Raw genomic sequence first — 144,179 nt, 5'->3', positions numbered from 1 at the left:
ACCAATCGAGCATAATTTGTATCCAGTCTTTTAACGATGAACATCAGAAACACTGTGATTTTCAATAATGTAAACCAATTTTGGAGGTATATATTAGTAATTTGTCCCATACTTTCAAACTGTCATGTCCCTCAGAATGTAAAGAACGAACACGTGATTGTTTATTTTTGTTTGACGAACTATAATTCTTATCAATATAGTTAAAGGCATGAACGATAACTCGTTTTGTATATTTTTGTTTAAAGAACTGTAATCCTTATCAACAATTTACAGATAAAGAAAGATAATGTTTTAGCATTTCTTCGTGTATATCCATTATAAAACAAGAAACCGTCGGAGACGGGTGATGCTCCCCAAAGTTTTTTTTGGTCACAATATTGCACTATATATTCAGATAAAAGGAAACGTCTTGAGGGGCATAACTTTGGACAAAATAATACGATGGATGGTTTAGCAACTTAAAAATTGCAAAGGGCCATAACTCTCTAAAAAAATCATCTAACCAGAACAAACAAATAACATGCGCATCTCCCCAAGGTGGTTAAGCTTCCAATAAAGCTTCATTGAATTCCAGTCAGTAGTTGGGGAGAAATAGCCCAGACAAGAGTTGCACTATATGTACAGTTTATAGAAAATTTCAAAGGGCCATAACTCTGTGTAAAATCATCCGACCATAACCGGCTGATAATATGCACATCTCCTTTTGGTAGTGAAGTTTCCCATAAAGTTTCATTGAATTCCCGTAATAAGTTGCTGAGAAATAGCTCGGACAAGAATTGCACTATATGTACAATAGAAAATTTCAAAGGGCCATAACTCTGTGAAAAATCATCCGAAGAGAACCGGCTGATAATATGCACATCTCCTCTTGGTAGTGAAGCTTCCCATAAAGTTTCATTGAATTCCAGTCATTAGGTGCTGAGAAATAGCCCGGACAAGAATTGCACTATATGTACAGTTGATGGAAAATTTCAAAGGACCATAACTCTGTGAAAAATTATCCGACCAGAACCGGCTGACAATATGCACATCTCCTCTTGGTAGTGAAGCTTCCCATAAAGTTTCATTGAATTCCGGTCTTTAGTTGCTGAGAAATAGCCCGGACAAGAATTGCACTATATGTACAGTTAATGGAAAATTTCAAAGGGCCATAACTCTGTGAAAAATCATCCGACCAGAACCGTCTGATAACATGCACATCTCCTCTTGGTAGTGAAGCTTCCCATAAAGTTTCATTGAATTCCGGTCATTAGTTGCCGAGAAATAGCCCGGACAAAAATTGTGCACGGACGGACGGACACACGGAACCACGGACACACGGACGGACAGACGAAGCGGCGACTATAGGCTCCCCCCCAAAAAATTTAGGGGAGCATAAAAAAGAATGACAACCGTTTTTAACACGTTCGTGTAAAGAACCGTAATTGCTTTCAACGATTTAAAAATGCAGTACGATAACTCTGTTAACATATGTTCGTGTTAAGAAAGTTAGCAACAGCTTACGGGTAAAGAGCTATTACATTACGCATACAAATGCGTTTACTAAATCTTTAATCCCATTGACAAATTGTTTACGAAGGAAGATATCGGGTTTATATATTCTCGTGTAAAAAACTAAGTGTTATTTTAATTTTAGTGTAAGTATCGCTTTAAATGTCCTTGAAAAAAAAAAATAACTCTAGCGCTTATCCAGGTGCCATTGACAATACATCAGTTTGCATAAATTGGATTGTAACAAGCAAAATGTTAATATACACGGAAAGTCCAAAGTATAATTAGATTAACATTGTGCACCCATTCAATATACCGGTAGTATTTGCCAACTCTTGTGGCAATCACGTTTGCAAACCTTTCTTAGAAAAAAGACTAATTTTACTGTCATAACTTGGTTGGGCTTTTGCAAATAGTTACTAGCTAAAGATACTTACACATTTGCTTATCCTGGAGATATGTTCAGTCGGGCATTTAAAGGGAATGATACGAGATGTGATAAGTTGTCGTTTAAAATCGTGTTTTATTCAACTAGAACTGAGTTACAATGTTGATATAGAGAATAACAGGTTACTTTCCCATCGTTTTGTAATATATAAGGCGAGGTTAAGAATAATATAACGGCGAGCCTGGCCGAGCCGTTATTTTATTCGTGCCGAGCCTGATATATTACAAAACGATGGGACAGTAACCTGTTTTCCCTGTTTATCATACCACACTTTCCCAAAAATCTGCAAAACAATCATTTTTTTTATATTTAAAATGTACGCTGATTTTGCTGATCCGGCTTTTACACGTTGACATACATGTAGCAACGGCGTTCGGAAAGACGACACGAATAATCGCTTTTTTTAAACATCGTATAGAAAAAACAGTTGTTTGCACTACGAATAGGAAGAGAACACCCGCTTTAATTATAAACGTCTTGAATTGGAGATCATGAATGGGCTGCAGCGACAAATTTAATCGAAGAACACACTTAACCGAATTGTTTGTAGACGCCATTTTGGAGATGTGTATTAAAATTGACATTTTGATGATGGTGTCAATATTGACATAAGCGTGTTAAATCGTTTGTTTAAATAGTTGAGGATTAGCATACAGGTATCTTTTGTCTTGACTTTCTGTGCAACGCTTGCGAGTGCAGTGACTATATCGATATTTAAGATTTATTGTCCCATTGATGACGACATTTAACATCTGTAGTGCGGGCTGTGGTGATTAAAAAAATGTTTTCGTGATTTATGAATTTAAACTAGAATAAAATATGTACATTCTTGGTATCAAATTGTTTGTTTTGTTGAACCTGATTCATGTTGTTAGAAATAGTTGACTTCATTGCAAATCTCACGTAACTCCAAACATTGACTTATATATAGAGAATGACAGGTTACTGTCGCATCGTTTTGTAATATATCAGGCGAGGCTTAGAATAATATAACGGCGAGGCTTGCCGAGCCGTTATTTTATTCGTGCTGAGCCTAATATATTACAAAACGATGGGACAGTGACCTGTTTTTCTGTTTATCATACCACATTTTCATAAAAATCTGCAAAACAATCCATTTCTTTATATTTAAAATGAACGGATGCCCGCTGATTTTGCTGATCCGGCTTTTACACGTTGACATACATGTAGAAACGGCGTTCGAAAAGACAACACGAATAATCGCTTTTTTTTAACATCGTATAGAGTAAAAAAGTTGTTTGCACTACGAATGGGAATAGTACAACCGCTTTAATTATAAACGTCTTGAATTGGAGATTAGGAATGGACTGCAGCGACAAATTTAATCGAACAACACATTTGACCGAACAGTTTGGAGACGCCATTTTGGAGATATGTATTGAAATTGACATTTTGATGAATGTGTCAATAATGACATAAGTGTGTTAATCGTTTGTTTAAATAGTTCAGGATTAGCATTCAGTTATCATTTGTCTTGACTTTCTGTGCAACACTTGCGAGTGCAATGACTATATCGATATTAAAGATTTATTGCCCCATTGATGACGTCATTAAACTCTGCAGTGCGGGCTGTTGTGATTTTTAAAATATAGACGTTTTTGTGATTTTTGACTGTAAACTAGAATAAAATATGTACTTTCTTGGTATCAAATTGTTTGTTTTGTTGAACCTGAATCATGTTAATAGAAAATGTTGACTTAATTGCCAATCCCACGTAACTCCAAACATTGACTGATATAAGAACTTCCTGTTGACCATGATTAAAAAAAATATATCAGGCAACGTTATATCAGGCAGATATCATTGCGATGGTATGATAAAAGAACTTCCTGGTGACCATGATATAAAAATATATCAGGCAACGTTATATCAGGCGGATATCAGTGCGGTGGTATGATAAAACTCTATACGAACACATTTCCAGATCGATTTAAAACAAGAAAACATATCTTAACTGTTGTGTTCCCGTGGGTTTATTCGCACGAGTTGATTGTGTGACGTTGTATATCTCAAATTCTACACGAGTGGTATTCAATCGACTACAAACTAAAATTGTACAACTCATCGGAAAACCACAGCCCCCTAAAATCCATTTAGCATCATCTTACGACGAAAGGCAATAAGTCACAAACTCAAAAATATGTTAAAATTCCGAACATAAAAATAACATTATATTGAACTATTCCCATTGTAATCAGGGATTGGGATCACGTGACTTTATGGGGTTTACAAATGGATTTAATGGATGTAAACACACCGGTAAGTGGTGTATTGTTTTTCAAATAACTTTTTAAAACAATTTTTAAATTTTGGCACAGCAGATTCAATAATTAATTCTTAAATCTTAAGATATCGACAAAAACTGCAAGAAAAAATGTCTTTTATGCACACAAGATTTTTGCAAAAATATGTTAATGACTTGAGATATTTGCAAAAATAAAGTTCTTAACGGTGTGTTTTCATTCTGTCCGATCCGAGTTTAAGTCCCGTTGATCCAGCACCCTGGTAATATTCACATGCCAGAATAACGTCGTAGTAATGCGTATTTAAACGACGTCAGTTTAAAAATCTGTGCATTTTCTGTCATTACGTACGGACATAGAGAATACATGGTTGGTGCCGAGTTGGATAAACTTTCTTCATCTCGGCACCAACCATGTATTCAATTTATCCTGCTTCATGCCGTTGACACATTTTATCTAAGACAAATGATTAATTGACATAACAATATAATTATTCTTGTCGGGCCTCCGACATTCCTGACGACCGAATAACTACCGCTTGTGTCACGTAATAAATAGTTCCACGTTAAACTGTTCCTTTTAATACTTTCCCATTGAAAATATGAGAAGAAATAAAAAACGAATCGAGAATGTGATATTTTTCTTGGTAAAAAATGAAAACAAAATGCATCAGCAAAACAAAAGCTTAATTTTATTTACCTTAATGACAACTTTAATTCATTGCTTATAACAATAAATTTACAACGATATACACATCCATTTTTTGTTCTTCCACCCCTTTGTCGAAAACCATTTCTGTTTTCCATATCTATTATCGAAATGTATTTAAACCACACTATTTTTGATAGCGTTTGTATCGAATGCTAAGCACTCTGACCCGAAACCCGATTTACGAAATCGTTATCCTGTCGTAGCAAATTATTTTATTCCTATCGAAGTTAACACTTATGAATGACAAACACACAATCCGAAATACGTTTATGATTCGTTCGATGCTTTAAAATATTTAAAAACAAATACTGTAAAAACCACCACGTCAAAATTGTTGTCCCTAAAATACTGAGAGAAACAAGAGTGTATGTTTTGTCTGAGAAATGACGTCACTCTAGATACGTCATACATTGCGTAATCAAGTAAATAAAAATGATAAATACGGAAAGCCGGTTCTGTAATATATTTTAAAGAATAAAAAAGGATGATATATAATATAACGATAATATTCATGATGCGTCCCAATAAATTTCAAGGGTCAAATATAAGAATATGTTAATCGGCGCGTAGGAATACATACTTACGGTTAGGTCACGTGATGTACTGCCGGATATCAACTAGTTTATCCGATCCTGCTTTATTTGGTCAATGTTTGTAACAGAGGCAGGATAAAATTATTTCCCAGTGGGAAATTGGAGAATTGTATATGGCATTTTATATATGGGCTTTTAATAAATACCGATGTTACACCACGAAAATGATAACAGATGTATATCGTCTGTGTTTCAGCAAACAAACATTGCAAATTAATTAAAAAAATATAGATACATTATTTGCATTAAATGTGTTAACTGATAAATAATCTTAAACAATTTGGTGTTAGATGATTCGATAGGGTTGCATTTCACGGACGATAATGTATATAGCAGACGATGCTTTACAATACACCTTGATATGTTTAACTCGTGCGTTAATGTGCTATATATGTGTTCAATAAAAAAGATAACACACAATTTGAGTGTACGATATTTAGACATTCAAACTTCAATGAGGCAAATAAAACGAACAAACCTCGTACGATAAAATTAAGCCAAACTATGCAGACGAAGAAATGTTGAATACCCATGGTATATGATGTCCTCAATCCTGTGTGTACATCTATTATTAACGAATTGAGCTTAATTGTTAAGATTGCATGAATGTTAGAAACCGAATTGCTCAACGTTTACCAAAAATTGAAAACATTTAGATGAAAAAAAAGCCACTCTTGTTGTCAAAGCACGACGCATGCAGAGAGAATATCTATATGATTTGCATTCAGCAAAATCAAACAGTTTTCTGTCGTAAAGCCTGTTGGAGCTCAAGCTCGAGAGATACCGGGTTTGATTCGTGAACTAGGGTATTCATCGGCTGACTTATGTCAACCTATCGACACCTATCTAAACCGATCACATAATAGCATGGTGCATACATACAATGATTACCGATACGTCTCATGATATTAAAACTCACTTAATTAACACATCATTCTAACATATCAGCAGTAGCACAATGTTGTTTTTAAAACGTGTTGGTGTTAACATCATCAATCGTCTTGAGTATACAAAGTTAAGGATTGTTGTTGATGGTCTAACATTAATTGTTCATCATAAATCGCATTTTTTTTTATTTAAACAAAATCAAAGCTGACAGTTCCGCGTGAATAAGTGATAGTATACTGACGCAGCTTACAATGAAACCTTTGCCGACAACGTTGCGGAGCAAACCAATAAAAGATAAATTTCACACCTCAAGTTGAATATCACCTGGACGGCAAAAGTGTCAGATCCTCTTTGTAACATAAAAAATATGGACCATTCAATTTGGGGTAAAGTACAGGCCATTGAGCTCTTTACCTGTAAATGTAAACTAGTTGTCATCATGATTTAATACTTTCTATTATGAATGCCGAGGCTATAGGATATATGTTATGCCCGAAATGTAGTGTCTTGTTCAGTGGGTACATGTATTACCGGCTAGTGACGTCTTTTGCACTTGCAGAATCATATTCTTTAATTTAGCCTCATAAAACATTTGATTAGCCTCACTCACTCACTCACTCACTCACTCACTCACTCACTCACTCACTCACTCACTCACTCACTCACTCACCCACTCACTCGCTCATTCACTCATTCATTCACTCATTCACTCACTCATTCACTCATTCACTCACTCACTCACTCACTCACCCACTCACTCGCTCATTCACTCATTCATTCACTCATTCACTCACTCACTCACTCACTCACTCACTCACTCACTCACTCACTCACTCTCTCACTCACTCACTTACTCATGGAAAGTGCTGAGTTTGATGCTCGTCCGTCCACTATCTACGTACCTTACATATGGAGGACTCGTTGAACGTGACAAACAGCTTAATGCATTGAGAGTATTGAATTCTCATTGCAATGAACTTGCTTGGGCACTGCTACGAAATGGAAGGAAAATTGGGCCTTAGATTTCTATGTTTTACATCAACTTTACACATTGTACCATAGAGTAGGAAGTATATTACACAGTTTACTATGTTTTCTGTTTACTGACTTATGCCTGTCACATGCTTCTGCTGGTTAATAAATGATGAACGTGATGAAGTAAGAATATATGTGTTCAACGTAATTGAGTGAAAGGTGAAATGAGTGATATATGAATATAACGGTATTATGAACATCCATTTAAAATGTGCCCACCAAGATTTCATTAAGCATTGTACGGTATTGTATGTACATCAGATTCATACACCGAAACCAACGAGTCTAGTTCATCATGACGTTTGCAAATTGACTTAATAATATTTTTATTCGACTCAATGCACAAAAGATTTGGGCTCGTCCGGGATTTGAACCCGGGACCTCTCGCACCCTAAGCGAGAATCATACCCCTAGACCAACGAGCCATACGTATATACATATTTTTTATAGAAAACTTAGGCAGATAAAACAACTGCAACGCCTTAATAATTGATAACGATTGCACAACAATTACTGGCGATCTAACTATTTGACCTTTCTTATCACATTGCGGTGAATTTATGAATGAAAGAACGACTCGTTGGTCTAGGTGTATGATTGCATTGTAACTGGAAATCTAACTTATCTTCATAAGACCTGTCGCATCAAATGACGTTGATAGTACATGAGTGGCTCGTTGGTCTAGGGTTATGATTCTCGCTTTGGGTGCGAGAGGTCCCGGGTTCAAATCCCGGACGAGCCCCAATATTTTGCAGATGGTATGCCTCCCAAATTGTATCAAACTGATTGTAATTATTTCTTCAATATTTCTTTTCCAGAATATAGCTTTATTCAAGACATATATCATATAATATACAATACAGTTATAAAAATCTGATGTATCTCAAATGTAAATATGTGAGAAGAATTACATTATACTTTACGAGCAGTTAATAACATTATCAAATCAGAGCTGTGACATGTGTAACTTATAATATACAACACGACTACAACTCATGTCAACATATTTGGACATATATTCGTATATAAATAAAATGTTTAAAATTGAGGAATAACTGATATATATTATGTGTAGTTAACCACATTATCAAATTAGAGTTGTTCGATTTTCAAACATGTTTGTCATTTGTTAATTTATTTATTTAAGAACAAAAAGAAGAAAAAATGCATAGTATTTAATAATTGATAACGATTGCACAACAATTACTGGCAATATAACTATTTGACCTTTCTTATCATATTGCGATGAATTTATGAATAAAAGAGCGACTCGTTGGTCTAGGTGTATGATTGCATTGTAACTGGAAATCTAACTTATCTTAATAAGACCTGTCTTATCAAATGGCGTTGACATTACATGAGTGGCTCGTTGGACTAGGGGTATGATTCTCGCTTTGGGTGCGAGAGGTCCCGGGTTAAAACCCGGACGAGCCCAAATATTTTGCAGATGGTATGCCTCCCAAATAGTTTCAATTTTTATTAAACTGAGGATTGTTATTTTTTCTTCAATATTTTTTTTCCCAGAATATAGCTTTATTCAAGACATATATCATTTAATATACAATACAGTTATACAAATCTGATGTAAATCAAATGTAAATATGTGAGAAGAATTATATAAAACTATATGAGCAGTTAATAACATTATCAAATCAGAGCTGTGACATGTGTAACATATAATATACAACACGACTACAACTCATGACAACATATTTGGACATATATTCGTATATAAATAAAATGTTTAAAATTGAGGAATTAATGATATATGTGTAGTTAACCACATTATCAAATCAGAGTTGTTCGATTTTCAAACATGTTTGTCATTTGTTAATTTATAAGAACAAAAAGAAGAAAAAAAATACATAGTGAAATCTCACACAGTGTACATCTGCATTCATTTTGAAGTCAGATTCTTGTGTATACACAAATTATATGGTTTGTTTCACAATTTTTATATTGGTTATACCGGTATTTGCAATACAATACTTCTAAGCATTCTAATACTTAATAAATAGGTCTGGTATATAGATCTGTAATAAGGGTATTATATTTCATATATCTTAGCATCTATCGCAGTTTACCAAGTATGTTACAAAATACCATTGTTCTATTTCGTTGCATGTTTTTGTCAAATGACTTTGTATCTTACAATTTAAAATCAAACTGTTTTTTAATCCCCTGAAATTGGGAATTATTTTTTCTTTTTTGCATTGAAAAATATAACGTTTGATTTCCAGGTATAGAATATCTAATCTTACATTAACATTCGAAGAGTGTCCCAAAATAAAGCTTTTGTTACTGATGGGAAAATCACTAGAACTTATAAATTTACTTTCGCGATCAGCAACTGAACATGTTCACAGTTCCAAAACAAATGAAGGATAGTTTCATCATGCTGGTCACAGAAGGTACACTTACTATTGTTCGAGATTTTCATTTTAAACATAAGAGCATTTGTTCCTAGGATTTGGTGTATAACTCTAACTTGTAACTATTGTAAATATGTATGTTTTGTTATCCAAAAAACTTTTCTAAAAATTATTTTCCATTCTTCATCAGTCATAACAAAGTTAACCCATTTATTCAAGCAGGTTGGCTTTACTTTATTTTCAATAAAACAATTATATATACTCTTGCCTTTATCGTTATTACAAATAAAGTATTGCGCATAGCAAGAAATGGCTGGTGTCGAAACACAGCTCGAGTTTATTTCCAGATTTAGTTTTGTAAACAAGCATTGTACTGTTTTTGTAAGAGCTTCATAGTGTAAGAACGTCAATGGTTGACCTGTTATGCATTCAATTTCAGTATTGGAAAGAAATTTGTTTGAGCTGGTAATTATGTCACGTACATATCTTAAACCCCTATCATACAACGATTTCAAGAAAAATGGTTCTTTTCCTATTGTAAAATTGTCATTATAAAAAAGAGGCATACTTAAAATGTCTTCTAATTCTGTGACCTTAACAGTGGCAACAAAATCTCCATTGCAGGTTAACACTTGTAACCATAACTTGTTTGTTATATTTTCAAAATTTGCTTATATAACATATTCCAGTATTAAACAATTTGCTGACATCTATTATACTTCTAGCTAGCATAATGCATTTGCAATCGTAACATCTATAAAGTTTTCTAATCCATGATAATTTTATTTTTTGACAAAAGGCGACAATATCAATCATTTTCAATCTTCCTTTATCATAGTTTTGAACAAGGACAGAGCTTTTTATTTTGTAAGAACCATTTTTCCAAACAATATCAAAAAACAGTTTATTAAGTTTATCTAAAACTTCGATCTTTGGAGTAGGCAATGTAAAAAAGTAGTGAGTAAATAATGGGAGAATTAGCGACTTCATAACTGTAATTTTTCCAATAGGAGTAAGTTTTCGTTTCTTCCATCGTGATATTAAATTGATTGCATTATTTAACTTTTCTGAATAGTTCAATTCGATTATGTTTTCAAGGTTTACATCAAATGTTATCACCAATAAATTAAATTGTGTAGTCCCCCAATTAAGTTTATATTTAGTTTTAATAGACCGCGAACTGTATTTAAGCGAACCAATCCATACAACTTGAGTTTTATCAAAATTAACATTTAAACCAGGCATTAAAGAGAATTGATGCAGTAAATCGAGAGTTGAGTTTAGAGAGTTTTCGGATCCATCTAACAACAAAGAAGTATCATCCGCAAATTTTGTAAGCTTATATTCGATTCCATTTATCACAATTCCTTTAATATTGCTAGAACTCTTTATCTTAATGGCTAAAATTTCTGCACACAAAATAAATAAATAGGGTGATATAGGATCTCCTTGCCTGCAGCCGTGGCCTATTTGGAAGTTTTCGGATAAAAAGCCGTTTAACTGTACAGCCGCTTGTGTGTTTTTAAGAAAACCCGAAATCCAGCGAAAAAAACTTGGTCCAAAATGGAAGAATTTCAATGTTTGCTCAATAAAGTCAAACGATAATGTATCGAAGGCTTTTTCAAAATCGATAAGCATTATTAAGCCAGGGATGTTGTTGTTTTCAACGTTGTGCATGATGTCGTACAACAATCTAGTGTTTTCTCCAATATAGCGCCCAGAGACAAAGCCAGTTTGGTCCCGCGATATAAGATGTTCTAAATGAGGTTTCAGTCTATTGGCAATTGCTCCGGATGCTAATTTATAAACAACATTTGGTAATGTAATTGGTCACCAGTTTTTAAGAAAATGTTTAGGTTTGTTCTCTTTAGGGGTGCATATTATAATACCTTGTTTTTGTGATGAGGAAAATGCATTATTTATGTATGCAAAATTGATGCTTCTTAGTACAAAGATACCAATATGTTTCCAAAAAACCTTAAAAACGTTGGTTGTAAAACCATCAGACCCTGGGCTTTTATCGTTATTCATAGGTTTAAAAGTATTTGAAAGTTCTTCGTATGTAATTAAACCTTCGATTTTTGACATTTCATCAGGAAGCAGTTTCCTTGTTCCAAGTGGATTCAAATTGTTCAAATAATACTCGTATTGTGGTTCTGCTTTTTGATATAAATTTTTGTAAAAACGGGTGGTTTCATTTAAAATTTCTGATTGGTTATATACTGCCCGTTATCAGTCTCAATAAATGGGATATTTTTATTTAAAATGTGTTGTTTTTCTAGGGAGCAGAAATATTTTGTAGTTTTCTCACCATTATCTATCCATTGACTTCTAGATCTAACAATATATCCCTGGACTTTGATGTCTCTTATGTTATTTAATTGTAAGTTCAGTTGTTGCAATTGTTCTTTGTTATTTTCATTTAAGTTACGTTCAATGTTTTCAATTTCAAATAATAACCTTTGTTCTTCAGATAGTAATCGTTTGTTTTTGTAACTAGAATATAAAATAAGTTTTCCCCTGATTTCCATTAATAATGTTTCGAGGAAAAGTTGATCATTTATAGTAAAACAAATGTCCTTATTATCAATTAGGCTAATAGTATCTAAATCGTAGACAGGTAGGCAATACTGTTTTTTCTTCAATTAGATTGTTTATAGAAGTAACATAGTCAATATCTTTGAGAAGATAATTATTAAATTTCCAAAGACCTTTGCCATGGTCACATTGTTTGTAGCAAAGCGAAATATCTACAATAGAATGATCTGATTTTATACTAGTACGAATATCTGATGATTTCAAATTATTGAGAAAGTTTGGGGTTATTAAGAAAAAATCAAGTCTTGCTTGTAGCAAAGGATTATTGCGCATCCATGTATATCTTTTTGTATCATCATGTATTTCTCTAAAAGTATCAACCAAATTTCTGTTTACGATTTCTTGTTATACAATATGACGTGCTTTAATATTATTATTTGAAGATTTATAATTGTTATAGTCTAAATAATTATTATTCTCAAATTCATCTATAATATCAAACATATTTTTGTAGAACTGCGGATTGTCTGAGTTTGGTTCATATAGAGTAACCAACGTTAGGTTCATATTCCAAAGATTAAGTTTCAAACAAATGTAGTTCCCTAGTGGATCTACTTTACAATTGTGAATTTTAATATCGGCACCTTTTTTAATCAGGACAGCACAGCCTCTGGCATTTGATTTCCCAAAGCTTAAAAAGCATTCCCTCTCCCCAAAACTATAGATTTCTTTCTCAAGCTTTTTTGGCCAGTGTGTATCCTGTAAACAGTAAATTTGATAATCTTTTTCTTTTAAAAACTCTAAAACATCGATTCTTTTCCTATTTCCATATAGGCCGCGGCAATTCAGAGAACATATTTTAATGTGATTCATAAGCTGTGATTAGATACACGTGTTATATGTTTGTACATGTAATTATAATACATAAGGCAATAGATCCATAATAGCCATGCAATAATATGCCAAGTTATCTTTTCAAATACAATGTTCGATAGTATTTTATAGTTTTTATAACAGAACAAGTGTATACACTCCATTGAGGGCTGTACAAGTGTAAATGAATGTTTCACTATGAAACCAGGAAAACAACAACACAAAACACAAAAATAAAGCAAAAATAAAGAAACATTCAAAATGTGTTAATACATCACACATCTTGAGAGTCAGCATAAGGTAATAATGTGATCTGCAAATATACACAATATTGATAATTATTATACTGAGGTTGGAATGAGGTTCCTGTAAGGAAGATAACCCATAAATAATGACAGAACAATCGAGCAACCAACTATAAACAATTAACGAGTTATACAACAAACGGGGGAGCAAAAATCGACACACACAAAATGGGACATCAAATATGCTCATCTATACTTGTTAATCATTATTTAAGAAAGCATATGCACAGCCCAGTTGGGTTTAAGTAAGAGGGACAACCCATACATAATTTAAAAAAAACGCAAAAAAACAGACGCTTACAAACACTACACATTTAAACAACAGAAAAAGGAACACATATTTACACACAAAAGGAAAAATCAGAAGTACCCAGCATATTATTTTATATCTTTCAAGAAAGCATATGCCCACCAAAAATACACCTTCAATTTTCATAATTAAAAAACTACAATTCCTGAAATATAAGGAAGATGTAACAACAGGCAAAGCCATCGATAACATTCAAAGCATATTTGAGCATTTAAACCTAAACCGAAAGCGAAATTAGTTTAAATGCTCTATGCTTTTGTGTGCAAACACTTTCCAAAACAAGAAGGGAAATAGAATATTTCTTCAATATTAAAATGTGATAAGACCAACTAGCCAGTAGTTAATGTCTCTTTTTTATAGCATATTTAGTAGTAAATCACCGATTATAAAACGCACGGCCGTTAATCACAGGCGCCACCCTTTTTTAATAATACTTCCGAGGTTGCACAAAGGATTGACATTTCTACATGTTCTTTAGTTGTCACATGTTTTTGTTTCAACATAAATCAGACAATGCGATTCAGCAATGACTTAAGCATCCACATATTTACAGAAACACACAATTTTAACCCGTTTGGAAACGTAAGGATGTTGATACGTTGTGGCATGATGGAGATTTTAAAAGCAAATCGATGTCTTTAGCCTGTGTGACGAGCAAATTTCCACCCAAGTATAACTACAAATAACGATTGCTTTGAACATGCACAAGTTGTTACATGCGCAAAAACATGTGTTTGTTGCAGATCTAATTTACAGTTTTACAAGTGCCCACAGAAGATGTAGATAACGCCAAGAAAGTTGCGCTAAGGACAGGAGGTGGCGCGGAACTAACTCGAATTTATAGGGCATTGCTTGCAAGGAGATATAGGAGAAGTTATTGTTAAATACATAATATGTTTATTCCCTCGCAGATGTGACAATAATTATAGAACAAATTCTAAACAGACATTATCAATTTTATTGTTTTGGTCTAAACTTGTTTCTAGAGTACAGGTGGGTAAGCGTCCTTTAGTTTAATAAAATGTCTTGGTTGATCTATTGATTCCGATTTTAAGTGCAGCGCTAACCTGGCTTATATTTCTTAATGATATCACAATGATATGGAAATCCGGCGTTCAAAGAAGCACGTCAGTTCCGTTCTGTGCAGCGACTTTGCTGAAGAAAAAACTGTTTTCATTAAAACATCATTATCATAGAATTCGTATTATACAAAACATGCACATAATATAAAAAGGCACTCTTTCTGAGTATTCAGAAGTATGTAAGAACCCCTCGATATAAATGAATGAAAACATAATTAGCATAAATGTACCATAGTAAAATAGTTTTTGCTATTTGATGTTCGGATAGTAAAGTATTTATTTTAAATATTGCATGATTTCAGTTGTAATAATGATATAAATTATGAAAGCATTTTGCCCGGAACTGTTGAGATTTTGTTTTGTTCTGTTTTCTGACGAAATACCATAATAATACTGCGCCACGTGTTTACATCTTATTTGAAGAAGATTTGTATAATAATGCATACATAAGAAAATAAAAAAAGACCAACGAGCCGTGCCTACCATTCCAACTGCGAATGATATAAATAATATCTCTTAAACTTTCAAAGGCATAGACTGTCATCATTTTACATAAGTAATACCCTACGCAAACACGAATAGGGCTCGTCCGGCATTTGAACCCTGGATACCTCGCATACGTCTTGACCAACGAGACATACGCATCCGGACGTGTCTTTTCATAGCTAAATACTAAATCACCTTTGATAAAAAACTACATCTCGTTTAAGTGAATAATATATAACGATTGCACAAATAAAAACCTCAAATATAGATACATCTGAACTAGTGTTTGACCTTTCTTATCAACATGAGATGAAGTTACCGTTACAAAAGTGACCCGTTGATTCTCGCTGTAGGTGCGAGAGTTCCCGGGTTTCAATCCCGGAGAAGCCCGAATATTTTGCAGTTGTTATGCTGTATCTAACTTGTTTACATGTCTGCATGTGCAATCAATAGTTGGCATTGATTTGGCATTTATTATTCAATTCTGAAAAGCATTGTCTGATTATTCCAACAATGTATATTATAAATAATTGATTTATGTTTATATATATATATATATATATATATATATATATATATATATATATATATATATATATATATATATATATATATATATATAATCCGAATCATACGTCCCGATCAACGAGTCTTGACTTAATATTTTTTACGGACGACTTTATGTAAAAAAGCTTTTGCGCGACTGGTTTGCCACCGGGACCTCTCGCACCCTAATCGTACCTCTACACCGACGAGTCATACTTATCTGTTCGTGTCTTTTATGGAAAACTTAGTACTTAATCAACGAAGATAAAACAACTGCAACGCGTTCATAATTTTTAAACGATTGCACTATTAATGGCTATCTGTCTATCTGACTATTTGACCTTTCTTATCATATTGCGATTAATTTACGACTTTTATTAAGTCTCGTTGGTCTATGAGTATGATTCTCGCTTTGGGTGCGAGATGTCCCGGGGTCAAATCCCGGACGAGCCCAAATATTTTGCAGATGTTCATAATAGTTTAATGTCTGGATGTTCATTCCATTGAGCGTTGTGATTCTTTCTTCAATATGAAAAGATGATAAGACCATCTAGCCAGAAGTAGGTGACCATGTATGAGGTGGCGCAAAGGATTGATATTTGTACATGAGGTTTCGTTTTTCATTTTATAAGTTTTTGTTTCAACATAAATCGGACAATACGATTCGGCAATGACATTAAAGCATCCACATATTTACAGAAACACACATTGTGTACCCATTTGGAAACGTAAGGATGTTGATACGTTGTGGCATGGTGGAGTTTTAAAAAGGAAATCGATGACTTTATCCTGTGTGCCGAGCAAATTTCCACCCAAGCATAATTACAAATAACGATTGCTTTGAACATGCACAAGTTGTTAAATGCGCAAAACAACATTGGTTTCTTGCAGATCTAATAGACAATTTTACAATTGTCTTAACAAGATGTAGATAATGCCAAGAAAGTTGCGCTAAAGACAGGAGGTGGCGCGGAACTAAAACTGAAATGCATAGGGCATTGCGTGCACGTTTTAGCACGTTTTTTTGTGGTTGTGTTTTTATGTCTTTATAATATAAATATATAGAATAAACAAATTACACAACCGCATAATATAGCAACGCTTCATCATGTACTGCAAATGTAAGAAATTTTGCAAAGTAATCATTTGAGCACATAACTATTGGTTATAACTCAAGCATCCATCACCTAAGCGCATTTAAGTCATGTTGCGCAAAATAAGAACTTTCGTTGGAAAGAGAAAAGCAATGCCTCTGGTGGGAAAGTCAAAAACACTTGTTTCTTGTGTAATACATAATGCAAAATTTAGTTTGTTTTAAGTGAGCGGCGCTGAAAAGAACAACTCCTTATTTCAACACTAGGCGAGGAGTACACAGGTCACAATAACGGTAATACAAGTATAACAAAATGTTAACATAAATAATATTCAATTTGTTAGATTAATATGTCGATACAGCAGAAGTTATTGTTAAATACACAAATTGTCTATTCCTTCGCAGATGTTACAAAAATTAAAGAACAAAATTCTTAGAATACGTAATCAATTTTATTGTTTTGTCTTAACATTTTTCTAAGGTGCGGGTGGGTAAGCGTCATTTAATTTAATTACATGTCTTAGTGGATCTCTCGTTTCTGATTTTGAGTGCCACGCTGACCTTGATTTTATATCTTAATGATATGACAATGCTATGGAAACACGACGTTCAAAGAAGCACATCAGTTCCGTTTGTGCAGCGACTTTGCTGAAGAAAAAACTGCGTATTTACAAAACATGCACATAAATATAAAATGCACTCTTTCTGATAATTCAAGTATGTAAGAACCCCTCGATATAAAAAAATGAAAACATTATTAGCAAAAACGTGCCACAGTAAAGTATTGTTATTTGATGTTCGGATAGCAAAGTATATAGTTTAAATATTGCATGATTTCAGTTCTAATAATGATATAAATTATGAAAGCATTTTGCACGGACCTGTTGTGCTTGTTCTGTTTTCTGACGAAATACCATATTTACATACTTCTCACGATACTTCTTGCAGAGAGCGATCATCACAATCAGTACAATAAGCGCAAGAACTGCGACACCGGAAGTTGCGAGCCCGGACTGAAGGTTGCTGAGGGTCCATGTACTGGTCTGTGACTGCACATGCCGGGTTTCTGTTTGAATGTGTATTGTTTTACATAACACATAAGTCATAACTAAGTCCTTTAAGTGAATTAAAAATTTATGTTAACAACAATTTTGCAATATATATTTTGTAATATTTACCAGCATGAACTTCATTCCTCGATTGTTAAATGAGATTTGCACATGTTAGCATTAAATGACCGATCAGTTGTTGACTGACCTCGAGTTCTATGTATGTTGGCATTATTTGACTGCCCTTAAGATTTACACATGTAATCATTAAATGACCGATCGGTTGTTGACTGATCTTTAGATTTGCACATGTAATCATTAAATGACCGATCGGTTGTTGACTGATCTTTAGATTTGCACATGTTAACATTTAATGACCGATCGGTTGTTGACTGACCTTGAGTTTTATGTATGTTGGCTGTATTTGACGGACATTTAGCTGTGTTTATGTTGGTAGTTGTCAACTGACCGAAATTATAGGTTATTAGACGTTTCACTGTACAATACGGAGATATATTTGGACGAGCACACAGTTTAAGTCATATTGGACGAGCCGTTAGGCGAGTCCAATATGACTTCAAACTGTGTGCGAGTCCAAATATATCACGTATTGTACAGTTTAAACGTCTAATAATCTTTTTATTCTATATCCCTTGCTAACGCTCTTTTGTTTCTTCTTTAAAATATATTACCAAACCAGCTTTCCGTATTTTTATTTTCATTCATCTGATTACGCAATTTATGACGTATCTCGTGTGACGCCATTTCTCTGACGAAACATACTAGTATAAGCAAGACTTTCTACATTTTAAGGACAACACTAATCACTATGGACGTGTTTGTGTTTAACAGTAAATTAATCATAATATTTTTTTTAAATCATCGAACGAATCCAAAACGTATTTCGGATTGTGTGTTTGTAATGCATAATTGTTAACTTCGATAGGAATAAAGCAACTCGCTCCGACAGGATTACGATTTCGTAAATCGTGTTTTGGGTCAGAATGGTTAGCTTGGATACAAACGCTATCAAAGAAAGTGTGGATTTAAATACATTTCGATAAAGGGATGGAAGAACAGAATATGGAAGGGCATATCATTTAACTGTGTTGCTATAAGCATTGGATTAAAGCTGTCATTGAGGTTAATAAAATAGAGTTTTTGTTTTGCTGTTGCATTTGTTTTTCAATTTCAAACAATAACAATATCACTTGCTGTTGCATTTGTTTTTAATTTCTAACATTTATCCAATTTATTTATTTAAGAAATACAATCTAAATATCGCCTGTGTGAATCGAATATTGTACATTCGGATATTTTTTCTCGGTAACGGCTTTTATCGTTATAAAACAATTGCTTAGTGCACTTGTACTCAACTGTCCAATATGGAAAAAATACAGACTTTTTGGATCCAATACCGGAATATATTGGACGGTCACGTGGTACTTATGAAGAATGCCCATTGGATGAATTTATTGGATATAGAAAAATTGCAGTCTTCACGATAGTTCATTTTATCCACTAGCCATTCGGGCTACTGGAATGGTAAAGACAAGTAGCCCAGCAGCAAAATTACTAGCCCAAAGTAAATTTGTTAAAATATACACCCTGTTAAAGGGTTTCATCTTTCAATAGCAGTTAATCTATTAAAAAGTAAAATTGTATCCAGGGTATGTTAACTGTAAAGCCTATTGCAAAAACAATTGCAACACAATATAACAAGTCAATGTAATTATGTCCTTTATTAATTATAAGTATTTAACATGTGATAAACAACTTCTTCGTTCATCTAATCATCACTGCAATTGACATGACGCCTTATCTATGATCGCTCTGCCCACTAGAATTGATCCACCAATCAGCGATCGATTAATCGGGCGCACTCGTTAGCAATGACCTATCCGCCATTTTCTAGACAAGCTACATGTTAAGGTTCACTTTTATTCCAATGAGTTTCTTTTGTTTTCCTCTTAAAAAAACGATTAAAAATGGTTAAACGGTGTCAATGGGGATTATGTAACTCGGACAATCGATATCCTGAAAGATTAGTTGGTGACATTTAATTTAAATCGTTTCCAAAGCCGAAAAGAGATCTTGAGAACTGTAAGAGATGTATAAATACATGCGGTCGTCACCACGAACAACTGAACGTCAACACTGTCAAAGACAATTATAATATATTTTTATCGGATATACTAGCAGATTTAAATAGTTTATGTTATCGATCTGATTATCACATAATATTTCACTTTTTTAAAATAGTTTTATCAGTTACTAGGTCAGAAGCGAGGTTTATCTTCATTACTTAAAGAGAAATAAAACCCACCATGAAGCCTAATTCATGCTGTGTTTTATTACTCTGATAGTAATGCACTTAATTGACATCATACATGTTATTTGAAGGTGACATGTGATTTATTATCTTATTAACGGTATCTACACATTTGCGCTCATGTGGTGTCACCAATAAACGCTTTTAATCCACACTAGGAGCTCGAATGCCTAGATCTCATTTTTTAAACGAGTTTCTATATTTTGTTCGGATTAAAAAAACGGAAATGAAATATGGCAAAAACGGTGTAAATGCAACTCTGACATTTGGTATCCAGAAAGATAAGTTAGATGAATTAAATTTACACCATTTCCAACGCGGAAATGCGGTCTTGAGTGGAAGCTTAAAAAATTATTGAGATCCCCTTTAAAGAACATTTATTTATTTCACAAACTTGAAATGTCATATAAGCAATAACTAAGCATTATTAAGTATGTATTATGTGTGCATGTAAAATAATTGAGAATTTTGGTACCCAATTCGTGTAACTTTACGAAATCCCCGTTAAAAATCGCATTTCTGTGTGTGTCAGAAACAAGTGAAAACCATTTTGTTATTATTTTAATAAATACTTATCGATAAATGCTATTGTAAAAGAGTTATTATTACTGATATTAGTTAAACAATAAATGCGGTAACTTCGCGGAAGTCGTTACCTGCGCGAGCGTCTGATATTGGTAGCCTTATTAATTTATAATAGCCTGACCGTATTCCCTTTCGTACAACGCTAATTTTATATCAGACAATGTCAAAACGACTGTGTTGGTTTTGCGCTTTAAATTATAGTGATTGATAAATGTCCCATAAGCAATGTTTAATATGATTAATATCACTTTTATACGCAATAACATGTGGGATTGAGGTACCCACCCGGCGTCAGAAAGCGCGTAAAACTTCGCCGAATTCCCAGTTATAAAGCGCTATTTCGTGTCAATACACGGGTAGGGGGGAATGTTTCTGTAATAATTTTGTTAATAACACGGGTAAATACCGGTGAAGTGTTAATTTATTGCAAATACCACCATTACACGTAATAACGGGTTCGATTTCGGGAAGCGCGCAAGCGTTTGAGAGCGTGTTTAATGTACCGATTTACCCGTTATAAATAGCTGATGTTCTCTTTAATCTTATATTTTTTGCATTTGCAGAATAACTAAATGGCATCAACCCCTTTACATGTGTAATATGGTGTTAAACAAGTCCATTAAATCATCCGGAATATCGCGTATTTAGGTGGGGGGCTAGGGGGCTAAAGTCCCCCCAGCTGGCTGGCTAGACACGATTTTTAATAAAAATGAGCCCCTTACAGTTACAATCCACTTGTGTATTTCCTGTCATATGTCCCTATTAAGCCATAAACAGCTGTCGATTTGTGTGATTAGCCCCCAGGCATGTGTACAGACGATCTAACATTCGTCAGCTAAAGTGCACGCTTCATTGGCTGTAAGTAATAAACTGCGCTATTTGATTGGCTGAAGAAGATACATTCAACTAATGAAATTCATCCATACATTTAGCTATAGATAAATGTTTTCAAATGGCTGAGGCAGCAACACCCGAATTAAATTACACAAGAAACCTAACGACTCCCTTTGTTGACACTTTTGTGAACGAAATGGCACCGAAATGGACTTGTGAAAAACAATATTTCAATTTGTAGCAATTAAAGAGTTTAGACGAACACAATGGACAATCATTATTATTTTTTCGGTAATTTCTTTGATGAATTTAGTTGGTATTAGCTCTTTAGAGTGATAATCCTATTGAGTAACAAGTTATTGCCAGTGAAATTCAACTGCACACTTAAAGCGGGTATATACGATTTTGTCAAATATTTATGAATTTATATAAAATGTGTAAAAAAACGTATGATATATATATTTAAATATAAATTAAAATAAAAGTTAAGAAGAACATGTGTCGAAAATGTGAAATAAGCCAGATATTTAATTCTGAAATTGAAAACGGCTGTACAGCCGAATTCGCCAGCATGTATACCATACATGTACGATGTGAATCTAAACTTAGTTTAACGGGTTGACTTATCCTGCAACAATATCTATTCATACGACACACGAACACTAACTCCAATCCTAATACAAAGACGAATGCTTCGGTTATTGTAGGAAAATATGTACGTCACAATCGGCTCGGGGCGCTAATATGTCTTTGCTGCATTTTATGAAATTCGGCTTTAATGTATAATTTTTCTTGTCTATTTTGTGTTATTGTAACATATTTTATAAATATATTACAATTAAACACATATAAAAAAATCGTATATACCCGCTTTAATGAATGGCAATTATTTTTTTGTTTTGATTTGGTTATTTTACAAATCGGGCTTACTGCTTTGATGTTCATTCGTAGTTTTTAAAATTAAAAAGACTCAAAAATGAAGAATTACTTTGCAATATGAAACTAAATCATTTTCTTAAAGCGTGACAACATCGAGGCAGCAACACCCGAATTAAATTACACAAGAAACCTAACGACTCCCTTTGTTGACACTTTTGTGAACGAAATGGACACTCAATTCAGTGATTTGCAGACTAAGGCAGCCATGGGATTGAAGTTTATACCTGAACAAATGTGCTCCTCTCCTGTCAGTGCTTGTGACCTTGAATGGTTCAATGATGATCTCCCTTCCCCTCAGTCCCTTCCTGCCGAGTTGCACTTTATATGGCAGGCTAGGTGGAAAGGTGTACCCAACCCACCTACTACCCTTCAGGGCTCTGTTGCAGATTGTGATTCCCAGCTGTACCCCACCATTTACACTGTTTTGTCCATATCATGTGTGTTCCCTGTCACATCATGCGAGTGTGAAAGGAGTATCAGTGCCCAAGGACTTGTTAAGACAAAACTAAGATCATCAATGGGTCAGGACAGGTTGTCCGCTGTGTGCCTGCTTTCCATTCATAGGGACATGGACATAAACATTTTAATGTTGTACCTAAGTTGACCTAGTAGGATATCCAACAAGGTTAAATAGGAGGTCCACCCATCTAACTCCGTTAAAAAAAGTTATTGATAAAGATAATGTCTCCCACCACTTTAGTGGTTTGAGAGACATTTGATTTACCCCTGTGTGTCTGTCTGTCCGTGTGTCTGTCACACTTGATGTGTGAACTCAAGTTCTTATTTGTTTCACATGCACTTTTATCATGCAAAATGCTGATTAGATAGCAGGAAATCGCATCATTTCAAGGTGCCATTAAAAAAAAAATCGACGACGGAAGGGGACACCCCTCCCGCACCCTATTGAGCCCCCCCTCTGAAAATTTTCTGGATACGCCTCTGTTTAAAATCTATATGCAGTCTATAGGCAAAGAAGCCATTTTGGTGTTAGCTTGTCTAGGTTTTCTTCATGCTGAGCCACGTGATTAAGTGGGCGGAGCGATCACTGATAAGGCGTCATGTCAATCCTGGAGATCCTCTTAGTCAGAAACCATATCCTGTAAAACAAGCAACCTGATAGTTATTTTCCAGAAGTTTACTTGACAAGTGAAGGCATAGATGGCATACTTTTATCATACATGTTGACTTTTTTCTTATGCTGTGTTTTTAAGCGTAGCTTATTAAACTCTGTCTTACAGAAGTAGCTTCTCCTTCATCACTGATTTTTTACCACTTTTCTTGAAATTCACGTTTCCGTGATTTTTCATAGTCATTTGTTGACTTACGACCAGACGTGGGCAGTTTCTTGCCTGGCTTCGCTCCAGCTACGTATTTAAGCATTATGCAGCCTTATGCGCGTAGGGACTTACAACTTTGGAAATAAACACACAAACAAGGTTACAAAGTAAAACGATGTTTATTCCGGAAATGCAAGCCGCGTACGTTGATAAGTTTACTTCAGAAAACACATCAGCATGACGTGTGCCAATAGTAAATAATCAGTCTAAATTGTTCACCACGTGGCCTGTTTTACGACTCAAAAATGACCGTTGAATGTATGGACCAATCGGAACGCGTTTAAATCTCGTATTTTAGGCGAAGTTGAACGAAGTTCTGTCGGAAATCTTCGCAAAGTACTCACAAAATAATGACTTTTATCACACTTAAAAATGAAACAATATTGATACACGGAATTTCTACTGGCCCGACGGGCATACAATATGGCAATTTTAATAGGCCAGAGCTATAATTTACACGCCCAGGCCAACGGGCGTGCGCTTATTTTGCAGACTGTAATTGTATATATGTTGGCATTATTTAACGGTCCTTTAGCTGTGTATATGTTGGTAGTTGTCGACTGACCTATTGTTGTAAATATGTTGGCATAATTTGACGGACCTTTTGATGTGTATATGTTGGTAGTTGTTAACTGACCAATAATTGTATATATGTTGGCATTATTTGACGGACCTTTAGCTGTGTATATGTTGGTAAATTTCGACTGACATATAGTTGTATATATGTTGGCATTATTTGACGGACCTTTAGCTCGTATATGTTGGTAGTTGTTAACTGACCAATAATTGTATATATGTTGGCATTATTTGACGGACCTTTAGCTGTGTATATGTTGATAGCTGTCGACTGACCTATAGTTGTATATATGTTGGCTGTATTTGACGGACCTTTAGCTGTGTATATGTTGGTAGTTGTCGACTGACCTATAGTTGTATATATGTTTGCGGTTGTTGACTGAACGTTAGGTGTGTAAATTTTGGTATTTGTTGACTGTCCTTTTTTTCGTTATATTTTAGCATTTTTGGCTTATCTTCAGAGGTGGTCTTGGTATCATCTGTGGATTGGTTTGAAATTATAGATTACCTACCTTGTGCTGTGCTAATTACCGTGTTTCCATGGCAACCCAACACGTCGAAACCCAGAGCGATGGACCCCATCGATGCATTCGGATAAATTCTGTACACAAACGCACGAGTAAATAAATATTCATGTTATTTTCTTCCGACTTCAATAGAGATGCAAACACTGGGATCGATCATTGTCTCCAAAACCAATTTATCAAATGTCTGTTTTGAAATATCATATCTGCTTTAAAATATAAAATCTACTGGGCGATTATCTTATCTTACGACAGTTTGATATTTATTACTTTTCTATGCACATATCAAGTAAAATAAAGTAGCACGCAGACATTTTGCGAAAGATTCCCGATAAATTGATGAATAACAAAGACTTTTAAAATATTCATTTAAATATGAACTTTATTTAAAGAAAACTGTTGAGATGATGATTGTTGAACGTAAAAATGGATTCAAGTGATTTTTTTTATCGTTTCCTTATTCACTTAAGGCACTATTGTAAGTATGTTCATTGTTTCTACTATTTGCTTACTTTTTGTCAGAAAAGATAAGAGCCATGATGTTCCTTATTCATCTAAGTATTTTAAACCTCTGACATAGATCCGTTGTTTTGTTAACGACATCTGTACAAAAATAATCCTACCTGTGCGTGGCTTTAGATTCAGTAAAAAGTGCGTAAAAATCTAAAATGCGGACGGGGCTAAAATTGTGTAATCTAACAATGGCAACATAACACTGTATTTTATTTAAAAAAATCAGACTGGTGTTATCAGGTCATTGAGATTCATGCAGTGTCAGTTCTTACTCCAACAACTTCTTTTTACAATTTTTCAAAAAACAACATTATGTTACAGTAAATTAGCTCGATACTGGTTTAATATTTATGCATTATCATCCAGCCTTGATCCGTCAAATCTGCGTTTTAAGAAGTCTTAATTTTTTTCAAAGGAGTTTGATTTTCAAATCGAGGTTTTAGTCTATGCGGGTGACTGACAGAAAGTAACGAAAAAAGGGTGAGTAGATATGTTTAAACTTGCATGGTGAATTCAGAATAACATTTATGAGAATTTCGTATAAGTTTCTAAGTGTACGTGTTTGTGCAGATTTGTGTCGATTGACGCAAATAAAAAAAGCTTCTGAGAAAAACATAGCCATTAAAACACATGAATAACCTTATCCATCGTGCAGTCACGGCGGTGAAATTGCTGGTGACCGATGCGTTAGGGTCAGCGTTTCCGTCGAAAAACTTCGCTTCACCGCCATCTCTAGTGTTCAGTAACGGACTGAAGTGGACACCGTTCGTGCTAAACAGGAAGGTGTACGCTACCATCCACACACGTCCGTCCGCCCGTGACGTCATAGGATGCGAGGAGGTCCACCTGAATGTAGGATTTGAAGTCTCGGGACCTGCAAGAAGTTTTCGTCGTTGATTGTTTCTTAAATCTGTTTGTTTTAGCTCGATTGTTTCGGACGCCAATTGTTTATAAAGACACTCTCTAATCAGTAACCCGAGTAGACATAGTAGTTCGTGTTTTTGGAAAGATTCTGAAAGCACTCCACGACTAGAAAACGAACCCGGTACCTCTCGGACGTATGGTAAACACAATAAGAATGACGTCACTGTGGCTGTATTGTGACGTTTGAACCAAACAACATTATAATTATAAAATCAAACTTCCGGATGATTCTATTGTTAAAGAATAGAACTAATATTGTTTAACTATGCAATAAATGACTTCTACGTGAAACATTTCATATTGATCATAGTTGGCTTCAAGTATTATTTATATTTCAAGAAACTCGACACCTAACTCGGCAGCCCATCCGCCCGCGAGTGTGACATTCGCTAAAAGGTTTCTGGGGCCCTGTATCGCTGAACTGACCTCGTCCCGCGCCGCCGACGAAGACAGTTAAGTGTCCGAGAAAGATAGCGGATTGCCACAACTTAGTAAAACTAAGATGTCAAGGCACACTCTACGCCATATGACTGATTATGGAGAGATCTCTTATTAACTCCTATTCTGGATTACCTGCCCCTGACACTTCAGTGATGGGCGGGAACCAGAATAATTAACTTCCTGCCGTCAGTACGCACCACGTCATGAATAACCGATTGAAATGTTTGTATCAATATTTATTGTTGTAAATAGTTATCTTTTATTACCTTTTTGCGTTTGGTTGTTAATCATATATAAAGGTTCGGATATCCAGAACATTACACGGAATTGTATTAAATGAGAACAGTAACATACTTGAAATCCTTCCACATATTGTATGATTTAACTTGCAATGACCTGGTAATTGTTGACCTTTGACGAGCAGGTAAGCACTGCAATGAGTGTATCGACAGTTAAAGGACCAATTCAATTTATTATGATATACTGCTGCATGATTGTCGATCCACGTGTTGTTTTCCCGCCAAATTATAAGGATAGATGACGTTCTTATACAACAATCGTGTAAATGATATTTTGATCTGATTAAAATCTAATTTTCGAAGTTTCAAGAACGTTTAAAGTGACTTTAACTATAATCATTGCAACAAATAACAGTGTGTTTTAGCAATATTTCAAATTATAACATAATTCAAAGGTTTGTATTCGAAAATATTTACTAACTTTAGTTAAGGGCTTGTTTCGAGATGTGTTCATGTTTACAATACTTAAATTTTAATTTCGATATTTTTTAATGTGACCATTATCTAGAGGTCTGTACAAACCACCAAAATTAGCTGAAATCCTTAAACATAAGTTTGGCAGTTAATGTCGTGGATTTGTGACATGACTTAAGATGTATACGACCCCATGGGGCATCTTTTAAACAAAATTAGTAAAGGACCACCATTGTATGATGTATTATTAAGAGGAATGATTCAACTTCATATCAAAATGCTTCTCAATAAGACAGAGTATGTATACATTTTAATCTTCTAAATAGTAGTAATAAAGGGACCTTTAGAAAATTATCTATGTACTGTATAACAAGCTTTACCACATATGAAATTTGTATTAGTATTTAACACAACGTTTAGTATTGTCATTTATGTACTGTTTGGTATGAAATGAATGTACTCTGATTGTGCCTGTTACCACTGATTTCTGTTAACATGTAAAGTTTATAATGATATGAATGTACTTTGGGTTTTTTCCTTTTTACACCTGATTACCGTATATACAGTTGTTTATAAACTTTTTTCATTGTTTATATGAACACACACAACTCTCGTGAATTCTGTATTTATTTCTTTTATTTATTTATTACGAATAATTGCATGGATGTATGCATGTCTTATACTTTGAATGACGTTGAGCTGTAATATGCTTAAGTGAATAAATTATTTGTTCTCTTCTGGTCTGTTATGATGAACAAATTCAATTATTAGTACATGCCGAATTCACTACATCTAGGCGTTGTAATATCAAAAAGGAAGCTTTGAAAAGTAACCCCTTTTATACATATAAGGCAAACAAAATACTTCCAATATGTAACTCAGGAACGTGATTTTAAGAAACATGGTAGATAACTACGTCCGATGTTAATAGCAAAACTAAAAAATAGTGCGTTATTTTTCTCGGACTCTGTACTATTCTTGAAAGCCCTCAATCATGATACGAAATTCATTTGAATTCAACAACAAATAATGAATATTTTAGATGTTTTTGTTGACAATTACTTATTTAGAGATATGTTGCCATTTGACGGAATAAAATAAGGCATGTAATTAAACAGTTAGCAAAACTCTAATGTTTCATAACATCTCGTGTTTTAATATTGCACAACCATTGCAGCTGAAGTTGTATGATAGCACTTGTTCGTCAACACATATCGCACGAATCTTTAATGTCACACTTTTCTGTCTTCATTCGGACTAGTGCTTGTCATCTACACATATCTTGTTTTGGCATCGAGGTCTTTGAAGTCAAAAAGTAAGTCTTCTTATGCATCCTTAAGGTCAAGATTGCCTTAAGACAATTGCTTCCGTAAAAAGTCTTAACGGGCCCTTTTCACAGATTTTGGCATGTATTGAAGTTTGTCATTAAATGCTTTAAATTGATACAAGTAAACATTGGTTCTAACAAGCTCCAGTAAAAAACATCAACAATACAATTACAAAAAGAAAACAAAGTAACCCTTAACTGGGCACGAACTACTGACCACTGGAGTCCTGGAGTAAAAGTCTGCCGCTTATACCACTTGGCCATTCGTGCTCGTACAATGAGGGGTGTAATTTATACTTTTTATAAACAATCCTCGTAGTTTCACAAAATATATCGACAACAACAGAACTTTCCAAATCATTCAACCGTTTCGCGTTGCAACGCTTCATTATTTTCAGGTTTTTAAATCGTCAAAAGATGCATATAATGGCTATTTTAGAGCATGGTAAATTTAAATTATTACTGTTTTCCTCACAAATATCACGAACAATAAAACGAAAATTGTGAATCTGAAACACTTGTTTTAGTTTTGAAAATTTGCCATAACGTGAAAATGCCACTTAAAAACGTTTAAGAATTACTTACGTTCACAGTCGCAACGGTATCTAATCTTGTAGTCGCTGCATGTCACAGGGGCGTTGTCATCGTTACGGAATTCAAGCCCGTGGTTGATCGTGCATGAAATCATCTCCCCAGTGCTGTATGATGGAATGTCGTCTACGGTGCGACAATCGATGGCCGATATACGCCCGCCGGCACAGAAGGTAGACAACTCGTGCTGGTTCATAACCTCTCGGTCACCTGGGCCCGAGTCAGGAGAGTCGCTATTGATCCAGAAGCCCCAGCGCGTCAGGAATGGCACAACGATATCGTAACCATGACCATGCGGTGTTGTTGATGCTAGTAAGAAGTTAGTATTGAACAATCTTATATATCGTCGTCACACACAAGAAAAATGTGTCCAATAATATTGTAAATTTTCATTTGAGATCCTCCAGATTTATATATACTGTTTGTTTTATAGCAAAAATGCCAACGTACAAGTATATTGTAAATTTTAAAGACCACAAACACATGTGCATTTCGTTCTAATTATATATTATATAATAACTTATATTTGAATAAAGCTTCATGGTAAAACACATACCTTCGCATGTGCAATAGTATCTGATTTGGTAGTCACTGTACGGGATCGGGTCATTGTCACCGTTCAGACACACGGAGCAGCCCTCTATGGTGCACTGCATGACTTCCCCAGTACTGTAAGAGGCAATGCCGTCCACTGTCTGACATTCCACAGCGGTGATCTTGCTAGTCGGACAGAAGGCCAAACGCTGAGCAGAGTTTCACGACTAAAAGTGGGGACGCAATTTGGGATCAACAAACTGGTATAAGGAAGAATATGTTTTGAATATGATTTATTTTAAACATTTATTATGAATCATTTTATCTGATTCGAACCTTTATCAAAACACAATAACACCATAAAATTTTTTTGTAGGATGAAGTGCAACTGGTGTGTCTGCTTTATATGTGAACTTGACTAAAACATGTGAACAATCTGATCTTAAAATGTTGCTGAATTCTCATAAGGGGTTCATTAAAAGGAAAATAAAACATGTGTCATGTCACAATCCAACAATTGTGCCCCTTTCTAGTAATGATATGAAATATTATCCTGCCCAAAACAAACACATGCCGTTAATGAACCTAGCTTTGGATGGAAACGTTTAAAGCATAACTATTTGAACCTTTTAAGAATGTGAATATTATATTTGTGTATAGATAAACACGAAACTTTATGATTAACAATGCCAAGTCCATGGTAACACACCTCTCGATCGCCGTCGCCGGTGTCGGGCTTGTCCGTGTTGATCCAGGATGACCACTGGCAAGTGCAGGGAAATGGTGTCTGGCTGGTGTAGCATGGCGGGTAGGCAGTCGGGTTACCGTGAGGACCCACAGGGATTGTTCCGGTACAAGAGTCGATACAGTAGAGTCGCACTTCGTAGTCTTCGAACACGGCGCCAGTCTGACCTTTATCTTCGCATACCAGACCGCGGTTTACATCGCACGTCACGCCCGCCTGATTGACCGCTGCGAAGTCACGATGAGTGCCGACCTAACGGAATTCGATGCGCACGAGAAACTCGCAAAACTTGTGCTTCATACGCAGGTTGTGGATGGTTTCATAACCCCCCTTACTAGCGCCGGTTCGGACGTAGCTGTTCATGGAATCGGTCCAACCGCAGAACGGTTTTGGGGAAAAGGGAAAGCCCACTCCGCTCGTCGTTGTTGGCGTTGGTGTAAGTGTTGATGCTATAAATTTCAAGAAAATAATGTTTAGCCTGTTATAAAACCAGTTTTGTGTTTGTCCACTTGCTAAACCCTTTTATTCTTATTTCATTTTTTTATGCAATTGAAGTTTCCAGTGGAGAAGATTTCAAACAACAAATATAACCGTTGTTGTTTTTCATAACATTACTGCCCAGGTGTAGTCATTCGTACCCTTTCTTTGCTGATATTGCAATCGCCGTTTTAAATTGGCCTCTACGTTTTCAGCAGAATGCAATGACGCGGAGTATACAAAGGAATGATAAACATACACTATCTATACGAAGAAACGCACTTACTTCCACAATCGCAGTTAATGCTGACTTCATAGTCTATGCATCCTATGGATCCCTAAACCGAGTTTAAGAACACAAAACCTTTCTCTAGCGAGTACTTTGTGTCGAAGTCAGGAGACATTATATACGACACCCTCGTGTCCCGCACGCGGCTCTGGATTCCCGAAGGATTCGCACAGAAGCTGTAGTACTTCCGGAGCTCTGAGAGCGGCTCGATATCGCCAAGACCCTGTCCCTCCCACGTGTAGAGCACGGTGGGCGTGTCGATGCTCATGAACTCTGACCAGCCAGGCGTGCAAGTGTACGGCATGGAGGTTGTCATGTTGCGAGATACGGTGGTTGTCATGTTGAGGAGAAGGGTGGCGGCGTGGTGGTGGTGGAAACCTCCGATATACCTATAATCAAAACAAAAGCAAAGCTCATTTGTTTAACTAGTTTCGACCTAGCGTCAATCGTAACTTAGTAATGCGCATGTGATTTATTTGCATGACAAACAAATATATTTTTTTATCTAACTCCGGCTTTTATGCATTACAATATTAATGACCGCCGCAATAATGACAGTATAATCCAAAAGAAATATATGACCTAATTAAAATAGGAAACAGATCACGCGTGCATTTGATCAATTGTTCAAGAGTATCAGATAAATGTTGGCAAGCGATAGCGAGTATGGCGTGTTAAACGTTGCAAAATTCAATGTTTCCATACTTATATGGTATATTTGAATATGTATGTTCTATATTTCCATTTTTGTGTGGTATATTTTCATATATTTGTTGTATAAATTCATATATAAACATATATGGTTAACTCCGATAAGTGTATTGCATAACAAATATATGTTGTATAATTTTATATTATGATCGATATTTTCATGTATATGTTCTTAAAGTTCATAAATGTATACAATATTGTGATATATATGTGGTATTATTCTGATAGTTGTGTGGTATAATTTTCAAATATTTGTGTGTTCTAAACTTTCATATGTGTTTGCAATAAGTCCATATGTTTGTTGTAATTGCGTACAATTGCGTTTACTTAATCTTTAATCCCATTGGCAAATTGTTTACGCAGGAAGATATCGGGTTTATATATTCTCGTGTATACACTAAGCGTTATTGTTAATTTTAGTGTAAGTATCGCTTTAAATGTCCTTGCAAAAAAACCGATTAACCCTAGCGATTATCCAGTTGCAATTGACAATATATCAGTATGCATAAATTGGCTTGTAACGAGCAAAATGAATTTTAAAAAAGTATTAGATTTGGTGTATATTTGCAAGTCTCTATTAATGTAAGTTGAATGAGCTATGGCAAAGAACCATAACTCAGAGTTAACGTACATATGATGAACATGTGTGTGCGTGTCAAGACATTAAGGCTCGAGGACCATTTATGAGTAAATAACGAGTATTTGTATTATTAACTTGAAACGTGAAAATGTTTAGGAGCCGTCTATGGCGATAGAAGAGGTTATGAACGGTATAACAAGGTCAGTTGTTGTTGTTGTAAAGATGGTATTGTTAAGGAACCTGTTGTCTGGAACAGCAAAAAGGCAATGTAAGTTGAGTTCAAGTAAAAAAGTGTTTCACTACTTAACAGTACGATTGACTTTTGTCTTAACTCAATAAAATCATCTTTTAAACTATTGAAACTATCGAAGTTGATTAACGCACACATACAACTGCGTACAATCATATCACACATTTAACTATTAATCTATGAGAATTGAAATATCTTTTTTTTAATCATGATGGAATCAAATGCGCAAATCTAAGAAGGGTCATAATGTTTTTTCGGATGAGCGACGTCTTACCGACGTATGAATTCCTGGGAGGTCCGTCCGACGGAGTCAGTGATGGGGTGTTGGACCCATTACGGCCGCCTTCTAGGTGGGTAATGGTATCACAGTTATTTTAAGAAAAATAGTACACAATATGTCGAACTGAACAGTAAGAAACAAAGACAAAATAGAAAATAAGAAATGAGCCGCATGTAAGTTGTTGCAGTAATTTCAAGAAAAGTTTACTACAATAATGGATGGCCTGAAATGGGTCATACCAGATATAGTCAATAAGCAACAACTTTGTCATATACACAAATATTTATCAGTTGCATGATGCAAATCAAATTTTGTAAGCTCAATTTAGAAATTGTTCACTAAAAATTACCCTGTTTAATGATACAATTACTAGTATTACGAATCGCTTAGTCTTCTCGTTATCTTTAAGTCAAATATTCTACTATTGCTTAACCTTTGCAGTTGCATATGTATCTGATCTTGCAATCGTTGCACGGGACGGGGAAGTCGCGGAGTTCGTACAGGCATCCATGTTCATCCACGACGTTCAATCTCCCACACACGCGGGAGACGCGGAAGTGGTTACTGAACCGGCTATGCTGGTTGATGCCGCGCCGACATTGTTAGTTGTTTCGCAAACCAATGGTATTGTACATTAAAACATGGGAAGTCCAAAGTCACACTAGATAAACATTGTACACCCATTCAATATATCATTTGCCAACTCTTGTGGCAATCACATTTGAAAACCCTTAATTAGAAACAAGACCAATTTCACTGTCATTACTGCGATTTGTAACAAGCTTCAAATACTAACACATTTGCTTATCCTGGAGACATGTTTAGTCTGACAGAACTGACTAGAGATGTGATATGTTGTCACTTCAAATCGTGTTTTTATTTAACTGGAACTGAGGTAGCTTTATGCGAACACATTTGCTGGTCGATTTAAATAATTTTTAAAAAATAAGTTGATTGTGTGACGTTGAACGTCACCAACCCTACACGAGTGGTATACAATTAATTACAAACTAGAACGACACAACTCATTGGAACACCACAGCCCCCAACCTCCACAAAAAATCAAACCAAAAACACCCCATTAATATCATCTTATTATTAAAAGCAAAAGGTCACAAACGCAAAAATATATGTTTCAATTCTGAACTTAAATAATGCATTATATCGTAATACGGTTATATTCACATATGACAGAATAACGTCGTAATGATGCGTATATTAAAAGTTTACAAATCTATGCTTTTCCTGTCATCACGTACGGAAAGTTACTAGTATTCTACCTAGCGTGGATAAGTGATAGTATACAGACGCAGCTCACAATCAAACCAATGCGGACAACGTTGGAGCAAAGGATTAAAGATAACATTCCACTCCTCAAGTTAAAATCCCCTGGAAGGCAAAAATTATCAGACCCTTTTAAAAAATAAAATAAATATGGACCATTTTATTTGGATTTAAGTTCAATCAATTGAGCGCTGTCCCTGTAAATGTAAAATATTTGCCAACATGATTTAATACTTTCTAAAACAATGTAATGCCGGAAATGTAAACGGATTAGTGTCTTGATCAGTAGGTACATGTATTACAGACTTTTTAGCTTACATTATACATATACTTTAATTTAGATTCATAAAATAATTTATAAGTCTCACTCACTCATTCAATCACTAACTCAACCACCCACTCCCTCACTCATTTACTCACTCACTCATTTACTTTATTTGTTTGTGAATATATTACAACGGATAGCATCTTTTTTCTTTGTCATGTTGCAAGTTACAAATAAAAAAATAGTTTTCAATTGCAGAAAAGAAATTGTCGCTGAAATGACTGAATTATTATCTTAAAATAAGCAGATCTGGTCAAACATAAAGCTGGCGAATATATCGCGAAAATATATGGCAATACTAAACTAACACTTTACTTGCATGTTGATCGTTCCTCCAATGTTCTGATTTAACAAATTATTTTTCATAATTCATGTTGAGTTTAATCTTGACTATGGAGAAAATTCGAGTTTAGTTTTACCCTGATGGTAAAAATAATGCACATCTAGTTACTTGAAATGCTTAAAAATGACTCGATCGCGAATTAAAACGCCCAAAGAACTAGTTTCGGAATTCGATATTAAACACTTCTTAATATGCAAACCAAATTTGAAATGGCCATTATGTTAAACCCATGTAATGAACAAGTATAAAGTGATTGTTACGGAATACCATAATGGCCATCGCCAATGCGATAGTGCGATAGTACGATTGCGATAATGCGATAGTACGATGGCGACAATGCGATAGTACGATTGCGACAATTCATTGGCAATAATTGTCATATCGTACTGTCGCCATCGTATCATCTCATTGTCTCCATCGTGCTATCGCGTAATCATACTGTCGTCATCGTACTATCGCACTGTCGCCATCGTTTTGACGCACTGTCGCATTGTCGTCATCGTACTGTCGCATTGTCATCTATCCCCTTCCAGTACACATGCGCATAATAATACGAATTTGATTTCATTATAACTGTAACCTCTTTCAAAGTACATCTTAATAAAGTCATCTACTAGTATTTTGTTTCTTCAATAAGAATAGTTTGCGTACCGGAAGGTGATAGTCGACGATGCGATAGTACTATGGCGACAATGCGATAATACGATGACGACACTGCGACAATACGATGGCAACAGTGCGATATTACGATGGAGACAATGCGACAGTACGAGGACACCAATGTTACAATGCGACAATACGATGGCGACAGTGCGATAATAAGATGGCGACAATGCGATAATACGATGACGACAGTACGATGACTATCGCATTGTCGCCATCGTACTATCGCGTTGTCGCATTTTCGCCATCGTACTATCACATTGGCGCCATCGTACTATCGCATTATCGCCATCGTACTATCGCACTATCGCATTGTAGCCCTCTGGATTTTAATGTGTAACCACGATTGCATTTACGGTATTCCGTAAATTGTTAGAGCTAGATGTATAGTCCAGTCGATTGGTGTGAAAATTGTTCACAAAATGATTAAAGCATGAAACTTTGCAAAAATGGAGTTAATGTAATAACAATTAATTTTGGATATGGACCTATCTTATAAAATTAAAATGGCGGACTTTGGCAACCATTTTAAAATTGCGGCCATAATTTGTTCATAAAAAATCTTCAAAAAATCATAACAATTCTATTTTTTCATCTATTTCAATAAAATTTGGTATACAAATTTCTAATAATATCCCCAATCAATAAACTTTTTCCATTGGCAAAAATAAGACGGCCATCTTAAAAAGCGGCCATTTTGAAAATTAAATTATTCGAAAATGCCAAAAAAAATGCATTATAGTTATTATTATTTTGTATTAATAGCAGGTTATCTTTTTTTCATTAAAATTACACACGCTTACATATTACTTTAAATGTATATCCTAACACATTATCTATGTCAATTATTTGTCAACTCAATACATGCACATATCTATTCTGGATGCCAGACTAAAATGTTCTGTAGTAATTCACGCGACGCGCTTAGCAATTGCTTTCGCAACCTCTGTCATGCCAGCTCATGCATGTGCAAATAACTGGTAATCTTAAATCAGAGCAATACCGGTCTATCTAAATGACGTAAGCTACGTCAATAGAGAATTACAACACTCCCAATATATCGACAGCTATGAGAAATTCTATTTGTGACAGATTAACAAATGATGATGTTGTGTGTCCAGCAAAACTTCGTAGCAATATTTTACAACTGGAGCAATTGATAATATTGACCACAATCCAAGCTCCACGACAGCTAAAGGATCATTGCATGGAACAGCGATTTCTCTTTTTCAACACCAATAAGTTGATAACCTAGGTACTGACAGAGAAGGGATCTTTATTAATGAAAACCTGAAAAGAGCCAATATAAAACCATTACCAGAAAGATACTCAATAGTACCACCTGTCATTCTCCCGAAGGAACCAGCTGCTGTACCACCTTTGGAAGGACGATTGATTGATGATCACTAACGCATATAACTTCACATATTTGCTTAATAGCCATTTCGCACATACATGCAAATATACATATCTATGCAGCACTAACCATTGCTTTGATAATGCGATTCTGGATATAGCATCAAACTTAATATTTTATCTGGACATATTTACCCTTTATATGTATGCTTAATTGTGCTTAATCTTGCTAATTTACAGGTGTCCTAATCATGTACGCCAGGAGATAGAAAAAGATGATGATAGAGACAATGATACAATGACATGGTCTGCCTTCCATGCAAATTTATCTCATGGTGATTTGGTTAAGGCAATTGCTTTGTCAATTTTCTAAATCCAGGACAAATACCTGTTATGGCATGTGATCAGCCACTTAATGCCCTTGCCAAAACAATCAATGGATTTGGCCTGAGAGATACGGAGAGAATCTTATTGTAGTGATGTTTGGTGGTCTTCACATACAGATTGCTGCTTTGAGAACGATTGGGGATTGGCTACAGGATAGTGGCTGGGTGAATGCGTTAAGTCAGTCTTTTGTTGCATCTGCCTGTACAGCAGACTCATTCCTTAAGTCATCACATGTAACTAGAACCCGACATGCGCATCAGATAACTGCTTGCTCATTACATATTTTGATGCATAAAGCATATACTCAATTCTTAGACAGTGTCGATAATATATGGGTCAATAGTCTCAGTTTTGAGGAGTGGAAAGAAAGAAGAGAAATGAAAAGTCCACTGTTCAAATTCTGGTCACTTACATTGAAGTTTGAACTGATAATTCTAATCTTTGTCAGGTCTCTACGAGAAATAAATTTTGAGCTGTATAAATAAGCTTTAACCATATTAATTCCCTGGTTCTTCGCTTTGCACCATCTAAATTACGCTCGTTGGCTCCCTATTCATGTGAGGGATATGATAGCATTGGACAGCGTAGCACCAAGTATAGCGACATAATTCAAGAAGGGTCATTTTGTTGTACAAAAAACTCACCACGCATTTTCTGCAATGGCTATCGACCATGCTCATGAACAAAACAACAAATTAGTGAAGGGAAAAGGTGGAGTTATCGTGCTAACAGAGAATGCATCTCAACTTCTACGATGGATGGTTTGTGGTCCAGAAATGGCTCGTGTGGTCCATGAGTTTGAGATTTCACAAGAACGTATCAAGCAAGAACAAACTAAAGGGCCGGACATAATACACCATGAGCAAGTAAAAAATAAACAGAATTCATTTGTTAAACAAGTCTAAGCGATGACAAATACTCTTGAGGGAATGGGTAATCCATTCTTGGAAGAATGTGAGGATCTTTTAGTCCTATGCACGCGTGACATCGCTGATCCGAAGGTTGCAAATACAATACGAAATATTGAAAAGATTGGGAAGAATCAATACCAGTAATATATACGGGACAGATTGGACAATTGAACTAAACCACTTTCTGATCCCATAAAACAAAACAAATAACATCTATTCAGTCGTCAAGAATCCAAGGTTGTCGCAAAGGTTAAACAGCAAATTACTTCACTGAAACAAAATTGTTCGTTATTTTCTCAGTTGTATGTCTCTTGTCAGGATCGTGACGGTAATCTTTACGAATTCTTTCGTCATGAGAATCAAGCGTATCCACCTTCTCTTTCACAATTCGGACAGTTGAGACTCGGTTCAAAGTCAGATTTGTTAGTGCCTCTAGAGAAGATCATCACATCACAAACTGAATGTCCTGAGATTGTTCCTAGACGGAGCTGTAATTGTCAATGTGCTGAAGCCAAAATTCTGCAAGACGTTCGAAGATTATGTCAAAAGCGTTTTTCTACCTTATATTGACAACCAATTGAAAACGTGTAGCAGAGTTGATGTTGTATGGGATGAATTTTGCGAAGACAGTTTGAAAGCTTCAACTCGTGGCAAGCGTGGAAAAGGAATAAGAAGACGTATTCAGACAGAATCAGCCATTTTAGGAAACTGGGCATCCTTTCTTCGCATTGATGACAAGAAGACGGAGTTATTTACCTATCTTGATGAACAGTTATCAACATTTAAAGCAGCCGATAACAAGATAGTGGTCTCGACACTCAGAATGGAAGTTGTATGCAATTACCCAAGTAAGGATACAAGTCAAATATCACCGTGTAACCATGAAGAGGCAGACAAGCGCATCATGTTACACGTTAAGGATGCAGTACAAACTGGTATGCGTCAAATAATGATCAGAACCGAAGATACTGATGTTGTTGTCATGGCCATATCGATTGTGCATAAACTGAACATACTTAACTTGTGGATAGCATTTGGAGTCGGTAAAAATCTAAGATACATACCAGTTCATGAAATCGCTTCCATTTTGGGACCTTCCATGTCCAGTGCACTTCTTTTCTTCCACGCCTTTAGCGGCTGTGACCAAGTGTCATCCTTTTCCAATCGTGGAAAGAATACTGCATTGGAAACATGGTCTGTATTTGATGAAGTAACTAAAGATTTCGAAACATTGAGTGATAAGCCAGATATCGATAGAATCAATGAATGTTCTTCAAACATTGAACGTTTTGTTGTGTTGTTGTATGACAGGAGCAGTGAGTGCATAACCGTAGATGAGGCAAGAAAAGATCTGTTTACTCGAAGAGGGCGTGCAATCGATAATATCCCACCAAGCTCTGCCTCGTTACACCAACACATCAAGAGAGCGGCTAACCAGGCAGGATTTTTCTGGGGACAGTCACTTAGCAAACAACAAGAGCCCCAACCACCTAGCTCCTGTGTGTTGGAAGCGCAACAAAGATGGAATGTGGGAACCTTTCTGGAAAACCTTACAGCAAGCTTCCGAGTCTTGTGCTGAACTCATCAGATGTGGATGCAACAGTGAAAATGGCTGCCGAGGACGTTGCAAGTGTGATAAAGCAGCTTTGACCTGCACAGCTCGATGTTAATGTGGAGGGCAATGTGATAGGGAATGAATACATTTACTTGTACTTTGGACTTGACAATAAATGTTTATTTGATCATGCACATGTGATCTGTGTTGTTTACGGATATTAAACTCTTAATTAACCTAAATTTGTTTAAAAAAAAAACTATTCAAATTATACTTATCACTTGCTATTGTTATTATGTTTGCAGTGTATGTTTCAAATGGATCGCAAAAATGTTCATGACAGTTTAATATAATTTTTTTCATTGATTTTGACAAAAGTTGCTAGAATTTCATATTTCAAGATGGTCGCATTTTAATTTGATCATATTTTTTATTATTTTGTGTTTTGATAACATTGATACGGTCATTTGCATGGTAAATACAAGATTTCAGGTTATTTGATGCACTTACAAAATTTTGATGAATTTTTAAATGTATTTTTTGCAAATTTGACGGCCGCCATTTTAAAATGGCCGCCATACCCCTTTATGCAGATTTTTGAGAGTGGGTCCATATCTGATATTGATCAGTATGCTCTTAGCTAGTATTCTGTAAATGTTCATACTTTTATCACAACGTTAACAATTCTGGTGAAATTCTGCACGAATCGACTGGACTAGTATTGAGTAATGCACTGATGTGAAGTGAGTATTGAAATTATGTGTTACGATTTTGGGTCAATACTCACACTGTGTTGGCAGTTATGCCCACAAACTGAGGATAAATTGGGTTGAAACCATCGTACTGTCTATGTAAACCTCTTTTCGTTCTTATGTTGTCTTCAGAAAACCCATGTACTGTTGTGAATTCCATATTGCTCCGATTTTCCGAATGCCTTTGAAAATACAGTATAATCAGAAATTATCCTTCCAAACAATAAACAATTTTATATATTAAATTGAGAATCACTCCAATAACATTGGTCATTCTATTTGCGAATGCTAAACATTTTAGACGAAGGAAAGGAAGAAATCTATGAAACAGCGTCCATTTAAGTAAATTACAAAGACGTGCGTAGCTGTTCTTTACACATGTGTGTGTCTTATCATGTACATTTAGTTTGTGCGTCACTATTTGAAAATCGGTACCTTGCCGTACATAAATTACACCATGCTGCAATGAGGATTCTCTTTTGCTGGTGCAGCTGTAGATTCACCGTGTGCACATGTTACATCCAAAAAGCCATGACGTTCTAACTATTTTTCTTTTGTCGATAATTTCAATTTGAGATATGTATATTTTGAGCCATGACATAAGTGGGGCAACCAGTTTCAAACTTAATTTATACTGAAGTGCCGAACAAAGAAACCAATTGAAAAGAGTATTGTATATGACATGTATAAGCGCTTTGTTTTAATATTTTACTTTTAACAGTACTACTTCAAACCTGTGATACGAATATACACATCAGTGCTTACGTCGTGTACCTGGTTTTCAGGTTGTGCAATACGATTGCACAAATAAAAACTTTCAATATACCCAGTGGGCACCCAACGTTGCTGCAACGTTGTAATTCGGTTGCATTCAAACGTTGCGGTTTGGTTATCACAATGGTGTATATGAAAGTTTTCCTGACGTTTTTTTTCCAAACGTTGCTGCAACGTTATATTTAGGTTGCATTCAAACGCAGTATTTTTTTTAAATAATTATACAAACTGTGTACTCCCAACCGCTCTTTCGAGTAATATCGTCAGATATGGACACTGTCGAGTCCGTTCCCTGGTAAGAAACAGTAATTGGTGTCTGTGGAGGAGATAATGAAACGCTTCCCGAGTAGGAATCAAACCCTCCAACTCCCGATCTCTAGGCGGACACCTCATCCACACCACCACGACATTTGGAAGTTAAAGCAAATTTTGTCGACTACTTATTTTTGGTTGAAACTTTGAAATTCGATTCTACCATTTTAGTGCATAACACAACTTAAACAAAATATTTTAACCAGCGATTTTGAGTAAAATGTCATCTTAAGCATCTTTAAGTTAACTGAGCTGTAAAATAAAAATAAAAATGCATTTTTAAAATTTACAAGAAATCATATTTTTATTGATGCCATGCAGGAACTGTATTATTATAAAGTACTGTAAACTTACCACTCGTTTCTTGAAGCAAAATAATTATTTCAAAATAATAAGAAAGCATACATTCCACCTAGCCGCTATAATGAATTGAAGGAAAATAACTAGCGGCGATACTGAATTCGAGGGAGAAAACTGCAGAAATACTGCAGACGCTAAAAGAGAAGCAACGCTGTTGCAACATCCTTCTCAAACGTTCGACCGACGTTTCGCGTGCAGCGTTGTAGAAACGTTTGGAAGTGGTTACTAATGACGCGATCAGAATGGAACGTTTCTTAAACGTCCTTGCAACGTTATGATGAAACATCCTGGTATTGTTTTTTATGCAACGTTATGGCAACGTTCGGTCATGGTTGCCGACGTTGCGACCTAAATATTACGTTTCAGCAACGTTCGTAAAACGTTTGGTGCCTACTGGGTAGATACATTTGTACTAGTATTTGACCTTTCTTATCATAACGAGATGAAGTGATCATTACAAAAGTAACCCGTTGATTCTCGCTGTAGGTGCAAGAGTTCCCGGGTTTAAATTCCCGAGGAGCCCGTATATTTTGCAGTTGTTATGCTGTATCAAACTTGTTTACATGTCTGCATGTGCAATCAATAGAAAATAGCATTGTATTTTTCAATTTCAAAAAGCATAGTCTGACTATATTTTTTTTACGGACGACTGTATGTAAAAAAAGCTTTTGCTCGTACATTTTTGCAGGCGGCTCCTCTCGCACCCTAATCATACCCCTACACCAACGAGCCATACGTATCTGTACTTGTCTTTTATAGAAAACTTAGTACTTAATCAACGTATATAAAACAACTGCAACGCGTTAATAGTTTTTAACGGTTGCTCAATTAATGGCTATCTGACTATTTGACCTTTCTTATCATATTCAGATTAATTTACGAGTACCATTACGGATCGTTGGTTTAGGGGTATGATTCTCGCTTTGAGTGCGAGAGGTCCCGGGTTCAAATACCGGACGAGCCCACATATTTTACAGATGTTATGCCGTTCGTAATAGTTTTAATGTCTGGATGTGTATTCCATTAAGCGTTGTCATTATTTCTTCAATATTAAAATATGATAAGACCATCTTGTCAGAAAAAGATGTCTTTATTAGTATATTTAGTACTTAATCACAGTTGATAAAATACATGGCCGTTAATCACGTGCGGCACCTCTTTTAAATGCTACGTATGAGGTGGCGCAAAGGATTGATATTTCTACATTAGGTTTCGTTTTTATAAGTTTTTGTTTCAACATAAATCGGACAATGCGATTAAGCAATAACTAAAGCATCCACAACAGAAACACACAATTTAAGCCCAATTGGAAACGTACGGATGTTGATACGTTGTGACATGGTGAAGCAAATCGATGTTTTTAGCCTGTGTGACGAACACATTTCGACCCAAGTATAACTACAAATAACGATTACTTTGAACATGCACAAGTTGTTACATGCGCAAACACATTGGTTTCTTGCAGATCTTATAGACAATTTAGCAATAGCTCAAACAAGATGGACATAATGCCAGGAAAGTTGAGCTAATGACAGGAGGTGGCGCGGTACTATAAATCGAATGCGTAGGGCATTGCGTGCATGTTTTAGCAAGTTTTTTTCTGTATTCATCATAGAAATATATAGAATAAACAAATTATATAACGGCATAATAGAGCAACACATCATCATGAACTGCTAATGTCAGGAATTTGCAACGTAATCATTTGAGCACACACCAATCACGCATCCATCACCTATGCGCATTTTAGTCATGTTGCGAAAAATAAGAACGTTCGTTGGACAGAGAAAAGCAATGCCTCTGGTGGGGAAGTAAATCAAAGTACTGACAGTACTGGTGTGACGATGCCTTTGAAGAGGATGAATATAAAAGCATCAATTGAAGTTTATCTACATAACCACAATTGTGTATGTGTGTACGCAAATTTTGGGTACGAACATTTGGTTACGAAAAAAAAAATGGGTACGAAAAAAAAATTGGGTACGAAAAACAATTTGAGTCCGAAAATATTTTGGTACGAAAAAAATGAAAATTAAAAAATTGAGTACGAAAAATGTTTCGTACACAAAAAATGGGGGTACGGGGAAGAAGTACCCGTGGGGAATTTGACCCATTCAGCGAAACTGGGAGGCGGTTTACATTCTCGATCAAATATAACAAGAAATATCTTTAAAAAGATATTCGACGTGTATTATCTGTACCACTTATCTTAAAAATAAATTCTGATACAGTAAAACGTTTGTGGGTTATAACATGACGTTTCAGCAGATATATTTAAAACTTGACATGATCTTTAATTACACCATGCTTTTTAATTTTACATGTATATCACACAAAACTTTATATTTCGTTGTTTTCTTTCCTAAGTTTATGATGTGTACGGACGTGATTTCACTTGCCCATGTGCATGAACATATAATTTTTCTCTTTTGATTATTGTTTTTTCTCTAATTCAATACGCTTAGACATGTTTGTTCGTTAAGTACGGCAATACTTCCATGATGATTCCCGAAAGTAGGTATGAGCGCATAGTCGTAAGAGCACTTGAATACGTGAGTTCGCCCATGAACACATGGTAAGATTAACAAAATCTCCGCGATATGACCTAATATGTGTTTAAAACAGCAAACAATATCCAACAAACGAAGAAATTATCCAGCATAGTATGTGCACTGATGTGGCTCTGTAATTTCTGTTTGATAAGTATATTAAATATGCAAAATGAGAAAGCACGCACAAGAGCGAGTTTCAAAGGTATCGCATGGCTATTATGCTGTTTATATACCATAACGTGTACAAATGGCAGGTTCGAAATAATTCGTTTTCTTTACACTCATGATCGCGTTAAACGTTAATTATACATGTTTTCATTCGCAATTTTTTCACATAATCACGACAAATGTCATATACAATACATAAAATGCATAGTTGTTTCATTGATCTATAAACATATAATGGATTGAATATAACTGATTTAAAATTAACGTTTTCAACTATTATTAAATCTTTTCCCCAGAATATGCTGTCCTATTTATGACTGAGCTTCCTTTACCATTATCACTGATGATCAGCGAGGTATGCCGATTAGAAAAATCTCAATCGGACTGGCTCGATCTTTTACATAGGTCGCAATTGTGAAGAATTAGTTCATGGTATGATAACTTAGACGAGCTGCTTCGCAGCATCGTCAAAAACACTAATTATTTCTTGTGCTATACATAATGCAAAATTTATTTTGTTTTAAGTGAGCGGCGCTGAAAAGAATAACTCTTGCTGAAATTAGCAGAAAAGAACAACTCTTTATTTAAACACTGGTCGAGGAGAACAAAGGTCACAATAACGGTAATAAAAAAATGTTAACATATATTATATTTAACTATGTTGTTTAGGGTAATATATCGGTTTAGCGGAAGTTATTGTTAAATACACAATGTGTATTCTTCTCAGATGTTACAATAATTATAGAGCAACATTATTAAAAATACGTTAGTCTATCAAGTTTATTGTTTTTGTCTGAACATTTTTTTAAAGTACGGTTGGGTAAGCCTCCTTCAATAAAATAAAATGTCTTAGTGGATCTCTTTTGTCTGATTTTTAGTGAAGCGCTGACCTTGTTATATTTTTTTTATGATATGACATTGATATGGAAACACGGCGTTCACAGAACCTCATCAGTTCCATTCTGTGCAGCGACTTTGCTGGAAAAAAACCCGTCTAACATTAAAACATCATTTTCATAGAATACTTATTTACAAAACATGAACACAAATATAAAAAGGCACTCTTCCTGATAATTCAGAAGTATGTAAACACCCCCGATATAAAAGTATGAAAACAATATTCGCATATACGTAACATAGTAAAATATTATTTGTTATTTTGATGTTTGGGTAATTAAGTATCTGTTACCAATATTGCATGCTTTCATCTCTAATAATGTTGTTAATTATAAAAGCATTTTGCCCGGTACTGTTGTGATTTTTTTTCGAACAATATACCAGATTAACGTACTTCTCACGATACTTCTTGCAGAGAGCGACCGTCACAATCAGTACAATAAGCGCAAGAACTGCGACACCGGAAGTTGCGAGCCCGGACTGAAGGTTGCTGAGGGTCCATGTACTGGTCTGTGACTGCACATGCCGGGTTTCTGTTTGAATGTGTATTTTTTAACATTACACATAAATAAGTCCTTTATGTGAATTTAAAATTTAGGTCAACAACATTTTTTCAATATATATTTTGTAATATTTACCAGCATGAACTTCCTTCCTCGATTGTTCAATGAGTCCAATTGCAAAACGTTTTTCTCAATGAACAAAAACATACGTAATTTTCTATTTTCATAAAAGCTGTTATCTTATGAAATTGTAAGGACTTCAAGCGGTTGTTGACTCAACGTTTGCTGTGCATATGTAAGCGGTTTTTGACTCACCTTTAGATTTACACATATTAACATTGAATGACCGATCGGTTGTTGACTGATCTAGAGTTTTATTATATACCTGTTTAATGCGTTTAATTAAATACAGGTTGTATCAATCGTTGAAATAAATCCCATATTTTGCTACGTGCTGTTTTCCGATTCCGTATTACCACACTAGCTGGACTAATTTCTTCGACACATTTAATTACGTCACATTACGCGCACCGAAAATAGAAAACCCCTATTTTATATTACGAAATATATTACGTTGTACATCGCGTGGCGTCATTTCTGTGACAAAACACAATAAATCTAGTTTTATTTAAACTCTCTTGAATTTAAGGACATGTCGGACGAGGTGTTTTTAACAGTTAACAATTTGTTTAAAACATCGAGCGAATGCTTAACGTATTTCGGAGTGTATGTTTATCAAGCATAAATGTAAATTTCGATATGAATACAATAAAATAGTGTGGTTTAAACTAAGTTTCGACAAAGACATGGAAGAATAGAAGTGGAAGTGCATATCGTTTCAACGTTTTTGTTATAAACATTTGATTTAAGTTGTCAACTTAATTGTTATAAACATTGGATTAACGATTTTATTAAGGTAAGCTTGTCGGAAACCTGTGTTTTACCTGTTCAAATGATTACATGTTAATTAACATAAACTGTATTCATACGCGTCTTAAATAAACTATGGCGTACCGTTTAAGTTGTTAAAGCAAAAAATACAAATGTTAACTGTTTTCGTTAGTTGTTGTATATAATAAAAGAAATATTACGCTAATCAATTGTTCAAATAGTTTGTATCAGTCTCGTGGCTTATGCTATTTCGCATCACTCTCGAGGCTCCGCCTCTCGTGCGATACGTCATCACACAAGCCACTCGACTGATACAAACTCTTGGACAAGCGTAATATCCCGTATGTATGTATGTTGGCTGTATTTTACGGGTCTTTAGCTGTGTATATATTGGAAGTTGTCGAAGTTGTCGACTGACCTTTAGTTGGATATAAGTTGGTTGTTGTTGACTGAGCCTTAGGTGCGTATATTTTGGTATGTGTTGACTATATAATTTTTCGGCGTAGCTGTATAAGCCAGCTTTTCACCTTACCAGACCTTTTAAGTATCTAATAAAATTCAAATAAAATTTCCCGCGGCTAGATACGAATGAATACACTCGATTTATTCAATTGGCTGATTTGGGCATGTCACCAGAACATTGGAAACATGGACGAGTCTTTGTACCACTGTTTTACTGCATGAAACAATGTTATCTCTAATGAAAAGGCTTGATGGATAGAACAGTTTTACACTCAACTCTCGACATCAATACAGTTTGTGCGTGCACCTTTTATTTTCAGAGGATTGCCATCGCATGTATCAGGGTCACTTCGCAGCCAGTGAATCGTTATATAATATAAGTGTTTGGGTTATCTGGAAGACATGTGGTCAGCAGAAATAAATCACTTTCTCGGGTTAACCTTCTCAAAGGGTCAATCTCAGCATGTTATCTCATTAACATCTCCAGACCATCATTGTATTGCGGTCAGCAGCAATAAATCACTTTCCCGGGTTAACCTTCTCAAAGGGTCAATCTCAGCATGTTATCTCATTAACAGCTCCAGACCATTATTGCATTGCTGATAAGGGCTGAAGTCTATCTGACTCAAGAATCTGGCATATAACCTGGACTGTGGAATTTTCTTAAGACCAGAAATTATGGTGTACGAACTGGTCCAAAACTATTCCAAACTGTCCGGGACGGTTTACCAACCTGTCCCGGACAGTTTCTTACTTATGAACCGCTCGTGCGTCTGTAAACTGTACCGGGCGATTTATTTTGTGGATTACAAACCGCCCGGGACTGTTTAGGAAACTGTCCGGGACGGTTTCCTAAACTGTCCCGGACGGTTTACAGGCATAAATTTTAGTACGGCATAGGTTCTTAAGAGGAGTCAATCAACCAATCAGAACACTCGTAACACTTCGCATTTGTGTGCCTTTTCGAAAGTGAGAATTTCTTTTTTAGTAACGTTTACTCGAGTGATTGTTCGATAATGTATCATTTGTACGCGAATATGGACAGTGATCGGTTTTTAGAGACTTGTCGGGATGTGTTTAATTCCATTACAAGAACTTTAGAGACAAATAGGTCCCTTGAGGTGATTAACTCTTCACTGACAAGATTGGATGCTCTGGCTAGAAATGTAAACAGAATGACCACATCATATCCCGAGTTTACACCGTTACTCGACAGTTTCAGGTCAGCGACTGTAAAAGAAGAAATTCGTTACCAATGTCAGAAATACTTTGCGGGCAAATACATTAATTTCGAGTACTTAAAATATTCATTTTTAACTCTGGCGTTTTGGCAGCAATGATTGATTGAATATTTTTTAAATCATGTTTTGTCCGAGAAAAATAGCGTCGCTCGAGATGACAACGATATTACATTACGACTTCTAAAGTAAAGCATTATTGTAAGGAGTGTTCTGATTGGTTGATATAAATAATACCGTATCGGACAGTTTAAACCGTCCCGGACAGTTTACTAAACTGTCCCGGACAGTTTAAACCGTCCCGGACGGTTTATGCGCACGAACGGTCCAAAACTTTCCTAAACCGTCCCGGACAGTTTGTAAAGAATAGTTTTGGACCAGTTCGTACACCATAAGAAATATGTTAAATAAAAATATTCAGCGATATAATTATGGTATGTTAATACTAGATACTTAATGTGTTTTCAACGATAAAATAATAATTAATATTTTTGATTAATTTAACAAGAATTATTCCACCATATTAACTAATGTATTAAGCATGAGCGCGATGATTCTCGATACTGTTAATAATCGACAAACCACTAAAACAGGTTTGTTCGAAGATCGCGCGTATGAATATTTAAAATATGTACGGATTCTTCGCGTGTGGCCGGTTGACTTAATGTTTAAATTTCACTTCCATTCTTCTTTTGGTTTTCTGTTTTGTATCATAGGTTTATGACCAGCAATATGTAATAATGTAAAATAAGCCGCGAAAACTGCGCGTTACATCCCGAACTGCGTGTCATGCAGCTAAGAACCGCACAGAAAAAGACATTCTATCTTTGATCTCATTCATTGAACACTTACCTTTCACCAAATCCAACCACAATCAACGCCGTATATCTTTAAAAAAATATTTCTTGTTTATATTATAAAGTTTATTGACTGATATTCAGTTGTGATCTTGGTAGAAACTGTTGATGGGTTGGACATCATAGATGACCTACCTTGTGTTGTACTTATAACCGTGTTTCCATGGCAACCCAACACGTCGAAAACCAGAGCGATGTGCGCCATCGATGCATTCTGGAAAATTCTGTACACAAATGCACGAATAAATAAATAATCATTTTATTTTCTGCAGACTTGAAATGAGACGCAAAAACTGGGATCGATCATTGTATCCTCGCCCAATTTATCAAATGACCATATTGAAATACCATATCTGCTTTACAAATATAGAATATACAGCATAATTATCTTATTTAAAAAGTTTGACATGGTACGAAGATAATATCGGCATAGGCACAGGGAAGCCTTTGATTTCATAACGATATTCCTCCGAATCTGATATTAATCTGTTATCTTAAGACAGTAACCATGTTTTCTATTTATTTCTTTTCTATGCACAAAACAAGTAAAATAAAGAAACATGCAAACATTAAGCGATAAATTGATAAATAACAAACACTTTAAAAATATTCATTTAAACATGAACGTTTAAAGAAACCTGTTCAGATGAAGATCGTTGTACGTAAAATTGGATTAAAGTGATGCTTTTGACGTTTCCTAATTCATTTATGCACTATTGTAAGTATGTTTATTGTTTCTACTATTTGCTGATGTTTTGTCCGAAAAGATAAAAGTCATGATGTCCCTAATTCATCTAAGCATTTTATTCCTCTAACCAAGATCCATATTTTGTTTACGAAATTTGTACAAAAAATACATATATAAGTGTGCGTGGCTTTAGATTCAGTAAACATTGCATATTTTTATACATTTTTTATAAACAATTTTCAAGAAAACAAAATTATGTTACATTAAATAAGCTCGATACTGATTGGCTTAATATTTATGAATGCTAATCTAGCCTCGATCAGTCAATTTTAAGTTTTTACGAAGTCTTAATTTTGTCAAAGGAGTTTGATTTTCCAAATCGAGGTTTTAGTCTATGCGGGTGACTGACAGAAAGTAACGAATAAAATGGGTGAGTTGATATGTTTGAACTTGCATGGTGAATTCAGAAAAATATTTGTGAGAAGTTCGTATAAGTATCCAAGTGTATGTGTTTGTGCAGATTTATGTCGATTGACGCAAATAAAAAAACGCTTCTGAGAAAAACATATCCATAAATGGAAATGAATAACCTTATCCATCGTGCTGTCACGGCGGTGAAATTCCTGGTGACCGGTATGGATCGGTCTGTGTTCCCGTCGAACGACTTCGATTCAACGCCATCTATAGTGTCCAGTAACGGACTGAAGTGGACACCGTCCGTGCTAAACAGGAATGTGTACGCTACCGTCCACTCCTGTTCGTCCGCCCGTCCCAGAATTGTCACGCCCGTGACGTCATAGGTTGCGAGCAGGTCCACCTGAATGTAGGGTTTGAAGTACCGGGTCCTGCAAGTAGGTTGTTGTCGTTTATTATTTCTTAAATCTGTTTGTTTTAGCTCGATTGTTCCGGACGCCATTTGTTTATTTAGATACCCTCTAATCAGTTTCCCGAGTAGACATAGTAGTTTGTGTTTTTGGAAAGATTCTGAAATCAGAAAACGAACTTGTTATTTCTCGGCATAAAGAAAAAACAATAAGTATGACACCACTGTGTCTGTATTGTGACGTTTGAACTTAACAACATTGTAAATTTTAAATAGTGGTTATTCTATTGTTAAAGAATAGAAATGATTTTGTTAAATTATGCAATATGCAACGCAAAATGAAGTATCTGTCCTTAGTGCAGCATAAAAACGTTTAACTCCCTTATTAAAAATAACATTCGAATTTATATTAATTAAAGATAGCAACACCATCGTGCAGATGGGCCTATCTTTTTAATCTAATATATTGATACAAATAGTATTGAACTGAATTTACAATTGATAAAATAATTCAATCATTTCTCGCGGTATGAATGAAGAAGGAATGTGGAAAGTTTTAATACCGAAGGTAAATGCTCACAGGTGGGAGAACGTAGGGGGTCGCTTTCGTTTAAGGGTGCTAATTAAAAACAAGACCTATTTTACTGTCATGACTTGGTCGGGCTTTATATTGCAATGTGTTACTAGCTTCAAATACTTACACATGTGCTTATCCTGGGACCATGTTCAGTCTGACATTTATAGGAACTGATGCGAGATAAGATACGTTGTCAGTTCAAATCGTGTTGTTTTTTTCATCTGGAACTGCGTAAAATAGCTTTATGAGAACAAATGTCCTGGTCGATTTAAAACATCCGCCCCCCTAGATCCGCCTATGTTTATGGCAGAAGATGCATTACAATACACCGTGACATGCTTTACTCGTGCGTTAATGTGCTATATAGATGATCAATAAAAAAATAGATAACACACAATTGTTGTGTAAGATATTTAGACATGCAAACTTCAATTAGGCAAATAAAAAAGAACAAACCTCGTACGATAAAATAATGCCAAACTATGCAGACGAAGAAATGTTGAATACCCATGGTATATGATGTCCACAATCCTTTATGTACAGTTCTTACAAACGAATCGAGCTGAATTGTTAAGATTGCATGAATGTTAGAAACCGTATTGCTCAACGTTTACCAAAAATTGATAACATTTAGTCGAAAATAAAAAGCTGTTCTGGTTGTCAAAGCACGACGCACGCAGAGAGAATATCTATATGAATTGTATGTAGAAAAATCAAATAGGTTCCTGTCGTAAGACCTGTTGGAGCTCGAGAGATACCAGTTAGATTCGTGCACTAGGGTATTCCACGACTAATTTATGTCAACCTATCGAAACCTATCTAAAACGATCACATAATAACATGGTGCATGCATATAATGATTACCGATACGTGTCATGATATTAAAACTCACTTAATTAACACATCATTCTAACATATCAGCAGTAGCACAATGTTGTTTGTAAAACATGTTAGTGTTAACTTCACCAATCGTCTTGAGTATACAAAGTAAAGGATTGTCGTTGATGGTCTAACATTTATTGTTCATCATAAATCGCATTTTTATTTATTTAAAAGAAATCAAAGCGGACAGTTCCGCGTGGATAAGTGATAGTATACAGACGCAGCGTACAATGAAACCTGTGCCGACAACGTTGTGGAGCAAACCGATCAAAGATAAAATTCCACACCTTAAGTTGAATATCACCTGGACGGCAAAAAGATCCTCTTTGTAACATAAAAATATGGACCATTCAATTTGGAGTAAAGTACAAGCCATTGAGCTCTTTACCTGTAAATGTAAACTAGTTGTCATCATGATTTAATACTTTCTATAACGAATGCCTAGGCTATGGGAACAATGTAATGCCCGAAATGGAATGTCTTGTTCGGTATGTACATGTATTACCGGCTAGTGACGTCTTTTGCACTTGCAGAATCATATTCTTTAATTTAGCCTCATAAAACATTTGATAAGCCTCACTCACTCACTCACTCACTCACTCACTCACTCACTCACTCACTCACTCACTCACTCACTCACTCACTCACTCACTCACTCACTCACTCACTCACTCACTCACTCACTCACTCACTCACTCACTCACTCACTCACTCACTCACTCACTCACTCACTCACTCACTCACTCACTCACTCACACATTCACTTACTCACTCACTCACTCACTCACTCACTCACACATTCACTCACTCACTCACTCACTCACTCACTCACTCACTCACTCACTCACTCACTTTCTCTCATGGACAGTGCTGAGTTGGATGGTCGTCCGTTCCTACACTATCTACATTGCCTCACATATGGAGGACTCGGTGAACGTGACCACCAGCTTTTAACGAGTATTTAAGTCTCATTACTGAGACTACAGTAAACTTGCTTGGGCACTGCTACGAATTGGAAGGAAAATATGATGGGGCCTTATATTTTTTTGTTTTACATCAACTTTACACATTTTACCAAAGAGTAGGAACTATATTACACAGATTGTTATGTTTTCTGTTTGCTGATTAATGTCTGTCATATGCTTCTGCTTGTTAATATGTGTTGAACGTGATGTAGTAAGAAATATATGTGTTGAACGTAATTAAGTAAAAGGTGAAAGAAGTGATATATGAATATGACTGTATTATGAACTTCCATTTTAAATGATATATGTGCCCACCAAGATTTCATAAAGCATTGTACGGTATTGTATGTATATGTCATCAGAATGATACATCCAAACTAACGAGTCTTGCTCATCATTACGTTTTCAAATTGACTAAATAATATTTTTATACGATTCTATCCAAAAAAGGGCTTGGGCTCGTCCGGGATTTGAACCCGGGACCTCTCGCACCCTAAGCGAGAATCATACCCCTAGACCAACGAGCCATACGTATCTATACGTGTCTTTTATAGAAAACTTACCCAGATAAAACAACTGCAACGCCTTAATTATTTATAACAATTGCGCAACAACTACTGACAATCTAACTATTTGACCTTTCTTATCATACATATTACGATGAATTTACGAATGTATGAGCGGCTCGTTGGTCTAGGGGTATGATTTTCGTTTTGTGTGTGAGAGGTCCCGGATTCAAATCCCGGACGAGCCCCAATATTTTGCAGTTGCAGATGAATTTAACGTTAAATGTCTTGATATGAATTGGAATTTTTTATTCAAAATAGTTTATAATTTATGACAAGTATGGATTTTTTTGCGCTCGTCCTGTGTTTGAACAAGAAACATGCATCTCGAAATGAGCCATTATGATTATCGCAAATTTTAAATATCGAATAATGTTTTTTCTGGACGATTAATGAAGAATGTTAATTCATAATTATACTTCATTAAGTAAAGTTAATCAAGTGGAGTGCATTATATACATGTATATTTTCCCGCATATATTCGTGGCCTATCTTTGGGAAATCTTTCACATTTAAAACATTCCAATGTTTACTATTTGTGAACCCATTCAAACCGACCAATACGTCTGACAAGCACAGCGCACATTTGCATACCAACTTGTACAATGTTCACCATTATCTACTAGGAAGAGTTGAATTGCAAATGTTCACAGCGCAATGATAACACGGTGATATTCGTAATTTATATGTGAAAGCACGGGCAACAAAGCATGGGTAAGAAAATAACAACAATAACAATATACTCCATGATATAATTGAGTAATTTTTTAAAGTTCAGTCGTTGGCAAATATTTGACGTCACATTTGCTACTCATGTGGTGTCACAATACCACGAGTGTGAATTAATGGATTCAATTTACAATATTTAATATTGTTCTTACACAACGTGTAAATTGTTTAAATTCTCAGTTCAATGATGATAACTTGGCTTACTCAGTGTGATGTTTGGCGCTTCTTCAAAATAGTTGAGCCCCCAAATGATTTGATTTCGTATGGCCTAAGTATGACCAAAGCTTTAACATTGTTGAAATTTATGTTGCATGTTTGTTCCTATGTTTATTAAGATATTGGTACACTTTTCCTAAGCTAAAACGTCACGTCCTGTGTTTAATAAGCTAAAGGTACACTGTCTCTAAGCTGATACGTCACGTTATGTGTTGAATAAGCTCATGGTACACTGTCTCTAAGCTGATACGTCACGTCCTGTGTTGAATAAGCTCATGGTACACTGTCTCTAAGCTGATACGTCACGTCCTGTGTTTAATAAGCTAATGGTACACTGTCATTAAGCTGATACGTCACGTCCTGTGTTTAATAAGCAAATGGTATACTGTCTCTAAGCTGATACGTCACGTCCTGTGTTTAATAAGCTAAAGGTACACTGTCTCTAAGCTGATACGTCACGTTATGTGTTGAATAAGCTCATGGTACACTGTCTCTAAGCTGATACGTCACGTCCTGTGTTGAATAAGCTAAAGGTACACTGTCTCTAAGCTGATACGTCACGTTATGTGTTGAATAAGCTCATGGTACACTGTATCTAAGCTGATACGTCACGTCCTGTGTTTAATAAGCTATTGGTAAACTGTCTCTAAGCTGATACGTCACGTCCTGTGTTGAATAAGCTAAAGGTACACTGTCTCTAAGCTGATACGCCTCGTCCTGTGTTTAATAAGCTAATGGTACACTTTCTCTAAGCTGATACGCCTCGTCCTGTGTTTAATAAGCTAAAGGTACACTGTCTCTAAGCTGTTACGCCACGTCCTGTGTTTAATAAGCTATTGGTACACTGTCATTAAGCTGATACGCCACGTCCTGTGTTTAATAAGCAAATGGTATACTGTCTCTCAGCTGATACGTCACGTCCTGTGTTTAATAAGCTAATGGTACACTTTCTCTAAGCTGATACGCCTCGTCCTGTGTTTAATAAGCTCATGGTACACTGTCTCTAAGCTAATACGTCACGTCCTGTGTTTAATAAGCTCATGGTACACTGTCTCTAAGCTGATACGCCTCGTCCTGTGTTTAATAAGCTAATGGTACACTTTCTCTAAGCTGATACGCCTCGTCCTGTGTTTAATAAGCTAAAGGTACACTGTCTCTAAGCTGATACGCCACGTCTTGTGTTTAATAAGCTATTGGTACACTGTCATTAAGCTGATACGCCACGTCCTGTGTTTAATAAGCAAATGGTATACCGTCTCTAAGCTGATACGTCACGTCCTGTGTTTAATAAGCTTATGGTACACTTTCTCTAAGCTGATACGTCACGTCCTGTGTTTAATAAGCTAATGGTACACTGTCTCTACGCTGATACGCCACGTCCTGTGTTTAATAAGCTAATGGTACACTTTCTCTAAGCTGATACGCCACGTCCTGTGTTTAATAAGCTAATGATACACTGTCTCTAAGCTGATACGTCACGTCCTGTGTTTAATAAGCTAAAGGTACACTGTCTCTAAGCTGATACGTCACGTCCTGTGTTTAATAAGCTATTGGTAAACTGTCTCTAAGCTGATACGTCGCGTCCTGTGTTTAAAAAGCTAATGGTACACTGTCTCTATGCTGGAACGTCACGTCATGTGTTTAATAAGCCATTGGTACACTTTCTCTAAGCTGATACGTCACGTCATGTGTTTAATATGCTATTGGTATACTGTCTCTAAGCTGATACTTTACGTTCTGTGTTTAATAAGCTATTGGTATATTGTCTAAAAGCTGATACGTCACGTCCTGTGCTTAATAAGCTATTGGTACACTGTCTCTAAGCTGATACGTTACTTCCTGTGTTTAATAAGCTTATAGTACACTGTCCATAAGCTGATACGTCACGTCCTGTGTTTAATATGCTAATTGTACACTGTCCCTAAGCTGATACGTCACGTCCTGTGTTCAATAAGCTAATGGTACACTGTCTCTAAGCTGATACGTCACGTCCTGTGTTTCATAAGCCATTGGCACACCTTCTCTTAGCTGATACGCCACGTACTGTGTTTAATAAGCTAAACGTACACTGTCTCTAAGCCACATCCTGTGTCACAACAACTGGATTTTCCCAATCCAAAGTGACATGCCCCATTCCCAAAATGGTGAAAACACTGCTGTACATGTGTTCGTTTAGAACCAACGACAAAGAAAGAAATGAAAAGTATCGATTTGTTGCTTGCAGTGGTAATTCCAAATGTTTGTTTGCATGTGTATTGTTCTTGGTTTGTGATTCAAAGAGCAAGATAGGTAATTCAAGTCTGTAAGAAGAGGGAGTTACTTTCAATTCATATGTTCAGGCACAGGCAACAATGTATGGTTAAGAAACATCAGTAATAGAAACAAAATGTTGTAGATTTCAAGAAAACATTGAACATGAATTGACTAGTTTGTTTCAATAGTCTGTTGTTGAAATTTATTTTTACATCACATTTGCTGATCATGTGGTGTCACGGTAGATCACATATGGATTATTTCTGTTTAACAGTAGAACTACGCAAGTCAGTACACAAGAATGGAAAAGGAGAATCATGATTTGAAGCCGAAACATTTCGCCCCCGAGGCGAGAATCATACCCCTAGAGCAACGAGCCTTTCTAATATCATTCCGGCTGCAAATTGAGTTAATAATTAAATTAAATTTCGATTCATAGAAATATATTGTCAATATTTTACTTAAGAAAAGAGTCTATGCACACACAATTTGGTCTCGTCCGGGGTTTGAACATGGGACCCCTCGCACCCTAAGCGAGTATCATGCTCCTAGACCAACGAGTCACACGTATCTGAATGTGTATTTTATAGTAAACTTCGTACTAAATCGCAGTTGAGAAAACTATAACTCCGCGTGTAAGTTAATAATTTATAATGATTGCATTATTACTGGAAATCTATTTTTTTTACTTGAAATATCAAATGGCGTTGAGGTTACATGAGTAACTCGTTGGTCTAGGGGTATGATTCTCGCTTTGGGTGCTTAAGGTCTCGGGTTCAAATCCCGGACGAACCCAATAATTTGCAGATGGTAAGCCTCCTAAATAGTTTCAATGTGTATTCAATTGAGATTTGTAATTATTTCTTCAATATAAAAATGTGATAAGACCAACTAGCCAGAAGTTAATGTCTCTTTAATAGTATATTTAGTACTTAATCACCAATGATAAAACACACGGCTGTTAATCACAGACGCCACCTTTTTTAATGCTACTTCCGAGGTGGAACAAAGGATTGATATTTCTACATGATCTTTAGTTTTTACATGTTTTTGTTTCAACTTAAAGCGGACAATGCGATTCAGCAATAACTAAAGCATCCACATATTTACAGAAACACACACTTTTAACCCATTTGGAAACGTAAGGATGTTGATACGTTGTGGCATGGTGAAGTTTTTAAAAGCAAATCGATGTCTTTAGCCTGTGTGACGATCAAATTTCGACCCAAGTATAACTACAAATAGCGATTGCTTTGAACATGCACAAGTTGTTATATGCGCAAAAACATTGGTTTCTTGCAGATCTAATAGATAATTTTGTAATAGCCAAAACAAGATGGACATAATGCCAGGAAAGTTGAGCTAAGGACAGGAGGTGGCGCGGTACTATAAATCGAATGCGTAGGGCATTGCGTGCATGTTTTAGCAAGTTTTTTGTCTGTATTTATCATAGAAACATATAGAATAAACAAATTATATAACGGCATAACATAGCAAAACTTCATCGTGAACTGCTGATGTAAGGAATTTTGCAACGTAATTATTTGAGCACATACCTATCACGCATCCATCGCCTAGGCGCATTTTAGTCATGTTGCGAAAAATAAGAACTTTCGTTGGAAAGAGAAATGCAATGATGCTGGTGGGAAAGTAAACAACACTAATTATTTCTTGTGCTATACATAATGCAAAATTTATTTTGTTTTTAAGTGAGCGGCGCTGAAAAGAACAACTCTTATTTAAACACTTGGCGAGGAGTACAAATGTTACAATTACGGTCATACTAATATAACAAAATGTTAACATAAATAATATTCATTTTGCAGTGTTTGTATTAATATGTCAATATAGCAGAAGTTATTGTTAAATACATAATTTGTCTATTCCTTCGCAGATGCTACAAAAATTATGGAACAAATTCTAAACATACGTTATCAATTTTATTGTTTTGGTCTAAACTTTTTTCTATAGTACAGGTATAGCGTCCTATAATTTAGAATAATGTCGTGGTGGACCTCTTGTTTCTAATTTTTAGTGCAGCGCTGACCTTGATTATATTTCTTAATGATATGACATTGATATGGTAGCACGGCGTTCAAAGAAGCACACCAGTTCCGTTCTGTGCACCGACTTTGCTGAAGAAAAAACTGTAAATATTAAAACATCATTTTCATAGATTACGTATTTACAAAACATGAACATAAATATACGCAAGGCACTCTTTCCGATAATTCAGAAGTATGTAAGAACCCCTCGATATAAAGGTATGAAAACATTAGTAGCATATACGTTCCATAGTAAAATATTAATTGTTATTTTGATGTTTGGATAGTAGTAAAGTAGTTGTTTTTAAAATTTCATGCTTTATATTCTAATAATGATATTAATTATGAAAGCATTTTGCCTGGAGTTGTGATTTTGTTTGTTATTTTTTGGACGAAATACCAGAGTTACGTACTTCTTACGATACTTCTTGCAGAGAGCGATCATCATAATCAGTGAAATGAGCGCCAGAACTGAGACACCGGAAGTTGCGAGACCGCACTGAAGGTTGCTGATGGTCCATTTACTGTTCTGTGACTGCACATCCCGGGTTTCTGTTTGAGTGTATACTATTTAACATAACACATAATTAAGTCCTTAATGTAAATTTAACATTTTGGTGATCAAAATTTGTAATGCCCCCGGTAGGGTGGCATATAGTATTTGAACTGTCTGCCCGTCCGTCCGTTCGAAAACTTTAACATTGGCCATAACTTTTGCAATATTGAAGAAAGCAACTTGATATTTGGCATGCATGTGCATCTCATGGAGCTGCACTTTTTGAGTGGTAAAAGGTCAAGGTTAATGTCATCCTTCAAGGTCAAAGGTAAAAAACAAATCCAATCGAAGTAACAAGCTTTAAAGGGAGATAATTTATATATATCATTTGGCAGGTACAGATCCTTTTTACAAGGGAAGTAATATTTTTTAAAGGGATATAATAAAAACAATAAGTAAATAAATCAAAGCGGCGCAGTGGGGGGCATTGTGTTTCTGAAAAATACATCTCTTGTTAAATATATATATATTTTTTTTAAATATTTACAAGCATGAACTTCATTCCTCGAATTTTAAAGGAGTGCATATTTGCAAAACGTTTTGCTCAAGGAACAAAAACATACGTTATGTCCTGTTCCCATAACAAGCTGTTATCTTATGAAATTGTTAGGACTTTCAAGCGGTTGTTGACTCAACGTTTGCTGTGCATATGTCTTTGGTTTTTTATTAACCTTGAGATTTACACATGTTAGCATCAAATGGCTGATCGGTTTTTGACTGATCTTTAGATTTACAAATGTTAGCATTAAATGACATATTAGCTGTTGGCTGACCTTCAGATTTACACATGTTATCATAAAATGACCAATGAGTTGTTGACTGACCTTCAGATTTTCACATGTTAAGATTAAATGCCAGATCGGTTGTTGACTGACCTTTAGATTTACACTTGTTAGCATCAAATGACCGATCGGTTGTTGACTGACCTTAAGATTTACACATGTTTGCATTAAATGACAGATCGGTTGTTGACTGATCTTTGGATTTACACATGTTAGCATTAAATGACTGATAGGTTGTTGACTGACCTTTAGATTTTCACATATAAGCACTAAATGGCCGATCGGTTGTTGACTTACCGTTAGATCTACACATGTTAACTTTAATGACCGATCGTTTATTGACTGACCTTCATATTTACACCTGTTAGCATTAAATGACTGATCGGTTGTTGACTTATCTTGAGTTTTATGTATGTTGGCTGTATATGACAGACCTTTAGCTGTGTATATGTTGGTAGTTGTCGACTGACCTATAGTTGGATATATGTTGGCGGTTGTTGACTGAACGTAGGTGTGTATATTTTGGTATTTGTTGACTGTTCTTTGTTTCGTTATATTATAGCGTTTGTTGGCTGATCTTCAGAGGTGGTCTTGGTATCATCTGTGGATTGGTTTGAAATTATAGATGACCTACCTTGTGTTGTGCTTATGACCGTGTTTCCATGGCAACCCAACACGTCAACACCCAGAGCGATGTGCCCCATCGATGCAACAGGGTAAATTCTGTTGACAAAGTTAATAAATATTCATTTTATTTTCGGAAGACTTTAAAGGAGACGAAAAAACCTGGGATCGATCTTTTCACCCAATTTAATCAAACGACTAGATTGAAATATCATATCTGCTTTTGAAATATAGAATATACATTGTTATAAACTTATTATAACAGTTTGACATGGGACGAAGATAATATCGTCATTTGGAAGCCGTGAATTTCCTGTCGATATTTCTCCGGATCTGATATAAATATCTTATCTTAAGACAGTAACCATGTTTTCTATTTATAACTATTATATGCACAAAATAAGTTAAATAAAGAAGCATGCACATATCAGGGAAATGTTCCCGATAAATGGATTAGCTTTAAATGATCGACACTGTAATTATTAGAGGGGCTTATTGTTGATTTAAAGTTAAGGCTTTTAAAATTTTCATTTAAACATGAATGTTATTTAAAGAAAACTGTTCAGATGGAGATTGTTGAACGTAAAAATGGGAAAGTGATTCTTTGGACGTTTCCTAATTCATTTAGGTACTATTTTAAGTATGTTTATTGTTTCTGTTATTTGCTAATGTTTTGTCAGAAAAGATAAGAGTCATGATGTCCCTAATTCATCTAAGCATTTTATACCACTGACAAGGCTCCATTTTTGTTTACGACATATGTACAAGAAAATAGTTATAAGTTTGCGTGGCTTTAGATTCAGTAAACATTGCATAAAAATCTAAAATGCGGGCGAGGCTAAAATTGTGTTATCTGAAAGTGGCTAAATAACACTGTATTTTATTTTAAAAAATCAGACTGGTGTTATAAGGTCATGTCATGAGTAAATGCAGTATAATTTCTTTCTCTACCAACATTTTTTTTACAAATTTTCAAGAAAAAAAAATAACGTTACATTAAATTAACTCGATACTGATTGGCTTAATATTTATGAATTATCATCTAGCCTCGATCAGTCAGTTCTACGTATTAAGAAGTCTTATTTTTTTTCAAAGAAGTTTGATTTTCCAAATCGAGGTTTGAGTCTATGCGGGTCACTGAAAGAAAGTAACGAATAAAAGGGTGAGCAGATATGTTTAAACTTGCATTGTGAATTCAGAATTTTTTGTGTGAGAATTTCATATACGTATCCAAGTGTATGTGTTTGTGAAGATTTGTGTCGATTGACGCAACTAAAAAACGCTTCTGAGAAAAACATAGCCATAAATTCAAATGAATAACCTTATCCATCGTGAAGTCACGGCGGTGAAATTGCTGGTGACCGGTGTGTATCGGTTTGTGTTCCCGTCGAACGACATCCATTCACCGCCATCTCTAGTGTCCAGTAACGGACTGAAGTTTACACCGTCCGTGCTAAACAGGAATGTGTACGCTAACGGCCACTTCTGTCCGTCCGCCCTTCCTAGAATTGTCACGCCCGTGACGTCATATGGTGCGAGCAGGTCCATCTGAATGTAGGGGTTGAAGTCCCGAGTCCTGCAAGGAGGTTTTTGTCGTTTATTATTTCTTAAATCTATTTGTTTTAGCTCGTTTAAACGTTCGGACGCCAATTGCTTATATATACAATATCTAATCAGTAACCCGAGTAGACAAAGAAGTTCGTGTTTTTTTTAAGATTCTGAAAACACTCCACGACTAGAAAACGAATTCGCTACTTCTCGGACGTAAGGCTAACATAATAAGTATGACATCACTGCGGCTGTATTGTGAGGTTTGAACTTAACAACATTCTACAATCAAGCTAGTGGTTATTCTATTGTTAAAGAATAGAACTAATATTGTTAAACTATGCAATATGCAACGCAAAATGAAGCATCTGTCGTTAGTGCATCATAGAAACCTTTTATTCTCTTATAAAAAATAAAATTCGAATTTATATTAATCAAAGATAGCAAAACCATCGGTTAGATGGGCTTATCTGAAACTAAACTAACATATTTATACAAAGACTATTGAACAAAATTTACAATTGATAAAACAAATCAAGTATTTATCACGATATAAATAAAGAAAAAAAAATGGAAAGTTTTAATAACCGACGGTAAGTGCTCACAAGTGGGAGGAGGTGGGAGGGGGGTGGTGGGGGGCTTTCGTTTTTAACTGTGTTTAAGTAAAATAAGTTGGAACTGACTAACACAATTGCTTCTTTTTCGGCATATTTTTAGAAGAGGACTAATATTTCTATCCGGTTAAAAACGCTAAATTTGTTTAAAATGCGCATGCCAATTTGGTTTTACGATATTCGTTCTTCTTCCTTTTTTTTGCAATATCGTAGATCGTTATTCAAGAAAAAAATGTCAATAAATATGTTGCTTACATTCGTGACCTTTGTAGAATCGAATGGGCGTATTCATTTAACATAAATATAAATATATAGTGGCTTATAAGGCGAAAAGAACGTTCCCCATTTGATAATTACCCCAAAATAGACGCCATTTTGTCAGTCAGTTGCAACTTACCAGAATTAAACGCAGTCAGCGCCCGTAAACGCATGCCTTCCCAGAAGACTTGTGTTTATGAGTATTTAACCCAAATATACGCGTTTAAAAATAATCCGATATCATGTACCCACATAGGCCATATTGTGTTTTACGGTATTCCATGGTGATCATGCACTGAACCCAAACACGCAGGCTTACTGTGCAATAATTAGTGTGTAGTATATTTTATATTAATTGTAATTTATACGCTCGCTTGGTACAGCTATTGACATGTGTTGCAATTAATTAACCGCTGACAACATCGCCATTTGAAATGTCCATTACGATTATCATCATAGAAAGTTGCGGCATGCAAATAATTATTTTACAAGATAAGTATTGATGCAAAGCATCAAAGGGCGTCGGGAATTTCAGTGTAAAAGGCACTCAATGAAGTTACATGGAACGATTTTTGTTCTACTGTAAATATTAATATATTGGCCGATTATTTTAAACAAAATAGAAAAAGATACTGGTATAACCATTATCTATGATGTTGTATTTTAACCCCCAAATAACCACTATCTTTGATGTTGTGTTATAACCCCCAAATAACCATTATCTATGATTCTGTGTTGTAACCCCCAATTATTTCATAGTTCATTTTATTTACATTGGTTTCCTTTTTACTGGCATCCGTGTGCAGTTTTCATTAATGGAACAGAACTGTGTAGGTTTTAAAAAATCTGCTTGATCTTGTAAGCGCAATTTCATATTTTTCTCAACTTCAAGGGGAGATGATTCTGAACTTATTCTTACGTTGCTCATTTACGATAGGGGTTGAGCACTCATTGATATGAAAAACACTGTAAAAGTTTTAATGTGTTTACGACCCCCCACCCACCACCCTCCCACACATATATTTCATGGGCATAATAAAAACAAAAAATCGTTACAATGAAATAGCATATATATTTAAACTAAAATGTCTACATCAAAACAAAAAGTTAACATAGAACACAAATACAAAAATTTGATTCTACTGGGGCTCGAACCTTGGGCCTCTCAAGTAACCACTACACTACGGAACCGCTTGAAAAATCACCTTCTAACTAAGATATTAATAGTCGGTTTAAATGTAAATCCGAAAGTTTAAACGCTGGATAGTGAGCGGGGTAAAAGGTCCATACCAAAGGGTCCAAACCACTAGCAAGATACGGGTCAGGCCTGCGGCCTTCTGTATGTGGTTCTTAAAAAACAACCTGTAGGAGGACTTGATAGTACTGCGACTGGGGTGCTGTGGTGGTGCTCCTCATTGATAAGCGGCTGCTTCCTTTATCAAGACTCATTATTACAATTAATAATACGTGTCGCGCTTCGCGCTCTATAGTGCCTTTATTAGTAACTAGGTGGTTGCTAGGATAGTGGAACAAAGAAGTTTTGTTTTTATACAAAACCAGAAAGTTTCACCGGTTCGCGTATTTGCCCAGTCCCTGTGATCTTTTATTATTGCCCAGTCCCTGTGATCAGTTATTAATTAAAACAATTAGCTTTGCATTATTGGCAATACATGTTGTAGTAAATGTAATAGGCACAAATGCAGTACTTATTTACACTAATTTACACAAAAAATCACCACTATGCAAGATATTCTGACAACAAAAATATATACATTGATCCGTAAAATAACTTCTCCTCCCATAAGCGAAAAAAAACGTATTACATACTAGTCGCCGCACGTTAGTGCGACGCCAATAACACTTAGGCACTGCTTTGACTTCTACGTAAAGCATTTCCCGGCGGCCTCTAACATATATCGATCATAGTTGGCTTCAAGTCTTATTTATATTTAAAGAAACTCGACACCTTACCCGGCAGCCCATCCGCCCGTGAGTGTTACATCCGCTGACAGGTTTCGGAGGCCCTGAAACGCTGTACTGAACTCTTTCCACGCCGCCGACGACGAGAGTTGAGTGTCCGTCACTGATAGCGGATTGCCAAAAACCAACGAATCGTTGTAGGCTGAATAGAAAATACGTTTTCAATAAAACTAAAATGTAATTGCACACTCTATGCCATTTTTTTCTGGTTATTTAGAAATCTCTTATCAAGTCCTAGTCGTCAGTACGCACCACGTGAATAATACTCGATTTAAATATTTGTATCAATATTTATTGCGATAAATAGTAATCTTCTATTGCCTTTGTCGCGTTTGATAGTTTATCATATATAAAGGGGCGGATACCAAGAAAATTGTACTGATTTGTATTGAATAAGAAAAAGTTACACACTTGAAATCTTTTCACATTTTGTAGGATTTTACTTGCAATGAACTGGTAATTGTTAATCTATGACGGGAAGGTAAGCGCTGCAAGGAGTGTAATATCAGTTATATCAGACAAATTCGATTAATTCGGATATACTATTCTATGGTTGACGATCCAAATGTTGTGTTTTCCGAACAATTAATATGAGAGATGGCGTTCTTATACAACAATCATGTAAATGATATTTTGATCTGAATAAAATCTAATTTTCAAAGTTTCAAGTACGTTTAAGGTCACTTTAACAAGTATAATTGAAACAAATAACAGTTTGTTTGTAGCAATATTTAACATTTTAAACATCATTCAAAGGTTTTTATTCGAAAATATTAACTTACTTTTATTAACAGTTTGTTTCAAGATGTGTTCATTTAAACAATACTTAAATTTAAATTTCGATATTTGTTCATGTGAGCATAACCTAGAGGTCAGTGCAAGCCACCAAAATTAGCTGAAATCCTTAAACATAAGTATGGCAGTTAATGTATTGGCTTGGTTTATGTCAAGATTAAAGATTTATACGACCCCATGGGGCATCATTTGAAAAAAAATGGTTAAGGAACACGATATGAGAATGTTTTATTTAGAAGAAAGATACGAATACATAATTATCAAAACGCTTCTTAGTAAGACAATGTTTGCATACTGTTGTATGCCCCCGGATCGAATGATCGGGGGTATAATGTTTTTGGCCTGTCTGTCTGTCTCTGTCTGTCATTGTGAGTGTCTGTCCAAAAACTTAACATTGGTCATAACTTTTGCAATATTGATGATAGCAACTTGATATATGGCATGCATGTGTATCGCATGGAGCTGCACATTTTGAGTGGTGCAAGGTCAAGGTCATCATTCGAGGTCAAAGGTAAAATATATGGCTTCAAAGCGGCGCAATAGGGGGCATTGTGTTTCACAAACACAGCTCTTTGTTTAATCTTCTAAATAGTAATAATAAAGGAACCCTTAGAAAAGAATATATTTACTGTATAACAAGCTTTAAGAAAAGAGATAGTTGTATTTTTAATTTAACACAACGTTTATTATTGTAATCTATATACTGTTTGGTATGAAATAAATGTACTTTGATTTTGCCTGTTACCACTGATATTTGTAAACATGCAAAGTTTATAATTATATAAATGAACTTTTTCCTTCTTTTCTCCTGATTTCCGTGTATACAGTTGTTTATACACTCAATTCATTGTTTATATGAACACACAATTCTCTCGTGTATACTATGTTTATTTCTTAATTACTAATTATTGCATGGATGTATGAATGTCTTATAATCCGCCTACAATTATATCCGAATACAATAGTTGCTCTCTTCTGGTCTGTTCTGGTTAACAAATTCAAATACATGCTAAATTCATTACATCTGGGCATTGTGATATCAAAGAAGAAGCTTTTGAAAGTAGCCCCTTTATACATATAAGGCAAACAACCACCTCCAATATGTAACTCAGGAACGTGCTTTGAAGAAACTTGGTAGATAACTACGTCCGATGTTAATGCCAAATTTAAAAATAGTGAGTCATAGTTTTTGGAATTCTTGGCACTTTTCTCGAAAGCCCTCAATCATGATACGAAATACATGTGAATTCAATTATAAATTATGAATATTTTAGAGATTTGAGGTGACTATAACTTATTTCGAGATACGTTCCCATTTGACTGAATAAAATAAGACAAATAATGAAACAGTTAGCAAAACTATTAATATTTCATTACATCTCGTGTTTTAATATTGCACAAACATTGCAGCTGAAGTTGTATGATAGCACTTGTTCGTCAACACTTATCGCACGAATCTTCGAAGGCACACTTTTCTGTATTCATTCGGACTCATCTACACATTTATATCTTGCTTTGGCATCGAAGTTTTGGAGTCAAAAAGTCAGTCTTCTAAAGCATAAATAATTTTTAATAAATAATTTATTTGTGTATAGATAAACACGACACTTTATAATAACAATGCCGTTTCCATGGTAACCCACCTCTCGATCGCCGTCGCCGGTGTCTGTCTTGTCCTTGTTAATCCAGGATGACCACTGGCTGGTGCAGGGAATTGGTGTCTTGCTGGTGTAGCCTGGCGGGTAAGCAGTGGGGTTATCGTATGTACCCACAGGGGGCGATAGGGTCGGAGATCCGCCCGAACCGCCTGATTGTGACTGGGTAGCTGTTTTTCCGGTGTAGCCTGGCGGGTAGGCAGTCAGAGTACCGGACGCACTGACAGGAGGCGACATAGTCGGAGATCCGCCCGAACCGCCTGGTGGCGACTGAGTAGCTGTTATGCCGTTGTAGCCTGGTGGATAGGCAATTTGAGTACCATGAGGACCAATAGGGGGCGATAGAGTCGGCGATCTGCCCGAACCGCCTAGTGGCGACGGAGTAGCTGTAATGCCGGTGTATCCTGGTGGATAGGCAGTCGGAGTACCGGACGCACTGACAGGAGGCGACAGAGTCGTAGATCCGCCCGAACCGCCTGGTGGCGACTGAGTAGCTGTTATGCCGTTGAAGCCTGGTGGATAGGCAGTCGGAGTACCGGAGACACCGACAGGAGGCGATAGAGTTGGTGATCCGCCCGAACCGCCTGGTGGCGACTGCGTAGCTGTTATGCCGTTGTAGCCTGGTGGATAGGCAGTCGGAGTACCAGAGGCACCGACAGGAGGCGATAGAGTTGGTGATCCGCCCGAACCGCTTGGTGGCGACTGATTAGCTGTTATGCCGGTGTATCCTGGTGGATAGGCAGTCGGAGTACCGGACGCACTGACAGGAGGCGACAGAGTCGGAGATCCGCCCGAACCGCCTGGTGGCGACTGAGTAGCTGTTATGCCGTTGTAGCCTGGTGGATAAGCAGTTGGAGTACCATGAGGACCAATAGGGGGCGATAGAGTCGGCGATTTGCCCGAACCGCCTAGTGGCGACGGAGTAGCTGTTATGCCGGTGTAGCCTGGTGGATAGGCAGATGGAGTACCGTGAGGACCCACAGGGGGCAAAAGAGTCGGCGATCCGCCCGAACCGCCTGGTGGCGACTGGGTAGCTGTATAGCCTGTTATAAAACTACGTTTTATGTTTGGCTACATGCTAAACCTTTTATTCTTATTTCATGTTTATGCAATTGAAGTTTCCAGTGGAGCAGATTTCAAACAAAAAATATATCCGTTCTGTAGTTCATAACATTATTGCCCAGGTATAGTCATTCGCAACCTGTCTTTGCTGATATTGGGATCGCCGTTTTAAATTGGCCTTTACGTTTTCAGAAGAATGCAATTGCGCGGAGTATACAAATGAATGATAAACATACAATATTTATACGAATAAACGCACTTACTTCCACAATCGCAGTGAACGCTGACTTCGTAGTCTAAGCATCCTATGGGTCCCTGGACCGAGTTCAAGCACACAAAACCTTTCTCTAGCGAGCACTCAGTGTCGAAGTCAGGAGACATTATATACGACACCCTCGTGTCCCGCACGCGGCACTGGATTCCCGAAGGATTCGCACAGAAGTTGTAGTACTTCCGGAGCTCTGAGAGCGGCTCAATGTCGCCAAGACCCTGTCAGTCCCACGTGTGAAGCACGGAGGGAGTGTCGATGCTCATAAACTCGGACCAGCCAGGTGTGCAGGTGTACGGCATGGAGGTTGTCATGTTGCGAGATACGGTGGTTATCATGTTTCGGAGAGGTGGCGGCGGCGTGGTGGTGGAGGTAACCTCCGATATACCTAGAATCGGAAAATGAATATTTTCAAAGCTTACAAAAGGGAAGCTCATTAGTTGAAAACAGTTTAGACCTAGCGTCAATCTTAACTTAGTAATGCGCATGTGATATGTTTGCATGACAAACTAATTTATACTTTATCTAACTCCGTCTTTTATGTATTACAATGTTAATGACCGCCGCAATAATGATAGTATATTCCAAAATAAATATATGACCTAATTAAAATAGGAAACAGATCACGCGTGCATATAATCAATTGTTCAAGACTATCCAATAAATGTTGGCAAGCGATAGCGAGAAAACGGTTCAATAACTTCGGCATTTATAAAAAAAGAATGTTTTGCATAACATGCAAACACTTCCTTTTGCCCGACTAGTCGAATTTAAATTACGAAGCAACCCAACAAATTGTTTTTATTAACCAGGAATAGTTCTGCAGCCGAGGATGTCCACGCGCATGCCCGGTGCCACATTGAAATCGACGGGATTGATGCGCACGCACGTGACCATGTCAACCTGACCCGGAAGAATGTGGGTGGAGTGTCCTTGGGAGTCCGTGTTGCCCACAAACAACTGAGTGCAGAAAGAATCGTGTGTTGACAAAGTACGTATATATAAGCGTTGCAAAATAACCAGTGTGTGCAAGTGTTGAAAAAAGTCTTTTTAGACGAACGTGGTTACAAGCTTATTGAAACTTTTGGCAATGGAAACAATATTATTTCGGATGCGCAGTTCGGATTTAGGAAAGGATATTCAACTGTTGATTCTATTTATATATTAACGCCAATTGTTCAAAATTATATAAATGAAAATAAACGTTTGTATGTTATAAACGTCGATATTTTAAAATGTTTTGATAGTATAAACCGCAATGCATTATGGTTGAAATTGATTAAGTCTGGTATAAAGTGTAAATTACTTAGAATAGTGAAGGATATGTATGCGAATGTTAAATCGCGTGTAAAATCATGTTCACCTTATTCAGATTATTTTAGTTATGCGGTTGGATTGAGGCAAGGGGAGGTAATGTCGCCGATTTTGTTTTCTTTATTTGTTGAAGACCTTGAACTTTACCTACAAGATAACATTAACTCTGGTTTGAGTATTGATGACATTTTGTTGATTTTATTATTATATGCTGATGACATGACTATTTTAGGCAAGTCACCTACTGAAGTCCAATCACATTTAGATAAATTATATTTATTTTGCAATGCTTGGGGGCTAAATGTAAACACTGCAAAATCTAAAATAATGTTTTTTCGGAAAGAGGAGGATTAAAAGAAAATGAAAAATGGGCATACAATGGTTATGATATTGAAGTTGTTGATACTTTTAACTATTTAGGCACAGTGTTGAATTATACTGGAAGTTTTAAATTAAACTAAGAACATTAGGTTGGTAAAGCCCTTAAAGCATCGAATACATTATTGATAAAATGTCATGACTTTGATATAAAACCAAAAATATTATGTCAGTTGTTTGACTCCTGTGTTGGTTCTATATTTAATTATGCTTCAGAAGTATGGGGTTTCACAAAGTCAGATGACATAGAACGCATTCATTAAACATTTTGCAAACGATTGCTTCAGGTTAAAGTAAATAAATAAATATAGTAAATGTTAAATTGCTGTTTATCGAAAATTAGGTACATATCCATTGAATGTAAAATTATAATGTTTTGGTTTAAAATTCTATACACTAAAAATATTATTATAAAAACAGTTTACAAACAAGCTTTAAACGATTGTAATAAAGGTTGTAAAATTGGGTCACAAATGTTTAGAACATGTAAATAATTATGGATTCGGTTATGTATTTGAAAATCCAAACGTTGTGCAAGTAAACAGTTTTGTTAAAGAGTTCAAATGTAGACTTGTTGATAATTTTAAACATGAGTGGTATGGTAAAATGAATAGCAGTACTGTACTAGATATGTATAAAGTTTATAAATCCTCGTTGGAATACGAAGAATATTTAGACTTACTTCATAGACGTTTGCGTTTATTCTTTGTTAGATTAAGAGGCTCTGCCCATCCGTTTAGAATCAAAACGGGCAGATATGCTCAAAACAACATTTCCACGAAATGTACGTTATTGTTTGTGTTGTAATTCCGTTGATCTAGAAGACGAATTCCATGTATTTGCCGCTGTTACACCGATTTAAGAAAAAAGTAAATAAGCCGTATATTTTATATTAACCCCTCTGTGTTTAAATTCCACAAGTTGTTAGTTTCATGTGATAGATAAGTAATTTGAAATGTATGTAAATACATAGAAGAAGTTTTAGTTATTAGAAATACGATCCTAAATAATACTGTTTAATAGATTTCATCACCCCTCGATATAAATTATTTGTTCTTCCATATTATTTTTTTTGTATTCGAAACTTTTAGGTAACTTTTATGTTATATTAAGTTATGTTGTTATTCGTATTCACGTGACAGAAAATTATTTGTATATTCTAGTATGAAGACGATGTACTATTTTATAAGTCTGCCCGCCTGCCTGCCTGCCTGCCTGCCTGTCTGTCTGTCTGTGTGTCTGTCTGTCTGTCTGTCTGTGTGTCTGTCTGTCTGTCTGTCTGTCTGTCTGTCTGTCTGTTTGTCTGTCTGTCTGTCTGTCTGTCTGTCTGTCTGTGTGTCTGTCTGTCTGTCTGTCTGTCTGTCTGTCTGTCTGTCTGTCTGTCTGTCTGTCTGTCTGTCTGTCTGTCTGTCTGTCTGTCTGTCTGTCTGTCTGTCTGTCTGTCTGTATGTCTGTCTGTCTGTCTGTCTGTCTGTCTGTCTGTCTGTCTGTTACAAAAGGCTGATAGTATTGCTGGTTAGTAAGAAGTGTTTACGGATGAAACTAGTCTGTCAGTGTATATTTACTTACGGCCTGTTGTGTGTTGTTGAAATACTCTCTTGTTGAAAACAATGTTTATATATATGCTAGTGCTACAAATGGTTTATTTTTGAATATATTGAAGAAAAAAATCCATCTGCCGTGTTCGGACATCCCATTTTATTTTTCTCCAAAATTATACTTTGTTGTGATATTTTTCGGAAATACGGGGTTTCGTCTTTAATAAATGACTCTTAATTTCGGGTAGTTTATTTTACTATTCTATTTTACCGTCATAATGTCCTGTTGTGCTTATCTTGTGACACCTAGATTATGCGTTTTTACAATCGGATTTAGGACATAAAACCTGACACATGAATGCCTTTAGCAATTGACCATTACATTTGTGTAATGGGGAACATAACAATTTATACCTGTAATAGACAATAGTTTCACCCACCAGCTTAACGTGAAACATGCTCAAGTAATTTATACTATACGGCCTTGTATTTTACAAGCAAGTGCTTTTATTAATTGAACCAATTGACGCTATACACATGGCATACCCGTATCCAATCTTTAATGCAATATTTTTAGTGTGTTTTTAAATTGTCGAAAATCTGCATTTTAAATTTATTTTCGGACACTTGTATTTTTGAATATTTTTTGTATCTAAATTTTCGAACGAATTTTTTTTAAGTGTCCACAACTTAGAAGTTAGAGTAATTACGTTATGATAGTACTCAAAACGAATGGTACTGGTAGTTAAAACAGTCATTGTGTGTTTGTGTAAAAAATACTTAATTAATGTTTGTGCTGCTAATATACCTTCAAGAATGTCGTTAAATATGAATGTTATGTTTCTAATGTGGAAACAAAAGAAAATAATAAGTTATTATGTTTGATCTTATGCTTGGTTAGTTTCCTCAAAATCAGAATATTGAAATACAGTTTAACTTAAGGGCTCGTCACTGCTTTCTTTTCTTAAGAAATACAAATTATACCATTTCACAAATGAAAATGTCGGCACTTTTAAAACACCAATGTTCCCACAACATGAATTTGCTTTAGGATAAAGAAGCAACAACAATTAAAATAAATATCCATATTAAAGTTATGAAAACAATCTTAATATGTTGGTTGCAGAGCCGTACGCAGGATTTTTTGACTGGGTGAATTTTTATGCTTAAATCACCTTACTTTGTGATATAAATTCATGGAATATATCGAGTAAATCAGCTCCTTTCTGAAGTCTAAATCTGTAAACATTGGTGTGAAATTCACACCAACGTTGAAAGCTTAAGATTTCAGAAATGTATGATGTTTGATGAAGAAGAAAAGTAAACTTTGAAAATCAAAAAGCTTTACTAAGAAATGTATCATAAAGTTTGACTGACATATAACCATAATAGCATTTTCATTGTGAATTGAAACCTACTCCTAAGTTTCAAAGTAAATTCCTAATAAAATGTGTATCATCTACTACACATTTTTACTTTTACTATCACCAACACAGATAAACCATCACAATCCTTTTACAACTCCGACATTAGAATGGATTTGTTTCTCTATAATAACCATATTCCTTAGTTTTTTACGCAACTCTTTCAGATATTGAGCTGATTTTTATGCCCCCGGTAGGGTGGTATACAGCAGTCGGACTACATGACTTAAAGATGAAACATGAGTTTCATACCGGTTCATTAATTTTTGGCAAAATAATGGGCCTTGGACTTATACAAAGAAACTTACCAGTTCAAATAATGACGATTATCCATATATCATCTTTAATTGCTTGCAACATTATTTGTTTTTCACAAATTATTAACGTCCGCAATGTTCAGACATATGACCCCCTGTATGAGTTGCTACCATTTGCTGCTTATTCATCGTCGGATACCCACGACTTATTCATTCCGTTACTCTCCAGTATTAGCCGTGGGACAATTTAAGCAATACACGCCGTTTTGACCTTAACTGTAACCTTTCAGTAGACCAATGAAATCGCAGTTTACAAAACGAACACTCTTCGCTTTGAAGGTGTCAATGCTTCGCCTGGATAATGGCGACCTCCATAGAAAATAAACCTCCACCTGTCCAAGTGCTTAAAAAGACATCGCGCCCATGTAAGAGACTAGAGATACTTATACTCTGAAAGTCGTTTAAATTCTCAATTTAAAAGTATTCGCATGTAAGACGAAATTCCATTTCTACGGACGACGCCATTTTGACAACAAACCCGAAGTCTCTATAGTACGAGTTGTATCATTGGTAAAAAATATCCTCATGTAACCGTGACGGCAATGAAATAACTTGATTTGACACACCCTAAAACGGTGAAAAGAGTTTGTAATGTCCCACGGTCGATAAATGGAGAGTAGCGGAATGGGTCGAACGTGGGTATCCGACGATGCTGCTTATCTTGCCTTCGCCAATAAAAAAAACGTTTTGCAACCATCGATAGATGAAGCATTCAGGATCACAAGGGACAATTGACTGATCGGGAAAGGCGATAAGAAAACATTTCCAAGGGGTTTATTTCCACTGGCGAGTAAATTAGCGCTAATTCTCTTGTTTATCAGGGACAATTAAACAAATCTGCTCGAGAGTAAGTTTACTGTGATAAGAGAAAAATTTGCAGTAGGCCCATTATTGAAAAACAATCCTAACCCAGTTTGGGGGTTGGGGCGGCCCCCATGCCCCACCGCCTGGGTACGGGCCTGGGTTGCAGTCATGGTCTATGATCTCCTTACCATTGGTTTGCCGTCAGGCCCCATATAGTCCGTGAAGATATAGCATTCGAAGCTATAGGACAGCGATAGGCCTTCGTGTACACTTGCGTGCCCTACAACATACACGGAAATCTCACTGATTAACAATTATCAATGATAAACGAATACACGTTTCGTACAAACTTTATGTACAAAACACGCACATGCAATGTCTTTGTGAAATTTGATCAACGAACATTAACGTTAATATCAAAGGATGGATAATAGAAAAAATGAAAGGTCTGTTAATAATAATAATATTAATCAGCAAACAGATTTGACTGTTTCCGAGACCCTGGATCAGCAGACGATTTATTAGTACAATGCTATTGGAAAAAGGAGGAATTTGTGAAAGCCGGTGGTTACCATTGAACTACAGTGAATGTAACCGATGGGAGAAGTTTGAATTAAACAATTACCTTTACACCTTGAGTTATCACACCAGTCAAGTTTACGGCCTCGCCAAAGCTGATCTGCAGCCATGCTTTGGCGTCGCCTGCGTTTGCCTTCCAGCCACTCGGGCCGTCGAGACGGGCCATGGCGGGACCGTAGGTAGCGGCAGATGATGACGCAGAGAATTGGGAGTCGAGTACGGACCTTGAGTCACTTGTGAGCTGCTGGTCGCACGCTGGGTGCGGGAAATTAATAATACTTATCTCATATCAGTTGTACATTGAAGTCGGGTGGACGTTTAATAATGACTGTATTATATATTTAAACTACATATTATAGACAATACATACATCGTCAATTAATGTGTTAGTGGACCGATCAAAGAGGATAGTGGAATGCGTATGTTCCCTGTAAGTTTGATAGTACACGAGTCTTTCATTGAACTGAAATATATGGAATGTTTAATGGAGTGTTGGTTTATAAATAGACATGACATGGCATAATTATATTTGTTTGCGTTAACGTTTCACAGTTAATAGAAGTGGTGTTCCCAATGCAACTCCACACCATTGGTTTACAATTAACATGATCAATGCATGTTGTAGGTTCGAAAATATTTAATAATTGTAAAAGTTAATCAAATATGTGGATTTATACATTCAAACTATAATTGAAAGGTTTATTGTGTAAGGTTTCTAAAATCTGTTTCAGTTTGTGTGCATCTAGCCAGTCCTATCTGTAAACGTCATAAGTATTTTACAGAAGTTGCCGTTTTTTGTTTGCATGTTAATTAAAAAGATTTTTGTGGTGTCTTGTAAGTGTGTTCCGGTATGGTGACCACCAATCAAAATGCAATGTCTAATTTTGTCTAAACCTTAGCAATATACTGTAATTTATTTTAATTTTATTCATATGGGCTGTTCCATCGATGGAATTCATCAAGGTAAACACTGATTTTCATAATCACCCATTGTCATTTCTAAGATCTAAGTGGTACCGCACAACGTGGTACCTAAATCAAGTGATGTTTCGTTTATGGTACTAAAATAATAGTTATGTATGACACGAGAAAGGGAAAATGATAATTATGGCATGCGCTGGTCGCATATTGAACTGATGTACAATGATGTTTGCTCGAGGTCTACTTAAATGTACCCCGGGTACTTTTAAGTATACTTACGGACATATACTAAAACGTACCCGACCAATTTAGACTGTACCCGAGTTCATTCCCGCCCCAAATCCGATGTGGTAAAATAGCTAAGGAATACGAAACAATATTCTCGTTGAACAAAATCTGCCTCAACATACTTTTTTGAGTAGGAGTTTCGATAATATAAAGACCATTATAGAGAATATTGACATAAATATCAACATAATAAATTTAAAAATTTTTAGCCGACAACGATTAATTTAGCGTAATATTGGCCGGGTACGTTTCAGTATTTTTTTCCTGGGGTAGATTTAAGTATACTCAAGTGTACCCGGGGTACATTTAAGTAGTACCCGAGCCGACAATGACCAATCGAGCATAATTTGTATCCAGTCTTTTAACGATGAACATCAGAAACACTGTGATGTTCAATAATGTAAACCAATTTTGGAGGTATATATTAGTAATTTGTCCCATACTTTCAAACTATCATGTCCCTTAGAATGTAAAGAACGAACACGTGATTGCTTATTTTTGTTTGACGAACTATAATTCTTATCAATATAGTTAAAGGCATGAACGATAACTCGTTTTGTATATTTTTGTTTAAAGAACTGTAATCCTTATCAACAATTTACAGATAAAGAAAGATAATGTTTTAGCATTTCTTCGTGTATATCCATTATAAAACAAGAAACCGTCGGAGACGGGTGATGCTCCCCAAAGTTTTTTTTTGTCACAATATTGCACTATATATTCAGATAAAAGGAAACGTCTTGAGGGGCATAACTTTGGACAAAATAATACGATGGATGGTTTAGCAACTTAAAAATTGCAAAGGGCCATAACTCTATAAATAAATCATCTAACCAGAACAAACAATGCGCATCTCCTCAAGGTAGTTAAGCTTCCCATAATGCTTCATTGAATTCCAGTCAGTAGTTGGGGAGAAATAGCCCAGACAAGAATTGCACTATATGTACAGTTTATAGAAAATTTCAAAGGGCCATAACTCTGTAAAAAATCATCCGACCATAACCGGCTGATAATATGCATATCTCCTTTTGGTAGTGAAGTTTCCCATAAAGTTTCATTGAATTCCCGTAATAAGTTGCTGAGAAATAGCTCGGACAAGAATTGCACTATATGTACAATGGAAAATTTCAAAGGGCCATAACTCTGTGAAAAATCATCCGACCATAACCGGCTGATAATATGCACATATCCTCTTGGTAGTGAAGCTTCCCATAAAGTTTCATTGATTTCCAGTCATTAGGTGCTGAGAAATAGCCCGGACAAAAATTGCACTATATGTACAGTTGATGGAAATTTTCAAAGGACCATAACTCTGTGAAAAATTATCCGACCAGAATCGGCTGATAATATGCACATCTCCTCTTGGTAGTGAAGCTGCCCATAAAGTTTCATTGAATTCCGGTCATTAGTTGCTGAGAAATAGCCCGGACAAGAATTGCACTATATGTACAGTTAATGGAAAATTTCAAAGGGCCATAACTCTGTGAAAAATCATCCGACCAGAACCGTCTGATAACATGCACATCTCCTCTTGGTAGTGAAGCTTCCCATAAAGTTTCATTGAATTCCGGTCATTAGTTGCCGAGAAATAGCCCGGACAAAAATTGTGCACGGACGGACGGACACACGGAACCACGGACACACGGACGGACAGACGAAGAGGCGACTATATGCTCCCCCAAAAAAAAATTTAGGGGAGTATAAAAAAGAATGACAACCCTTTTTAACACGTTCGTGTTAAGAACCGTAATTCCTTTCAACGATTTAAAAATGCAGTACGATAACTCTGTTAACATATGTTCGTGTTAAGAAAGTTAGCAACAGCTTACGGGTAAAGAGCTATTACATTACGCATACAAATGCGTTTACTAAATCTTTAATCCCATTGACAAATTGTTTACGAAGGAAGGCCGCCTTCTAGGGTGGGTAATGGAATAACAGTTATTTTAAGAAAAATAGTACACAATATGTCGAACTTAACAGTAAGAAACAAAGACAAAATGGAAAATAAGAATTAAGACGCATGTAAGTTGTTGCCTTTCTTTCAAGAAAAGTTTACTACAATAAAGGATGGCCTGAGATGGGTCATATCAGACTATGGTCAATAAGCAGCAACTTTGTCATATACAAAGATCTTTATCAGTTGAATGGAGCAAATTAAATGTTTGTACTTTTAAAGCTCAATTTGAAAATTGTTTACTAAAAATTACCCTTTTTAATGATACAATTACTTGTATTTCGAATCGCTTAGTATTCTCTTGATCTTAAGGTCAAATATTCTAATATTGCTTTACCTTTGCAGTCGCAGAAGTATCTCATCTTGTAATCGTTGCACGGGACGGGGAAGTTGTCGGCGTTGGTGCATCTAGCATCCATGTTCATCCACGACGTCCAGTCTCCCACACACGTGGGAGGCGCGGAAGTGGTTACTGTACCGGATATGCGGGTTGATGCCGCACCGACATTGTTAGCTGTATGGCCAAACAAATGTTAATATACACGGAAAGTCCAAAGTATAATTAGATTAACATTGTGCACCCATTCAATATACCGGTAGTATTTGCCAACTCTTGTGGCAATCACGTTAGCAAACCTTTCTTAGAAAAAAGACTCATTTTACTGTCATAACTTGGTTGGGCTTTTGCAAATAGTTACTAGCTAAAGATACTTACACATTTGCTTATCCTGGAGATATGTTCAGTCGGGCATTTAAAGGGAATGATACGAGATGTGATAAGTTGTCGTTTAAAATCGTGTTTTATTCAACTAGAACTGAGTTACAATGTTGATATAGAGAATAACAGGTTACTTTCCCATCGTTTTGTAATATATAAGGCGAGGTTAAGAATAATATAACGGCGAGCCTGGCCGAGCCGTTATTTTATTTGTGCCGAGCCTGATATATTACAAAACGATGGGACAGTAACCTGTTTTCCCTGTTTATCATACCACACTTTCCCAAAAATCTGCAAAACAATCATTTTTTATATTTAAAATGTACGCTGATTTTGCTGATCCGGCTTTTACACGTTGACATACATGTAGCAACGGCGTTCGAAAAGACGACACGAATAATCGCTTATTTTAAACAGCGTATAGAAAAAAACAGTTGTTTGCACTACGAATAGGAAGAGAACACCCGCTTTAATTATAAACGTCTTGAATTGGAGATCATGAATGGGCTGCAGCGACAAATTTAATCGAAGAACACACTAAACCGAATAGTTTGTAGATGCCATTTTGGAGATGTGTATTAAAATTGACATTTTGATGATGGTGTCAATATTGATATAAGCGTGTTAAATCGTTTGTTTAAATAGTTGAGGATTAGCATACAGGTATCTTTTGTCTTGACTTTCTGTGCAACGCTTGCGAGTGCAATGACTATATCGATATTTAAGATTTATTGTCCCATTGATGACGTCATTTAACAGCTGTAGTGCGGGCTGTGGTGATTAAAAAAAAATGTTTTCGTGATTTATGAATTTAAACTAGAATAAAATATGTACATTCTCTGTATCAAATTGTTTGTTTTGTTGAACCTGATTCATGTTGTTAGAAATAGTTGACTTCATTGCAAATCTCACGTAACTCCAAACATTGATTTATATATAGAGAATGACAGGTTACTGTCCCATCGTTTTGTAATATATCAGGCGAGGCTTAGAATAATATAACGGCGAGGCTTGCCGAGCCGTTATTTTATTCGTGCTGAGCCTAATATATTACAAAACGATGTGACAGTGACCTGTTTTTCTGTTTATCATACCACATTTTCCTAAAAATCTGCAAAACAATCCATTTCTTTATATTTAAAATGAACGGATGCCCGCTGATTTTGCTGATCCGGCTTTTACACGTTGACATACATGTAGAAACGGCGTTCGAAAAGACAACACGAATAATCGCTTTTTTTTAACATCGTATAGAGAAAAAAAGTTGTTTGCACTACGAATGGGAATAGTACAACCGCTTTAATTATAAACGTCTTGAATTGGAGATTAGGAATGGACTGCAGCGACAAATTTAATCGAACAACACATTTGACCGAACAGTTTGGAGACGCCATTTTGGAGATGTGTATTGAAATTGACATTTTGATGAATGTGTCAATAATGACATAAGTGTGTTAAATCGTTTGTTTAAATAGTTCAGGATTAGCATTCAGTTATCATTTGTCTTGACTTTCTGTGCAACACTTGCGAGTTCAATGACTATATCGATATTAAAGAGTTATTGCCCCATTGATGACGCCATTTAACTCTGCAGTGCGGGCTGTTGTGATTTTTAAAATATAAACGTTTTTGTGATTTTTGACTTTAAACTAGAATAAAATATGTACTTTCTTGGTTTCAAATTGTTTGTTTTGTTGAACCTGATTCATGTTAATAGAAATTGTTGACTTAAATGCCAATCCCACGTAACTCCAAACATTGACTGATATAAGAACTTCCTGTTGACCATGATATAAAAAATATATCAGGCAACGTTATATCAGGCAGATATCATTGCGATGGTATGATAAAAGAACTTCCTGGTGACCATGATATAAAAATATATCAGGCAACGTTATATCAGGCGGATATCAGTGCGGTGGTATGATAAAACTCTATACGAACACATTTCCAGATCGATTTAAAACAAGAAAACATATCTTAAGTGTTGTGTTCCCGTGGGTTTATTCGCACGAGTTGATTGTGTGACGTTGTATATCTCAAATTCTACACGAGTGGTATTCAATCGACTACAAACTAAAATTGTACAACTCATCGGAAAACCACAGCCCCCTAAAATCCATTTAGCATCATCTTACGACGAAAAGCAATAAGTCACAAACTCAAAAATATGTTAAAATTCCGAACATAAAAATAACATTATATTGAACTATTCCCATTGTAATCAGGGTTTGGGATCACGTGACTTTATGGGGTTTACAAATGAATTTAATGGATGTAAACACACCGGTAAGTGGTGTATTGTTTTTCAAATAACTTTTTAAAACAATTTTGAAATTTTGGCACACCAGATTCAATAATTAATTCTTAAATTATCGACAAAAACTGAAAGAAAAAATGTCTTTTATGCACACAAGATTTTTGCAAAAATATGTTAATGACTTGAGATATTTGCAAAAATAAAGTTCTTAACGGTGTGTTTTCATTCTGTCCGATCCGAGTTTAAGCCCCGTTGATCCAGCACCCTGGTAATATTCACATGCCAGAATAACGTCGTAGTAATGCGTATTTAAACGACGTCAGTTTAAAAATCTGTGCATTTTCAGTCATTACGTACGAACATAGAGAATACATGGTTGGTGCCGAGATGGATAAACTTTCTGCATCTCGGCACCAACCATGTATTCAATTTATCCTGCTTCATGCCGTTGACACATTTTATCTAAGACAAATGATTAATTGACATAACAATATAATTATTCTTGTCGGGCCTCCGACATTCCTGACGACCGAATAACTACAGATTGTGTCACGTAATAAATAGTTCCACGATAAACTGTTCCTTTTAATACTTTCCCATTGAAAATATAAGTAGAAATAAAAAACGAATCGAGAATGTGATATTTTTCTTGGTAAAAAATGAAAACAAAATGCAGCAGCAAAAAAAAGCTTTATTTTATTTACCTTAATGACAACTTTAATCCATTGCTTATAACAACAAATTTACAACGATATACACATCCATTTTTTGTTCTTCCACCCCTTTGTCGAAAACCATTTCTGTTTTCCATATCTATTATCGAAATGTATTTAAACCACCCTATTTTTGATAGCGTTTGTATCGAATGCTAACCACTCTGACCCGAAACCCGATTTACGAAATCGTTATCCTGTCGTAGCAAATTATTTTATTCCTATCGAAGTTAACACTTATGAATGACAAACACACAGTCCGAAATACGTTTATGATTCGTTCGATGCTTTAAAATATTTAAAAACAAATACTGTAAAAACCACCACGTCAAAATTGTTGTCCCTAAAATACTGAGAGAAACTAGAGTGTATGTTTTGTCTGAGAAATGACGTCACTCTAGATACGTCATACATTGCGTAATCAAGTAAATGAAAATGATAAATACGGAAAGCCGGTTCTGTAATATATTTTAAAGAAGAAAAAAAGGATGATATATAATATAACGATAACATTCATGATGCGTCCCAATAAATTTCAAGGGTCAAATATAAGAACATGTTAATCGGCGCGTAGGAATACATACTTACGGTTAGGTCACGTGATGTACTGCCGGATATCAACTAGTTTATCCGATCCTGCTTTATTTGGTCAATGTTTGTAACAGAGGCAGGATAAAATTATTTCCCAGTGGGAAATCGGAGAATTGTATATGGCATTTTATATATGGGCTTTTAATAAATACCGATGTTACACCATGAAAATGATAACAGATGTATATCGTCTGTGTTTCAGCAAACAAACATTGCAAATTAATTAAAAAATATTGATACATTACATGCATTAAATGTGTTAACTGATTAATAATCTTAAACAATTTGGTGTTAGATGATTCGATAGGGTTGCATTTCACGGACGATAATGTATATAGCAGACGATGCTTTACAATACACCTTGATATGTTTAACTCGTGCGTTAATGTGCTATATATGTGTTCAATAAAAAAGATAACACACAATTGGAGTGTACGATATTAAGACATTCAAACTTCAATGAGGCAAATAAAACGAACAAACCTCGTACGATAAAATTAAGCCAAACTATGCAGACGAAGAAATGATGAATACCCATGGTATATGATGTCCTCAATCCTGTGTGTACATCTATTATTAACGAATTGAGCTTAATTGTTAAGATCGCATGAATGTTAGAAACCGAATTGCTCAACGTTTACCAAAAATTGAAAACATTTAGATGAAAAAAAGCCACTCTTGTTGTCAAAGCACGACGCATGCAGAGAGAATATCTATATGATTTGCATTCAGCAAAATCAAACAATTTTCTGTCGTAAAGCCTGTTGGAGCTCAAGCTCGAGAGATACCGGGTTTGATTCGTGAACTAGGGTATTCATCGGCTGACTTATGTCAACCTATCGACACCTATCTAAACCGATCACATAATAGCATGGTGCATACATACAATGATTACTGATACGTCTCATGATATTAAAACTCACTTAATTAACACATTATTCTAACATATCAGCAGTAGCACAATGTTGTTTTTAAAACGTGTTGGTGTTAACATCATCAATCGTCTTGAGTATACAAAGTTAAGGATTGTTGTTGATGGTCTAAAATTAATTGTTCATCATAAATCGCATTTTTTTTTATTTAAACGAAATCAAAGCTGACAGTTCCGCGTGAATAAGTGATAGTATACTGACGCAGCTTACAATGAAACCTTTGCCGACAACGTTGCGAAGCAAACCAATCAAAGATAAATTCCACACCTCAAGTTGAATATCACCTTGACGGCAAAAGTGTCAGATCCTCTTTGTAACATAAAAAATATGGACCATTCAATTTGGGGTAAAGTACAGGCCATTGAGCTCTTTACCTGTAAATGTAAACTAGTTGACATCATGATTTAATACTTTCTATTATGAATGCCGAGGCTATGGGAAATATGTTATGCCCGAAATGTAGTGTCTTGTTCAGTGGGTACATGTATTACCGGCTAGTGACGTCTTTTGCACATGCAGAATCATATTCTTTAATTTAGCCTCATAAAACATTTGATAAGCCTTACTCACTCACTCACTCACTCACTCACCCATTCACTCGCTCATTCACTCACTCACTCACTCACTCACTCACTCACTCACTCACTCACTCACTCACTCACTCACTCACTCACTCACTCACTCACTCACTTACTCACTCACTCACTCACTCACTCACTCACTCACTCACTCACTCACTCACTCACTCACTCACTCACTCACTCACTCACTCACTCACTCACTCACTCACTCACTCACTCACTCACTCACTCACTCACTCACTCACTCACTCACTCACTCACTCACTCACTCACTCACTCACTCACTCACTCACTCACTCACTCACTCACTTACTCATGGAAAGTGCTGAGTTTGATGCTCGTCCGTCCACTATCTACGTACCTTACATATGGAGGACTCGTTGAACGTGACAAACAGCTTAATGCATTGAGAGTATTGAATTCTCATTGCAATGAACTTGCTTGGGCACTGCTACGAAATGGAAGGAAAATTGGGCCTTAGATTTCTATGTTTTACATCAACTTTACACATTGTACCATAGAGTAGGAAGTATATTACACAGTTTACTATGTTTTCTGTTTACTGACTTATGCCTGTCACATGCTTCTGCTGGTTAATATGTGATGAACGTGATGAAGTAAGAATATATGTGTTCAACGTAATTGAGTGAAAGGTGAAATGAGTGATATATGAATATAACGGTATTATGAACATCCATTTAAAATGATATGTGTGCCCACCAAGATTTCATAAAGCATTGTACGGTATTGTATGTACATGTCATCAGATTCATACACCGAAACCAACGAGTCTTGTTCATCATGACGTTTGCAAATTGAATTAATAATATTTTTATTCGACTCAATGCACACAAGATTTGGGCTCGTCCGGGATTTGAACCCGGTACCTCTCGCACCCTAAGCGAGAATGATACCCCTAGACCAACGAGCCTTACGTATATACATATCTTTTATAGAAAACTTAGGCAGATAAAACAACTGCAACGCCTTAATAATTGATAACGATTGCACAACAATTACTGGCGATCTAACTATTTGACCTTTCTTATCATATTGCGATGAATTTATGAATGAAAGAACGACTCGTTGGTCTAGGTGTATGATTGCATTGTAACTGGAAATCTAACTTATCTTCATAAGAACTGTCTTATCAAATGGCGTTGATAGTACGTGAGTGGCTCGTTGGTCTAGGGGTATGATTCTCGCTTTGGGTGCGAGAGGTCCCGGGTTCAAATCCCGGACGAGCCCAAATATTTTGCAGATGGTATGCCTCCCAAATTGTATTAAACTGAGGATTGTAATTATTTCTTCAATATTTCTTTTCCAGAATATAGCTTTATTCAAGACATATATCATATTATATACAATACAGTTATAAAAATCTGATGTATCTCAAATGTAAATATGTGAGAAGAATTACATACTACTTTACGAGCAGTTAATAACATGATCAAATCAGAGCTATGACATGTGTAACTTATAATATACAACACGACTACAACTCATGTCAACATATTTGGACATATATTCGTATATAAATAAAATGTTTAAAATTGAGGAACTAATGATATATATTATGTGTAGTTAACCACATTATCAAATTAGAGTTGTTCGATTTTCAAACATGTTTGTCATTTGTTAATTTATTTATTTAAGAACAAAAAGAAGAAGAAAAAAACATAGTATTTAATAATTGATAACGATTGCACAACAATTACTGGCAATCTTTTTTTTTTTTTTTTTTTTCCTGTTTTAATGTTTTTATTCATTCATAATATATACATATACACACAATTTACAATGGCATGTTCGTTCATATACTTAAATTACCATATGTATAGTGTTTTCGCTATATTAATACAATAATTACTCAAGCTGAATTAGGATCGTACTTCCTTCAACCTTTTTACCTTTTTTACTTAACTTAAATAAATATTTATGTATAGCACAATAATATTAAGCGTTAATTCTTAAACAAGAAAAAGGATCAGATTACAACAACTATGGCTACAGTGTTCAAAGAGATAAAGAGATAAAACATAGTACATTTGCTAATGTCGTTAAAAATTGACCTTTTTAACAAAGTTTGATTTTACAATTTTAGTGCAGATTACAACACAATTGATATAAACTTTATGATCAAATTGCAAACAACATAGTAATACAAGAAAAGAGTCATATTTACAACTACTATGGTTACAGTGTTTTAAAAAAATAAAACCTAGTACATTTGCTAGTGTCATTTAAAATGGACCTTTTTAACAAAGTTTGATTTTACACTTAGAGTGCAGTTTACCACACAATCAATATAAACTTTATGATCAATATGCAAACAACATAGTGACACTTGATTAAGAAAACACATTTTGCAGGTTTCATATATAATGCGAGTTAATAACAGTTATTTTTGTTATTCATGCAATTATGAATTACATATTAATCTTATAACTATCCAAAAAAATCCTTTATTTGATTCATTTGTTGTGTTTTCATATATATTTAAAGATAATTTTAGGCTAGCCTTAAATCCCTGAAAATGTGGAATTACTTCTTTCCTTTTGCATTCAAAAATGTACTTTTTAACTTCCATGAAAAGAATAAAGCAGTTATCATTTACGTTTGTATCACCAAGAAGGAACATTTTGCTGTTTATTACTATTTGTATATTTGCGTTTTTTAAGCTATCCGAGATATCTTTAATAAGTATTTTTACTGTGTTACAATCCCAGAATAAATGGGTAATTGATTCTTCTGACATTTTGCAAAAAGTGCATGTTTTACTATCGGACAAGCCCATTTTAAAAAGGAGTGAGTTTGTTCCCAATATTCTGTGGATAATTCTAGTTTGTAACCATTGAATATATGTATTATTCGTTTTTTTAAACACTTGTCCATGGACATTTTTCCATTGTATGGAGTCATCTGCAAAGTATTCATTCCATTTTGTTTGGCATGTGGGGATTTCAGAGTTCTCTTTTAACATATTGTATAGTAACTTATTACAAGAATTCAGAATGATAGGTTTTATATAGGTCGACAAAATGGGATATGAATGTACTTTATAATCTTTTAATTTTACATTTTGCACCGAGACAATGTATGTGGAAAGAACTTTTTTTATACCTTCATAATGTAAAAAGTTTACCGGTTTATTCATTTTGGCTTGTAGCTCTTGCAGTGACAAAATCTGCCCACTGTCTTTAATAATATCTTTAACAAACCGAATGCCATCATCATACCAATATTTCCAAAAAATGTATTTATTGTTGATTAATAAACAGTTATTAAAAAACAAAGGCATATCTACAAGTTAATCAACAGAGTCAATATTAATACTCTTAACAAAGTCAGAATATATTGTTAAAACATCTATCCAAAAGGCGTTGGTTATATTTTTAACAGCTGAAATTGCGTATAAACTGCCTGTATTACATAGTATATTAAAATCTATTAACTTTCTACCCAAGGATGTAAATTTGTTCTGGCCTTGAATAACTTTTCTTATCCATGATAATTTTAAACTTTTCATAAATGCATTTATGTCCACCATTTTGAGTCCCCCTTCATCAAAATCTTTTGTTATGACTTTTGCTTTAATTTTTGAAGGCCCTTGATACACAAATTTAAGAACTTTATCGTTTAAAACTTTACAAATAGCCTCTCCGGGTTGTGGCAAAGAGACAAACAGGTGAATAAACATTGGAAGTATCAAGGTCTTAACAACAGTTAACCTACCTAAGGGAGTTAGCTCTCTTCTGTTCCAATGTGCAATGATATTTTCTAATTTAACTAATTTGTCATTATAATTTAGCTCAATCATTTTAGGTAGATCAACATCGAAATTTAAACCTAATAATTTAAATTGGGTACATCCCCACACTAGTTTCCATCTTGTTTTTATGGACCGTGTGCTGTATTTTAATGATCCTATCCAGACAACATAAGTTTTTTTCAAAGTTTACATTCAGGCCTGAATATTGTGAGAAGGAGTGCAACAATTGTAATGCAGTATTCAAGGTTTCTTCCGACCCGTCCATTAATAAATAGGTGTCATCAGCAAATTGTGATATCTTATATTCTTCATTGTCAATTGTTATTCCCTTCATTTGCTTACATTTTCTTATTTTAATAGCTAGCATTTCTGCACAAAGGATAAATATATACGCTGAAATAGGGTCTCCCTGACGACAACCTCGTCCTATTATAAAGAAGTCTGACAAAAACCCATTCAACTGGACCGCATTTTCCATATTATTAAAAAAAAGCGCTATCCAGTTCTTAAACATTGGCCCAAAGTTAAACAAATCAAACACTTGTTTTATAAAACTGAATGATAAAGTATCGAACGCTTTTTCGAAATCAATTAGCATCAACAGGCCAGGGATTTGGTTGCACTCAGTATAACTCATAATATCATATAATAATCGTGTGTTATCTCCCATGTACCTGCCTTTAATGAAACTAGTTTGGTCATTATTCACTAATTTGTTTAAGGTTGACTTAAGTCTGTTAGCTATCGTTCCTGATGCTAATTTATAAACTGTGTTCAACAGGCAAATTGGTCTCCAATTTTTTAAAAATTGTTTAGGCTTACCCTACTTTGGAATACAAGTTATAATTCCCTGCTTTTGAGTTATTGAGAGTGACCCTATATTATATGAATAATTAATGCTTCTTACCACAAATACCCCCAATTTTTTCCAAAAAACTTTAAAGAAATTTGCTGAGAATCCATCGGAGCCTGGACTTTTGTCATTTTTCATGTGTTTAAGCGTTAATGACACCTCTTGTAACGAAAGAATACCCTCTAACATGTCCGCCTCTAAATTTGTTAATTTGGGCAATTCATCATTTTTAAATTCATTTTTGAGATCAGGGTTGGTTGTGGGTTGTTCTGAATATAAAATTTTGTAAAAGCTGTTTGCTTCCTTAAGAATATTTTCAGGTTCATATATAAATGTTCCATCTTCTCTCTGAATACAAGATATATTTTTGGAAAGAAAATTACGTTTTTCCAAGTTACAAAACATTTTAGTAGGTTTTTCTCCATTATCTATCCAGTCTGAACGGGAACGTATAAAGCAACCCTTCATAGTTTCTTGTCTAATAGTTTCTAGTTCATTTTTTAATGTAATTAATAAATCTTTATTTTCTTCAGTCAGTGATTGCTCTAATATTTCAATTTTTGATATTAATATACTTTCCTGTGTTCTTCTTAATTTTGCTCTTTGACTTGAATAAGAGATGGTCTTGCCTCTAATCTCCATTAAAAGTGTTTCTAAGAAAAGTTGATCATTTATGACAAACTGTATTTGGCTATCTTCAATCTCGTTTAATGTGTCTAAATTATATATAGGAATGCAATATTGCCGTTTAATATCTTCTATCACAGTATTAATTACTGGCAAAAATTCAATATCGGATAGTAACGAGTTATTAAATTTCCATAAACCTTTACCGTGTATAATTTTTTCAAAACTTATAACCATGTCAATAATAGAATGATCAGATCTGTAGCTTAATTGTATTTGAGCATTTAATAAATATTCAATTATATTATTTGTAATAAGGAAAAGGTCCAGACGGCCCTGTTGCAATGGGTTAGTACGTCTCCATGTGTAACCTTTTTTCTCACCGTTTATATATCTAAATGTGTCCTTCAATTCCCTTTTAACTATTTCCCCCAATAACAAGTCTCTAGCTTTCCTATTACTATTTAAATGTTTATAGTTAGTATAGTCCAACAGTGGGTCAAGCACTAAATTAAAGCCTCCACATATAATATACATTGTATTGCCTAATTTATCAATTGTATCAAATACTTGTTTATAAAAGGACGGGTTGTCTGTATTTGGGCCATATAAGTTTAGTAATGTGAACTGTTTGGAACAGAAACTAAGATTAAGGGCTATCATATTTTCATAATCATCTTTTTCGACTGAATTCACTGTAATTTGTAATTTATTTTTAAATAATATGGCGACATCCCTTGAATGAGTTGACCCAAAACTAATGTAGCAATCCTCACCCCATTGTGAGTATATATTTTTCTCCATTTGTGCATTCCAGTGAACATCTTTTAACCAATAGATATCAGCATTAAGCTTTTTTAAATAATTTATTACATCAAATCTCTTTCTACTATCGTTCAAACCCCGACAGTTAAAGGAAATCATGCGTAGTTCAGTCATAACAAAGGATTACAAAACATATTATCGGTATTCGATCATAATATAGAATATGGTAAATTTTCAGTGACATATAAAGCAGACAAAACTTTAACAATACACTTATGAAAGATATAAAAGCATGTAAAAAGGAATTTAAAACAAGGAACAAAAAGCAAAGAACACAGACAAACATGTCTTCACCACCAAAAATATACACAAAAACCCTGCTCTGCTGCAAAAACAAATAGGACATACAGTATTTAGTATAAATTATGTTTTTATGAAAAGGAAAACAAAATATCTTTAACATAATAACATTATGGATGGTGGGGAATGTATGCTAAAAGAAATTATGTTCTTATGAGAAGTGTTGGCATATATCTTTCCTGTGTGCAGCTGTAATAATATTAGAATAAATATTGAGGTCTAAAAAATTAATTTTATTCTGGTATGATAATTTTACATAATACCATTTTCAAAAACCGATTATTTACAATGTTATATACCAATATACAAACAAATCAACCTACATATTGGATGTAATCTGACCACGTTAAAGACTTGAGACAGCAATCAGACAAAATCACACTGTATTGACAAATTCGCCTAGTGTTGTTAGGTAGGTAGATAACAATGGTGTCGTTATAAAAACATATTTTTCCTGACATAATCAAGATTAGTATCTAGACTACTATACATTTATCTTGCAATGCTAAAGATGTACAAAACGTGTGAGCTTATTTTCCTATAACTATACATGTATTACCAGATTATTAGCTATGACAATCTTCTATGACATGTGTTATCATAAAAAAAACATACATATACAAATATATATATATTCATTCATTCATATATTTATTTATTGAAAAATACACTAACTTCTCTTATATTGAGTTAATTTACTCTGAAAGTTATAAAGAAACATACATATACACACACATATATATATATATATATATATAATTATATATATATATATATATATATATATATATATATATATATATATATATATATATATATATATATATATATATATTCATTCATTATATAATTATACATGTATTACCGGATTATTAGCTTATATACATATATATATATATATATATATATATATATATATATATATATATATATATATATATATATATATATATATATATATATATATATATATATACACACACATATATATATATATCGCTTTGGGTGCGAGAGGTCCCGGGTTCAAATCCCGGACAAGCCCAAATATTTTGCAGATGGTATGCCTCCCAAATAGTTTCAATTTGTATTAAACTGAGGATTGTTATTATTTCTTCAATATTTTTTTCCCAGAATATAGCTTTATTCAAGACATATATCATTTAATATACAATTCAGTTATACAAATCTGATGTAAATCAAATGTAAATATGTGAGAAGAATTATATAATACTATATGAGCAGTTAATAACATTATCAAATCAGAGCTGTGACATGTGTAACTTATAATATACAACACGACTACAACTCATGACAACATATTTGGACATATATTCGTATATAAATAAAATGTTTAAAATTGAGGAATTAATGATATATGTGAAGTTAACCCCATTATCAAATCAGAGTTGTTCGATTTTCAAACATGTTTGTCATTTGTTAATTTATAAGAACAAAAAGAAGAAAAAAATACATAGTGAAATCTCACACAGTGTACATCTGCATTCATTTTGAAGTCAGATGCTTGTGTATACACAAATTATATGGTTTGTTTCACAATTTTTATATTGGTTATACCGGTATTTGCAATACAATACTTCTAAGCATTCTAATACTTTAAAAAATAGGTCTGGTATATAGATCCGTAATAAGGGTAATATATTTCATATATCTTAGCATCTATCGCAGTTTACCAAGTATGTTACAAAAGACCATTGTTCTATTTCGTTGCATGTTTTTGTCGCATGACTTTGTATCTTACAATTTAAAATCAATCTGTTTTTTAATCCCCTGAAATTGGGAATTATTTTTTCTTTTTTGCATTGAAAAATATAACGTTTGATTTCCAGGTATAGAGTATCTAATCTAACATTAACATTCGAAGAGTGTCCCAAAATAAAGCTTTTGTTACTGATGGGAAAATCACTAGAACTTATAAATTTAAGCAAACATGCTTTTACTTTCGCGATCAGCAACTGAACATGTTAACAGTTCCAAAACAAATGAAGGATAGTTTCATCATGCTGGTCACAGAAGGTACACTTACTATTGTTCGAGATTTTCATTTTAAACATAAGAGCATTTGTTCCTAGGATTTGGTGTATAACTCTAACTTGTAACCATTGTAAATATGTATCTTTTGTTATCCAAAAAACTTTTCTTAAAATTATTTTCCATTCTTCACCAGTCATAGCAAAGTTAACCCATTTATTCAAGCAGGTTGGTTTTACTTTATTTTCAATAAAACAATTATATACTCTTGCCTTTATCGTTATTATAAATAAAGTATTGTGCATAGCAAGAAATGGCTGGTGTCGAAACACAGCTCGAATTTATTTCCAGATTTTGTTTTTTTAACAAGCATTTTACTGTTTTTGTTAGAGCTTCATAGTGTAAGAACTTTAATGGTTGACCTGTTATGCATTCAATTTCAGTTTTGGAAAGAAATTTGTTTGAGCTGGTAATTATGTCACGTACATATCTTAAACCCCTATCATACAACGATTTCAAGAAAAATGGTTCTTTTCCTATTGTAAAATTGTCATTATAAAAAAGAGGCATACTTAAAATGTCTTCTAATTCTGTGACCTTAACAGTGGCAACAAAATCTCCATAGCAGGTAAACACTTGTAACCAGAACTTGTTTGTTATATTTTTCAAAATTTTGCTTATATAACATATTCCAGAATTAAACAATTTGCTGACATCTATTATTCTAGCTAGCATAATGCATTTGCAATCGTAACATCTATAAAGTTTTCTAATCCATGATAATTTTATTTTTTGACAAAAGGCGACAATATCAATCATTTTCAATCTTCCTTTATCATAGTTTTGAACAAGGACAGAGCTTTTTATTTTGTAAGGACCATTTTCCCAAACAATATCAAAAAATAGTTTATTAAGTTTATCTAAAACTTCGATCTTTGGAGTAGGCAATGAAAAAAGTAGTGTGTAAATAATGGGAGAATTAACGACTTCATAACTGTAATTTTTCCAATAGGAGTAAGTTTTCGTTTCTTCCATCGTGATATTAAAATGATTGCATTATTTAACTTTTCTGAATAGTTCAATTCGATTATGTTTTCAAGGTTTACATCAAATGTTATCACCAATAAATTAAATTGTGTAGTCCCCTAATTAAGTTTATATTTAGTTTTAATAGACCGCGAACTGTATTTAAGCGAACCAATCCATACAAATTGAGTTTTATCAAAATTTACATTTAAACCAGGCATTAAAGAGAATTGATGCAGTAAATCGAGAGTTGAGTTTAGAGAGTTTTCGGATCCATCTAACAACAAAGAAGTATCATCCGCAAATTGTGTAAGCTTATATTCGATTCCATTTATCACAATTCCTTTTATATTGCTAAAACTCTTTATCTTACTGGCTAAAATTTCTGCACACAAAATAAATAAATATGGTGATATAGGATCTCCTTGCCTGCAGCCGTGGCCTATCTGGAAGTTTTCGGATAAAAAGCCGTTTAACTGTACAGCCGTTTGTGTGTTTTAAAGAAAACCCGAAATACAGCGTAAAAAAACTTGGTCCAAAATGGAAGAATTTCAATGTTTGCTTAATAAAGTCAAACGATAATGTATCGAAGGCTTTTTCAAAATCGATAAGCATTATTAAGCCAGGGATGTTGTTGTTTTCAACGTTGTGCATGATGTCGTACAACAATCTAGTGTTTTCTCCAATATAGCGCCCAGAGACAAAGCCAGTTTGGTCCCGCTATATAAGATGTTCTAAATGAGGTTTCAGTCTATTGGCAATTGCTCCGGATGCTAATTTATAAACAACATTTGGTAATGTAATTGGTCACCAGTTTTTAAGAAAATGTTTCGGTTTGTTCTCTTTAGGGATGCATATTATAATACCTTGTTTTTGTGATGTGAAAAATGCATTATTTATATATGCAAAATTGATGCTTCTTAGTACAAAGATACCAATATGTTTCCAAAAAACCTTAAAAAAGTTGGTTGTAAAACCATCAGACTTTGGGCTTTTATCGTTATTCATAGGTTTAAAAGTATTTGAAAGTTCTTCATATGTAATTAAACCTTCGATTTTTGACATTTCATCAGGAAGCAGTTTCCTTGTTCCAAGTGGATTCAAATTGTTCAAATAATACTCGTTTTGTGGTTCTGCTTTTTGATATAAATTTTTGTAAAAACGGGTGGTTTCATTTAAAATTTCTGATTGGTTATATACTGCCCATTATTAGTCTCAATAAGTGGGATATTTTTATTTAAAATGTGTTGTTTTTCTAGAGAGCAGAAATATTTTGTAGTTTTCTCACCATGTTCTATCCATTGACTTCTAGATCTAACAATATATCCCTGGACGTTGATGTCTCTTATGTTATTTAATTGTAAGTTCAGTTGTTGCAATTGTTCTTTGTTATGTTCATTTTAGTTACGTTCAATGTTTTATATTTCAAATAATAACCTTTGTTCTTCAGATAGTAATCGTTTGTTTTTGTAACTAGAATATGAAATAATTTTTCCCCTGATTTCCATTAATAATGTTTCGAGGAAAAGTTGATCATTTATAGTAAAACAAATGTCCTTATTATCAATTAGGATAATAGTATCTAAATCGTAGACAGGTAGGCAATACTGTTTTTTAATTTCTTCAATTAGATTGTTTATAGTAGTAACATAGTCAATATCTTTGAGAAGATTATTATTAAATTTCCAAAGACCTTTGCCATGGTCACATTGTTTGTAGCAAAGCGAAATATCTACAATAGAATGATCTGATTTTATACTAGTACGAATATCTGATGATTTCAAATAATTGAGAAAGTTTGGGGTTATTAAGAAAAAAATCAAGCCTTGCTTGTAGCAATGGATTATTGCGCATCCATGTATATCTTTTTGTATCATCATGTATTTCTCTAAAAGTATCAACCAAATTTCTGTTTACGATTTCTTGTAATACAATATAACGTGCTTTAATATTATTATTTGAAGATTTATAATTGTTATAGTCTAAATAATTATTAAGAACAAAATTAAAATCGCCACAAAGTATGAAATCTTCATTCTCAAATTAATCTATAATATAAAACATATTTTTGTAGAACTGCGGATTGTCTGAGTTTGGTCCATATAGAGTAACCAACGTTAGGTTCATATTCCAAAGATTAAGGTTCAAACAAATGTAGTTCCCTAGTGGATCTACTTTACAATTGTGAACTTTAATATCGGCACCTTTTTTAATCAGGACAGCACATCCTCTGACATTTGATTTCCCAAAGCTTAAAAAGCATTCCCCCTCCCAAAAACTATAGATTTCTTTCTCCAGTTTTTTTGTCCAGTGTGTATCTTGTAAACAGTAAATTTGATAATCTTTTTCTATTAAAAACTCTAAAACATCGATTCTTTTCCTATTTCCATATAGGCCGCGGCAATTCAGAGAACATATTTTAATGTGATTCATAAGCTGTGATTAGATACACGTGTTATATGTTTGTACATGTAATTATAATACATAAGGCAATAGATCCATAATAGCCATGTAATAATATGCCAAGTTATCTTTTCAAATACAATGTTCGATAGTATTTTATAGTTTTTATAACAGAACAAGTGTATACACTCCATTGAGGGCTGTACAAGTGTAAATGAATGTTTCACTATGAAAACAGGAAAACAACATCAACAAAAACACAAAAATAAAGCAAAAATAAAGAAACATTCAAAATGTGTTAATACATCACACATCTTGAGAGTCAGCATAAGGTAATAATGTGATCTGCAAATATACACAATATTGATAATTATTATACTGAGGTTGGAATGAGGTTCCAGTAAGGAAGATAACCCATAAATAATGACAGAACAATCGAGCAACCAACTATAAACAATTAACGAGTAATACAACAAACGGGGGAACAAAAATCGACACACACAAAATGGGACATCAGATATGCTCATCTATACTAGTTAATCATTATTTAAGAAAGCATATGCACAGCCCAGTTGGGTTTAAGTAAGAGGGACAACCCATACATAATTTTAAAAAAACGCAAAAAACAGACGCTTACAAACAATACACATTTAAACAACAGAAAAGGGAACACATATTTACACACAAAAGGAAAAATCAGAAGTACCCAGCATATTATTTTATATCTTTCAAGAAAGCATATGCCCACCAAAAATATACCTTCAATTTTCATAAATAAAAACTACAATTCCTGAAATATAAGGAAGATGTAACAACAGGCAAAGCCATCGATAACATTTAAAGCATATTTGAGCATTTAAACCTAAACCGAAAGCGAAATTAGTTTAAATGCTCTATGCTTTTGTGTGCAAACACTTTCCAAAACAAGAAGGGAAAAAGAATATTTCTTCAATATTAAAATGTGATAAGACCAACTAGCCAGAAGTTAATGTCTCTTTTTTATAGCATATTTAGTAGTAAATCACAGATTATAAAACGCACGGCCGTTAATCACAGGCGCCACCCTTTTTTAATAATACTTCCGAGGTTGCACAAAGGATTGACATTTCTACATGTCCTTTAGTTGTCACATGTTTTTGTTTCAACATAAATCAGACAATGCGATTCAGCAATGACTAAAGCATCCACATATTTACAGAAACACACAATTTTAACCCGTTTGGAAACGTAAGGATGTTGATACGTTGTGGCATGATGAAGATTTTAAAAGCAAATCGATGTCTTATGCCTGTGTGACGAGCAAATTTCCACCCAAGTATAACTACAAATAACGATTGCTTTGAACATGCACAAGTTGTTACTTGCGCAAAAACATTTGTTTGTTGCAGATCTAATTGACAATTTTACAAGTGCCCACACAAGATGTAGATAATGCCAAGAAAGTTGCGCTAAGGACAGGAGGTGGCGCGGAACTAACTCGAATTTATAGGGCATTGCTTGCAAGGAGATATAGGAGAAGTTATTGTTAAATACATAATATGTTTATTCCCTCGCAGATGTTACAATAATTATAGAACAAATTCTAAACAGACATTATCAATTTTATTGTTTTGGTCTAAACTTGTTTCTAGAGTACAGGTGGGTAAGCGTCCTTTAATTTAATAAAATGTCTTGGTTGATCTATTGATTCCGATTTTAAGTGCAGCGCTAACCTGGCTTATATTTCTTAATGATATCACAATTATATGGAAATCCGGCGTTCAAAGAAGCACATCAGTTCCGTTCTGTGCAGCGACTTTGCTGAAGAAAAAACTGTTTTCATTAAAACATCATTATCATAGAATTCGTATTATACAAAACATGCACATAATATAAAAAAGGCACTCTTTCTGAGAATTCAGAAGTATGTAAGAACCCCTCGATATAAATGAATGAAAACATAATTAGCATAAATGTACCATAGTAAAATAGTTTTTGCTATTTGATGTTCGGATAGTAAAGCATTTATTTTAAATATTGCATGATTTCAGTTCTAATAATGATATAAATTATGAAAGCATTTTGCCCGGAACTGTTGAGATTTTGTTTTGTTCTGTTTTCTGACGAAATACCATATTTACCTACTTCTTACGATACTTTTTGAAGAGAGCGACCATCACAATCAGTACAATAAGCGCAAGAACTGCGACACCGGAAGTTGCGAGCCCGGACTGAAGGTTGCTGAGGGTCCATGTACTGGTCTGTGACTGCACATGCCGGGTTTCTGTTTGAATGTGTATTTTTTAACATTACACATAAATAAGTCCTTTATGTGAATTTAAAATTTATGTGAACAACAATTTTGCAATATATATTTTGTAATATTTACCATCATGAACTTCATTCCTCGATTGTTAAATGAGTCCAATTTTGCAAAACGTTTTTCTCAATGAACAAAAAAATACGTAATTTTCTATTTCCACAAAAATCTGTTGATCTTATGAAATTGTTAGGACTTCAAGCGGTTTTTGACTTACCTTGATATTTACACATGTTGGCATTAAATGACCGATCAGTTGTTGACTGACCTCGAGTTCTATGTATGTTGGCATTATTTGACTGTCCTTTAGATTTACACATGTTAGCATTAAATGACCGATATATTGTTGACTGAAATTTAGATTTGCACATGTAAGCATTAAATGACCGATCAGTTGTTGACTGACCTCTAGTTGTATGTATGTTGGCATTATTTGACTGCCCTTAAAATTTACACATGTTAGCATTAAATGACCGATCGGTTTTTGACTGATCTTTAGATTTGCACATGTTAGCATTAAATGACCGATCAGTTGTTGACTGACCTCGAGTTCTATGTATGTTGGCATTATTTGACTGCCCTTAAGATTGACACATGTTAGCATTAAATGACCGATCGGTTGTTGACTGATCTTTAGATTTGCACATGTTAGCATTAAATGGCCGATCAGTTGACGACTGACCTCGAGTTCTATGTATGTTGGCATTATTTGACTGCCCTTAAGATTTACACATGTTAGCATTAAATAACCGAACAGTTGTTGACTGACCTCGAGTTGTATGTTTGTTGGCATTATTTGACTGCCCTTAAGATTTACACGTGTTAGCATTTAATGACCGATAGGTTGTTGACTGACCTTGAGTTTTATGTATGTTGGCTGTATTTGACGGACCTTTAGCTGTGTATATGTTGGTAGTTGTCAACTTACCAATAATTGTATATTTGTTGGCATTATTTAACGGACCTTAAGCTGTGTATATGTTGGTAGTTGTCGACTGACCTATAGTTGTATATATGTTGGCATTATTTGACGGACCTTTAGCTGTGTATATGTTGGTAGTTGTCAACTGACCAATAATTGTATATATGTTGGCATTATTTGACGGACCTTTAGCTGTGTATATGTTGGTAGTTGTCGACTGACATATAGTTGTATATATGTTGGCATTATTTGACGGACCTTTAGCTGTGTATATGTTGGTAGTTGTTAACTGACCAATAATTGTATATATATGTTGGCATTATTTGACGGACCTTTAGCTGTGTATATGTTGGTAGTTGTCGACTGACATATAGTTGTATATATGTTGGCTGTATTTGACGGACCTTTAGCTTTTTATAAGTTGGTAGTTGTCGACTGACCTATAGTTGTGTATATGTTGGCGGTTGTTGACTGAACGTTAGGTGTGTATATGTTGGTATTTGTTGACTGTCCTTTGTTTCGTTATATTTTAGCATTTTGGCTGATCTTCAGAGGTGGTCTTGGTATCATCTGTGGATTGGTTTGAAATTATAGATTACCTACCTTGTGCAGTGCTAATGACCGTGTTTCCATGGCAACCCAACACGTCGAAACCCAGAGCGATGGACCCCATCGATGCATTCGGATAAATTCTGTACACAAACGCACGAGTAAATGAATATTCATGTTATTTTCTTCAGACTTCAATAGAGACGCAAACACTGGGATCGATCATTGTCTCCAAACCCAATTTATCAAATGCCTGTTTTTAAATATCATATCTGCTTTAATATATAGAATATACTGGGCGATTATCTTATCAAAAAGTTTGAAATGGGACGAAGATGATATCGGCATAGGCATAGGGAAGCCGTTGATTTCCTGGTTATATTCCTCCGAAACTGATATTAATCTGTTATCTTACGACAGTTTTTATTACTTTTCTATGCACAAAACAAGTAAAACAAGGGCTGTTTGTAAAACATGCATGCCCCCCATATGGGCTGTCCGTTGTAGTGGCAGCCATTGTGTGAATACGATTTTTGTCACTGTGACCTTGACCTTTGACATAGTGACCTGAAAATCAATAGGGGTCATCTGCGAGTCACGATCAATCTACCTATGAAGTGTCATGATCCTAGGCAAAAGCGTTCTTGAGTTATCATCCGAAAATCATTTTTCTATTTCGGGTCACCGTGACCTTGACCTTTGACCTTGTGACCTCAAAATCAATAGGGGTCATCTGCGAGTCATGATCAATCTACCTATGAAGTTTCATGATCCTAGGCGTATGCGTTCTTGAGTTATCATCCGAAAACCATTTTACTATTTCGGGTCACCGTGACCTTGACCTTTGACCTAGTGACCTCAAAATCGATAGGGGTCATCTGCGAGTCATGATCAATCTACCCATGAAGTTTCATGATCCTAGGCGTATGCGTTCTTGAGTTATCATTCGGAAACTATTTTACTATTTCGGGTCACCGTGACCTTGACCTTTGACCTAGTGACCTCAAAATCAATAGGGGTCATCTGCGAGTCATGATCAATCTACCCATGAAGTTTCATGATCCTAGGCGTATGCGTTCTTGAGTTATCATCCGGAAACCTTTTTACTATTTCGGGTCACCGTGACCTTGACCTTTGACCTAGTGACCTCAAAATCAATAGGGGTCATCTGCCAGTCATGATCAATCTACCCATGAAGTTTCATGATCCTAGGCGTATGCGTTCTTGAGTTATCATCCGGAAACCATTTTACTATTTCGGGTCACCGTGACCTTGACCTTTGACCTAGTGACCTCAAAATCAATAGGGGTCATCTGCGAGTCATGATCAATGTACCTATGAAGTTTCATGATCCTAGCCCCAAGCGTTCTTGAGTTATCATTCGGAAACCACCTGGTGGACGGACCGACATACCGACCGACCGACCGACATGAGCAAAGCAATATACCCCCTCTTCTTCGAAGGGGGGCATAATAAAGAAGCATGCAAACATTGAGCGAAAGGTTCCCGATAAATTGATGAATAAGAAAGACTTTCAAAATGTTCATTTCAACATGACCTTTATTTAAAGAACACTGTTGAGCTGAAGATCGTTGAACGTAAAAATGGATTCAAGTGAAACATTTTTACGTTTCCTTATTGATTAAGGCACTATTGTAAGAATGTCCATTGTTTCTACTATTTGCTTACTTTTTGTCAGAAAAGAGAAGAGCCATGATTTTCCTAATTCATCTAAGCATTTTAAACCTCTGACATAGATCCATTTTTTGTTAACGACATTTGTACAAAAATAATTCTACCTATGCGTGGCTTTAGATCCAGGAAATATTGCATAAAAATCTAAAATTCTAACACTGTATTTTATAAAAAAAATCAGACTGGTTTTATCAGGTATCAATATTATTTGTGAGAATTTCGTATAAGTATCCAAGTGTATGTGTTTGTGCAGATTTGTGTCGATGGACGCAAATAAAAAACGGCTTCTTAGAAAAACATAGCCATAAAAATGCAAATGAATAACCTTATCCATCGTGCAGTCATGGCGGTGAAATTGCTGGTGACCGATGTGTTAGGGTCAGCGTTTCCGTCGAACAACTTCGCTTCACCGCCATCTCTAGTGTTCAGTAACGGACTGAAGTGGACACCGTCTGTGCTAAACAGGAATGTGTACGCTACCGTCCACTCCCGTCCGTCCGCCCGTTCCAGAATTGCCACGTCCGTGACGTCATAGGTTGCGAGGAGGTCTACCTGAATATAGGATTTGAAGTCCCGGGACCTGCAAGAAGTTTTCGTCGTTGATTATTTCTTAAATCTGTTTGTGTTAGCTCGATTGTTTCGGACGCCCATTGTTTATAAAGACACTCTCTAATCTGTTACCCGAGTAGACATAGTAGTTCGTGCTTTTGGAAAGATTCTGAAATCACTCCACGACCAGAAAACGAACCCCGTGCCTCTCTGCGTCTGTATTGTGACGTTTGAACTAAACAACATTCTACAATCAAGCTACTGGTTATTATATTGTTAAAGAATAGAACTAACATTGTTAAACTATGCAATATACAATGCAAAAAGAGGTATCTGTCCTTAGTGCAGCGTTGAAACGTTTAACACTCTTATTAAAAATAAAATTCGTACTTACATGTAATATAGATAGTAAAGCCATCGGTCAGATGGGCCTATCTGACTTAACTAATATATTGATACAAAGAGTATTGAACAGAATATACAACTGATAAAGCAAATCAAGTGTTTCCCGCGATATGAATAAAAAAGAATTAGGGAAGTTTTAATAATCAAAGGTAAATGCTCACAGGTGGGAGGGCGTGTGTTGGGTGCGCTTTCGTTTAAGGGGGCTTACGGTGTTTAAGTAAGATCAGTTGTAACTGACTAACACAATGGCGTCTTTTTCGGCATATTTGTAGAAGAGGCATGATATTTCCATCCTGTTAAAAACTTTTCATTTGTTTTAAATGCGTATACCGATTTGGATCTATGATTTTCGTTTTTCTCTATTTTTAAATTGCAAGATCGTATATCGTTATTAAAGAAAAAAAATATCAATAAATATGTTTTTTAATTTCGTGACCTTTGTAGAATCGAATGGGCGTTTTTATTTCAAATAAATATCATTTTATATACATGAAGTGGCTTAAAAGGCGAAAAGAACGTTCCTCATTCAATAATTAGCCTAAAACAGACGCCATTTTGTCAGTCAGTTGCAACTGCCCAAAATTAAACGCAGACAGCGCCCGTACACACATCCCCCCCCCCCCCCCCCCCCCCGTGAGTTTTGTTTATGAGTATTTAAGCCAAATATTAGTGTTTTAAACTAATGCGATACCATTTTTACCCACATAGGCCATATTTTGTTTTGCTGTTTTCCATGGTGATCATGTACTGAACCAAATACGTACGCTTATTATAAGTGTGCAATATATTTCATTATTTATACGCTCGCTTGGTACAGCTATTGGCATGTGATCCATTTCACTAACCGCTGGCAACATCGCCCTTTTAAATGCCCTTTAAGATTACCATCGTAGAAAGTTGCGACATGTAAATAATTATTTGACAACAGTTAAGCATTAATTGACTTCTACGTAAAACATTTTATTCGATCACACCCGGTGGCCACTTATATATATCGATCACATTTGGCTTCAAGTATTATTTATATTTAAAGAAACTCGACACTTTACTTGGAAGCCCATCCGCCCGCGTGTGTAACATCCGCCGACGACGACAGTTGAGTGTTCTGCACCGACAGCGGATTGCCGGCACCCGACGAATCATTGCGGGCTGAATAGAAAATACAAGTACAGTAAAACTATGATGTCACTGCACACTCTACGCTATATGCCTGGTAATGAAGAAATCTGAAAAATCTGCCGTCAGTACACCTCGTGATGAAAAATCGATTAAAATATTTGTTACAATATTTATGGTTGCAAATAGTTATCTTCTGTTGACTTTTTGCGTTTGATAGTTAATCATACATTACGGTTCGGATATCCAGAAAATTCACTGCTTTGTTTCAAATGAGAAAAAGTTACACACTTGAAATCCTTCCTAATATCGTATGATTTAAATTTCAACTGACTGGTAATTGTTGACCTATGACGAGGAGGTAAGCACTGCAATGAGTGTGTCGACAGTTATAGGACCAATAACATGTATTATGATATGCTGTTGTATGGTTGACGATCCGAATGTTGTTGTTTTTCCGCCGAATATAAAAGATGGTGTTCTTATTCAACAATCGTATAAATGTTATTTTGATCTAAATAAAATGTAATTTTCAAAGTTTCAAGTACGTTTAATGTCACTTTAATGTCACATTAACTATAATTATTGCAACAAATAACAGTATATTTTAGCAATATTTCAATTTTTTATTTGGACGCGATAGCGTACAAATACAGTCGATTGGTGTATAACGGATAGCTAAGGACTTCGAGTCTCATTTCAACGTATACACCATGCATTCGGTAATTAAACCATTAAACCTAGATAGACACATGTCTTTCCTATTGAAACATGCCAGTGGTTTTAAATTTCCGAAAAAATATTATTTGTTTACAGCGCGAATTTACGGTACACTGATTCAGCCATTACCGGATCGCTTAGGTCTTTATCGGATTACATGTGTATCGTGTTATTTCTTGAAATTTGACACAGCATTTGTAAAAAATAATTGCAATATATGTCCATTTCCAGAAAGGAAATTCATTTCTGCGTTTAATAAGACCAAATTCATGGAAATCGCTGCACAATTGATGAAGTAATTGCTGTTCAAAGCGATGCACCCTATATTCGGGTCATTTTGAGTTGAATCTAAATATAGATTTGATAGCGGAAAATATGTTTTCAGAGAAATCGATTTTTCATTATAATTTGATTGTTTTTCATTAAAAATGATGTTTTTACTTATTAATATCAAAGCCACACGCTTACCACATGGACAACTACAATTGAGTTTATATTTATTTTGAGACAATCCCCACATTCCTGAATATGGGTCACCACATGTCCGTTATTCACTAAATCCCGAGCTGCAGCTTTCATTCTTATTTTATATGGTACGCATCAATTTGGTTTCTGAGCATTCTTACTTTTGTAAAGGACACATAATACTAAAATATTACATCAATGAACATTATGTTTACCAAACAAAATCTGCAAAATTCAAGAAACCATTCGTCTGCACTTTTCCTGTCGTCACAAAAACGGTGCGTACATAACGTGACCTTGTTTTGCTTTCGAAAAAAGGAACAGTTGTAAATGTTTTCTTAGCAGTGTTAATAGTCATGTCAACACATCACATGTTATGTTAAGTGACTACATGACAACATTGGATGTGTAGCAACTTAAACCACCATCCATTTTATTACATTTCTGAATGTGTAGGATATTTTTTAATGTAAAGGTATGAAGTAGACACACATCTGAAGTATCTTTATTTAATTTTTTTCAAAGAAGATAGTTATGTAACTGTGGTGATGTATAATATTAATTGCAAGAGTTAATAACATTCCAGGTGTAGAATTCTTGAGCTTCATGCAGAATGAGATACAGTATTCCAGTTTCTGACTTCTGTTGATACTGTGATGTTCCTGAAAAAAAAGGTTTCTATAAGTTATAACAATAAACCATTCAATAACATTTAAAGACAGCATAGTTATTTGTTTTAAAATAATTGTTCTTTTCAAAGAAAAGTATTTTACCAAAGGTAATCAAACTTCTAATTTGCCCAAACTTAACAAATAATATATTTTTCCATACCCCACCCGCTTTTGGCATGTTTCGTTTTTACCTACTTTAAACACAATAAAATCAAAATAAAGCATAAACATAAACTACAATTAAATCAAAGATACTAAGCTAATAACAAATTACAAAAAAAATCATACCATATAAGTTATATCTGCAAATTATTGGGAAGTTATAATTGCATCAACACAGAACTCTATGCAGACGCACTGCAGTAGATGATCGAGTACCCCCCCGACCTCACTAAATCCACTCAGAGTTGTCTCCCTTAAAATAATGTCGAAAAGGTCACACATCAACAAAAGCATGAATCGACTTAACAATGATAGGCTTTTTGTATTCAAATAGAAAACTATAAATCTTAACATAAATGAAAGTATTTTGCAAAAAACGTTTAAGCTATCCGTTACTCACTAAAATCCGCTATACACCAATCGACTGTAATGTAGCGAGTTTTGCAAGCCAGTATGAGCTTAGGTACGCTGGGCGGAGCGTCGTTGTAAACAATCGATATTGGCCAATGAGAGTGCACGCTTCGCATTAGCGACAGCACTCGTAGGCCTGTATAAGTGCAGTAAAATTATGCAGTCGATAAATGAGTCGGAACAGTGGTGTAATGGTAGATCGCTGGCGTAGTAAACGAGTGTACCCTGGTTCGAATCCCGCCCTGACCACTGGAATTTTTCTGAGCAAGAGATTTATTCCACATTTGCTCTTCTCGTGGAAATTGCGCACTACATTCAAAATACAATTAAATCATATATTTGACGTAAAGAATTTTAATAACTTAAAGTTGAATTCATTACATACCACTAAATTCTTTTGTCGAATTCTCGAATTGGCATAAATAAATTTGTAATCCGAAACTCGCTTCTGAATATTATTGTCAACGCCACATTAACAAATTGTAGCTTCAAATAAACAGTGCTTCGTGTATTTTTGCGGTTTCTCTGTCTCAGTAAAAAGCGCGCGAAAACTATGAAGACGTGTACAACGTCACGTGAAATGTGTTGGTGTATTTATTGAACAGCAAGTCTGGCGACATACGTGTGTTCAGTTGGAAAACCCCGTCTCGATTGGACATTATTTCATCACATCTTTTAATTGTCACATATGCCAAAACTTAATTTGCTACTTAAGAAAAAAGGTGAATGTTTATGTTTATGAAATTCTTGAGTTTACTATTTAAAATGGAATGTACGGGATAATCTGGCATTGAACAGCGACGAGAAAAGAAGTAAGTATGCAGTAATTGATAAGAGTTGCGCTGATACGGATGCCTTGGGGAATCGATCCAGTTGGGATTATGCGAGTCTATGCGTGAGAAAAAGTGCTCAGCAATAAAATAAATGTCGTTATCCATGACGTAATAGTTTTTTTTTAAAGCGTCATAACGGACCAAAATAACGTCATAAGTAACGTACAGAGGGGGCTCATCTTTCTACGTTATGTAATTTGTCATGTCGGCAAAATTGTTGCTCAATAATTTAAAGAAAATAATTAAAATATTAGATACACATAACACAACATGTACATGATTCTAGGCTAGTTATTATCTAGCAAGGAAACCGACATTCTAAAGATGGTTGCCATTGCAGGAACCAATTGCGAAAGAAAAAGAGACATATTGTTGTTATTTTGTCTAAGTTATCTCTATAACATAACTATTAGGATAAACAGTGCACCCACAATTCGACCCGTGCTTTAAGACACACTCTTTATAAATTTGAATGGGTTTTGTTCATTTCAAACGTGCGATACAAAAAGCTGTAACATAATTTTGAAAACTGAGTCGCGTCTAAGATTATGCAATAGCGTACAAATTCAGTGCTTTCAGCGCTTTGATTAACATAATTCAAAGGTTTTAAATCGAAAACTTATTTTTATTTAGAGTTGGTTTCGAGTTGCGTTCATTTAAACAATACTTACATTTTAGTTTAGAAATCAGGTGAGCATTACCTAGAAGTCAGTACAAACCAACAAAATTAGCTGAAATCATGAACATAATATATCGTGGCTTGGTGTCATAATTAAAGATTTATACGACCCCATGGGGCATCATTTGAACACAATTGATTGAGGGCCACCATCTGAGGATGATAAATGGCCCTTATGAATTTCTCTATTAACTGTAAAACGTGCTTTAAGAAAAGACCATCGAATGACCATGTAATGTTGTTGATGCTAGTAATAAATTAGTTATACACTCCAATATAACGTCACCACAAAGAAAAATATGTGTTCAATAATGTGATAAATTTACATTTAAAGAATATCAGGCTCTACATACGTCGGGTGTTTTATAACAAAAATGTCAACGTATATTGTAAACTTCTAAGAACACGAACACGTGTCTAATTCGTTCTAATTATATAAGTCTATATACATACAAACATACCTTCACACTTGCAATAGTATCTGATTTGGTAGTCACTGCACGGGATCGGGTCATTGTCACCGTTCAGACACACGGAGCCGCCCTCCATGGTGCACTGCGTGACTTCCCCAGTACTGTAAGAGGCGATGCCGTCCACTGTCTGACATTCCACAGCGGTGATCTTGCCAGCCGGACAGAAGGCCGAGCGCTGAGCAGCGGTCCACGACTAAAAGTGCGGACGCAATTTGGGATCAACTATCTGGTGTAAGGCAGAATATATTTTGATTATAATTTCGGGTAAACAGTTATCTTTTATCTTTTTGTCTGTGTCTTACATGACTCACAACGAAAATATGTGTAACAATCTTGCAATCTCTCTAGTAATGAAAGGGCTTATTAGCATGTGTAACAATCTTGCAATCACTCTAGTAATGAAAGGGCTTATTAGCATGTGTAACAATCTTGCAATCACTCTAGTAATGAAAGGGCTTATTATCATTCCTAGTTGCCAACGATAATACATTACATAAATGCACCTAGCTTTTGATGGAAACGATTAACGCATGATTACTTCAACCTTTGAATGAATTGAATAGTTCAGATAATATAGATATCCCGTCACAACTTAACAACGATGCATGTTCTATGGTTACCCACCTCTCGGTCGCCGTCACCGGTGTCGGGCTTGTCCTTGTTGATCCAGGATGACCACTGGCTGGTGCATGGCAATGATGTCTGGCTGGTGGTCAATTCTGAGTCATAGAAATGTACACACGCGTTGAGATCCAGATCATATGGAAACTAGATATATATAATTTGATCTATAAGATGATCTTTTTTCAGGCACGGAGGCAAAAGTAAAATAAATTAATAAATTATTTGTGTATTTAGTGTGGTTCGTCTATTTATTTTTCTTGTGACATAAACTTACTAAACAGTTTGAAGTATATATTTATTTTAACGAACATATAACTGAATTCATTCTAGTTAGGAAGTAAGCACAAAGTAAATATTTTATCAATTACTAGTACTTTATTGATTGATTTATATCATAACGATAGTGATATGATAATTGGAATCTTAGATCCACTTCGAGTACGACATGTTTGATTTTACACGAAAACAAACAATTGCATTTAACTTACATTTTAATTGAAACTGACCATAACAACTGCAAACAACTCACGTTTATATGGATTCTGGGTAGAACCATGAGGAGTCAATGTTGGTGTGTTGGAGCCGACAGTTGCGGGTAGAGTCGGTTGAACTGGAATTTTGAAACACTCATTTTATTTTCCTGTTGGAACATCCGCATGGGCCACTTATTTGCGTCGATTTAATGACGATGCAATAAAGTTGTGTAGTATAAAATGCTGAGGTTATAAAACAGGTAGTGTATTAAAGCACAAGTAGGTATATACAATTTATGTCATTTAGTGCTTATATTTGCAAATTCCCTTAATATGTCGTACTACATTATATCGTCTCAGATTATCCTGTGCAAAGGATAATTTGGGCGATACATTGGCATTAACTTGATTATTGATTCCATAAAAGCGTAAAGAGTCGTCCAGGATAAGTCGTTGCGTACTGCGCAAATGCATTAAACCCATAGAGCGGCTCAAACTTAATTTTCGGAGTAAACCAGAAGTAAATACACGTGCACACCTTTGCAGTCGCAGAAGTATCTGATTTTGTAATCACTGCACTGAACGGGGAAGTTGTCGTCGTTCATGCATCTAGATCCGGTCTCCAGCGTGCACTGCTGTATTTCACCGGTACTGTAGGATGCGATACCGTCCACAGTCGCACACTCGATAGAGGTCACCTTGCCCATTGGGCAGAACACGGACTTCTGGACGGCGCTCCACGACTGAAATGTCAAATAAACCGCCTTCTTAAGACATACAATTGTAAGTACAAAAGTTCATACTCGAATTATTGAAAGCATTTGCTTGAAAATTAAATTTCAACACAAGACTAACCGATATAAATAGACACATGTATAAAATATATAAACCGAAAAGAACGTTCAGGATATTTCCTGAACAGATCTAGTCATACTTCATATTATATAATCAAAGTTCGATTTCATGAGTTTTATTCCAGGTTATAAATTACGTTTATGTTACCTCAACGTCACCGTCGCCATCTGGGGTGTCCGTGTTGATCCATGACGACCAAGCGCCGACACATGCTAGCGGGACGCCAGTGGCTGTTGCAGTAACATTCGTGCGGTATGGAGTAGCTACTTGAAACCACAATGCAATTTGACAATCTAATTATTTGTAAATGGGTATACAATTCTTATTACTGTGCGTGTATGCTTAAATTACGAAACCGCATTTGCGATGCACGTCGTGTCTATCGTGTCTTTTGATAATTACACAAACTGCATAGATGTATTTCATATATGATTGTGACACGAAAGAGTAAAAACTATTGAAGGGAACAGCATTATTCAGTTTTATTTACGCAAAGATTTCCAAACATGTCATGTCTTATTCCTAAATCGTATTCTTAGTGAGAAATACCAATTTTGCTAAAGCAAGCACAGTACTTATGCTCTGCACCATCAAACGCAGAAAAATGGTAATTTAGGTAAATAATACACCCAACAGGATACAATGAACGTTTTACTAATTGTAAAAAAATCCGAGAAGCGTCGCCCATCGTTTATCGTTGCACATTCACTATTCTGTAGGTAAATGAAAGCAGCTTCACATTTCTATACCGGTCACTGTTGGAGTTCTTGTGGTGACTCCAGGCGTTGGGGTTGGCGTTCCATGTGAAATAGTAACCGGAGGATTGGTGGGATGGGCTGAAAATAGTAAACAACTTTTGTGTTTAAGACGACGTTAAGAAGAAAACGTGCACGATTTAGAGTATAATATTAAAATGTGTGTGTTTTCGTGAAGGGCACAAACAATATTACCATTCGCCAAACGACAAATACATACGCTTGTATTGATAATTTCTTACATATATGTATATATGGATGCTGTGTGTCTGGTAGATTTTTAGTGTGTGTTTGTCAATTATTACATGATTGAGCAATTTAATATTAACAGAGAACTGATAATAAGTAATAACCTTCGCAAGTGCAATAGTATCTGATCTGGTAGTCACTGCACGGGATCGGGTCATTGTCACCGTTTAGACACACGGAGCCGCCCTCCATGGTGCACTGCGCGACTTCTCCAGTACTGTAGGAGGCGATGCCGTCCACTGTCTGACATTCCACAGCGGTGATCTTGCCAGCAGGACAGAAGGCCATACGCTGAGCAGCTGTCCACGACTGCAAGCGGAAAATAAAGTAAACGCACTACACTATTTGTTTTGGGAACAAACAATAATGTTTATATATCCATGTTGGCAATATAATCATGTTTCTAAACCGAGACTGAGATAAGCTCTCGGTACAGTAGTTTAGCACAAGAAAGTTGTAAATTTGTGTATTTCATAAATACATACATAGCCATGACTGTGTGTCCCATACTACTATCACACTTAAGCATTACCGATGTGTAGCGTTTCAAAACTAAGACATTGTTAGATCTGTGCGATAAAACATCAGTTTATTATTTCGTGCATATGGCATATAGCAAATGTTGCCAGCCTCATTGAGCCATACGCTGATTGACCAGCAAGGATTTGAAAACGGTACATTTTGACTCAAACTGTCAACAAGAATCAGCGTGCGCAATCATTTAAACAAATAAAAGAAACATGTATTGATGTTGCGAACGCGTTTGAGCGGTAATATTGACGCACCTCTCTATCGCCATCGCCGCTGTCCGGGGTGTCCGTGTTGATCCAACTTGACCACTGGCTAGTGCACGGCACTGGAGCCTCTGTTGGTGTTGTGGAAAATATGTGGTTGGTTGTAGAGCCGTTGTCTATAATGAAAATACATTCAATTTAATAATTGTTTAGTTCCGTTATATTTCCCCAAGAAAAATTACTATTCACGGCTATTTTTGGTTTCTATCCAATGAAATGTTGACATTTTATATGCAATTTGTGTATTTTTTTCAAGGATTTTCATCTTTTCCGCTTAAAAAGACTATAGGCATTTCATTCGGACAAGCAATTAAATATTTTTCTTAGTTTTAGGCCAAAGACATGTCTTACCAAGGTATGGTGTTTTTGTAGGTCCGCCAGGAGGAATTAATGTGGGCGTGTTGGACCCAATATGGCCGCCTGGCAGGGTGGGCAATTCTGTAGCACAGATATTGAGAACGAGAAAGTATAATATGTCACCACTTGAGAAAGATAAAAAATACCAAATTATAACTGCTACAATAATTAAACATAAATTACAATTCATTTAAGAGTTAATTTGAAACTCGTGTGATTCAATCAAAAATTAAAATTAACATCCAAAAATGGTCAATTCACATCCTCAATGATACAAAGACAGATACAGAGAACAGAAATGATTTCGAGTCTGGTCTACAGTGTAAATATCCCATGTCGATCTGCTTTAACAGCGATTGTGGTAATTTGTAATACGTCAGGGGACTTATAACCACGCTTAATAAGCTCGTCAAACATTATTGAACGCCTGTGAATGTTTTAACCCATTTATGCTTTGCGTCTAGAAAAAAGGCCTTGGCAAACAGCGTAGACCCAGACGAGACGCCGCAAAAAGCGGCGTCTCATCAGGGTCTGTGCTGTTTGCTGAAAGGAATTTCTGTAAGAAATATTCTCTATATAGAAATAAGTATACCAGACATCCCTAATTTTGGAAATAAATTGATCCAATTTAGAAGGATGGGAGAGTCCACTAGGCATACATGGGTTTAATTGTATCATACTGAGGAGCTGAGTGCATTTGAAACCACAGTTTCTCTTAACGGCAATTACTTTCACACTTGCAGTAGTATCTGATCTGGTAGTCACTGCACGGGATCGGGTCATTGTCACCGTTCAGACACACGGAGCCGCCCTCCATGGTGCACTGCGCTACTTCTCCAGTACTGTAGGAGGCGATGCCGTCCACTGTCTGACATTCCACAGCGGTGATCTTGCCGACCGGACAGAAGGCTGCTAGTTCTCCCTGAGTCATGACTTCCCTGTCACCGTCGCCAGTTTCCGGTTTGTCTCTATTGAGCCAGCTTGTCCACTTGCTGGTGCAGGCAACTGTGGAAGAAAGAATTGTGTGCGTCAGATAATTGCCATACCTTTGGAATATGTATTAACCGATTAGTTGAAATATCAATACATGTACAAAGGTTGACACTTATAAACTATTTCACGGTAAATGAAAACAGTGCTAAGGTGTTTACAATCTACATAGTTGCTTACCAGCTTGGATAATGAAACCAACTTATTTAAATTTGTATGCCCGCACGAAACAGTTGAAAATCGTAAATTAATGTCGTATTCAACTAAGAAAAGTTAGTGTTATACTACATATCTTTGGCGACACAATCGGTATTGAGAACAAGCAAGATGTAAGCCATTCTTTGAGTATTTAAATAAATTTAATAAAATCATCATGGATTCAAATGTGCAAATCTAAGCCGGGTCTTAGTGTTTGTTTTTTCTGATTAGCGAGGTCTTACCGAGGTATAGATTCCCGGTAGGTCCGTCCGATGGAGTGAGTGATTGAGTGTTAGACCCATAACGGCCGCCTTGTAGAGTTGGTAATGATATATACAGTAATGTTAAGAAAAATAGTAAATAATAGGATGCATTGACCATTAAGAAAAAAGACCAAATAGAAAATTAGAAATGATCCGCATTAGAGTTGTTGCAATAATTTCAAGAAAGTTTTACTACAATAAAGATGACCTGAAATGGGTCAAATCCGACTATAGCACCAAACTTTGTCCTATACACAAATATGTATCATTTGCATGATGCGAATTTTATGTTCGTAGTTTGTTTTAAAGCTCAATTTTGAAATCGTTTTCTAAAATATACCCGATTTAATGATACAATTACTAGAATTACGAATCGCTTAGTCTTCTCTTTATCTTAAGGTCAAATATTCTAGTATTGCTTTACCTTTGCAGTCGCAGAAGTATCTTATCTTGTAATCGTTGCACGGGACGGGGACATTGTCGGCGTTCGTACATCTAGCATCAATGTCCATCCACGACGTCCAGTCGCCCACACACGCGGGTGGCGCGGAAGTGGTTACTGAACCGAATATGCTGGTTGATGCCGCGCCGACAGTGCTAGCTATTTCGCCAAACCAATGGTATTATTCATTAAAACAATGAATGTCCAAAGTAAAACTAGATAAACAGTGTACATCAAATCAATTTATCATTTGCCAACTCCTGCGGCAATCACTTTTGCAAAACTTAATTAGAAACAAGACCTAGTTTACTGTCATAATTTGGTCGGACGTTATATTGCAATGTGTTACTAGCTTAAAATACTTACACATGTTCTTTTCCTGGGAACATGTTCAGTCTGACATTTATAGGTAAACTGATGCGTGATGAAATACGTTGTCATTTCAAATCGTGTTTTAATTCATCTGGAACTGCGTTAAATAGCTTTATGCAAACAAATGTCCTGGTGGATTTAAAACAAGAAAATATATATTAACTGTTGTGTTCCAGTATGTTTAATCGCACAAGTTGATTGTGAGACGTTGTATTCATCAACCCTACACGAGTGGTATACAATTGATTACAAACTAGAATGATACAACTCATCGGAACACCACAGCTCCCCACCATCCATTAGTAGCTTCTTTCGTTAAAAAGAAAAAAGTCACAAACGCAAAAAACACATGTTTAAATTCCGAACAATTTTTTTTTATCGAACTACGATAATATTCACATGCCAGCATTACCTCGTAATGATGCGAATATTAACGATGTCAGCTTATTGAAACGGTCCACTGTGCTAGTACGGAAAGTTATTTCACAATGAGAAATAAGAGAATTGTATCCGGCCTTTTATTTAATTAATACCGATGTCAGACCATGAAAATGACATTAAATGAAAAGAAATTACTAAAAACTTGTATCATATGTTTTTTTCCGTAAAATACAAATTAATCAACACACTTTCATAAATTCTATTCCCTTAATGTGTTCACTGACTTATTATCTCAAACATTTTTGTGTTTGATGATTCGATACGGTTGCATTACACGTACAACACTGTATATGGCGGAAGATGCATTAACATACACCGTGACATGCTTTACTCGTGCGTAAATGTGCTATATATGTGATCAATAAAAAAGATAACATACAATTGTTGTGTCCGATATTTAGACATTCAAACTTCAATGAGGCAAATAAAAAGAACAAACCTTGTACGATAAAATTAATCCAAACTATGAATGCGAAGAAATGATGAATACCCATGGTATATGATGTCCTCAATCTTGTTTGTACAGTTATTATTAATGAATCGAGCTTAATTGTTAAGATTGCATGAATATTAGAAACAGAATTGCTCAACCAAAAATTGAAAACATTTAGTTGAAAATAAAAAGCCACTCTTGTTGTCAAAGCACGACGCATGCAGAGAGAATATCTATATGATTTGTATTCAGCAAAATCAAACAGGTTCCTGTCGTAAAGCCTGTTGGCGCTCGAGAGAGACCGGGTTTGATTCGTGCACTTGGGTATTCCACGGCTGATTTATCGACACCTATCTAAACCAATCACATAATACACTGTAGCATGGTGCATAAATACAATGCTTATCGTTACGTGTCAATATATTAAACCTCACTTAATTAACGCATCATCCTAACATAAGCAGAAGCACAAAGTTGTTTTTAAAACATGTTGGTGTTAACTTCATCAATCGTCTCAGGTATAAAAAGTTAAGGATTATTGCCGATGGGCTTACTGTAATTATTAATAATTAATTGCATTTTCTGAATGAAAAGAAATCTAAGCGGACAGATCAGCTTGGATAAGTGATAGTATACTGACGCAGCTCACAATGAAACCAATGCGGACAACGTTGGAGCAAAGTATTAAAGATAACATTCCACACCTCAAGTTAAAATCCTCTGGAAGGTAAAAAGTGTCAGACCCAATTGTTATATAAAATAAATATGGACCATTTGATTTGGAGTTAAGTTCAAGCCATTAATCGTTGTCCCTGTAAACCTTGTAAATCTTTGCCATCATGATTTAATACTTTCTATAACAATTTAATGCCGGAAATGTAAACGTTTTAGTGTCTTGTTCTGTAGGTACATGTATTACAAGCTTTTGCACTTACATTATACATATACTTTAATTTAGATTCATAAAGTATTGTATAAGTCTCACTAACTCACTCATTAACCTCTCACTTAAACACTCACTCACTCGACGACCCACTCCTTCCCTCACTCACTAATTCATTTTATTTGCTTGTAAATATATTACAATGGATAGCATCTATTTTGTTTGTCAGATTGCAAGTTTCAAATTAAAATTAGTTTTCAATTGATAAAAAGATATTGTCACTGAAATGACTGAATCAATATCTGTCATAATAAAAGAATAGTTGAAACCAAATCTGGTAAAACATAACGATCGCGAACATATCACGAAAATATATGACGATATCAAACAAACACTAAATTCATGCTGGTTGTTCCTCCAACTAACTGATTTAAAAAATGTATTTTCATAATGTATGTTGATAATAATCATGGATATGGAGGAAATGTGCGTTTATGTTTACTTAAATGGGTTAAATGACTCGATCAGTGATTTTAAAGCGAAAAAAACTAGCTTCTGAATTCGATATTAAACACTACTTAATATGCAAGCCAAATTGATCTGACCATAATGTTGAACCTTTGTTATGATATGAACAAGTATCAAATGATAGTTAAGCTAGCTGTTCTGAGTAATACACTGATGCGAAGTGAGAATTTAAATTCTGTATGACGATTTGTACGTAAATAAATGCTTAAATACTTAAGTTAGGGTTCTCTCCTGTTGTTGCAGCTGTAGTTTCGCTGTATGGACATGTAATATTCAAAACACCATGAAGTTTTGACATTTGTTTCTTTTACCGGCCATGCGAATCTGAGGTACGTACATTTTGGACAGTGGCATACGTACTCATTTAAAACTTAATATAGACTGAAGTGCCTAACAAAGAAACCAATTATAAGTAGTACAGTATGTGACATGCATTTTCGGTTTGTTTTCATATTTTCATTTAAACAACATTAATAGTTCAAACCTGTGATATGACTATACACATCAGTGCTTACATCGTTCACCTGTTTTTCAGGTTGCATTAATGCAATAGGAAAGTTATTTTAACGAGTAGTTAAGTGTACACGCTCTTCATTGCCAAGGATGAAACTTGATTAACCCTTTGCATGCTGGGAAATTTGTCGTCTGCTAAAATGTCGTCTGCAGAATTTCTAAAATTAGCATTTTCTTCGATTTTTTTCAAAGAATACTATCAGAATAGCAAACAGTTTGGATCCTGATGAGACGCCACGTTCTGTGGCGTCTCATCTGGATCCAAACTGTTTGCAAAGGCCTTTAAAATTCAGCTCCAGCGCTTTATGGGTTAAACGAAACTCATAAATATGTTAGTGCCCCATAGTGACCGTAAGATGCTCAGGCAGTACAAATAGTAACTGAATGTTTTAAACAATGTTGCAAAGCAAAATTGCTTACAAAATGAGAGTGCTAACACTATGAACTACATGTATATAAATTGTAGTAGCCTGTACATTGTTAATTTGCCACTAAATTTCCAAACCTCACTTCTTTCTAAAATGTTTAGTAAAAAAACGTTTTAATTCATTTAATGTGTAAATTTGTTAGGCGTGTAAACGAGAAATCCTATCAAGTGTTATTAACCTGAATTTAAAAAAGTGGTTTTAACTACCGTTAAGCTCAAAAACATAACCAACCTCTTTGCCGTGCAGTTTGCATTGCAGTAATCTGCAATACACATTTCATAAAAATATGTACATGTCAATTCTCCGTTGAACTATATTACATACATATTGCACACATCTACTTTTATGTCTTCATGCAAACAATTGATTAAAAAATGAAGTCTGATTGAACAAATTCACCTTTTTCAGTTTGTTCATTTATTTGTTAGATGACAAAAGTCTATATCGAAACAAGGTGTGTTTGAACAGTTTGTCCCAGTTATTTAACGTGTCTTTGAAACGAATATGACAGAGATTGTAAATTTTGTGGTATCGCACGATTTTAGATCATTGGGAGACATAACTAATACTTATTATTAAATAGTAAATTGCTCTGCTATGAGAAATCGTTGAAAAACTTTCCACGAATCAAATATCCAGACTGATTCCTACAGTGAAATGTTTAAGTTGTACATGAACATGCGCCTTCCGAGGTGTGAGGTATCTCAAATTGCACTATTATATCATATAGTTTATGTTGATTGCGTCAACGCGAGATCCTACGTGCAAAACAGTTGCAACATAAATTAAACGTATCTCGGTTTGAGATCAGACCTACAGTAAATAACAAATCGAAACCAGATCACACCCATAAGGGCCGTTGGCAATAGTATTCATGGAAGAACTTGGAAGCCATAGTTGTCAGACTCAATGATGTTCCACTGTATATTAACCGATTTTAAATGTTAAATATTCGAGTATGTTCTATAAAGGGACATAACTCTTACATAAGGTAAAGAACTTGAAATGTAGGTTATATCTCTTGAATCCTGTAGTTCAACCATTTACCACTCAGATACCCACTACGACGCGTTTGTGGTTTCTTTAAAGATCAAATTTAATTAAAGACCTTTCTAACTAGATTTAAGTTTAAAAGCTTCTTTTCAAACCCTATGGTAATGATGAGCAGCATCATTTATTGGCAGGCTGTTCTGGTTTTATGCTGGTTGCATATAGCCATTTTCAGGATATCTTATGACCGAGAAAAGGTTACATCGTAATATAACATCGCTCCATATACAGCACTCTTCAATATTCCCATCGGAATTTCTCAATTTTGTCAAAGATTGAAAACATTATTTATTCAAATAATCGATATCACAATCCTGTCTTACAGACGTTCCATTCATAGATATCATAAAGTGAAAACGAAATTATAATGACGCATTTGTAATGCTCCACAAGGTTTAGACTTTCATTCCGATTGAAGCAAAAAATGTTTGCGGTGATATTAAAATTGATTTACATGCATCCCAAATAGTATAGTTTTGGTAGTAAATCTATTTATTTTTTGTTGTTGTTAAAAATCAACAACACGAAAACACGCGACAAGTAATTTTAGAATACCTATTTATCCATTTATTGTACAACTTGCATATTGATATGTATTTTTCTTTACGTTTTATGTACTTTCTTTGTTTACATTAAATAATCATGATAATTCAACCACAGACCCGCAGACTAGCACGTTGTACAAAATAAGTAGTAAACGTTTTACACCTATTATGAAGGTCCCGCAATATCACCTTATTCCGTACATTTCCGGAGTGCAGGCGCTAAACTAAGATAATTGAAAATAACACCAAGATATCGGTTTTTGCATTTACCGTAGTAAATATCTATGCCAGGGTGCAGGATCACGTGACTTTGTGGGGTTCTTAATTAAACTTTAATGGATGTAAACACAACGACAAGTTGTGCTTTATTTCAAATAACTTTTCAAAACAATTTTTCTTAAAAATTTCAACTAGTGCATACAAGACAGTTTTTTGATGCTAATGACATTGTGAAATAAATCAGAATAATTGTATTTAATAAGCCTGTGTTGTTGGCTAAATACGCTGTTTATTGAGAAAAATCGTGACAATCTTAAATAATTTATCCATATTCGCTTAAACTCAACAGAAACAACTAAAAGGTTTATTTTCGATATTATTGTGTTTGATATATGTTGAAATAATACTTCGCACTTTGACTCGGTATTCGGTCACTAAATGGTCCGGGGAAGACATAATGAACTATCGATAAACGTTAAAACTGTCACCACCGGAAATAGATGACCAGCGAAGCGAAAGTAAACATCACCCAAGAGGTAGTGCTCGTGAAAAGAATAAGTTGTACCATTTTTATCGCGAACGTTTTCCAAAAACTATGTGACAAAACAAAAGTTGACATATTAAACTTCTATCGTAAGTAGATTGAGTTCTTTACTAATACATTCGAGGGTTGAAATAGATCAGTCATCAGCTACCTGGTACCGCAAGTTAAGTTCATCGGGACATCTTTTTCCTTTTGTTCGAGTAAAGTATACTAATTTTGCCGAATGTTTCAATGTTGTGCAAATAAAATTATAAAAATGTCGGTTTTGCAAGCTTCAGCCCAAACATCTAGTTAGTATGCAAATGTTTGGCTAAAATATATACTTCGTTGTGTACGGCGAATAGAACCTGATGTGGACGGCGTATCGCAAAATAAAATTAAATTGTGTAAGGCGAATTGTGTTGAGTTTGTAAGGGAAACTAATTGAACATTTTGCAAATACGTGGCCATCTTGGTGTAAAACAAATAAATACAATTATGTTTTTTACGATGAGACCGTTTACGGCCAAAGAATACGTCTGGTGCATCGTTTATATTTAAAAAATGTTTTGAGTTACGGGCACCGGCTACATCGATCGACCTTTGTTCGGTCCGTATTTTAGTTTAATACGATTCTAGTGTATTTCATCTTAGTTATGTTTTAAAATCAAGATGAATCGATTAAATATTGACTTACAAGTGGATTCCAGTGGATTTGATATACACCTCGTGTAATTATTGGAACTCAGTTTACTTTCTGTTCACATCGTTGTAGCGTTCAACCGCAAACGCAGATTGCGTTGCCATTTTTTAGATTTCAGTCCGTGTGCTGTGTTTGCGTATAAATGCGGGGGGGGGGCAAAAACAAAGAATATTTTTTTTAAAGGGCAAAGACCCGACTTTAAGAATGTATATGTATCTTGAAAACATATTTTCTTAAAATCATTTTAATTTGCGACAACTTTGGGGCCTATTTTTTCTGTCACCAGTTAAGATAGTGCAATGATTCAAGTATATTTTTGTAGACCAATCATATACGAGTCTAAACATGTACAAATCATTAAAATTCATGAAAGTTATGTGACCCGGAAAAAGGAAAAAATTAGTACGTGTCAAAAAAGCGCGTCCAAAAATGAAAAGATTGTGATCTGTAAGATTAATAATATTATCTGACTTAACTTCTGTTTTTGCAAGGCATCATCAGTGGATACTTTATTGAAACTATATTAATTGGAAAGCAAATTTAATGCATATTAATGTCTATATAATTTCATTAAGATTCAAAATCTAATAATGAAGAGTTTATGAATTTTCTGGGTTGACTATATCAATTATTGGAAATTCCCCACTGACTAGCTGATAAGCATCTTGTCTGCTGGGGATGCTCACCGTATTCAAAAGTCGGTTTGCAGTGGCATATACTTCATTCTGGTTTATCCTCTTTATCATAACTCTATATTGTGGATAGCTTCTATTTTAAAAAGATAACTAGTTAACGCAGTGCATGTTTTGGTCATAAATCATAACGAGTTTTCGCCTGAAAATGGTATTTGCAACCACTAAAAATAGCAGTTTACTGCATAGGCGTGGTAAAATGGTTTAAACATTAAAATGATTTAACATGAATGGGGAAAGTTTACTATTCTATTTATTTGATTATAATCAGTTATCAGACTAGTGCTAAAATGCCAATACGCTGCAACTATTAGCAGTACATGACTTTAACTATTCACCGTTCACGACTTTTGCCATAAACAACTATTCGCCGTACACTACAGCTATTTTATTTGAATATCTTTCCACGAACAATAATCAAGCCAATATCAAAAATAGCGTTAAGATGGAATACATTGCCTATAAGAATAGGAACTCAACTCCATACATGATGACAAACCATGTAATCATAAAAGAAAAGCTGTTTCTTCAAGAAGTACCAATTTCAAACCGGTACCAAGCATAAATTTGTGTAAATAACGCTTCATCAATATGACTTGCAATATAGATACACATTTTTAAACATATTAATCTTTCAGTAAGATGCACTGCACTGGTTATCCAGGAGCGAGTACTTATTAGCTAATTTAGGTAAATACTCACTTCTCTCCATGGTTGGTTTGTTTTCTTTCGCTTCGTTGGTTATCTATTTCCGGTGGTGATAATAGACGGTGGTTAATAACACAGTAGTGATGAGGAAACAAAAAGTACAGAAATAATATGTAAATGTAGTGTTATGATAAGATTGAAATCGTTTTATTATCTAACCACAAATGCTTGCCGTACTCGTTCAGTATGTATGGAAATCGTTCTTTAAAGACTGAAAAGGCTACCGAAATTTGCCTGTTTGCTATAAATAACACAGTTTGACTTCATTTTTTTCGAAAGGTATTGTGCTAAGATGTTCCATTTCTTATAACAAAACTATTTTTAAAGAACTGCGTCTTGCGAAAATGGGTCTTATGCCACATTCGGCTAGCGTAGCTATGGTTCAGCAGAACAAAACAGAACAGAATAGTTTTTTTTTAAATTAAGCATGTGAAGCATATCGTCATTGACATACATATAAATAACAACATGCGTTGAAGTACAAACAAAACACACATCATTTTACAGAACAAATAATCTAAATAAACAGGAAATAAACATATTTCGTGAACATATTTCGTGAGAATGATACATGGATGGGTTTAATACAAGGTGGTCACACAATGTTATGCATATATGTTTACAAATATAGGTATAATTACATATTTCTGACCTTATGTTTTTGCAAAAAATGTATTTCTATTTAACACTACATATATATGACATTTTCTCTTATTTTAAACATGTTAAACTATACATGGCTTGCTTTCTTAAAACAGTTTTGTTTGAACTATTAAGTAGTTTTATAAACTTGAACATATTTGGCCGGATTCGATAATATTTCGATAATAATGCATTCCTAACATCATTATAATAAGGACATTTAAGAACAAAGTGAAATTCAACCTCGATGTCATTTGGGTTACATAATATACATTTGCGTTTATCTATGTCAATATTCTGGTGTCTGCCCGTTTCTATTGATAATTTGTGAGAGGAAAAACGTAATTTTGCATTAATGTTCCTATGTTTTGTTTTTTTGTTTTCAACAATATCAAGATACGATGATCTTTCTAATACTGGTTTTAGTCCTTATATAGGATCATTGAGGTACGCGACGTCACACTGACATCCCAGTTGGTGATATACTGGTCTCGTAATTTGTTTTTGAATAACGGGATAAATTGATCATTGTTAACAGATTCGGAAAATAGCCATACATCGGTGAAACCGGTTTGGTTAAGAATGCCCCGTATTTTCGATGACCAACTGTTAGCATTATTTAACGTTCAATTGCTAATCTTTGTAAAACTACAACTTGTTAAAGAATACAATTTCACAGTATGTAATTTCAAAAAATATTAAACCATCCTGACATATCTGTCGATATGCAAGGGAAATCGACCAACTTCGGCATATAGCGATAGTGAATTTGTTGACATTTTTACGTTCAATAGTCTTTTACAAAATTTACGGTGAACGCGTTCAATATGTTCCGCTTTGATGGATCCTTAAACTTCGCAGATATAGTTTAAAATTGATGATACATACGCGTCAAATAAATTAAACATGATATTTATGGTACGTTCATATCCTTCGTTGGGTTGAACAAAGAATGCATTGCTTTTAATGCTTTGCCGTATAGTATATTTGTTGCGGACACGATCGATCCACCACTTGACATCACAATTCCAAGGTAATTAAAATTGTTCACAATTTCTAGTCCTTGACCTTTATAAGTCCATTTTAATGCTTTACTGATTGAACCCCCTTTTCGGAATACCATGACCTTGGTTTTTTCAATGTTAACTGTTAAATTCCATTTATTGCAGTAGGTTTCTAAATTGTATAATGACTCTTGAAGACCCTCTTGTGTTTCAGAAAATAAAACCGCGTCGTCTGCGAAAAATAAGAGATAAATAGATATTTGTTCTAATGTCATGTCGGCGCGTATTCCATTCTGCAGACTTAATTCGATGTCATGAATAAAGAGTGAAAACAATATGGGCGAGGTTATCTCCCCCTGAAATAGACCAACGTTACTATTGAATATGTCTGACAGTGAACCCATGTGTTTAACAGGTAATTTGACTTCATTGCACATGGATCGAATAAGAGTCAAGAGTTCACTGTATGTATCTCGCAGTCTGGTCAGGAGGTACCTAATTAAACAAAAAGCCTTGCGTGATTTAAAGTAATTGCGCAGATTGGGCTTGAGTTACGCTAGCCAAAGCGCCATAAGACCCATTTTTGCTTGACGCGGCTCTGAAAGCATGACTTGAATGTGTCGAAAGAAAACTGCGTGTTTATCAAATATTAAAATATAATTGATGGTGAAAAAAAACTTAAAAATTGAAGACGTAATGAGCCATGTGAGGACACAAAAACTATATGACAAATCAAAAGTTGACATATTAAACTTCTATCGTAAGTAGTTTGAGTTCTTTATTAATACATTCGAGTGTTGAAATAGATCAGTCATCAGCTACCTGGTACCGAAAGTTAAGTTCATCGGGACATCTTTTTCCTTTTGTTCGAGTAAAGTATACTAATTTTGCCGAATGTTTCAATGTTGTGCAAATAAAATTATAAAAACTGTCGGTTTTGCAAGCTTCAGCCCAAACATCTAGTTAGTATGCAAATGTTTGGCTAAAATATATACTTCGTTGTGTACGGCGAATAGAACCTAATGTGTACGGCGTATAGCAAAATAAAATTAAATTGTGTAAGGCGAATTGTGTTGAGTTTGTAAGGGAAACTAATTGAACATTTTGCAAATACGTGACCATCTTGGTGTAAAACAAATACTGGTCTCGTAATCTGTTTTTGAATAACGGGATAAATTGATCATTGTTAACAGATTCGGGGAATAGCCATACATCGGTGAAACCGGTTTGGTTAAGAATGCCCCGTATTTTCGATGACCTATTGTTAGCATCATTTAACGTTCAATTGCTAATCTTTGTAAAACTACAACTTGTTAAAGAATACAATTTCACAGTATGTAATTTCAAAAAATATTAAACCATCCTGACATATCTGTCGATATGCAAGGGAAATCGACCAACTTCGGCATATAGCGATAGTGAATTTGTTGACATTTTTACGTTCAATAGTCTTTTACAAAATTTACGGTGAACGCGTTCAATATTTTCCGCTTTGATGGATCCCCAAACTTCGCAGATATAGTTTAAAATTGATGATACATACGCGTCAAATAAATTAAACATGATATTTATGGTACGTTCATATCCTTCGTTGGGTTGAACAAAGAATGCATTGCTTTTAATGCTTTGCCGTATAGTATATTTGTTGCGGACACGAACGATCCACCACTTGACATCAAAATTCCAAGGTAATTAAAATTGTTCACAATTTCTAGTCCTTGACCTTTATAAGTCCATTTTAATGCTTTACTGATTGAACCCCCTTTTTGGAATACCATGACCTTGGTTTTTTCAATGTTAACTGTTAAATTCCATTTATCGCAGTAGGTTTCTACATTGTATAATGACTCTTGAAGACCCTCTTGTGTTTCAGAAAATAAAACCGCGTCGTCTGCGAAAAATAAGAGATAAATAGATATTTGTTCTAATGTCATGCCGGCGCGTATTTCATTCTGCAGACTTAATTCGATGTCATTAATAAAGAGTGAAAACAATATGGGCGAGGTTATCTCCCCCTGAAATAGACCAACGTTACTATTGAATATGTCTGACAGTGAACCCATATGTTTAACAGGTAATTTGACTTCATTGTACATGGATCGAATAAGGGTCAAGAGTTCACTGTATGTATCTCGTAGTCTGGTCAGGAGGTACCTAATTAAACAAAAAGCCTTGCGTGATTTAAAGTAATTGCGCAGATTGGGCTTGAGTTACGCTAGCCAAAGCACCATAAGACCCATTTTCGCATGACGCGGCTCTGAAAGCATGACTTGAATGTGTCGAAAGAAAACTGTGTGTTTATCAAATATTAGAATAAAATAAATGGTGAAAAAAAAATTGAAGACGTAATGAGCCATGTGACGACACATAATGATGTGATCTCCCGTAGTACAATTTTTATTTACGGACATTTACGTGTTGTTTGAATAAACGTGCAATTTAAAACACACATTTTTTTGCGGTGAATATGCGACTAACAAGTGACAAAAACAAGATCATTTTAACCTTGCTTTAAATTTAATTATTTGAAAATGTATTTTTTCTAACTTTTTTCAAATGCTTTACGTCATTGTATTTAATCGATTCCGATCGCCAAAATCGCCAATGGCGATTGAATCTTCCAGCAGGCGATTAAAGTTGAAAATGTAAAAGAAAAGGGAGATTGTCGAGATAATGCTATGTTTCTCCTTAAATGTATCAGTATCCTCTACATTAAAAGAGCTCGGTTAGCAGCTGGAGCGTGCGCGTCGCGACCGGGGCAAAGATTTTCAGACTTCTTCTCCGAAGAATCGCCAAGCGGAATGGTAATTGTCCGTAGGTAAATACTGGTTTCACTGCATCGTCTGATGAGGGTCGGAAAGGGGAGCTTCTGCGGGCGGCTCTGGTAATCAGGCGAGTATCGTCATCCCTCGAACCGGACTTCCTCTCCCGCTGTCTTAGCTGACTCCCAGAGATTGGAAGGATCGCCAAGCGGAATGGTAATTGTCCGTAAGTGAATTGTAGTTTTACTACATCGCCGGAAGAGCGACGGGAGCAACCGAGGTGGCAGCGTATAGGACGGACGGGGTAGACCTTGGGCAGATATGTGGACCAGGAAATGTCCCTGGACAGCGGTACTCAGTACGCTCAAAGTGTTGGGGAAGCCGTTCTGGCGTTCGGGTCGATGGCTTGTGACGCATAGAGAAGCCATAAATGCGGCGCAGCGCGCGAGGAGCCGGAAGAAGGTCTTGTTTGATTGTCAGCAGACCCTTTGCGGAGTAACCTTGTCCTTTTGAGGCCAATCGGATATTAATTGCCTTTAAATTGTCTTCCAGTGCACATTAAGGTCTCATTGGCCACTGTGCATTCGTCTATTTGGATCGAAGTAATTTGTTTGGCGGATATCCGGGCAGCCGATGTGAATTTGACCTACGTGTGGAGTTTGTGTGAATCCTGTAGAAAATGAGAAATTGTAAATCAGCGCCATTTTCCACCTTTACGTTCTTGCACAATTTTACTACTGTAGACAATTACAAGTAATTTACATTAGTGTTTGAATTTTTCGCGGCTTTTTGATAAGCTTACGTTTGAAAGTATAACTTAATGTCATGTGACGGTTAGTAGTAGTAAATAGAAAATACATTTTAAGAGCGAACAACTAAAGTGCATTCAGCGCTTTGATTAAATTCGATAGCAAACAGCGTGTCTCTTAACTACAGTTAGAGGTATTTGTTGATTGCTGAGTTCGCTGTCTGTTCAAAATTACATTGAATTAAACTAATTTTTGAATCGTGACTTTGATTAGTAAGTAATATAGTTGGAATGTTTATGGACAAATTGCAATAAACGACCCTTCTTTTGTTAATATGTTGAGTTTCTGTGATATATGTTTTTGTACGAATCTTGGTCGAATAGTTGTAGCGATAACGAGTTGAGTGGATAGTTGTCTTTTATCTTCTTTGGAAAATTCCAACATAGAAAATCTCGCAGGAATAGTGGTGGCATTGTTGTATATATTACAGAAGAATTAGCTCATGGAATTCTTATTGTAAAACATAATTATGATATTATTATCTTGGTAAAACTATCAGACATTTTAAAACCTCAGAATAGTTGTATAGTTGTATATGTGTGCGACTTGAATATTAGGACATGAGTCTTCAGATAATAGCACATTTGAAACAAGCAAACTTGTTAACAAATCACGGTACTTCTGTCATTGATTATTTATTGGCACATGAATATACACGCCGGGTATGCGAATACTTCGTTGACGGATGGCACTTCACTAACAGAGAACAACAAAAGCCACGCGCGAGAGGTGAGTTCTTCAGCTTTTTTGTATTTATGTTCTGTTTATTTGGTTTTTAGACACATAACATTGTTTGGGTGATTAATGGTATAGCACTTCGTATTGCGAAGAAAGAAATTCGTGGAAAAACGGTGAATTATTTAAAAAAAACGATAAAATTCCATCGATAATCAGCATGAATTGAATGATCAGTACATATTTTAACAAAATAAACATACTTGGAAATAAATCAAGAACGTGCTTACCATTCGAAATAAAAGATCAATATATCCAGTAATGTTACAACATGTTACATTTTAGTTTACTAATGTATTTGAGAAAATTCAAATGTTTTAAGAGTCGCATGCACATTTTTCATCTGCACTTCGTTTACCGATCATCTTAAAAACAATGGCACTTCGTTTCCCGACATCTAGACACTTTTTTCCAGATATAACACACTCGTTTTTTGTGAATCAAAAATGCAGAATTCGCTGTGGAATACTGTTAAAACACTTCTAAACCCTTCTAAAACACTTGGTAAAATACACAACAATTCCTTGTGTGAGGTTTTTTTTACAGATGATGAACCCATAATATCTACTTCATCGGGAAGCTCATCATCTTCACACTCAAATGGAAGATATCTGCACGATGCCAACTTGTCTTTAACAGAAGTGTTGAGCTTTTGCGTTTTGGAGTTGTGCGGGTGATGAAGGTTTGCGAACCCCTTACTTCAATAGTTTTCCCCTCATTCTCCAATCTTATGGGAATTATCCCTTCGTGGGACTTCGACTGGTACTTAAGCAATCCAGTTTCGCCTTGAAGAATAAGCTCTCTGTGTTTTAAAGTCTGGCACTTGTGGCCTTTTACACAATGCTCCACAATTTCCGAATATTCATCTGTTTTGTATGTAGGTGATGTACAATAGAAGCACCTATACTTCGAAAGAGTCTTCTTATCCATGGGTTTAGATCCTGTGAAAAGACAAAACAAGAATACATTTGAAAGAACAGACGTGACGAATACCCCCACATGCCGCATCGACACAGAATATTTTACGTGTTGTCTTCACACAAAAACAGCGGACACCATGCTCAATGTTTAAAACGCACTAAGTGACCCGTGACTTAGTTTTGACACCGCATAGCCCATGTTTGAACTTTGCCTATACATCATCAAAATACAACTTCTGACCAAGTTTGGTGAATATCTGATGAATACTACATGAATTAGAGAGCGGACATCATGCTGAATGTTAAAAAACGCACCAAGTGACCCCGTGACCTAGTTTTTGGCCCGGCATGGCCCATGTTCAAACTTGGCCTAGACATCATCTTAATTCAACTTCTGACCAAGTTTGGCAAATATTGGATGAACACTACTTGAATTAGAGAGCGGACACCATGCTGAATGTTTAAACCGCACTAAGTGACCCCGTGACCTAGTTTTTGACCCGTCATGACCAATATTCAAACTTGACATAGACATCATCTAGATACCACTTCTGGCCAAGTTTGGTGAAGATCGGATGAAAACCGAGAAAGCGGACACTTATACGGACCGACCGACAGACAGACGAGTTCTATCCTATATAGCACCCTAAACTTCGTTTGTGGGGGTATACTAAGTACTGACTCCATAATATGACATTTAAACATTTTATGTACGCTATCCTTTTTTCCAGAATCAGTTGTTTTTACGATTTAATTTTACCCGTATTTCTTTAAACTCAACCAATACAGTGATTTAGGGTCAGGTGAATCGCACTTCGAGCAAACGTAAGCGTTGCGTAAAGGGAAGTGCTCCCTATAAGCAGGGCTCAAAATTAAGGGAGTTTTACCATTCTCTTTTTAATTTTGTTGCTACGCATAAGTATCGTCTTGATGATGCGATTCAAATAAGCACAACCGACATAGGATTTTATGAAGAACAAATGTGTATTTGCCTCATAAAGACCCCTCCACTACCGATATCTAGAGCCCTGCTATAAGTAAAATTAAACACGATTGTGTTGATCCGCATTATCCGTTGTATTTTCATTTCTCTGAATCTCAAGTTACCAATAAAAAACAAGTTCATTATGTACACATTTATTTAATAATAAATATCTTATTTGAAAATTGCAATTATAATAAACATAGTATAAATTAATAGTAATGAGATTTTTGAAAAATATATTTTCAAAATGTTTCGTATGAATAGCCATAATATAAATAAATGCATTTAAGGTAAAAGGTAAAACTCAGTTATTAGAGTGCCCGCTTTGTTGAAAGTCTCCGTAATCTGAAGTGCCCTTTATCGGTAAACAAAGTGCCTGCAACTTTATGTATGCCACCTATTACAACATGCACTATCTTTGTTTATATTTCATTGAATACTATCAAAATTTCAGTATTTGAAGCACAGTGATTACTCTACATGCTGGAATAGCAAACAAATTTTTGCAATAATTCTAAGTAGTTTTATTTTGTTAAAATGTTTACTGTTTATCCAGTTTATGCTGTTTTCCGATCGAATTTTCTATTTTTGGGGCAAAACTGTACCATTCTTCCGTGAAATTGTGTATTCCCAATACAAAAGGATACACCATTTATCAACTCGACCATGTGTCTTGTCTTAAAAACTAATCTTTAGGATATAACTTTAAATAAAACAGAGGAACTTACCTCTCGCGCGTGGCGTTTGTTGTTCTCTGTTAGTGAAGTGCCATCCGTCAACGAAGTATTCGCATACCCGGCGTGATATAGCTTTCAAGCATATCATATTTTATCGTGCAAGATTTTAACGTTTTTAGTGAAGACGCCCCGTTACATTTTCATGACAATGTAACAATGCACGGTCTTCTTATAAGGCTTACACCGATGGAAAGTATACATGTAAATGAAACGATGAGTTACGTGGAGAATTTCCAATTAATGTTGAATAGATTTAATGAAACAATTCGCAATGTTGCTGATCCGTTTTTTTTCTAAACAAAAAGTGTTTTTAAAACAAACCAAAGTTTCCACTTTAACAACAGTATAAAAAATGCAAAATGGTCTGATTACAAGTACGCTGATGCACCAAATTTGTACCAAGATGCGTTGCGTATTTTTAACTTAAGTAAAACGGTTATGAACAGAGAATATAAAGAAGTGAAACTCCAGTTGCTGGAGCAGTATTGCGTTCCCATTATATACAATAAGTTGGTCCTTTATTTACGGTAAGTGACCAATTGCCGGAACAGTACAAAACAGCACAATACAAAACAACATAAACACATATAAGAAGAAAGCTGGGGTCACCGCCTTGGAACGGTCAATGCAAAGCATTGGGGATTTAAACCGGTTTTAGAGCGCTCAACCTCACACTTGACTCAGCAATATTCATGATACATATAAGTGTAAATAACCTCATTGCATTGCAACTCAAATTAAACAATAATAAAAGGGAATAAAAACGCATTCGATTTAATTACCATTTAATTACTCAATGGTAGGAAAGAGACCAGAGCAACAGAGTTACAACTTTTTGAGGAACGATGAAATGAAATTACGAACAAGTATCAACTACATCCCTTCTTTTAAGAAAAAGATTTAAGAAAATAACATCATAAAGTTAATATTTCAGATCATCATCGCGCAAATACAGGAAGAAGAAGCAATAATGGGTGTAAAAGAGTTATGTAAAAAATACGTTGATGTACAAAATGAAGTGTTTTTAGGACTTACCGGTAATCCGTAAGAAGAAGTCTTTTGCTATCGGCAAAAATGCGGGAGATTGAAAATTTGAGAAAACACAAACCAACAGACTTTGGGCGATTTTTCAAATCATGAAATAATGTCATAAGCAGTATGTCTGATTTTTGTAATAATAAAGCAGAGGATTTTTGTTTAAATGATGATTTTAACCTCGAAAACTCTGAATTCCCAGAACTGAACGTTCTAATATTATGTTGAAGTTAGCTTTGGAATTAATTTACCGGATAGTGATTGTATTTTATATAAGGTTTTTTTTAATGCAGTGACGTTTTGTCTTTACATATATGCGATGTGGTGAACGGTATTTTTGTGTTGGGCTTTTTCCCGATTAATGCACAGAAGGGGCTATAATCCCTTTGCATAAAGAAGAAGCTGGTATTTGCGTAAATTACTATACATTAATCACTAGAGAAGTTACTATAAAAACTGTTATTTCGGATGCGCAGTTCGGATTTAGGCAATAGTATGTTGTTGTTGAAGTTAAGAGTTTATTTACAGGTCGTCCCGTCGTCTTCACGACGTCATTCAGTATCGACCTGAGCAGGAAATATTATTCAACTGTTTGTGCCGAGCCACGTTTTTTCGCCGTTTTATACTATTTTTTACTTTAATTAATTGTTTAAATGCCACTCATCTTCCAGCCATATCGGCAAGAAACTGATACGCGTTTGTATCGTATTAATATTCGCTCTATCTCTGGACTTAACTCGCTGCGAAATTTCTTAGCGTGTCATAAAATTACAGATCCCGCTAAGATAGTACCTGTTTCAGCATGGACGTCGCCATATTGTTTGTCATTTGATTACCTCCTCTATATGGTCTTTACAAAGTTAGATGATAAGGATAACGCATACATTTAAAATTTTGCAAACGATTCTTCGGGTTAAAATAAATACATGTAATGTTGATGTTTATGGAGAATTACGTAGATACATGTATCCATTGTATGTAAACAGGTTAGTTAAAATTATATCTTATTGGTTTAAAATTCTTAACAATGAAAATATTATTATGCACATTGTTTACAAACAAGCTTCAAATGATTTTAATAAATGTTATACACATTGGGTCACGAATCTGAAGAACATGTTAAATAATTATGGATTTGGTTATGTATTTGAAAATCCAAACGCTGTGCAAGTAAATAGTTTTGTTAGAGAGTTCAATTGTAGACTTATTGACAGTTTTAAACAAGAGTGGTATGGTAAAGTGAATAACAGTCCTGTATTAGATATGTATAAAATTGTGAAACTTATTTGGAATATAAAGAATTTTTGGACTAACTCCGTAGACGCCTTGCGTTTATTGTTTATTTTTTGTAAGATTAAGTGACTCTGAGAATTCAAACTTGCAAGTACGCTCAGAACAACATTCCAAAAATGAACGTTATTGTTTCCTGTTGTAATTACATTAATTAAGAAGACGAATTTCATTGTGTAATTTCATGTTTATGCCGCTGTTAAACAAATTTAAGAAAAAAGCCGTATATTTTATATTTACCCATCTGTATATACATTCCACAAGTTATTTATATCATATGATAGATCTGTATTCTCTAATGTATGTAAATATATCAATGAAATTTAGTTATAAAAATACTATCCTAAATAATACTGTATTTTTGATTTCATCACCCCTCAATACAACATGACATGATTGTGTTTTTTTGTAATTATATATGTATTTGCCTTTTTTATTTTATATAATGTTATGTTGTTCCGAGTATTCACGTGACAGAAAATAATGTGTACATTTGCTTATTAAGGCTATGTGCTGATGTTAAAGTCTGAATAAACTATATTTATCACATCCCATACCATGTTTCCCATGTATTATAACCATTACGAATATTTTTATCTTACATATGTGAAATATACTTTTTTAGCGTTTTCATTAGCTAAGTTTTCGTTCGATTCACCAATCGCATTTTTTTATTTTGCTGAGATGACGTTGCAACGTCAAATGACGTCACGAAATGTAAACAACATTCGGGATTTATCATTATGTTTGCGTAAATATTTATTTAATTTGCTCTTTTAAAAGCATGTGATAAATAGAGAATACTAGGTCGGTGCCGAATAAAGCAAAGTTTATTTTGCGAGGCTTAGAAAATCTGAACCACGAGCCTTGGCGAGTGGTTCAGATTTTCGTGCCGAGCAAGATAAACTTTGCTTTATTCGGCACCGACCTAGTATTCGATTTATCCCATCAATTTTCTTAGTCGTAAATTATTTCTTAAAACATAGAATAGGAAAATCGAACTAGACGGAAAATCCCAAAGATATTTTAAGCAAACGTTGTTTCATTATTTTAATCGTGTCGAGCCTAATACATAACAAAAAGATCAGTAACCAACCTGTTTTTCGTTTATCATACCTCTACGTCCCCGATTTTTAAGAAATAATGAAAAAAAAGACACTAAAGAACTGCATCTTTAGCGTGAAACAACATGCATTGTGTCGTATGACGTATTAATAATGACGTCACGGGTACGCGCACTTAATATTTGTAAATAATGTTTATTTGCTTTTTGAGTTGCATTATGTGTAAAAACTATATTACATCTTGGTATCAAATTGTTTGTTTTGTTAAATCTGATTCGATTTTACTAAAAATGATTACTTTATAGTTGATTCCGAGTAATATGAACATTCTTCGCCGCGCGTGACAGCTATATTTCAGCACTGCTGAAATAAAGGTAAATTTATTTCACAGTGGTTTATTTCGACAATTCACGTCTGATGATGGGATAAAAGGATCTGACACTCGTTGTCATATCATATTTTATTAAACTTGTCAAAGGCTCGCTTACTTACAAAATGCATGAACTCGTTTAATAAAATATGGTATGATATGACAACTTGTGCCAGATCCTGTATATATGTCGGTTTGTCTGTCACGCATTAATAGATATACAGGTTCGCATTGTCGAAAATCTTCAAATGCATGTATTTTTGTCTAATTAATCTTTCACAATTAGTATTTGAATATATAATACGTTATTTGTACTTTGCTGTATCTATTATATTAATTAAAATCCCGCATACCGTGTTATTATTAAATAATATTATCCAAGTAGTTTCAAAGAATGCTTGTAACATATTATATACATTGTAAAATGAATAATAATTATTTTAAACGTTGTTAATAAATTGTAAAATCAGCCAACGGCACTGTAAACGTTATCAATTGGTGATTACCACATAATTTTACCATAGAGATATCAAGTACAAATAACGACTGGTTTACATTTCTTATTTAAAAATAATAAAGACAACAATTATTATGAATACAAATTGGTAAAAATAATTTAGCGTATAAAACTTTTGGGTAAAATGAGCAGCTATCATCTGCGTCAAACTGCGACATTTTTCTATAAACTTCACTGAATGTTATAACCGATAAATTACACGCTCAATTTGCGTCGAGTGCATTATCAATTACCCCTGTTCAGACGATGTTGCAAATATCTCCCATTCAATATGTTTGACTCCTCCTATGTTCATAACAACCAATATCTAGCCCCGCCTCCTCGCGATTCAAAGCCCCTTTTGTCGGATGAGAAGTCCCGTTACGGCACGCGCCGGGGTCGATAAAGCTATTCGTTATCACCGGACCGGGTATAGCAAGCGACAGTGCATTATCGACATTCTGATTGGCTGTTATAAATAGTCTCACGTGCCGGCTGTTTAACTCGAGGATGCTTATAAAGCCCCGTTGTTTCTTGAAAGGGGTAATTGTGTTAACATTACGTTTAATTGAATTCCTGTTTAGGATTGGCGATTCATAGTTTGTTGCAACGTTTTAAATGAAATATTTAAATATAGGAATGTTGGAAGACATCCAGCTAGACTATTCCGTCGATGATTATTTTGATGATTTCTCAGAATCTTCCTATTCAAACACTGACGATGATTCCGTTTATACCAGCAACGTGTTTCCGAATAACACACAGTACTCTTACAATCAGACGAAGTACGGAAAATGTCGACGTAAACGAAAGAAAGACGTTCACTTCCAACTACAGCAACGGCACGCCGCAAATCAACGCGAACGACGTCGAATGCAATCGATAAATGACGCTTTCGAAGGACTGCGCGCGCACATTCCGACGTTGCCGTATGAGAAACGTTTGTCTAAGGTCGACACGTTACGTCTGGCGATCGGGTACATAGGATTTCTGGCGGAAATGCTCAGTGCCACGTCAGACGGGGAACAGGACGTAGCTGAAACGTTAACAAAACAACGGAAGATTATTATACATTCACATATTGGTAAGAATATGTTATTTTTTCTTTTCTACAAGATAAGTTTATGTTTTCGTTCTATATACAGACGATGCAAAAGTTATATGAACAATTTTCTACTGTGTGCCATCATCATACAAGTATTATAACGGATCTTTTCCTGTGATGCAGTACTATTCCGGAATGTTTAACATTTACCTTCAAGGGGCCTTTTCACGTTTTGGTAAATTGACAAAATTAAAACAAAAGTTGTTTCGTTTTAGTTAAGATATTTGTGAGGAAATAGTAAATCTGAACATTCACCATGCTCTAAAATATCCTTTATTTGCATCTTTTGATGATTTCAAAACCTGAAAAATTATACAGCGTTGCAACGCGAAACGATTGAATAATTTGGAAAGTTCTGTTGTTGCCGTTATATTTTGGGAAACAACGAGGATTGCTGATATAAGTAATAAAATACATCCGCTCATTGTATGAGCACGGATGGTCGAGTGGTCTTAGCGGAAGACTTTTTACTCAAGGACTAAAGGGGTCAGTGGTTTGAGCCAGTTGAGGATTACATTTCTTTGCATTTTTTAATTGTATTCTTGTTTTTGTACTGGAGATTTTTAGGTCCAATGTTTAAATTTATCAATATAAAGCATTAATGACAAGCTTCAATACATGCGTAAATCTGTGAAAAGGCCCCTTTAAATATAAAATGAGTAATTCCTTTATATTTATGGATTGGTGATACGCTGCTGCCTATGGTCACAACACACGCCATTTGCCATGCATTGTCATATGCTTATTAGACACGCATAAAATAGTTATATTTAAAAAGTTTCATTAAAAAATCGGCTAAATTAAAACCATCAGATTCTGATTTAGTCTGATATGTTTGCGCTATCTCTAAAAACGTCAGATTGATTAATTTTAAAAACGGAACTCAATGAAATATCAATGCATTAATTATTCCCACTCGCAAAAACATATAATTTTAATATCGCACGTGACAATGATAAATTTCACTTAACTACCAAATTAATCGAAAGAGAGCAATTTATATGTTAAACTCCGACCGCAATAATAATAAAATCATCTCAATACTCAAACAAAAGCGGAATAAAAAATATTAAATCCGGAAAGCATCGCAATTTTCCTTTTTTTCACCGATTTTCAATAGCAAAAACTTATATGTAAATTTTAGCTTTAAATAAATAAATTGTATTATTCTGCTTAATTTGGATTTAACTGGTAACATTTTGTTCTCGATTTAAAAACGATCTAAACTGGTAATTAACTAAACTCTATTATGGCATGCTTCCTTTCCCAGGTTACGAGCCTTACTTTCCGTCTGACGTTCCTGCTATTATCGGTCATTCTCTATCCTGGCGAGACGAAAAGATCCCCGTACTGGGCCCAAACAACACACTGAGGGCGAAAATATGGCGACCGGAAGTCCCAAAAGAGTGTCAGTCGGAAAAAATCCAATCACCCGCAGTAAGATTGCCAAACCCGTCATTATCAGTATCACAAGCAACAACAGTGACGATTCCAAACGCATCTTCATCTCTCAAGAAATCATTGTCCAGCTCAGAGACGTTCAGTGATATTGTGCCAGAGGAAATAGGATTTGATGCGACGCTTTCGAACTATGAGTGCAGTGACGTCATCAATGACTCCTCTATTATGACTGAATCTATTCATCACGTTATAAGTGAACGTACAAGATAACGTTAGCCGTGGTGTATAAACAAAATATATAATCATATGTTTTGAATTGTTATTGATTGCTGCATAAGATTTATAATCATTACATATAATAATAAGATGTATGATACAGTCTAGTGGTTATTATATACAGTTTTGACGTGCGTAAATGATATTTACTTTTTATCATTATGCTTGCTGATCTCTCATAGGGCTTAGGCACAATTATCATTGAACGAACGAAACGAAAGAAAAGAGGCTAGTAATTGCCATTCTGAACAAGGCTCATAGATTACGAGGGCGTTACATTTTTTCACAAAAATCTCCATATATTTTTTCATTTATCGAAAATCCTCAAAACACCGATTAATGTTTGATAAATGTTTTTTTCCCGAAGGAATTTTCAAAATAAATTATTAGAGAATGGACATACTAAATGTGCGACGTCGTAACAAAACGCTGCATTCGTGGAAATATAATAAGAAAAAAAAATTCAACCCTCAATTTTTGCAGTGCCATGGGAAATATGTCTGGATATTGTTTTACTCAACTACGTATTTATTATATGTTATGTTTTCATTTGTTAAACAATAACAAACTAATGCTGATAATGTTGTTTGTTCTCGAATGAGTTTTTTAACGTTATTTTTTTACACACCACATGATACTGTTTATTTTTTATTAATTGAGTAAACGACAATCACATTAAGAACATTTGAAATTGAAAGGGGACAAGAAAAGAACTAAAAACAATTTCATAATTTTCGCCATTTGACCGGCAAATGTTCCACACTCCCATAACCTTCATTTACAAATCATAACTTGAAATTTATTATAATCTAGAAGACACAGTTTGTCTCATCAAACAGACGACGTAATTCATGCGTAAACAGTGTTTAAAGATCGTAAACTTTGAGAGATGGCCCTGTGAATTGTCCGGCATTAACGACCTGAGACCACTCGATACCCAAATAATATTATGATCAAATGTTTAATTACTGTTGGCGCCCCTTTTTATCTTGCGATATATTGGCGCTCGCCCTTTTCAAGATTTGAATATCAATTCCAAATATGAAAGTTGATGACCCTGTATCCTTTTCAAATTCGAGAATGTACTGTCACCGGCTAGCTTCGAACTGCGGGCTCTGTTCAATGCAATAATTGTCCAAATATTCATACGGAGCACGGATTTATATGTGTCGCGTTCTGAGAAAACTGGGCTTAATGCATGTGCGTAAAGTGTCGTCCCAGATTAGCCTGTGCAGTCCGCACAGGCTAATCAGAAACGACACTTTCCGCCTTAACGGGATTTTTGTGTAGAAGAGACTTCATTTTTAAAAAAACGAAAAATACCATAAAAGCGAAACGGGTCGTCCCTGATAAGCCTGTGCGAACTGCACAGGTTAATCTAGGACGACACTATATGCACATGCATTAAATCCAGTTTTCTCAGAACGCGACACAATTATTATCATTAGCACGAGAGTCATCATTCTAAAGGTCAACTATTTTCAAAGTTTGAAGAATTTATTTTTATTTTCAATCGTTTTTTATGCAAACGCATCCTTGTTAATAAGGTCAAACGATGCTCTTAATAAACATAGCAAAACATCATCGGTTACAAATGCTGTTCGACTAGCACTGGTTTACGTGCATTTCACTTAGCCGACAGCCGGGCTCAATTCTCTTGACGCGTGTAAGCTTGGTTGATGGTCACCATACCGGACAGGTGTAGTTTTCAATACCTCCTTCTCTCCACCCACCCCACAGCGCGAGACCACACAATAAAAAAGATATTTTAGTAATATTAAAAATACATGTAAAACTCGGTTCTGGTGCTAAATGTGTCCTGGTCTCGTGAGTCACCAGAATTATATATGAGTGCTTAGACACACCCCAGGTCCTACTATAATGCAGCCTCAGGCATAGATGGAAAAATACACTTCGACAGTCAGAGGCTGTTACCCAACGAAATCCTGTTCAATGCAATTAAACAAATGAAAAGTCAAATGAATCATAAATCTTTCTCCATGTGCTGTTTATAGATTTTCAAGAAATACCGAAAATCTGCCTTGTTGAACTTCATATCAAGCCTATTTAACTTTTATGACAAAGCACAACACCGACAGCTATTTTATTGTTTTGTACTTCGCATGGCGTTTTTGTGAAAACTTATTAAATTATTTAATAGTTGAAAACAAAAGAAATGTTGTCTGTAAATGTCTAACATACGCGTTATTCGAATTTAATTTACAATTTAATGTGTACGCAAGAAATCGTTGCGAACACTACGTTTTAAACCACACAGCAGTGTATTTGAGAGGATTTAAGAAATTTGATTTACCGACGAATAATTTATGTAAATATGATTTGTTCACAGATTGCCCAATTGACGATATATCCTTTCGTAACAGATTTAATACAACAGTGTGCACAATAGTTCAAAATATTTCTATTAAAGTAGGCATAAATTGAGTATGTGTTCGTTTTGAGTAATCATCGTGAAAAATGAAAACCTTATAAAGCATAGCAAGTACGAAACTATTGACTTATTCGGAGCGTTTCTGATATTTTTGTTAAAATTTGTCAACGCATGGATAGATTACACAAACTTTATCCCATTTATGCCTAGCGTCTAGAAAAAAGGCATTAGCAAACAGCGTAGACCCATATGAGACGCCGCATGATGCGGCGTCTCATCTGGGTCTGCGCTGTTTGCTTAAGGGAATTTCTGAAAGAAATATTCTAAATATAGAAATAAATATACTAGACATTCCTTATTTTGAAAATAAATTGATCCAATTTAGATGGATGGGAGAGTCCACTAGGCTTAAATTGGTTAATACGCATGATGCAATATAATACCTGTAGTAAGTATTGAGAAGAGACTTAAGCGGTAGTTAATTTATCTAGACGACCTTGGTTCGAAACCGTGTTGTGGCGAACATTTTAAAATCATGTTGAAATTATCTTCTTGGTGTCATGCTTGAGTTTTTTTGTATATAGTTGAATTTATCATGATGAGGACATAAATTTTTAAAATGCAGAAAATCCTTGAACAGGTCCCTTTAAGGATTTACTTAGGGTCTTTTGATTTAATATTGACCCTGAATTCAAGAGTTGCACAAGTCGAACCGTCCGGTTTCCAGTTTGAACATTGTAACAGGACAATATAAGATACAAAGAAGAGGATATAAAAACATTACGTGCTGAAACCGAAAGATATTCCTGTTGCATGGCGTCCTAGTGATCAGTACCCGCTGACGATGGTTAGTGGACCATCCCGCATGCGAAATGACACTTTAACACTATCAAATTTTACACCGAACATAATAATTATCGGCAGCGGCCTGGGCAATATAAATGTAGTAAATTATTTTATTAAAAAGGCGAGCACGTGCCTTGGAAGGGGCCGTGTCAATATTTCGCCGTCAGAAATCAATTGAAAGTGTTTTTTTCGCGCCGGCGCGTTGACTTTTAATGTCATACAAGGTACACATGTCGGGACTCTATAATAATAGAGGTCAGCCAAAAGAAACCATTAGTTTCTTTAATGGTGACAGTGCTTTTCTTGTCATGGCGATAAATCGAAGCATGATTATTCATAATGTCTTGGAGTTCACTTCCTTTTTGCCCATTTGTTTCGTCAGTTTGGCTTAAGCATCGGATAATTGCAAACGATAGTCTTTTCCACTAGGCTCCGTATACTTTACGCGAACTCGATACTTTCAAGACGATTTCCATATGAGATACTGCAGTTATGTGAATTGATGCCCAAACATTAGCCAATGCGATTTGCATTTTGTATTCAAGAACGTTGTCTTTCACAGAGCTATCGTTTTCATTCGAGATATTTCGAAAGACATTTCGCTATCGGTATCAAGATCCCGATATTGCGGTTCCAATAACTGGCGTCTGAGTACAAAAAGTTTGTTTGCATCTCTTCTTAATTAAATTTACCCAGTTTCCGAATTCATAATGGATTAGCATCTAACCGCCGCAAATGATGCTCGCTTTACCGGACTCTGTTATTCATCCGGGTATTAAAGATCTCCGCCATATTTGAAATAGCTGGGAAGGAAGCAGTTGTTAAGGTGATTCAATATTTATTAATTGTCAGGGAGGGGTAATTGATGTTGGATGGTATTTCAGACCACCTGATTTCATGCCGAGTGTCCAGCGTTGTTTTATAGGCTTTAGACGCTAGTGATTCTCAAGCAAAATTCATCGATAAATCATAACTTTGGTAAGCAGAGATAGGACAAATAACACATTTGTGTTACTGTTTTTACTTTGTGAAAGTATATATATACCAACGAAATCTGCTTTACAATCACCATCATTTATACAGATTCGCCTATATTTATACAGATTCGCCTATATTTATACAGATTCGCCTATATTTTTACACAAAATTGCATCTGTTTTCTTTCTGATACCATTTAAACGATACCGTTAAAGATGTAAACACGTTTTATTTCTGCGATTTATTATTGCGTTTTGTCACAGGTCTTCAGACGCCGGCAGCATTAGACCTACGTCTTATTGTGTTAAAGGGGCCTTTTCACAGATTTTGGCATATTTTGAAGTTTGTCATTAAATGCTTTATATTGATAAATGTAAGCATTGGATCTTAAAAGCTCCAGTAAAGAATCAAGAATACAATTAAAAAAGGAAAAAAAAGTAGCCGGTACCAGGGCTTGAACCAGTGACCCCCGGAGTCCTGTAGTTAGACCGAAGTAAAAACGCATTCGCCATCTCGGCTATTCCGCGGGTTATACACAGGCTAAGTATTTTAAACCTTATATAAGCAATCTTCGTAGTTTCGTAAATTTAAACGACAACAACAGAACTCTCCAAATTATTCAGTCGTTTCTCGTTGCAACGCTTTATAATTTTTAGGTTTTCAAATCGTCAAAAGATACATATAATGGCTATATTGGACTATGGTTAATGTTCAGTAATACTGTTTCCTCACAAATATCATAACTAAAACGAAAATTTGCGAATCTGAAACAACTTTTTTCAATTTTGTCAATTTACCAAACCTTGAAAAGATCCCTTAAAAATGGCGCACTTCTTTACAATAAAGTCATGCCATAAATAAAATTTCCGCATTTTCTAATAAGGATTCTCTCTTGCTGTTGCAGCTGATGTTTCAATTTGTGTTTGTTGAACATGCGTTACACATGCGTTTATTTGAGCCGCGTTCTGAGAAAACTGGGCTTAATGCATGTGCGTTAAGTGTCGTTCATGATTAGCCTGTGCAGTCCGCACAGGCTAATCAGGGACGACACTTTCCACTTTAATGGTATTTTTAGTTTCAAGGAAGTCCCTCCTTACCGAAAATCAAGTTTAGGCGGAAAGTGTCGTCCCTGATTAGCCTATGCGGACTGCACAGGCTAATCTGGGACGACAC

General features: G+C 35.2%; 5 protein-coding genes and 4 non-coding genes across 9 annotated transcripts; 3 read left to right on the top strand and 6 right to left on the bottom strand.

Moving 5' to 3' along the window:
• Positions 1 to 7,783: 7,783 nt before the first annotated feature.
• Positions 7,784 to 7,855, bottom strand: Trnap-agg (transfer RNA proline (anticodon AGG)). Its single transcript has one exon. It is a non-coding gene; the product is annotated as a tRNA-Pro (tRNA).
• Positions 7,856 to 8,100: 245 nt separating this feature from the next.
• Trnap-ugg (transfer RNA proline (anticodon UGG)) lies at positions 8,101 to 8,172 on the top strand. The gene has a single exon. It is a non-coding gene; the product is annotated as a tRNA-Pro (tRNA).
• Positions 8,173 to 54,566: 46,394 nt separating this feature from the next.
• Positions 54,567 to 54,638, bottom strand: Trnap-agg (transfer RNA proline (anticodon AGG)). Its single transcript has one exon. It is a non-coding gene; the product is annotated as a tRNA-Pro (tRNA).
• A 5,093-nt stretch (positions 54,639 to 59,731) lies between these two features.
• LOC127855638 (lactadherin-like) lies at positions 59,732 to 63,452 on the bottom strand. The gene is made up of 4 exons (XM_052391385.1): positions 63,204 to 63,452; positions 61,893 to 61,981; positions 60,334 to 60,472; positions 59,732 to 60,010 (listed from the first exon to the last, which is right to left on the bottom strand). Exons 1-4 carry the CDS (start codon positions 63,428 to 63,430, stop codon positions 59,971 to 59,973), a joined length of 495 nt encoding a protein of 164 aa, XP_052247345.1. The 5' UTR covers positions 63,431 to 63,452; the 3' UTR covers positions 59,732 to 59,970.
• A 3,721-nt stretch (positions 63,453 to 67,173) lies between these two features.
• Positions 67,174 to 70,175, bottom strand: LOC127854747 (nascent polypeptide-associated complex subunit alpha, muscle-specific form-like). The gene is made up of 3 exons (XM_052389803.1): positions 70,058 to 70,175; positions 68,721 to 69,775; positions 67,174 to 67,185 (listed from the first exon to the last, which is right to left on the bottom strand). Exons 1-3 carry the CDS (start codon positions 70,173 to 70,175, stop codon positions 67,174 to 67,176), a joined length of 1,185 nt encoding a protein of 394 aa, XP_052245763.1.
• Positions 70,176 to 86,553: 16,378 nt separating this feature from the next.
• Positions 86,554 to 86,625, top strand: Trnap-ugg (transfer RNA proline (anticodon UGG)). The gene has a single exon. It is a non-coding gene; the product is annotated as a tRNA-Pro (tRNA).
• A 996-nt stretch (positions 86,626 to 87,621) lies between these two features.
• LOC127854746 (uncharacterized) lies at positions 87,622 to 88,944 on the bottom strand. The gene is made up of 2 exons (XM_052389802.1): positions 88,778 to 88,944; positions 87,622 to 88,684 (listed from the first exon to the last, which is right to left on the bottom strand). Exons 1-2 carry the CDS (start codon positions 88,925 to 88,927, stop codon positions 87,800 to 87,802), a joined length of 1,035 nt encoding a protein of 344 aa, XP_052245762.1. The 5' UTR covers positions 88,928 to 88,944; the 3' UTR covers positions 87,622 to 87,799.
• A 9,969-nt stretch (positions 88,945 to 98,913) lies between these two features.
• LOC127854744 (mucin-5AC-like) lies at positions 98,914 to 115,793 on the bottom strand. Its single transcript, XM_052389801.1, has 16 exons — positions 115,787 to 115,793; positions 115,104 to 115,280; positions 113,958 to 114,233; positions 113,223 to 113,309; positions 112,863 to 112,987; positions 112,182 to 112,386; positions 111,823 to 111,909; positions 111,221 to 111,339; positions 110,757 to 110,961; positions 110,275 to 110,355; positions 109,746 to 109,840; positions 109,110 to 109,314; positions 104,641 to 104,740; positions 102,963 to 103,217; positions 100,997 to 101,085; positions 98,914 to 98,972 (listed from the first exon to the last, which is right to left on the bottom strand). Exons 1-16 carry the CDS (start codon positions 115,791 to 115,793, stop codon positions 98,914 to 98,916), a joined length of 2,172 nt encoding a protein of 723 aa, XP_052245761.1.
• Positions 115,794 to 136,537: 20,744 nt separating this feature from the next.
• LOC127856456 (pancreas transcription factor 1 subunit alpha-like) lies at positions 136,538 to 139,197 on the top strand. Its single transcript, XM_052392668.1, has 2 exons — positions 136,538 to 137,092; positions 138,384 to 139,197. The coding sequence occupies exons 1-2, from the start codon at positions 136,627 to 136,629 to the stop codon at positions 138,782 to 138,784; spliced, it is 867 nt and encodes a 288-aa protein (XP_052248628.1). The 5' UTR covers positions 136,538 to 136,626; the 3' UTR covers positions 138,785 to 139,197.
• Positions 139,198 to 144,179: the final 4,982 nt, after the last annotated feature.

This window comes from Dreissena polymorpha, chromosome 13 (assembly GCF_020536995.1).
Source record: "Dreissena polymorpha isolate Duluth1 chromosome 13, UMN_Dpol_1.0, whole genome shotgun sequence".
Classification (NCBI taxonomy): domain Eukaryota; kingdom Metazoa; phylum Mollusca; class Bivalvia; order Myida; family Dreissenidae; genus Dreissena; species Dreissena polymorpha.
This window is presented reverse-complemented; position numbering and strand designations above follow the sequence as displayed.

Bases quoted from the DNA above. Each gene is read 5' to 3' on its own strand.
- LOC127854746 (XM_052389802.1), bottom strand. From the start codon at position 88,927: ATGGTGGACATAAATGCATTTATGAAAAGTTTAAAATTATCATGGATA. The intron at 88,685-88,777 runs GTTAAAAATATA...GTTGATTAACTT, and splicing joins GTTTATACGCAATTTCAGCT to GTAGATATGCCTTTGTTTTT.
- LOC127854744 (XM_052389801.1), bottom strand. The intron at 114,234-115,103 runs GTAAAGCAATAC...TTTCTTCCACAG, and splicing joins ATACTTCTGCGACTGCAAAG to TTGCCTGCACCAGCAAGTGG. The intron at 109,841-110,274 runs GTGAGTTGTTTG...TCTATGACTCAG, and splicing joins TACCCAGAATCCATATAAAC to AATTGACCACCAGCCAGACA.
- LOC127855638 (XM_052391385.1), bottom strand. From the start codon at position 63,430: ATGGACCTGCTCGCACCATATGACGTCACGGGCGTGACAATTCTAGGA. The intron at 61,982-63,203 runs GTTATTCATTTG...CTTTGTCAACAG, and splicing joins GTGACTTCACGATGGATAAG to AATTTACCCTGTTGCATCGA. The intron at 60,473-61,892 runs GTAGGTCATCTA...ACACTCAAACAG, and splicing joins GGTCATAAGCACAACACAAG to AAACCCGGGATGTGCAGTCA.
- LOC127854747 (XM_052389803.1), bottom strand. From the start codon at position 70,175: ATGTCTCCTGACTTCGACACTGAGTGCTCGCTAGAGAAAGGTTTTGTG. The intron at 69,776-70,057 runs GTAAGTGCGTTT...GTTTTATAACAG, and splicing joins CGTTCACTGCGATTGTGGAA to GCTATACAGCTACCCAGTCG.
- LOC127856456 (XM_052392668.1), top strand. From the start codon at position 136,627: ATGAAATATTTAAATATAGGAATGTTGGAAGACATCCAGCTAGACTAT. The intron at 137,093-138,383 runs GTAAGAATATGT...TTCCTTTCCCAG, and splicing joins TATTATACATTCACATATTG to GTTACGAGCCTTACTTTCCG.